Raw genomic sequence first — 144,179 nt, 5'->3', positions numbered from 1 at the left:
CATCATTCTGCAGTACTTGTCACCATTTACCTGCCATTCATTTTGCATTAAATTTTTTTTCTGTACCTTCTCCTACTTGGATGTATGATCTCAGAGTGGGATTTCTGTTCATATTATTATCTGTTATGTTTCTAGAGAATATATCAGTATTATATGTGTGGGAACCTTAATAATTATTTAAGTCAATGAGTGAATGAATGAACAGATGAATTCATTCAACAGTTACCACTTACATTTGCCTATTTTGAGCCAGAGCTGATCTCTAGTGATACAAAGACATTGATAATAAACCTTAACATTTAGTAAGCTTTTGTTAGGTGTGCATTTAACCATCCTTCAAAGTCACAGAAAGACAGTGATAATTATTTCCACTTTGAAGTAACTGAGTCTCAGTGGTCTTTCATAAGAAATTCAAGCAGGCTCTCTTAGTATGGGATGAACCCAGAGTCTATTTTCCAGAGTGTTATATTCAATCCCCCTTCCTCTAAACAAGGCCTAGACTGTGCCAACAAAACCTTCCAGGGGAGTGGGAAGATGTGCACATTTTAAGAGGCTTTGTATTCTAATGAAAGCCTGTGTCAGTGTTGGGGAATCTCATCCACTTCCTGTGCCATACACTGCCATTGGGAGAAACTGTGCTCATGACACAGAGGCCTGAACCAATTTGGAAACTCCTGCTTCTCATCAGATACTTGACTAGAAGCCCAAAGTACCACTCATACCAGGGACACTTTCTCCTGTGAAACCAGGTGCAGCTCAGCCCCTATGGACCCTAATCATCCTCCTTCCTGAGGGGCCAGGAGGGAATTGGGCAGTTGACCCAGTGGACTGCTCCTCTAGTTGGGGACTTGGGATAGATTCCTCTTGGGTATCTTTAGGATGGAGAAAAGGAGAACTTGCACATGGCTTTGAAGCTGGAGAACCAACATGAGAGTTTGTACAGGTCCTCAGGCCACCAAGGTTTGCTTTTTTTCTTTGGATTCTGGGTCTTCTGGGAAAAAAGTGAGGATTCAGGTAACAGAATGAAGTAGAAGGTATTTGAACTCAGAGTGCAGGTATAGCTCAGAAGGAGCCCAGAAACATCCCTAGTTGTGCATGTATGTCTCTGTTTAAGAGAGTGCATGACCATTAGAGAAAGCGTGTGCATTTGTGTGTGTATATGTTGTGTTTCTCAAGTCTATGTGTGTATGTGTAACTTACAAACACACTGAATGCTACACACTAGGATATACAGAGGTCAGGGAAGCCTGGACATTTCATCAGAGTGTGCTTATTCTACATGCATCTGCTGTTTGTGTGCTGTGTGTAAGACCTTGTGCACTGCGAGTGATTTGAATATGAATGACTTCTTGTGTTGACAATGCTTTTGGTCTAAAATGCCTGACAGTTCTGTATGTGTAGCTGTGTTGTCTGTGTGAATTTTGTTTGTGAGTTTTGCATAGATTTGTGTGAAGCTGACTCAACCCTAATTGTATTTATCCTAGTGAGTGTATAAGCCAGATAAATCTATAAATCTCCTTTTATCGAGTGTTTCTGTGATATTGTGTGAGTTCTTTTGTGTAACAAATCCACACCTTGACTTCCTTCACACAGAAGAAGTAAATATCTGTGTGTGTGTTTTACATTTTCACATTTTTTATTCTCCACTTGCCTAAGACGAGAATCCACACAGTTCCACAGAAAACCTACTTTGCAGAATATTGTCATCCATTTTTCTGTGATTTGACTACTCCAGCAGGGCTGCTGGAAGCTCAATGTTTTTGACACCTGCTTCAATTTTGATAAAACAGTTTAGAAATAAAATCCTCATTTCTGCGGTCACATATGTGGACCCCCAGATCTTTATCTTTTCCCCACTTAATGGATTGGTGGCCTTGGGTTTGACCATTGTGTTTATCAACATCCAGTGCTCTCACATGGGATCATGCTATTTGCTGACAGTCCTTGTCTGTAAGGTGCATAAGAAGCTAGGGACATTGAAAGCAGTTAGCAAACTTTAGCCTCATGGAGACCCTAAGCATTGACTCTCCATTTCCTTTTGTACATGGGACAATATTTGGCATGAATATGGGAAAATCAAGCCCATCCATAGTCTCTGTCTCTCAATGCCCCAGCCCTAGTTCACAGTCTGTCTCCTCTTCACTACTGAGCAATTATCCAGCCACCTCTTTGCACTTGGTGCTGATGGAATCAAAGTACCACATGTATTGTTCCCTTCTGTTCCCATTGCAGCTCCTGGGTGTCATTAGAAGCTCTTGTTCTCCTGCAGTTGATATGTGAGATCCTTGGCTAAGTCTATCCCAGCAGCTTTCAGTGAGATGTCTGTGCTTGGAAGGAGAGTAAAAGTGCCTGGTCCCTCCTTGTACCCCATGAACTGAATCAGTTAATGATCCTGAGCAACTCCCTGGTCTGGAACAAGCATCAGCTGACAGATTTTACACAATGTCAATTTCCTATCCCAGGCATATTTTAACATTTAACTTTAATTTTTCACATTTGACTTTAGCATTTCTACCCCCATAAAAATGGGTGGATTCTTTCTTTAGTGAAAAGATGATCAGAAAATCAAACTTTGAAGGAGTTCCTGTAGTGACTTAGTGGTTTATGGACCTAAGTAATATCCATGAGGGTGTGGGTTTGATCCCTGGCCTCACTCAATGGGTTAAGGATCCAATGTTACTTGAGGCCTTGTGTAGGTCACAGACACTACTCACATCCCTAGTTTTTGTGGCTGCAGAGAAGGCAGGCAGCTGCAGCTCAGATTCAACCCCTGGCCTCAGAGATCCCACATGATGCAGGTGCAGCCCTAAAAATCCAGCAAAATAAGGAGAAAGGAAGAAAGAAAAAAGGGAGAAAGGAATAATGGAAGGAAGGAAGGAAATCAGGCTTTGAACCAGCCTCTCTTATGCAATATACATGTGAGACTGCTTAAATGATTTCACTATTCCTGTTGGTAAAATGCAGGGAAAAAAACACAGTCTTCTCTACTTCCAAGAAACAAATAACATTTGATGGATTGAATGAAATTGAAGGTGTATGAAAGCCATTGGCAAAATAAAGGGGCGTATAAACATGTGTGGACAGTTAAGTGAGCAGGAGCACTCATTCAAATCCTGAAATAGGTCTTCAGGTCCTGCCTATTTCTCTCACTAAAGAGAGGGAGAACTGTAGGGTCATAGGAGCAAAGATTCCAATATATTTTTAATAACATGGGAGAGAATTGTGACTGCAGCAGTTACTAACTATAATCATGCTAGTTTTCTACTCCTGAGTATGTTTTTAATGATGTTTTATTTGTTTGTTTATTTGTTTTACAGCCACATCTAGAAGTTCTCAGGCTAGGGATCAAATCAAAGCCACATCTGTAACCTATGCCACCACTTGCAGTAATGCTGGATCCTTAACCCACTGAGTGAGGGCTGGGGTTGATCCCACATCCTCAGAAAAATGAGGTCAGGGGTCCTTAGCCTGCTGGGCCACAAGAGGAACTACTCCCTTCTTGGACTGTTTAAAACTTCAGTGAAGCAATCGTGCAAAAATATATGCCTGCCATAGTGTTATTAACTGGGAATTATTATCAGTCTGAAGATCAACATTGGTAAATGGTTCTGCTCAAGCAGGTAACTGAATTCTAATAGACACCCCAATCCTTCAGTATCTCTCATCTCTCAACCCCATCTCAGATTTCAATTGTCTTCCTACTGATGAATATCCATATATGAGCCAACTAGAAAGATGAGATGTAGACAGAGATGGATGGAGGTACATGCACTGAAGTAAGGTTTCTCTCTTGGCAAGAACATAAGCATGTGTTAACACAAATTCCACCAGAGAACTTACTCCAGTGACAGGATATGAGCTCAGAAACTCACCTGAAGAGTGTGACAGCTCCAATAAGTTAACATAAATTTTAGTCACTTCTGGTACTTTAAGCTGACCACTTCATAATAGTGCTTTGTTAAATTCCTGAACTGGATACTATTGTTTTGGGGGGGGAGGAAGTCAGATCCTCTCATAAAAAATAATCTATGAAATTTTTGGTGTTTATTTTATGGTGGAAATTGTTCTTATATATTAACGACATTGAATTAGAATCCTTCTTGTTAATTCTAAGAATGTGTGATATTGGCATTTTCACATTATAGAGGGACAACCTGAGGCCAAGAGAGATTTAGCATCCCAAGTCTAAAATGAGAAAGGGGTGGGACCAAAATCATAACACAATGAATCTGGCTTCAGGTTCACACTGTTAGTCAGTCCTAAGTCAGCTATGCTCTCGAGGGTTAGTATTATGAGGAAAAAGATCCCATAGGTCCTATTTAATCTTGTATGTCCAATTAATAGCTTAGTGTCAGAATCATGGTTGATTAAAAAGAAAAAAATAACTTATCTCTTGTTTTCACAGAAAAGAATCATGTCAACAGTATGTCATTTCCTTTGGCAAATGGTCATAAAATAAATGCAGGCAGTTATTCTTTTTCTCTATGAGAAATTGTGAGACACTAGTGTGGAAACCAAATCTCAGTTTTAGTGTCTCTGATATTCCCACTGTCACCCTTCCCCAGAAAACAGGACAGGAGCATGAGGAGGGACAACCAGAGCAGCATGTCCGAGTTCCTCCTCCTCGGGCTCCACATCCATCGAGAGCAGCAGGGCATGTTATTTACCCTGTTCCTGGGCATGTATCTGATCACAGTGCTGGGGAACATGCTCGTCATCCTTCTCACCAGGCTGGACCCTCACCTCCACACACCCATGTACTTCGTCCTCAGCCACCTGGCCCTTACAGGTGTCTCCTTTTCATCTGTCACTGTCCCTAAGATGCTGATATACATGCAGACTCAGAATCAATCCATTTCCTGTGCAGCATGTGTAACACAGACTTTTTTTTCCTATTTCTTGGTTGCACTGATAACCTTCTTCTTGCAGTGATGGCCTATGACAGGTATGTGGCTATTTGTCACCCTCTATGCTACACCATCATCATGAGGGAGGAGCTGTGCTTATGTCTTTTGGCTGGATCCTGGCTCCTCTCTTGTGCTGATGCCTTGATACATACCCTTCTCATGGCTAAATTGTCTTTCTGTGATGAAAACATCATCCCCCACTTTTCTGTGACCTTGCTGCCCTGCTTAAGCTTTCCTGCTCAGACACCTCTCTCAATGAACTGGTCTTATTCACTGCAGGAGCTTTGGTTTTCTTTTTTCCATTGACTGGGATCCTGGTCTCTTATGGCTGCATTGGGTTTTCCATCCTGAGGGTCCCCTCTACTAAAGGGATCTGCAAAGCCTTGTCCACCTGTGACTCCCACCTCTCTGTGGTGTCTCTATTCTATGGGACAATTATGACCCAGTACTTTTCCTCCTCATCAGGCCAGTCCCATGACAAAAACATCATTGCTTCTGTGATGTACACATTGTTCACCCCATGCTGAACACTTTCATCTACAGCCTGAGGAACAGAGACATGACATTGGTTCTGGGGATTCTTTTCAGTAACCATAATCTTTTTGCCAAGTGAGAATCACCTAACCATGTTCTTATTTTACTCATTGACCATGCTAGTATATCCTTCTATAGTTGTGTGTTGAACACCCATGTCTCTATCACTTTTCCTCACTTTCCTTTAAATAGATATGTTATTGGATCAGTCTCTTTCTGTTTAGTCATATCTCTTGTCCATTTATTCTTCCATAGCCCTAAATTTGCTATTGCTCACAATACACATTCATCTTAAATTCTTCAAAGCACCAAACTCCTTTGTGTGCATATGTGTGTTTAAATTTTGTTTTGTTCAATGTGTTATATTATTATTACATTTGGGTTTTACAGATTTTTAAAGTGTGTATATATATATTTTAAGTGTTAATATGGTCATCTATTTGGCATTTCTTTTTAAATTTTAGTTGATTAATTAATTAGTTTACTTGAAGTATACTTGATTCCTCCTGTGGCTCCCCATCTGCACAAAGCCTCAGAACATGTTCTTTGCCCTGTTCCTGGGCAGGTACCTGGCCATGGTGCTGGGGAACCCCCACATCATCCTGCTCATCAGGCTGCACCCTCACCTCCACACCCCCATGTACTTCTTTCTCAGCCCCTTGGCCCTCATGGGCATCTCCTTTTCATCTGTCACTGTCCCTAAGATACGGATGAACATGCAGACTCAGGATCAATCCATCCCCTATGCTGGGTACATTCCCCAAATGTAATTTTCCATAGTTATCTGCTGAGTTGACAATTTCCTTCTTACAGTGATGGCTTATAACAAATATATGGCCATTTGTCACCCTCTCCACTATAGTGCCATCATGAGGCAGGAACTGTGTTTCTCTTTAGTAGCTGGGTCCTGGTTTCTCTGTTGATTCCACATCCTGTTGCACACCCTCCTCTTGGTCCAACTGTCTTTCAGTTTAGACAATATCATCTCCCACATCTTTTGTGTCCTCGCTGTCCTCCTGAAGTTGAGCTGTTCAGACACTTCCCTCAATTATATGGTCCTCTTTACTGTGGGAGGAAGGCTTTTTATCCTGCCTTTGTGTAGAATCTTGGGCTCTTATATTCTTATAGGGACTGTAGTTCTGAGGGTATCTTCCACCAAGAGACTCTTTAAATTGTTCCACTTGTGAACTTCTATCTCTTTGTGGTGTCTTCATACTATGGGACACTTGCTAGTGTTTACTTTTTTCTCATCATGGAATTCCAATGACAAAGACATAATTGCTTCTGTCATGTATGCAGTCATTAGTCCCTGCTGAATCACTTCACCTAGAGCCTCAGGAACAGAGACATAAAAGAAGCCTTAGACATATTCATCCGTATGCCTAACTTCTTGAAATGACAATCACTAAATCCTCTTATTGCAGTCATGAGGACAGTGAGATGTATCTCTTAAAATTATCATATGGTTGGCAACTCTGTGAATTTAAATGAATATTCACTCAGCTGTCATATATAGTGTTAATGTGTCAATAAGGTCCAGTTTGTTAATCGTATTGTTAAATATTCTTGATATTTAATTTTTTCTGCTTCTTCACCTCTTAAAAATTTGTGAAAATCTTATGCAAAATATATCACATAATTATGATTGTGGTTTTGTATTTTCTCCTTTATATATGTTAACTATTGCTTGTATATTTTGTATATGATGTTATTGAGAACACACTGATTTATTATCATGTTCTGCTCCTTGTGGACTGATCTTCTCTGTAAGATGCACTAAAGTTGGCTTGCATTGGTTTCAAGTTGATTGTTAACATCTCTTTTTAGCTCCCACATCAATGACACCGAGCTGGCAGTTTGCAATCATCCATGATGGGCAAAATTACACTACAGAATTTGGCAAATGCCACAAAATAGTGCCCTCCTATGATAAGGATCCTTTTCTTATTCATTACACAGCACACCATTGGATTATAGTGAGAGGAGATACCTCCTTAGCCATGACTTCTACCCTCACAACTCATTTTCTTCCTCTGATGTTAGTTTAGATATACAAGTTGTTGTTATTTACCATATATTTCTTTCCATCACTTTAAACTTTCTTATGTCTTTATATCTGGAAAGTGTTAGTTCTTAACAGTGTAAGTTGGGTTTGATCTTTTTGTGTAGGTTGACAATCATTGTGTTTCTGGATATTTGGTCTATTAACATCTAGTGTAATCAGAATATATTTGGGTTATTTTTCATTCTATTTGTTATTTTTGTATCTCCCAATATATTATTTTTTTCTACCGTACAGCATGCTGACCCAGTTAACATACATATACACATTCTTTTTTCTCCTATTATCATGCTCCATCATAAGTGACTAGACATAGTTCCAGTGCTACATGGCAGGATCTCATTGCTAATCCATTCCAAAGGCAATAGTCCACATATATTAACCCAAAGCTCCCAATCCATCCCACTCCCCCCTCCCCCTTGGAAACCACAAGCCCCTTCTCCAAGTCATTGATTTCTTTCTGTGGAAAGTTCCATTGTGCCATATATTAGATTCCAGATATAAGTGATATCATATGGTATTTGTCTTTCTCTTGCTGACTAGCTTCACTCAGGATGAGAGTTTCTAGTTCCATCCATGTTGCTGCAAATAGCATTATTTTGTTTTCATATTTATTCTCACTTATTTTATCCCTTTTGATTAATTGAATGTATATTTTGTTATTTCATATCCCCTCCATTAACTTATTAGTCATGCATTATTATTTTATTTTATTTTCTGTGTTTATGTAAAGGTTATGACTTGATTTTTCCTAAAAAATTATTGTGGCACAGTTTACTGCACAACATGAAGTTTACTATTTTAACCCTATGAGGCATATATTAGGTGGCATTAATACATTCATCACTGCTATTTTATTCTAGGGCTTCAAAAGGGAACTATGAAACATCAATGAAGTTGAACACTTCGTAGCTATGAAAATAATGGCAAAGATACCTGTGAATCAATATGGAGGGATTTCTAGATATATTAATTAATAGGAAAAAAGCAGTGCATAAAAGAGCATCTATAGCATGCTACTTCCTATGTGAAAATAAGGGAAAATAATACATACATTAATCTTCCCACTGAGCAAGAAAAGCATACAGGGAATCAATTTGAAATTAACGAGACTGCTTATCTTCAGGGTAGGGGTGGGAATAGGATAGAAAAGATGGGAGATGAGTATATTATCTGTATAGCTTTGACTATATTATCTTCCAGACTAAAAAATAAAAAGAAAGTTTTGGAAAATAAAGCAAAATATAATAAAGTAAAAATGATCCTAACATATTTTGAGTTAATACCATAATCAGACTAAAGGGGAAAATAAAGTAATTAAGTTATTATGAACAGTAAATTTTGTCTATAATATACTCTCACAATAATGGAAGCCATTTTGGGTATGCAATTTTTGGAATATTTGTATTAACAGTGGTTTTGGATCAAGATCTGAAATTATGTAATTTCAAAGATTAAGTAAACAAGTAAACGTATTGAAAAAGGGACTGAATCTCACTGGAGGAAGGGTGTGATGTACATGAAAAAGAGAGGCTAGAAAGAACTCTGTGGTCTTGAGCTAGAATTGAAGATATCAACTAGAATCATGGGTTGCAATGTGTACAAAAGATTGAAATTATATATCATATCTGTTTGGTTCCATCTCCATTCTTTCTGTCCCACTCCTGACTCACTCTTATGGATAACCATTCCTTTAATTTGCTTGTTCTATTTTCTACATCCTGTGTTTCTGTTACAATGTTTCCTGGCTCTATTCTCTGAGATATTTATAAGCCTTATATGCAATGAACACATGCATGAAAATTTGATTTTTGAGTATGAGTGTCCTCTAACAGGAACCAAAGTACTTAGAAAAAAATGTCAGATTCTAGGGCTGGGACCAGGACATGACAAGACCAGGGAAATTTTGATGAACTTGAAATAAAAGGTGTCAATGATCATGGGGAAACAGGAGCCAGCTGGAAGGTCTCCCATTGGCCAAATCTAGAATAGTTAGAGCTTCAAAATGAATAATATAATTAATGGGTACAACTCAAAGAATAAATAAGAATTCATGAGTCCATGTTCATATAAATAAATCAATGAAAAAGTAAATGGTTGTGGAGTAAGGGGAAGTTCCTTCCTATAGGAGAAAGAGCTAATCAACACAGAGGAAATGATCAAATTAGAAAATCACCATTTGGCCACCACATTTGCAATAGTTTTTTCAATATAAGTATAATCAATGGATGTTAGATGTAGTGGGTGAAATTGTATTAAGAAAAGTGTTGTGGTTATACAACTCAAAATATCTACCAAATGAAACTTAATTACAAAGTTTAAAATTGTATCTTACTGTAGAGAACATGGCCGAGGGCATCATAACCAGTTAAGCAATGATGAAATCACTAGTAATTCAAAATTTTTTTTTTCTTTTTAGGGCTGTACCTGTGGCATATGGCAGTTCCAGGCTAGAGTGAATCAGAACTACAGCTACCAGCTGACACCACAGCCACAGCAACAGCAACACAGGATCCAAGCTGCATCTGCAACCTACAATGCAGCTTGTAGCAATGATAAATCCTTAACCCAATGAGTGAGTCCAGGGGTACTAGTCAGGTTTTTAACCCTCTGAAGCGCAAAAGGAACTCCAAAGAATACAAATTCTTAATGAAGCTTCTACAATTTTTGAAAAAATCTGGGAATGTAAAGCCTACATTTGTTAATGGATACAATGAACCATGGGGTTGTGGGTTTGATCCCTGGCCTTGATCAGTGGGTTGAGGATCCAGCATTGCCATGAGCTGTGGTGCAAGTCACAGACACGTGGCTGGGATCCTGCATTGCTGTGGCTCTGGCATAGGCCAGTGGCTGCAGCTCCCTTTAGACCCCTAGCCTGGGAGCCTCCATGTGCTGTGGGAGCAGTGCTAGAAAGGAAAAAAAAAGACCAAGAAGCTGCCCTAAATTTTTTGTTAACTTACCTGAGCTCTCACAAACTTCAGGTGAGTTTCTGAGCTCATGTCCTATCACCAGGGTAAATTCCCTGCCTGAACTTGTCTAAATGCATGTTTATCTTCTTCCCGAGTAATAACTAATCAGTGCATATACTCCATCAATCTCATGTAAACTGGTTCGTCCAAGTCATCTCACTAATGGATAGTCATCATTAGGAAGACACCTGAGACTTGAGATGGGGTTTAAGAGCTGAGAGATCCTGAAAGATCAGGGTGTCTATTAGAATTCAGTGACCTCATTGACCAGCACTATTTCCCAATATTGATCTTCACACTGATAATACTGACAATTAATGAACTCTATGGTAGACAAATACTAAAAAAGTTAAGAGAAACAGTTTAAAAATTTTAAATTTAAAATTTAAAAATAACAAAAACATTAAAAAAATTTTAAATGTGAGTGGATACAACAGCTATGGTATATCCTTAAAATAGAATACTACTCAGCATTTAAAAGAATGAGCTATTGATCCATAGTAAACCTGAATAAATCTCAAAATACTAACACACAGTGAAAGAAGGAAGCAAGAAAAGAATACACACTGAATGAAAGTTTCCGCTGAAATAAGCTTTTAGGAGATGCAAACTAATCCATGCGACAGAAACAGATTACTGGTTCCCCTGAGGACATCTGGGAGGAGCAAAGAGAGGACAGGAGGGTAGACATCAAGGAAATTCCTGATCTTGATGACTGTGGTGGTAACTTCATGGGTGTGTGCAAATGTCAAAACTAGTCAAATGATATACTCTATTTTCTTTACCTTTTTTAAATTAAGTTTTTTACACTGTTGTGCCATATTGCAGTATAACAACAAGACCTGTCCATAGATATACGTTCCCTTTCTTATATTCTCTTCCATCATTGTCTATCCAAGAACTGATATAGTTCCTGTGCTATACAGTAGGACCTCATTGCTTATCTTTCTGAATGTAAATTTTGCATCTCATAACCCAAACTCCCCATCCATCCCACTTCCTCTCCTCCCCTTGGAAAGCCAAGTCTGTTCTGTACGTCAATGACTATTTCTATTTATAGTAGGTTCATTTGTGTCATGTTTTAATTCCACATGTAAAGGATGTCCTATATGTTTGTCTTTTTGACTTATTTCACTTAGTAAGAGACTCTCTATATGCATCATATTGCTGCAGATGACATACTGCATTCTTTTCTATGGATGAGTAGTATTCCCTTCTCTATCTATACCACCTCTTCTGTATCCATTCAATCTCTTAATGGACATCTAGGTTATTTCCAAGTCTTGGTTATTATGAAAAGTGCTGCTATGTACACAGTGGTACATGCAAGTTTTGAGTTGCAATTTATCTCAATATATGCCCTGGAGTGGGATGGCTGGATCACATTGTAGTCTTATACTCAGTTTTCTGAGTCAAATAGTAAGTTTAGGTATTAAAGTTTATTGTATGTCATTTATACCTACAAAAATCTGGGTGTTTGTAAAGAAACAATAACAAAATCAAGTATGGCTCTGTTATCCCTCTATTGAATCCCTTCCAGCAGGTTTTCAAATCAGACTGAGAACCAAAAATGCAAATATGATGGATAATTTTTTATGTCAACTTGGATAGGTTGCAGATATTTGATCAAATTGCACTTCTAGATGTTTCCATGAAAGTATATTTGTGGGTGAGATTAACATTGTAATCCTCAGACTCTGAATAAAGCAGACTGTCCTCCATAATGAGGGTGGGCCTTATCAATCAGCTAAAGACCTTAAGAAAAAGAATGATCAAAACTTTTCACTAAAGCCATTGGGTTTTGTTTTGCTTTGTTTTTTAGGACCACACCTGTGGACATGGAAGTTCCCAGGCTAGGGGTCGAATGGCAGCTATAGCCTCTGGCTATGTCACAGCCACTGCATGCAGGATCCAAGTGCTACTATGACATACACCGCAGCTCACTGCAACACTGGATCCTTAACCCACGGAGCGAAGCCAGGGAGCAAACCTGCATCCTCATGGTTACTGCTTAGATTCATTTCCACTGAGAAATGACAGGAACTTCCTACCCACTGGGTTATTGAGCATTAGCACCATGGCACCCACAACAAATGCTGCCCTTTCTTCACCACAACCCAGGGTAGGAGAGGCTTTACTGCCCACAGGTGGACAGACCGAAATTTGACTGGTGATGCCAACCTCTGGTGACCAGCTCCTATGATCTCACATGTCCCTTTCTGCAGTGTGCCTGATGGTCAGCAAGGGGTGTCACTGGCTTGGATGTGGCTCCTTTGGTGGCTATCGGCTGCTTTGGAGGCAGGTATCACAGCAACAGTGTATCATGCAAGAAAAACCACAGATTAGGATAATGATTTCCAAAGCAAGTAACAAATGTTTCACCACAAGCCATGATCTGAATCACTTATGAAGTCTCCTAGGCTGGGGACTCAGGATAGTCACTTGTGCCCTTACATTATTAATAAAATGATACATTCATAGGCTCATCAGGTATGAACACACTAACTTTGGATAATGGCAAAAGCACCTCCTTGCAAGGCACTGGTAATATTTTCCAGACCATCCTTTTTTTGGGGGTGGGCACAGGCCAGGAATATGCCACAGCAGTGACAAAGCCAGTTGCTTAACTTGAGGAACCACCAAGGAACTTCCCAGTCAGCAGTTTGGTGGGTCGTCCGTATACTGGGATTGACATAAAAGAATATGCATGCCTAGTATTTTTTATTATGTGTGCCCCAGGCCAGGTTTGGGTCAGTATAGGTAACAGCAAGTGGATCAATAGTAGTTTAAAAGAGAAGGCAAAAACCATATGATATCACTTATATGTTCAACCTAAAATATGACATAAGACCTTGTCTACAAACCAGAAACAGACTCACAGACATAGAGAACAGACTTTTGGTTGCCAGGGGAAAGTGGGTGGAGGAGAGATGGATTGGGATTTTGGGATCAGCAGATGCAAACAATTATACATAAAATAAAGAACAAGGTCCTACTGTATAGCACAGGGAACTAGGTTCAATATCCTGTGATAAACTAAAGGAAAAGAATATGAAAATGAAGGTGTATATGCATAACTGAATCACTTGCTGTACAGTGAAATGAACACAACGTCAGAGTTCCATTGTAGCTAGCAGGTTATGAACCTAATTAGTATCCATAAGGATTCAGGTTTGATCCAGGCCTTGCTCAGTGGGTTAAGGATTCAGCATTGCTGTGGCTGTGGTGCAGGCTGCAGCTACAGCTCAGTTAAGAGCCCTGACCTGGGAACTTCCATATGCCACATATGCCCCTGGTGTGGTCCTAAAATTCAGAAAAAGAAAAAAAAGAGATTGGGTATCCCAGGCAAAAGAAAATGTGAAGAAAAGTTGTGTTGTGTAAATCATAAAGCATAAGAAAATTATGGAGTCCCAAGAATGGATTGGAGTTTGGTGGGGGAAGGGAGACTGATGAGGAAAAGGAGCCCGGGGACTCCTCTAACAAGCAGCATGACTGTCGTCCCACAGAGAGCCTGAGGACCACACAGCAACAATTTTCCAACCTCCACAGGCTCCAAAGCATGTGTAATCCTGGAATTTCCCCCACCATCTGTCATGGAGTCCTCAAAGGCTGGGGAGAGGGACTCTCTTTTTCAGCCACACCTAACATTGGAGGTTCCAAGGATAGGGGTATAATCAGAGTACCGCTTCTGGCCTCCCATAGCCACAGCAATGCAGATCCAAGGTGCATCTGCAAACTACACCATAGCTCATGGCAATGCTGGATCCTACAACTAAGCAAGGCCAGGGATTGAACCTGCAAACTCATGGTTCCTAGTCAGATTCATTTCAGCTGTGCCATAATGGGAGTCACCGTGGAGTTCAGGACAGCAGAAAGGGAGAGGAGTCAGCAGGCAATAGAGACCTTTCCTCAGGGTCCCAGGAGAATACAAGTCCCAAGTTCCTACATCTGGGTGGGGCATGTCCCTGCAACTCCCCCTGCATCATCACTCCATGGCTGGACTGAAGCTGATCTGTGGGAAGAATGCCTCACCCACCTCACCTTCTAGGTATGTCCTACAAACCCCTAGAAATGCACCATCACTGTGACAGCAGCCTGAGACATATCAAATGTCTGTGTGCTGGGGTGAAAGAGCTAAGAACAGGGCTCCTTAGGAAATGGGGATGCCACACCTGATAAATACCAGGAGTCCAGTCTCACTACACTGAAAGTGTTCATGAGTACAGTGGGGCCTGAGAAGAGGGAGGAGTCAAAGAAAAGTCAGTAGAGAGAAAGGAGCTAGCAGGAGGATGCTGAGACCTCCAGCAAGCTAGAATCTTAAGATATCAGAGATGGGGGAGTTCTCATTGTGGCTTGGTAGGTTAAGAACCCACCATAGGGTCATGAGGATGTGGGTTTGATCCCGTCCTCACTCAGTGGTTAAGGATCTGGCATTGCCATGAGCTGAAGCATAGGTCATAGAAGCAGCTCAGATTGGTGTTACTGTGGCTGTGGTACAGGCCAGAAGCTACAGCTCTGATTCAACCCCTAGCCTGGGAACTTCCATATGCTGCAGGTGAAACTTAAAAGGAAAAAAAAGGAAATTAATATATCAGAGCATGGAATGCTGTCCATACTACCTATGCTCTAATACTCCAAGCATGGTACGAACGCAGCATCAGTGTCTCCTGGGGGTTTGTTGAAATGCAGAATCTCAGGCTCTACCATCCTTCTGATGGAGAATCTGCATTTAACAAGCTTCCTAAGTGCATTAAAGATTGAGAAGCTCTGACACTCCGAGGTCCCAAATCAAGCTACATATCAGAATCACCTGGAATATTTTCTTACAAGTACAGATTTCTGAGCCCTTCTCTAGATGAATGATCAGAGTTTTTGACCACTGCAGAGAGCCATACAGTTTTTCACAAAGCTCACTGGTACTCCAGTGACGGGTCCACAAGTGACTGGAAACCCCGATCTGACCCAATATGCTTCATCTAAAGATGAGAGTGGCAACACAGTGACACTCTAATTATAATTTTAAGAGAGATAATTAAGGTCTCTGACTAGAGACAAAGAAACTGGATTTGGTGCCAGATCTGAGTTCAAGCCATACTTCATAGCTGTGTATCCTATATCCCTCCTTCTTTGGAATTCCTTTTTTCCTTTAAGGTACAAAAAATGTCCCTGAATGTCAGGAATTACTCCTCTAAGTGAGGCTAGATAATAGCTAACAGAAAAATTTGATTCACTCTGTTTTCTAACACACAACTTCATAGTCACTGCTTAACTAATGTTTTGGGGATTCTGATCTCCAAAATTTCAAGCAATTTCGAACTTGATTACTCATAGTCCCTTAATATTTAGAGTGATTCCTCTCTTTGTGGGGTAATAGTGTTTGCTTCCATGTGATATGAATAAACACACAAGGCAGCTTTGCTTCCAGCTGGTTCTGGATGCAGAACTCTCAGCATAGCTGATGTGTCATTGGTGGAGCATGTAGGGTGTAGCGGCTGCTCGTCTGATGTCAATCTAGCTCGCAGTCTGAGACATGCTGACATCTAGCGTGACCCAACCAAGGAGGAGAAGACCCTAAAATTCTTTTTCTAAAATTCTGCATCTAGGAGTAGAGGAAGAACTGGGCATGGTTCCAAATGTTCAGTTAGGTGAGGGAGATCACTTAGGTAATTATAAAATGATGAAGTAGGGGTTATAATAGAGAGAGCCCAGGAGTGGGGTTCCAGAAGGAGAGGTGGGTGGTTGGATGTTCACTATAAGTCCCGGGGAAAAAATGATAACCCCTGAGCTGAGTCTGAAAGATAGAAGGGAGTTCCTATCAGTTAAGGATTTGGTGTTGTCACTGCTGTGGCTCAAGGTACTACGTTGGCATGGTTCTCTTGGACGGGAACTTCTGCATTTCACAGATGGGGCAAAAATAAGGAAAAACAGAGAAAAAGGATGAGCTATGAATATGGAGATGAGGCAAAGCTGATGAAATCCTTTGAGATGTCCGAGGCCTTTTAACTGGAACCTTGTCTCTGCTTGGAGCAAACAGCAGTACATTTGTGTGACAAAGAAAACCATGTAATATTTTGTGCTTTTTCTTCAATTATATTATTTTTCTCCACAAATTAGGTTTATCTTTCAATATGTTTATGAGATTTCTCCATATTGATACATAGACATCGAATTGCAATTAACTCCCATAAGCCTACGACAAACATTTAGGTTTGGCTAGTGTTTGGCATTACAAAAGTCCAAGACTCTAGGCATCCTTATGCATTTCTCTAGTTGTGTACATTGGGGAGAGTTTTCAAAACACCAAGAAGAGGAGTTACTAGATATTATGGACTGAATATGTCACCACCCCTCAAAATTCATATGTTGAAGCCCTAAACCCTGATGTGATAGTATCTGGAAGTGGGGTCTTTGGGAGGTAATGAGGTTTAGATATGGTCAGAAAGTGGGGGTCCTCATGATGGAATCAGTGCCCTTAGGAGAAGGGTCCATCTCTGTCTTTCAAGACCATATGAAATAAGTCAGAAGGCGGCATTAGCAAGTCCAAATTGGACCCTCACCAGAATCCAACCATGCTGGCACCCTGACCTTGGATTTCCCAGCATCCAGAACTGCAAGAAATAAATGTCTGTTGCTTAAGTCACCCAGTCTGTGGTACTTTCTGACAGACGTCCAAGCAGCCTAAGACATATAGATATGCATGGTTGTGGGTAGTTCATTGCCAGACTGTGCTCCAATGTCTCAGTTTATATTCTACCATCACAACCTCACTAACTGTGATATAATCAATTTTTGGTCTATTTTTAGGGCTGCACCCATAGCATATGGAAGTTCCCATGCTAGGGGTTGAATCAGAAAAACAGTGGTCACTCCATATCACAGCCAAGCAACATGGATCCAAGCTGTGTCTGTGCCTTACACCACAGCTCAAGGCAAGACCAGATCCTTAACCCAGTGAGGATGCCAGGAATCAAACATGAGTCCTCATGGATACTAGTTAGGTTTGCACCTCTAGCCAATGGGAGCTCCATATAATCAAATTTTTTATCCAAGCTGTGCTCTGGAGGAAGCTCTTCATTCTCACCCAGCCACTGGTAAGGTCCCAACATTTAAACTAGTCTGTTGTTTGTTTGTCCACAGTCACATCATATGGAAGTTCCCAGGCCGGGGTGCAACCTGTGCCACAGCAGTGACCTAAGCCAAAGCAGTGACAACACCAGGTTCTTACCCTCTGAGCACCAAGGAACTCCTAAACTCTTTAAGGAAGAGAAAGAGCATTTACTCACCTCCAGGTGCTGCACATTGCTTTTTCCTACAGAGATATTGTCTCCCACTTGACAACAAGAAAAGAGCCTGTGGAAGGTGAGGTGACCTGCCCCAAGTTACACACCAGAAAGTGGTGGAACCCAGTCTTAAACCAGTCTGCATGCTATAACATTCACATTCTTTTCAGTTTCATTATACTCAACTAATATTTATGAGCACTGATTACATACCAGACCCTGGAGGGCACAAAAATGAATCACGGGCCATACGTAGCACAGACAAGGACTCAATAAATGTTTGCTGAATGAATATTGAACCAAAGAGCTCAAAGCCCACAGGACGACAGTCACATAAGTAATATGTGCCAATAAATGAGCAACACTGTGATAGACCTAGGCTCCAGTGCAGCACGCACAAAGAAGGTAGAAGTTTAATTTCCTCTGGTCATTTGAAGGAAGGTTTACATCCAAAGTAGCTATTTTGTCAAACTCAAAAAGTGAAATGGGTTCCAGGCAAGAACAATGAAAAGGCACGGAGGGTGAAGCAATGTCACATTTTCTGGAAACTGTTTGGTTGCCATAAAGTTGCTTCCTTCCAGGATCAAGGCAAGACATCCAGCTAAATTCATTCAATTATCTATTCCTTCATTAAAAGCCTGCTGTGTGCTAGGCTTTGTGTGAGATGCTCTACATGCATTATCTCATTGAATCCTTGCATCTTTTTTTTCTCATTAAAACACATGAGAAATTGAGGCTTGGAAAGAAGAGTCCAGTCCTGGAATATTTTCAAATCTGTTCTTTCCCCTCCTGGCTGTTCTCCCAGATGCCAGCACTGCTGCACTATCCCATCCCAGCTCTTACTCCAATGGATGATGGCCTCCCAGCCAACCTAAAGACCCATGGCTATTTACCTTTAATATAGGAGACTCTACCCATTTCATTGCCTCTTTTTCTCTTTGAGAAAATGGAGAGGAGAAGGCACTTAGAATCACGAGGTTTGGGAGTTCCCCTTGTGGGTCAGCAGGTTAAGGACCCAACATAGTCTCTGTAAGGATGCAGGTTGGATCCCTGGCTTCACTCTTTGCATGAAGGGTCTGGTATTGCCACAGCTGCAGGGTAGGTCACATATGCTTGGATCTGGTGTTGCCATGGCTGTGGCATAGGCCTCAGCTGCAGCTCAGATTCACTCTTTAGTCAGGCAAACTCCATATACCACAGGTTCACTGCAAAAAAAAAAAAAAGAGAAAGAAAGAAAAAAAGAATCATGAAGTTTTCAATCCTTGGCTAGACACTACTACCCTATTCATCATTCATTCATTTAACAAATCAAGCAGACTTCATAGATGTGGGTTTAGTTCCAGACAAATGTGATATAGCAAGAAAGTTACACCGATATTTTGGCTTCCCAGTGCATATAAAAGTTACTTTTATGCTATACTGCTGTTCTATTAAGTATGCAAGTGTATCATGCATAAAGAAGGCAATGTACATAACTTAACTTTAATATACTTCATTGCTAGATTTCCTGTTGTGGCACTGTGGAAAGGAATCTGACAGGAACCAATTTAAACACACAGTCAGGTATTTACCATTGTGGCTCAGCAGTTTCAAAACTGACGTTATCCATGAGGATGCAAATTTGATTCCTGGCCTCACTCAGTGAGTTAAGGATCTAGCATTGCCATGAGCTGTGGTGTAGGCTGCAGACATAGCTCAGATCTGATGTGGCTGTGGCTGTGGGCTGTGACATAGGCTGGCAGCTGTAGCTCCAGTTCAACCTGTCACCTGGGACCTTCCATATGTTGTGCGAGCAGCCTTAAATAGAAAATAAATTAATTAATTAATTAATTTAAAAATACTTCATTGCTAAAAAAATACTAAGATCATCTAAGCCTTCAGGGACCCACTGATGGTGGTAGAGATCACTGATCACAAATCACCAAGAACAAATTAATAATGAAATAGTGTGAGAATTACAAAATGTGACATGAAGACCCAAAGTAAGCAATTGCTGTGGGAAAAATGGTGCCACACCAGTGGGGACCTTACAGCACAGGGAACTCTACCCAGTAGTTTGTGATAATCTACTGGGGAAGAATCTGAAAAGGAAAGGATGTGTGTATATGTTATACTGAATCACTTTGTTGTGTGCAGATACAATAAATTTTTTTAATTAATTAAATATAACAAAGAAAAAGGTGCCACAATCTTTAATTTGTTAAAAAAAAAGCTCTATCTGTAAGCACGATAAAGTAAATTCAATAAAGCAAAGTGCAATAAAGCAATGAGCACTTGTCCCAGGCTATGTTCTCAGTACTGTGGATATGAAATTGATCAAAACAGGCAGATTTCCTCCCATGAAGGTTAAATGGGAGTGACTTCTCCGTGATAGAAACAAAGGTTTTGAGAGTGATATGGCTTGTCCAATGTCACACAGAAATTTTGTTACCGGGTAGAACTAACACCCAAGTCCTGATACCAGTACAAAGCACTTTATCCCAATGATGGTCATGACTTTCCTTAACTCCCTCTGCTTTGTCTCTCCTCGTTTCTGTTTGGGGATGAGGCTAGAGAACTTCACCTGGACCGGGTGCTCATGCCAAATTCATCTTCTGGGCATCATGGATTGCTGGGAATGTGCATCACCTCTTCTTGGTCTTCCTGAGCCTACTGGGAAACATGGGCATGATACTACCTATATCTGCATGGACACCCAGCTCCACACATCCATGTATTCTTCCTGGCCAACCTTCCAGTTGAACACCTGCTTTTTCTCAGCCATTGGCCCCAAGATAGTGGTGGACCTACTGCTGACCCTGGCCACTATCCCCTATTTAGCCTGTGCCCTCCAGATGTTTGTGTCTGCAGGGCTGGCAGATGCTGAGTGTTGCCTTTGGGCAGTCATGGCCTATGACTGCTATGTGGCCTCAGAAACCTCTTCTGTACACCATGGCCATGTCATGGCATCTATGCTGGCCTTGCTGGGAGCATCAGGCCTGGGTGAGGCACTGAGTGCCATGGTCCACCTGACCTTCACCTTCACCTGAGTTCTGCAACTCCGGGAGGTGAACAGCTTCTTCTGCAATATCCCTCCACTGCTGGCCATCTCCTTCAATGACACCAGTCTCAATGAACTCCTACTCTTTCCTATCTGTGGCTTCATCCAGACAGCCATGGTGTTGGCTATTGCTGTGTCCTACAGGTTCATCCCTGGTGCTGTGATGTGCAAGTGCTCATTCCAGGGCTGCTGGTGAACAGCCTCTACCTGTGCTCCCACCTCACAGCTGTGCCATGCTGTACTGGACACTCATTTTCATCTACCTCCATCCCAGATCCAGCTATGTCCTGGACGATCAAGATGGCATCTGTATTCTACACCATTGTCATCCAGCCTTCAACCCACTCATCTACAGCCTCTGCAACTAGAGATCAAGGAGGCACTCAGAAGGTCCAGAGCTGGTGCTGCTATCCACGGTGGTGCACATGTGAGAGATCCCAGCAGGCTGGTTAGGACTGACCCTGAAGAAATGAGGACACTTCCTGGCCCCTGTCGCTGTGGATAAAGATGGATGTTCTCTGGCTGTGTGTCTTAAATTGTTTGAGGGGCTGAAAAGGGGAGAAAAAGCTTACAGATAGGAGGCAGGAACCTGGAGGATTCTAGACCTATCAACAGAACAAGATTAATTTGCTGTTAAGCTGCCTTAGGTTCCTCAGTGTTCAAAAAACACATGTTCCTGCTTGTTATCAGGTGCAATACTCAGTTTACTTGCCATTTGTATTTTTTCATTCTTTTTTTCCTTTTTCTTTTTTTGCACCTCCACTGCTAGGCAAGTTCCGGGCAAGGGGTCCAACCTCTGCCTTTACAGTGACAACCCCAGATCCTTACCCACTGTGCCACAAGGAAACTCCCACCAACTGTACTTCTAAGAGGCTGATTCCAAGATATACCAGGTAAGCGATTTGTGGCTACAATTGCCTCCATACTTTTGCTCTTTTAAGGTTCTGCATGACCAGTGAGACTGTTCCTACTCACCTTGACCCAAAGAGGACATCCTCAGCCCTCTCATGCCAAAGAATGGTACAGATTTGGGTGAGGCAAATATCCTATTAGACTACATATTCCATCTCTCAGATATTAAGCAGCACCAACACTGCATGAGCTTTCCTAAATTCTAACCACTGGATTAGATTTGATCAATGTTAGATTAGTTTAGGGCTCTGGTAGAAGTTAGGGAGAATCAAAACTGTGGTAATGGTTAGAAGAGGTTAGGATATATGCCCAAGATCAGTATTTCTGGGTTATATGGTATTCTACATTTAATTTTCTAAGGAACTGCCATAATGTTCTCCATAAATGTTGTACAGCTTACATTGCTACCAACAGTGCAGGAGAGTTCCCTTTTTGCCACACCCCCTCCAGCATTTGTTATTTGCAGACTTATTAATGATGGCCATTCTGACTGGTGAGGCAAAACTTCCCTTAAGAAAGACAATGAATCCGCATGTTCATTACAGCAGTATTCACAATAGCCAAGAAATGGAAACCCAAATGTCCATAGACAGATGCTTTGATTAGGAAGATGTGGTATATATACACAATGGGATACTGCATGGTCATAAAAAAAGAAAAATAATGCCATTTACAAAAACATGGGTGGAACTAGAGACTTCATACTGAGTGAAGTGAGTCAGAAAGAAAAACACAAATACCATATGATATCATATATCTGGAATAAAATATATGGCACAAATGAACTTTTCCATAGAAAAGAATCAAGGACTACCTGTCATAGGCCATTGAGGTGAGGAAGGAATATTCTAGATCAGTAAAAATATGAAAAATAATATCTGTGCTATGCACATGGATGCAGATGGATTTGTACAGTGTCCATGTCATCAGCATCTTCGAGACATGACTATGAAAAGGAGACATCTGTGAGGCCAGGTGGCTGAGGAAGAAGTACATGGGGGTGTGGAGGTGAGGGTTCAGCTGATGAGCAGGATGATGCAGGTTCCCCAGCACTGGTCAGGTAGTATGCCGCAACAGGGCAAAAGATGCTGCTGCTCTGATGGATGGGAGCCCCAGAAGGAGGAATTCAGACACTGCAGCTCTGGTTCTCCTCCTGATGCTGTTCTTGCCTCAGTTGGGAATTGGGCAAAGTGGGAAATGTCAATGAACCTGCCATAAGATATAGGCATGTCCTTTTTACTATGAACAGTCTTAATTTTGGGTACATTGCCCTTTATTTTTCTTAATTGTTGGTGAATGAATCAGTCTTTCCAATTGTGGCCTCAAATATATCAAAAACCTCACATTAGCCAAGTTTTTCCCAATGAACCAATGGGATTTAATTCTTCATTCACTAAAAATTGTTGAACAACAGCTTTCTCCATATTGAGTACAGAGGGTCAACAAAACTGAGAAGTCTCTGTGTTCAAATTTACATCTTTACATCAAGAGAGGTTTAAACTTCTGTAATTTACTAAGATGAAAATGCAAAAATGGTACCAGATAAGAGCTATCAACAGTTCATTGTACAACTATAAATGTAATAAATTCATTGAGTAGTTAAAAATAAATTCACTTCTTGTTAAAAAGCATATGAAACTCCTTACATATGAAAAGAATTACTAAAGCTGTGTCATAGGTTTTCAGGGTACTTTGCACCATCCTACCTATTTTGAGTCACTTAAAATCCCCTGTTATTAAAAATGTCCAATCCAGGCTTCCAAGCCAATGTCAGGAGTTCAAGGCACTGTTCCAATTGTTTCACAAGCACTTTCAATTAAATCTTTGTGGTAGCCCTAATAAATATTCTACACACATTTTAACCTGAAGAAAACAGAAGTATACATAATTTAAATGTGCAAGGAAGACACAATTAAGTGCATCAGCTGGTATCACAACACAGGTCTGTCTGACCAAGATCCATGCTCTTAACAAATCAGCAAGGATAATACACCATCCGTAGTTTAAAATGTCCAGAGAAGCTGTATTGTGTCAGCTACCTTTCTCCAAAGTCTTCCTAATTCCTCTAAGAAAATTTATGACTCCTATTTATATATACATACAAAGGATTTTCATATGCTTTAACCACTCAAAACAATAATCATATTTAGGACTGCTTGGTACACAAGGCAAATCTTTTTTTTTTTTCTTCGAGGGCCACATCCGTAGCATATGGAGGTTCCTAGTTTAGGGGTTTAAATGGAGCTAAAGGCACTGGCCTATGCCAGAACCACAGCAACATGGGATCCAAGCCACATCTGCAACCTCCACCACACTTCATGGCAATGTCAGATCTTTAACCCATTGAATAAGGCCAGGGATCGAACCTGCAACCTCATGGTTCCTAGTCAGATTCATTACCACTGAGCCATGACAGGAACTCCAAACAAGGCAAATCTTAAGTCTTCATTTTATAAATGTAGAAGGTGTAGTTAAGAGATAAATTATTTACCTCAGGTGACTTGGCTTTTTTCTTTTTTGTCTTTTTGTCCTTTTTTGTTCAGCAGGAATACCTTGCTTATCCATTCTAAGTGTAAGAGTTTGCATCTACTAACACTAAACTCCCTGTCCATTCCTCTCCCTTCTTGGCAACCACAAGTCTCTACTCTGTGTCTAAGAGTCAGCTTCTATTTTGTAGATAGGTACATTTTTGCCTTGTTGTAGATTCCACATATAAGTGAATTATAATGATGTTTGTCTTTGTCTTTCTGACTTACTTCACATAGTAAAGAATATGCACTTCCATCATGTTGCTACAAATGGCATATTTTATTCTTCTTTAGGCCAGACTAGTAGTCCTTACAACACACCACACACACACACACACACCACACCACACACCACCACATCTTCTGTAACCATTCATCTGTGGATGGCCATTTAGGTTATTTCCATGTCTTGCCTATTGTGACAAGTGCTGCTATGGCAATAGTGGTTCATATATCTTTTTCAATTGTAGTTTTATTTGGGATATCATGCCAAAATCAAACCTGAGTACACCTTACACCAGCCAGAATGGCCATCATCCAAAAGTCTACAAACAAGAAGTGCTGGAGAGGGTGTGGAGAAAAAGGAACCCGAGTACACTGTTGGTGGCATTGTAAATTGGTGCAACCACTGTGGAAAACAGGATGGAGATCCTCTGAAAACTAAACATAGAACTACCATTTGATCCAGCAATCCCACTCCTGGGCATCTATTCAGAGAACACCATGACTCGAAAAGACACACGTACTCCGATGTTCATTGCAGCACTATTGCAGTAGCCAAGACATGGAAACAACCTAAATGTCCATTGACAGAGAGTGGACCAAGAAGAAGTGGTACGTATACACAATGGAATATTACTCAGCCATTAAAAGGAATGAAACACCAGCATTTTTAGCAACATGGATGGACCTAGAAATTATCATGCTGAGTGAAGTCAGCCATACAATGAGACACCAACATCAAATGCTTTCACTGACATGTGGAATCTGAAAAAAGGACAGACAGAACTTCTTTGCATAACAGATGCTGACTTACAGACATTGAAAAATTTATGGTCTCTGGAGAAGACAGTTTGGGGGGTGGGGGATGTGCTTGAGCTGTGGGTTGGAAATCCTGTGAATTCAGATTGTTATGATCATTATACAACTACAGTGTGATAAATTCATTTGAGTAATAAAAAAGAAAGATATTTACATAAGACTATAGGAAGGATTCTTACTCTTCAACAAAAAGACTAATAACTCAATTTAACTGGAATCTAATATCAGCAAAATGAACATCTCCTCAGAAAGAAAATCATGGACTGAGAAGAGACTGTGCTGCCTATGGAGGGGAGGAGTGGAGGATCAGGAGCTGGCTTATCACACAACCTAGAATAGATTTACAAGAATCCCGCTGAATAGCTGAGAACAATGTCAGATACTCATGTTGCACAGAAGAATGTGGGAAAAACTGTAATTGCAAGGTAACATTAAGGATAACTACCCCTTGCTGTACACTGGAAATAAAAAATAAAAATAAAAAAAAAAAATGTGCAAGGATTCAAAGATATATTTTTCAATTAAAAAATCCAATTGGCCAATTAGCACATGAGAAATACTCGACATCATTAATCATCAAGGAATACAAATCAAAATCACAATGAGATACCACTTCACTTCCACTAGGATGGTTAAATTTTTAAAAATTTTATTGGACAATATCAAAATGTTAGAATGGAATGAGAAGGGAGAAACCTTCTATATTGGTAGTAATAACTTAAAATAATTCAACCAATTAGGAAAACATGGCAGTTCTCAAAATGTTCAAATATAGAGTTACCACACCACCAGGAATTCCATTCCTAGGTGTATAACTAAGAAAAACTATGTCCACATAAAAGCCTGTACATGAAGGTTCTTAGCAGCATTATTCATAATAACCAAAGAGTGGAAACCTCCTGAAAAAGCACACAATTGCTGAAAATTTTCTGTTAACTCTAGTATCAGTTCAGTCCCACAATAAACAAATGTCAAAAGTAATAGGGGAAAAATATATTAGGGAAGATGCTTATGAAAGATCAAGAAGATAGGAAAGACACCCACACACAAGCCCCTCCATTCACATAAAGCATAATTCAGTTGCCATGGAGGAGGGGGGCAGAAAACCAGGCTGTCTGTTCACAAACTGGCCCTGCAAAAAGAGCCACCACCATTCCCCCTGCCCCAGAATGGTAAGAGGCAGTCTTCATAAGCAAGGCAACTTACCTACAAGGCTTGTCTTGGTAGCCAAAATCAGCTCTCCACCCCTGCAAGCCAGGACTTGAAAGCTTTTACAGAGGCCTTCAGGGGTTTCAGACATGCATGTTGTCCAGAGAGTCTCAGCAACACACTGTTCCTTCAAGCCTGCCTCCTCGAAAGTGGCTCCCAGCCTGGGAACCACAGGCAGAGTGTACATTTCAAGGACACAGGTGGGGTAAATGTACCTCCAATCAGCCAAGCCCAACTTGCAGGTCTATCAGTAGTCACCTCTTCTTTGTCCTCTCTGTGTCCTCTCTCGATGTAACTGAACAGGACCCTAGGGGTCTTCCTGGAAAGGCCCCCTCCCTGCTCCAACCTATGTCCTTGGCCTTCTGCTGGTTTGTAGACAAACATTAGCCTCCTAGGCTTTCCCAAGTTCCAAAGAATACATTTAATCAGAGAAGTGAGAAAAATACAGAAAGAAAGGGAAACAATCAAGCCAGAAAAAAAAGAATAATTTAGCCATGAAACACAGTCAAGGACTTTTAGTTCCTCCTCATGGCTACAGGTAATATTCTGAGTCAAATCATTTGAGATGCTTGACACTGAAACCCCTAACATGGGAAAAGTTAACTGCTTGCTCAAGACAAGCATGTGGACTGGGGAACCCAAGGCTGATGATGTTGACTCCTGATTACCTCACCACCAACCAATCAGAGGAATGTCCCCAGGTGTCATGCACCTGCAACCCTCTCCCTCACTCTGTCTTTAAAAACTTTTCACTAAAAGCCATTGGGTTTTGTTTTGCTTTGTTTTTTAGGACCACACCTGTGGCACATGGAAGTTCCCAGGCTAGGGGTCGAATGGCAGCTATAGCCTCTGGCCTATGCACAGCCACTGCAATGCAGGATCCAAGTGCTACTATGACATACACCGCAGCTCACTGCAACACTGGATCCTTAACCACGGAGCGAAGCCAGGGAGCAAACCTGCATCCTCATGGTTACTGCTTAGATTCATTTCCACTGAGAAATGACAGGAACTTCCACCCACTGGGTTATTTGAGCATTAGCCACCATGGCACCCCACAACAAATGCTGCCCTTTCCTTCACCACAACCCAGGGTCGGAGAGGCTTTACTGCCCACAGGTGGACAGACCGAAATTTGACTTGGTGATGCCAACACTCTGGTGACCAGCTCCTATGATCTCACATGTCCCCCTCTTCTGCAGTGTGCCCTGAATGGTCAGCAAGGGGTGTCACTGGCTTGGAGGTGGCTCCTTTGGTGGCTATCTGGCTGCATTTGGAGGCAGGTATCACAGCAACAGTGTAACTCATGCAAGAAAAACCACAGATTAGGATAATGATTTCCAAAGCAAGTAACAAATGTTTCCACCACAAGCCCATGATCTGAATCACTTATGAAGTCTCCTAGGCTGGGGACTCAGGATAGTCACTTGTGCCCTTACATTATTTAATAAAATGATACATTCATAGGCTCATCAGGTATGAACACACTAACTTTGGATAATGGCAAAAGCACCTCCTTGCAAGGCACTGGTAATATTTTCCAGACCATCCTTTTTTTGGGGGGTGGGCACAGGCCAGGAATATGCCACAGCAGTGACAAAGCCAGTTGCTTAACTTGAGGAACCACCAAGGAACTTCCCCAGTCAGCAGTTTGGTGGGTCGTCCGTATACTGGGATTGACATAAAAAGAATATGCATGCCTAGTATTTTTTATTATGTGTGCCCCAGGCCAGGTTTCTGGGTCAGTATAGGTAACAGCAAGTGGATCAATAGTAGTTTTAAAGAGAAAGGCAAAAACCATATGATATCACTTATATGTTCAACCTAAAATATGACATAAAAGACCTTGTCTACAAACCAGAAACAGACTCACAGACATAGAGAACAGACTTTTGGTTGCCAAGGGGAAAGTGGGTGGAGGAGAGATGGATTGGGATTTGGGATCAGCAGATGCAAACAATTATACATAAAATAAAGAACAAGGTCCTACTGTATAGCACAGGGAACTAGGTTCAATATCCTGTGATAAACTAAAGGAAAAGAATATGAAAATGAAGGTGTACATATGCATAAATGAATCACTTTGCTGTACAGTAGAAATGAACACAACGTCAGAGTTCCCGTGGTAGCTCAGCAGGTTATGAACCCGATTAGTATCCATAAGGATTCAGGTTTGATCCCAGGCCTTGCTCAGTGGGTTAAGGATTCAGCATTGCTGTGGCTGTGGTGCAGGCTGCAGCTACAGCTCAGTTAAGAGCCCTGACCTGGGAACTTCCATATGCCACATATGCCCCTGGTGTGGTCCTAAAAATTCAGAAAAAGAAAAAAAAAGAGATTGGGTATCCCAGGCAAAAGGAAAATGTGAAGAAAAGTTGTGTTGTGTAAAAATCATAAAGCATAAGAAAAACATAGAGTCCCAAGAATGGATTGGAGTCTGGGGTAGGGACAGGGAGAATGGATGAGGAAAAGGAGCCCAGGGGACTCCTCTAAACAAGCAGCATGACTGTCGTCCCACAGAGAGCCTGAGGACCCACCCAGCAACAATTTTCCAACCTCCACAGGCTCCAAAGCATGTGTAATCCTGGAATTTCCCCTGCCACCATCTGTCATGGAGTCCTCAAAGGCTGGGGAGAGGGACTCTCTTTTATCGCCACACCCATGGCATATGGAGGTTCCAAGGATAGGGGTATAATCAGAGCTACAGCTGCTGGCCTCCACCATAGCCACAGCAATGCCAGATCCAAGGTGCATCTGCAAACTACACCATAGCTCATGGCAATGCTGGATACTTAACCAACTAAGCAAGGCCAGGGATTGAACCTGCAAACTCATGGTTCCTAGTCAGATTCATTTCAGCTGTGCCATAATGGGAGTCACCGTGGAGTTCAGGACAGCAGAAAGGGGAAGAGGAGTCAGCAGGCAAATAGAGACCTTTCCCTCAGGGTCCAAGGAGAATACAAGTCCCCAAGTTCCTACATCTGGGTGGGGCATGTCCCTGCAACCTCCCCCTGCCATCATCACCCCATGGCTGGACTGAAGCTGATCTGTGGGAAGAATGCCTCACCCACCTCCACCTTCTAGGTATGTCCTACAAACCCCTAGAAATGCACCATCACTGTGACAGCAGCCTAAGACATATCAAATGTCTGTGTGCTGAGGGTGAAAGAGCTAAGAACAGGGGCTCCTTAGGAAATGGGGATGCCACATCCTGATAAATACCAGGAGTCCAGTCTCACTACACTGAAAAGTGTTCATGAGTACAGTGGGGCCTGAGAAGAGAGAAGGAGTCAAAGAAAAGTCAGTAGAGAGAAAGGAGCTAGCAGGAGGATGCTGAGACCCTCCAGCAAGCTAGAATCTTAAGATACCAGAGATGGGGGAGCTCTCATTGTGGCTTGGTAGGTTAAGAACCCACCATAGGGATCATGAGGATGTGGGTTTGATCCCCGTCCTCACTCAGTGGTTAAGGATCTGGCATTGCCATGAGCTGCAGCATAGGTCATAGAAGCAGCTCAGATTGGTGTTACTGTGGCTGTGGTACAGGCCAGAAGCTACAGCTCTGATTCAACCCCTAGCCTGGGAACTTCCATATGCTGCAGGTGAAACCTTAAAAAGAAAAAAAAAAAGGAAATTAATATATCAGAGCATGGAATGCTGTCCATACTACCTATGCTCTCGATACTCCAAGCATGGTACCTGAACCAGCAGCATCAGTGTCTCCTGGGAGTTTGTTAGAAATGCAGAATCTCAGGCTCCTCACCATCCTTCTGATGGAGAATCTGCATTTAACAAGCTTCCTAAGTGCATTAAAGATTGAGAAGCTCTGACACTCCGAGGTCCCAAATCAAGCTACATATCAGAATCACCTGGAATATTTTCTTACAAGTACAGATTTCTGAGCCCTTCTCTAGATGAATTGAATCAGAGTTTTTGACCACTGCAGAGAGCCATACAGTTTTTCACAAAGCTCCACTGGTAACTCCAGCGACAAAGTAGACTGGAAACCCCCGATCTGACACAATATGCTTCATCTAAAGATGAGAGGACTGAGGCAACACAGTGACAACTCTAATTTCATAATCTTTTAAAGAGATAATTAAGGTCTCTGACTAGAGACAAAGAAAACTGGATTTGTGCCAGATCTGAGTTCAAGCCATACCTTCATAGCTGTGTATCTATATCCCTCCTTCTTTGGAATTCCATCTTCTTTCCTTTAAGGTACAAAATGAATGTCCCTGAATGTCAGGATTACTCCCCATGGGCAGTAAAGCAACAGAGAGAAATTAATGGAGAATTCACTCTATGTTTTCTGAACACACACAAACTTCATAGTAACTGCTTAACTAATGTTTTGGGATCCTTGAATCCCAAAATTTCAAAGCAATTTCAAAGCCTTGAAGTCTCATGGTCCCCATTTTACAGATGATCCTCACTTTGTGATGGTAAGTAATGTTTGCTTCCATGTGAATTAATGGAAACACACAAGGGCTTTGCTTTCCAGCTGGGTTCTGGATGCAGAACCTCAGCCAGCAAGCTGATTTCATTGGTGGAGAATGTGTGGTTGGGTGGGTCTGGAGGTCCAGATCCTTCTACCCCCAGACACTGTCTGACATCTAGCAGTGACCCCAACCAAGGAGGAGAAGACCCCTAAAATTCTTTTTTTCTAAAATTCTGCATCGTGAGGAGTAGAGGAAAGAACTGGGCATGGTCCCAAATGTTCAGTTAGGGAGAACATCACTTAGGTAATTATAAAATGATGAAGTAGGGTTATAATAGAGAGACCCAGGGAGTGGGGTTCCAGAAGGAGAGGTGGGGTGGTTGGATGTTCACATAAAGTCCCGGGGAAAAAATGATAACCCCTGAGCTGAGTCTGAAAAGATAAGAAGGGAGTTCCTATCAGTTAAGGATTTGATGTTGTCACTGCTGTGGCTCAAGGTACTACTGTGGCATGGTTCTCCTGGACAGGGAACTTCTGCATTTCACAGATGGGGCCAAAAATAAGGAAAAACAGAGAAAAAGGATGAGCTATGAATATGGAGATGAGGCAAAGCTGATGAAATCCTTTGAGATGTCCTGAGGCCCTTTAAACTGGAACTTTGTCTCTGCTTGGAGCAACCAGCAGTACATTTGGTGACAAAGAAAACCATGTAATATTTGTGCTTTTTCTTCAATATATATATTTTTCTACAAATTAGGTTTTTATCTCAATATATTTATGAGATTTCTCCATATTGATACATAGACATCGAATCCGCAATTAACTCCCATAAGCCTACAAACATTTAGGTTTGGCTAGTGTTTGGCATTACAAAGAGTCCAAGACTCTAGGCATCCTTATGCATCTCTCTAGTTGTGTACATTTGGGAGAGTTTTCAAAACACCAAGAATTGGAGTTACTAGATATTATGGACTGATATGTCACCACCCCCTGAAATTCATATGTTGAAGCCCTAAACCCCGATGTGATAGCATCTGGAAGTGGGGTCTTTGGGAGGTAATAAGGTTTAGATATGGTCAGAAGGGTGGGGTCCTCATGATGAATAGTGCCCTTAGGAGAAGAGTCCATCTCTGTCTTTCAAGACCATATGAAATAAAGTCAGAGGCGCATTAGCAAGTCAAATTGGACCCTCACCAGAATCCAACCATGCTGGCACCCTGACCTTGGATTTCCCAGCATCCAGAACTGCAAGAAATAAATGTCTGTTGCTTAAGTCACCCAGTCTGTGGTACTTTCTGACAGACGTCCAAGCAGCCTAAGACATAAGATATGCATGGTTGTGGGTAGTTCATTTCCAGACTGTCCTCCAAATTGCACAGTTTACATTCTACCATCACAACCTCACTAACATGTGATATAATCAATTTTGGTCTATTTTTTGGCTGCACCCATAGCATATGGAAGTTCCCATGCTAGGGGTGAATCAGAAAAACAGTGGTCACTCCATATCACAGCCAAAGCAACATGGGATCCAAGCTGTGTCTGTGCCTTACACCACAGCTCAAGTCAAGACCAGATCCTTAACCCAGTGAGGGATGCCAGGAATCAAACATGAGTCCTCATGGATACTAGTTAGGTTTGTAACCTCTAAGCCAATGGGATCTCCATATAATCAAATTTTTTATCCAAGCTGTGCTCTGGAGGAAGCTCTTCATCATCCTCACCAGCCACTGGTAAGGTCCCAAACATTTAAACTAGTCTGTTGTTTGTTTGTCCACAATCACATCATATGGAAGTTCCCAGGCCGGGGTGCAACCTGTGCCACAGCAGTGACCTAAGCCAAAGCAGTGACAACACCAGGTTCTTAACCCTCTGAGCCACCAAGGAACTCCTAAACTCCTCTTAAAGGAAGAGAAAGGCATTTACTCACCTCCAGGTGCTGCACATTCTTTTCTCCTACAGAGATATTGTCTCCCACTTGACAACAAGAAAAGAGCCTGTGGAAGGTGAGGTGACCTGCCCCAAGTTACACACCAGAAAGTGGTGGAACCCAGTCTTAAAACCAAGTCTGCATGCTACTAACATTCACATTCTTTTCAGTTTCATATACTCAACTAATATTTATGAGCATGATTACATACCAGACCCTGGAGGGCACAAAAATGAATCACAGGGCCATACGTAGCACAGACAAGGACTCAATAAATGTTTGCTGATGAATATTGAACCAAAGAGCTCAAAGCCCACAGGAAAGACAGTCACATAAGTAATATGTGCAATAGAATAAGGAAACACTGTGATAGACCTAGGCTCCATTGCAGCCAGCACAAAGAAGGTAGAAGTTTACTTTCCTCTGGTCATTTGAAGGAAGGTTTACATCCAAAGTAGCTTTTTGTCACACTCAAAAAGACGAAATGGGTTCCAGGCAAAAGGAACAATGAAAAGGCACAGGAGGGTGAAGCAATGTCACATTTTCTGGAAACTGTTTGGTTGCCATAAAGTTGCTTCCTTCCAGGATCAAGGCAAGACATCCAGCTAAATTCAGTTCAATTATCTATCCCTTCATTAAAAGCCTGCTGTGTGCTAGGCTTTGTGTGAGATGCTCTACATGCATTATCTCATTGAATCCTTGCATCTTTTTTTTTCTCATTAAACACATGAGAAAATTGAGGCTTGGAAAGAAGAGTCCAGTCCTGGAATATTTTCAAATCTGTTCTTTCCCCTCCTGGCTGTCTCCCCCAGATGCCAGCCACTGCTGCACTATCCCATCCCAGCTCTTACTCCAATGGGATGATGGCCTCCCAGCCAACCTAAAGACCCATGGCTATTTACCTTTAATATAAGGAGACTCTACCCATTTCATTGCCTCTTTTTCTCTTTGAGAAAATGGAGAGGAGAAGGCACTTAGAATCATGAGGTTTGGGAGTTCCCCTTGTGGCTCAGCAGGTTAAGGACCCAACATAGTCTCTGTAAGGATGCAGGTTGGATCCCTGGCTTCACTCTTTGCATTAAGGGTCTGGTATTGCCACAGCTGCAGGGTAGGTCACACATATGGCTTGGATCTGGTGTTGCCATGGCTGTGGCATAGGCCTCAGCTGCAGCTCAGATTCACTCTTTAGCCAGGCAAACTCCATATACCACAGGTGCACTGCAAAAAAAAAAAAAAAAAAAAAGAGAAAGAAAAGAAAAAAAGAATCATGAAGTTTCAATCCTTGGCTAGACACTACTACCCTATTCATCATTCATTCATTTAACAAATCAAGCAGACTTCATAGATGTGGGTTTAGTTCCAGACAAATGTGATATAGCAAGAAAGTTACACCGATATTTTGGCTTCCCAGTGCATATAAAAGTTACTTTTATGCTATACTGCTGTCTATTAAGTATGCAAGTGTATCATGCATAAAGAAGGCAATGTACATAACTTAACTTTAATATACTTCATTGCTAGATTTCCCGTTGTGGCACTGTGGAAAGGAATCTGACTAGGAACCAATTTAAACACAGGTCAGGATATTACCATTGTGGCTCAGCAGGTTACAAAACTGACTAGTATCCATGAGGATGCAAATTTGATTCCTGGCCTCACTCAGTGAGTTAAGGATCTAGCATTGCCATGAGCTGTGGTGTAGGCTGCAGACATAGCTCAGATCTGATGTGGCTGTGGCTGTGGCTGTGACATAGGCTGGCAGCTGTAGCTCCAGTTCAACCTGTCACCTGGGACCTTCTATATGCTGTGCGAGCAGCCTTAAATAGCAAAATAAATTAATTAATTAATTAATTTAAAAATACTTCATTGCTAAAAAAAATACTAACCATCATCTAAGCCTTCAGGGAACCCACTGATGGTGGTAGAGATCACTGATCACAAATCACCAAGAACAAAATTAATAATGAAATAGTGTGAGAATTACCAAAATGTGACATGAAGACCCAAAGTAAGCAATGCTGTGGGAAAAATGGTGCCACACCAGTGGGGACCTATACAGCACAGGGAACTCTACCCAGTAGTTTCTGATAATCTACGTGGGAAAAGAATCTGAAAAGGAAAGGATGTGTGTATATTTATAACTGAATCACTTTGTTGTGTGGCAGAAATCAATAAAACTTTTTTAAATTAATTAACTATAACAAAGAAAAATGGTGCAACAAACTTTTAATTTGTAAAAAGAATAGCTCTGTCTGTAAAGCATGATAAAGTAAAATTCAATAAAGCAAAGTGCAATAAAGCAATTGAGCACTATGTCCCAGGCTATGTTCTCAGTACTGTGGATATGAAATTGATCAAAACAGGCAAGATTTCCTCCCCCATGAAGGTTAAATGGGAGTGACTTCTCAGTGATAGAAACAAAGGTTTTGAGAGTTGATATGGCTTGTCCAATGTCACACAGAAATTTTGTTACTGGGTAGAACTAACACCCAAGTCCTGATACCAGTACAAAATGCTTTATCCACCATGAAGGTCATGATCTTTCCTTAACTCCCTCTGCTTTGTCTCTCCTCCGTTTCTGTTTGGCAGGATGAGGCTAGAGAACTTCACCTGGACCAGGGGTGCTCATGTCAAATTCATCCTTCTGGGCATCATGGATTGCTGGGAACTGTGCATCACCATCTTCTTGGTCTTCCTGAGCCTACTGGGAAACATGGGCATGATACTACCTACTGATCTGCATGGACACCCAGCTCCACACACCCATGTACTTCTTCCTGGCCAACCTCTCCAGTTGAACACCTGCTATTTCTCCGCCATTGGCCCCAAGATAGTGGTGGACCTACTGCTGACCCTGGCCACTATCCCCTATGCAGCCTGCACCCTCCAGATGTTTGTGTCTGCAGGGCTGGCAGATGCTGAGTGTTGCCTTTGGGCAGTCATGGCCTATGACTGCTATGTGGCCATCAGAAACCCTCTTCTGTACACATGGCCATGTCATGGCATCTATGCCTGGCCTTGCTGGGAGCATCAGGCCTGGGTGAGGCAGTGAGTGCCATGGTCCACCTGACCTTCACCTTCACCTGAGCTTATGCAGCTCCCGGGAGGTGAACAGCTTCTTCTGCAATATCCCTCCACTGCTGGCCATCTCCTTCAATGACACCAGTCTCAATGAATTCCTACTCTTTCCTATCTGTGGCTTCATCCAGACAGCCATGGTGTTGGCTATTGCTGTGTCCTACAGGTTCATCGCTGGTGCTGTGATGTGCAAGTGCTCATTCCAGGGCTGCTGGTGAACAGCCTCTACCTGTGGCTCCCACCTCACAGCTGTGCCCATGCTGTACAGGACACTCATTTTCATCTACCTGCATCCCAGCTCCAGCTATGCCCTGGAGTGCATCAAGATGGCATCTGTATTCTACACCCTTGTCGTCCCAGCCCTCAACCCACTCATCTACAGCCTCTGCAACATAGAGATCAAGGAGGCACTCAGAAGGTCCCAGAGCTGGTGCTGCTATCCACGGTGGGTGCACCTGTGAGAGATCCCAGCAGGCTGGTTAGGACTGACCCTGAAGAAATGAGGACACCCTTCCTGGCCCCTGTCACTGTGGATAAAGATGGATGTTCCTCTGGCTGTGGGTCTTAAATTGTTTGAGGGGCTGAAAAGGGGGAGAAACTGAAGCTTACAGACAGGAGGCAGGAACCTGGAGGATTCTAGACCTAGCAACAGAACCAAGATTAATTTGCTGTTAAGCTGCCTTAGGTTCCTCAGTGTTCAAAAAACACATGTTCCTGCTTGTTAGCAGGTGCAATACTCAGTTTACTTGCCATTTGTATTTTTCATCTTTTTTTCCTTTTTTCCTTTTTTTTGCCACCTCCACTGCATAGGCAAGTTCCAGGGCCAGGGGTCCAACCTCTGCCTTTACAGTGACAACCCCAGATCCTTAACCCACTGTGCCACAAGGAAACTCCCACCAACTGTACTTCTAAGAGGCTGATTCCAAGATATACCAGGTAAGCGATTTGTGGGCTACAATTGCCTCCATACTTTTGCTCTTTTAAGGTTCTGCATGACCAGTGAGACTGTTCCTACTCACCTTGACCCCAAGAGAACATCCTCAGACCCTCTCATGCCAAAGAATGGGACAGATTTGGGTGAGGCAAATATCCCTATTAGGCTACATATTCCATCTCTCAGATATTAAGCAGCAGCAGCAGCAAAACATGCATGAGCTCATTCCTAAAATTCTAACCACTGGATTAGAATTTGATCAATGTTAGATTAGTTTAGGGCTCTGGTAGAAGTTAGGGAAGAATCAAAACTGTGGTAATGGTTAGAAGAAGGTTAGGATATATGTAAAAGATCAGTATTTCTGGGTCATATGGTATATCTACATTTAATTTTCTAAGGAACTGCCATAATGTTCTCCATAAATGTTGTACCAGCTTACATTGCTACCAACAGTGCAGGAGAGTTCCCTTTTTGCCACACCCCCTCCAGCATTTGTTATTTGCAGACTTATTAATGATGGCCATTCTGACTGGTGTGAGGCAAAACTTCCCTTAAGAAAGACACATGAATCCGCATGTTCATTACAGCAGTATTCACAATAGCCAAGAAATGGAAACAACCCAAATGTCCATAGACAGATGCTTTGATTAGGAAGATGTGGTATATATACACAATGGAATACTACATGGCCATAAAAAAAGAAGAAAATAATGCCATTTACAACAACATGGGTGGAACTAGAGACTCTCATACTGAGTGAAGTGAGTCAGAAAGAAAAACACAAATACCATATGATATCACATATCTGGAATAAAATATATGGCACAAATGAACTTTTCCACAGAAAAGAAAATCAAGGACTACCTGTCATAGGCCATTGAGGTGAGAAGGAAATATTCTAGATCAGTAAAAATGTGAAAAAATATATCTGTGCTATGCACATGGCATAGCAGATGGATTTGTACCCAGTGTCCATGTCCATCAGCATCTTCGAGACACTGACTTATGAAAAGGAGACATCTGTGAAGGCCAGGTGGCTGAGGAAGAAGTACATGGGGGTGTGGAGGTGAGGGTTCAGCATGATGAGCAGGATGATGAACAGGTTCCCCAGAACCGTGGTCAGGTGTATGCCCAGGAACAGGGCAAATAAGATGTCCTGCTGCTCTAGATGGATGGGGAGCCCCAGAAGGAGGAATTCAGACATGCAGCTCTGGTTCTCCCTCCTGATGCTGTTCTTGCCTCAGTTGGGAATTGGGCAAAGTGGGAAATGTCAATGAACCTGCCATAAGATTATAGGCATGTCCTTTTTACTATGAACAGTCTTAATTTTGGGTACATTGCCCTTTATTTTTCTTAATTGTTGGTGAATGAAGCAGTTTTTCCAATTCTGGCCTCAATAATATATCAAACCCTCACATTAGCAAAGTTTTTTCCCAATGAAACCAATGGGATTTAATTCTTCATTCACTAAAAATTGTTGAACAACAGCTTTCTCCCATATTGAGTACAGAGGAGTCAACAAGAACTGAGAAGTCTCTGTGTTCAAATTTACATCTTTACATCAAGAGAGGTTTAAACTCTGTAATTTACTAAGATAAAAATGCAAAAATGGTACCAGATAAGAGCTATCAACAGTTCATTGTACAACTATAATGTAATAAATTCATTGAGTAGTTAAAAATAAATTCATTTCTTGTTAAAAAGCATATGAAACTCCTTACATATGAAAAGAATTACTAAAGCTGTGTCATAGGCTTTCAGGGTACTTTGCACCATCCTACCTATTTTGAGTCACTTAAAATCCCCTGTTATAAAAATGTCCAATCCAGGCTTCCAAGCCAATGTCAGGAGTTCAGGCACTGTTCCAATTGTTTCACAAGCACTTTCAAATTAAATCTTTGTGGTAGCCCTAATAAATATTCTTACATACATTTTAACCTGAAGAAAACAAAAGTATACATAATTTAAATATGCAAGGAAGACACAATTAAGTGCATCAGCTGGTATCACAACACAGGTCTGTCTGACCAAGATCCATGCTCTTAACAAATGAGCAAGGATAATACACCATCCGTAGTTTAAATGTCCAGAGAAGCTGTATTGTGTAAGCTACCTTTCTCCAAAGTCTTCCTAATTCCCTCTAAGAAAATATATTCCTATTTATATATCATACAAAGGATTTTCATATGCTTTAACCACTCAAAACAATAATCATATTTTAGGACTGCTTGGTACACAAGGCAAATCTTTTTTTTTTTTCTTCTAGGGCCACATCCGTAGCATATGGAGGTTCCCAGTTAGGGGTTTAAACGGAGCTAAAGGCACTGGCCTATGCCAGAACCACAGCAACATGGGATCCAAGCCACATCTGCAACCTTCACCACAGTTCATGGCAATGCCAGATCCTTAACCCATTGAATAAGGCCAGGGATCGAACCTGCAACCTCATGGTTCCTAGTCAGATTCATTACCACTGAGCCATGACAGGAACTCCAAACAAGGCAAATCTTAAGTCTTCATTTTATAAATGTAGAAGGTGTAGTTAAGAGATAAATTATTTACCTCAGGTGACTTGGCTTTTTTCTTTTTTGTCTTTTTGTCCTTTTTTGTACAGCAGGAACACCTTGCTTATCCATTCTAAATGTAAGAGTTTGCATCTACTAACACTAAACTCCCTGTCCATTCCTCTCCCTTCTTGGCAACCACAAGTCTCTACTCTGTGTCTAAGAGTCAGCTTCTATTTTGTAGATAGGTACATTTTTGCCTTGTTGTAGACACCACATATAAGTGAATCATAATGATGTTTGTCTTTGTCTTTCTGACTTACTTCACATAGTAAAGAATATGCACTTCCATCATGTTGCTACAAATGGCATGTTTTATTCTTCTTTAGGCCAGACTAGTAGTCCCTTACACACACACACACTCACACACACACACCACATCTTCTGTAACCATTCATCTGTGGATGGCCATTTAGGTTATTTCCATGTCTTGCCTATTGTGAAAAGTGCTGCTATGACATAGTGTTCATATATCTTTTTCAATTGTAGTTTTATCTGGATATATGCCCAGGAGTGTGATGGCTGGATCATATAGTAGTTCTATATGCAGTTTTCTGAGTGAAATGATATATTTTAGCAGTATGGAGTTTATTGAATATCATTAAATCCAAACTCTGGGTGTTTTTAAAGAAACAATAACAAAATCAAGTATGGCCATATTATTCCTCAATGAAATCCCTTCCAGTGGGTTCCCAAATTGGACTGAGAACCAATGACTCAACTATAATGGTTCATTTTATATGTCAAATTGGCAAGGCTAGAGCACCCAGATATTTGTTCAAGCACAATTCCAGATGTTTCCATGAAGTTATCTTTGTGGATGAGATTAACAGTATAATCTGAAAATTCTGAATAAAGCAGAATTTCCTCCATAATGAGGGTGGACCTCACCCAATCAGTTAAGGACCTTAAGAAAAGAATGATCTCCTGTGAAATCAGATTGTTATGATCATTATACAACTACAGATGGGATAAATTCATTTGAGTAATAAAAAAATGAAAAAAAAGAAAAAGAATGATCTTCCACACAGAAGAAACACTTCTGTCAGCAGCCTGCCTTCAGATTCAAACTGGGGTTCTAGCCTGCCAACCTATACTTCAGACTTTACAATTGCTAGCCTCCAGAATTATATTAGTCATTTCTATAAAATACATCTCTCTCTAATTTTTTTCTTCTTTTTGGATACCCCATGGCATATGGAGATTCCAAGGCCAGGGATCAGATCTGAGCTGATGTTGCAGCCTATGCCACTGCTGTGGCAACTCTATCCTTTAACCCACTGCAGAGAGATGCAGCCAATCCTTGGGCAACAGCAAGAACTCCATAAATCACTCTTTCTTACACACACACACACACACACACACACACCATATCTGTTCTACTTCTCTGGAGAATCTTGATGAATATGATTACCATGACCTTAAGTGCTCAAAACTCTGGACCTCTGGTATCGCTGATGTAATCATCCATCATCCCTCTCCCACTTACCCCATCCACCTACAGAGGCCCCATTAATGTCCCTGGAATTGGCCAGGCACCATCTCACCTAAATTATTTTAGGTACTGATCTCCATGCTTTTGTCCATGTATCACCATGGCTCATTCACCTGTCCTCACTAACATCTTTGGATATTACCATCCCAATGAGCTCTACCTAGACCACACAGTGTGAACTTATGAACTACCACCCAACTCTCTTGCTTATAACCCCCCTTTACTTTTGGGGGGTTTTGGCCACACCTATGGCATATGGAAGTTCCCAGGCTAGGGCTCAAATTGGAGCTGCAGTAGCCAGCCTACACCACAGCCACAGCAACACAGGTTCTGAGCCAGCTCTGCAACCTACACCACAGTTCACAAAAATACTGTATCCTTAACCCACTAAGTAAAGCCTAGGATTGAACCCGTGTCCTCATGAATAATAGGTTCATTACTACTGAGCCAAGATAGGAACTCCTTCCTCCCCCCCTTTTTATGGCTCCTTATTCATAGACTATCTTAACTTCAAAAATTCAGAATTTATTTCAGGCATAGAAACCCATCTTCCATAGAACTTTCATCTCAGTAAAGAAATAAAGACAATTTTAAAAATAAGTAAAGTTTCCAGTGATTCAGAAGGTTAAAACCTGATAGGAAACAAAAAAGCAGCATGATGAGCTGGAGCAGGAGTGCTGGAATGTAAACTATATGAGGTGATACAGCTTTTTTACTGTGCATTTCCAGAAGGTAGAAAACTGCCTGGCATATTGTGGTCATGCAGGAGATATTTTTGGGTGCATAAATTATAAATTGGAGTTCACATTGTGGCACAGCAGAAACAAATCTGACTAGGAACCATGAGTTTTTGCATTCGATCCCTAGCCTTGCTCAGGAGGTTAAGGATCTGGCATTGCCATGAGCTGTGGTGTAGGTTACAGACACAGCTGAGAACTGGCATTGCTGCAGCTCTGGCATAGGCAGGTGGTTAGACCCCTAGCCTGAGAACCTCCATATACCACGGGAGCAGCCCTAAAAAGGACAAGAGACAAAAAAAACTTTATAAATTCTTGCATTTAATTGTTTCATGTCAGAAGTGAGATCTCTGGAGAAAAGACAACACCCATTTCTAAGATGAAAATTAATCCAAGAGCCATAGGCTGTTCTCAACACAAACATCCAATTTAGGGGAAAAATTAGTCTTCCTGGAATGGGGAAATTTGCTAATTGGATTGACTACTGTGTCCTCCCCTATTGTCAAATCACAACAAAATGAAAGACTATTTAGGTTTAGCAAATGAACTATAGTACTTTATTAACTTGATAATGCATTGAAAACATAAGAGTTTTGGACTTTACTAAAACTGAACATTAGAAACTCAACTGAATATTTATAGCTTTGGAAGGTGAGAAGCTAAGACATGGAAGCAACCTCAATATCCATCAACAGATGAATGATAAAGAAAATGTGGTACACAGTGTAATAGAATATTACTCAGCCATATAAAGAATAAAATAATGCCCACTTGTGGCAACATGGATGAGCCTAGAGATTATCATACTAAATGTAGTAAGCCAAGCAGGAAAACATCATGTATCATAGGATACTCTTTATATGTGGTAACAGAAAAAATGTTAAAAATAAATTTATACACAAAATGGAAATAGATTCACAGGTATAGAAAATGGTCACCAAAGGGGAATGGAGGGAGGGACAAATTATAAGTTTGGGGTAAACATATACACATTACAATATGTAAAGTAGATAATAAACAAGGACCAAATGTTTAGCACATAGAACTACACTAAATATTGTGTAATAACAGAGAAGGGAAAAATATGAAAAAGTATATACTATGTAATATATTTAAAAGTGAATCACTTTGCTCTACACCTGAAATTCACCTATATATCAAAATAATTAATGAATTAAAAATTTAAAAACAATGGCCAAGAGATGACCATAATATCATACACACACACACAAACACACACACACACACTTTAAAAGACTGTAAAAACCCAATGTAATAATAATATAACAGATGGAAAAAAATAAAATATAAAAACACATACACATACAAACAGAGGCGTCTGATGCTTTGAAAAGTAAAATATTAAATGTGTTTTATTGCTAATGATATATTTAGAGTTATGGAGGAATAAATGGATGAGATATTTATAAAGGCAAAATGATTGATCCAATAACAATGACTATTTAAAGGACAGTGATGAAAGTGCTAGAGACATGGGTGTCAAACACACAACTTTTTAAGGCATTTCTGACAAGGTCAGTGAGTGAAATAAGAACATGGTTAGGTGATTCTCATGTGGTGAAAAGGTTCTTGTTTCTGATAAGTATCTCCAGAGCCAAAGTCATGTCTCTGTTCCTCAGGCTGTAGATGAAAGGGTTCAGCATCGGGGTGACCACTGTGTACATCACAGAAGCAATGATGCCTTTGTCATGGGACTGGCCTGATGAGGAGGAAAAGTACAGGGCCATAATTGTCCCATAGAATAGAGACACCACAGACAAGTGGGAGCCACAGGTGGACAAGGCTTTGAAGATCCCTTTCATAGAGGGGACCCTCAGGATGGAGAGCCCAATGCGGCCATAGGAGACCAAGATGCCACTCAGTGGAAAAATGAAAACTGCAGCCCCGGCACTGAATATGACCAGCTCATTGAGAGAGGTGTCTGAGCAGGACAACTGAAGCAGGGCAGCAAGGTCACAGAAGAAGTGGGGGATGATGTTGTCGACACAGAAGGAGAGTTGAGCCAGGAGGAGGGTGTGAGTCAGGGTATAGGCACAGGAAAGGAGCCAGCATCCAGCCAGCAGACATATGCACAGCTCCTCCCTCATGATGATGGTATAGCGTAGAGGGTGACAAATGGCCACATACCTGTCACAGGCCATCACAGCAAGAAGGTTATCAATGAAAGCAAAAAATATGAAAAAATACACCTGTGTTACACACCCTAGATAGAGAATGGATTGATCCTGGGTCTGCATGTTCATCAGCATCTTAGGGACAGTGACAGAGGAAAAGGAGACATCTGTGAGGGCCAAGTGGCTGAGGAAGAAGTACATGGGGGTGTGGAGGCAAGGGTCCAGCCTGATGAGCAGGATTATGAGCAGGTTCCCCAGCACTGTGGTCAGGTACATGCCCAGGAACAGGGCAAATAACATGCCCTGCTGCTCTGGATGGATGGGGAGCCCCAGGAGGAGGAACTTGGACACGATGCTCTGGTTCTGACTCCTCATGCTGCTTTTCTCTCTTCTGGGAATGAAAAGAAAGCAGAAAATCCTGGGACCTAGAAGTACTGACCATTGCAGTTACCACATCGTCACATGGTTTCATTGTATAGACAGGTCTTACTGCACTGTATACACACACTGATGCCTCATCCAATCTGGTGGGAGGAATGCAACATGATTTGTCTGAACACTGACACAGTCACATGAAGAAAGTCTATGATTTCAATCAAGCCCTTCAGTGGCAATAAGGAACTGCTCATTCTCTTTTGCACCAAGTGGAGACATCATGATAGACAGTAGGGAGGGAGTAATAAATAAGACACACTACCTCCCATGGCTCTACTGTCAGACTGCTTATGTGCTTATATCTGTGTAACACACACAAACATGCACACTCACACACACACACGCACCCACCACTTAAAGCACTATTTGGAAGATTAATGTACCATGTACAAAATATAGTGCTTGACACAAAATCTTATTTTTATCATTAGAATGAATGTAAGAGATACAAAAGAAAGAAGGAAAGAAAGAGAAAGAGGAAGAAGTGAAGGAAGGTAGGAAATAATGTAGGAAGGGAGGCAGGGAGAGAGAGAGAAAGGAATATACAAATATTAAGAAAGTTCCTCAAAAAATTAAATAGAATTCCCATATGACTAAGGAATTTTACTTCCAATTATATATCCAGAATAATTGAAAGCAGCGACCAAAATGTATTTATACACCCATATTTAAAACAGCATTATTCACAGTAGACAAAAGATGGAAACAATCCATGTCTTTACAAGATGATTGGATAAATATAATCTGGTCTATACATACAATGGAATACCATTCAGCATTACCAAAGTTAAGAAATCATGATGCAGCCACAACATGAATGAACCTTGAAGACTTTATGCTAAGTAAAATCATGCAGTCACAAGAGAGTAAATATTGTAAGATTCCATTCATATGAGATTCCTAGTACAGGCAAATTAATAGAAACAAAAAATGGAATGGCGATTGCCAGGGGCTGGTGTGGGGAGGAAAATGAGGAGTTATTGTTCAGGGGTTACAGAGATTCAGTTTGGGAAAATAAAAAATTCTGGAGGTGGCTGGTGGTGATGGTTGTACAACAACCTGAATTACTTAGTGCCACATAAATGTACACAAAATTATTGAAATGTTACATTTTCTTACATATATTCTATCACAGTAATTTTCTTAATTTAAAACATACCATAAGTCAATAAACACTGACTATAAATAGGAATCAAAAGGAGGGTGATCCCAAAATTAAATAAATCAACTCATTTCTTGGGCAGGATGGGTAAGCAGACATCAGGAACTGAAGATGACAAACATTCAGGAGGCCATCAAGCAAGATCAAGTACCTTCCTGAAAATGAGTTGACCTCTGATTCTTGCTCTCCCATCCAGGAAATGGTACAGGCCCAGACCATGGATGGCCCTTGAAGATTAGTCTACAGCACTTGACTCATTGCAGTTTTAAAAACTTTTCCAAGAAATAGCTTGATTAATATCTGCCATTGTCTCTGTGTCTCTCCGCTTCCATCACCAGGGCTCTAAAATGGCTCAGTTCTGAGCATACGTGCAAAGCAAAGGACATGTGAATTTGCCCAGTGAGGTGATCACAGAGCCAAGATATTGCAGGTGCTCTAGTACCAAGGACCTATATCAGAATTCACAGTCATCTGATTAATTCAACAAGCTTCCAAAATTGACCCCATATTGTTCCCCAGAGTGGAAATGTGGAAATCATCAAACATCAATTAGGAACATTGTGAGAAGTTCAAGAGCCTTCAAACCATCCGGATAAACTGTGCCACCAACTTAGCATAAAGAGGACTTGGTTGCTGTCTGTTTATGTCTAGAGCTGAGACAAAGGAAGACTCAGGCTGTGAGGCTGCCTGGGCAGGTCAAATGCTTACACATATTTCCAAGGCCCTTGCATGACCCTCTCTGCTCTAAAGCCATCCAGGAGAGGAGAAGGAGAGTGTCAGTGTGTTATACACAAAAACAGACACTCAGCATGAAACATAGTGACATAAAAACAAAACCCCAGATGCTGCTTTTTGGCCTTCCCCAACCTATGCTCATCCTAGTCAGAAGTGAGGTTTGTATGGATTCACTCCAACTTACTTACATCCTTAAAATGAAATCTTTTCTCAATCACAATTTTAAAAACATGAAAACACAAACCCTTCTACACTCTTGGTGGAGATGTAAAATGGTGTGGCCATTATGGAAAGTGGTATGGAGATTCCCCAAGACATTGAAAATAAAACTAGCACATGATACAGTAATCTCACTTCTGGGTGTAGACCAGAAAGGACTGGAATCACGATTTCAGACATGAAAATGTGCTGCCATATCCATTGAGGCTCTGTGCACAATAGATGAGCTATGGAAACAAGCCACATGACCATCGACAGATGAATGGATAAATGTGGCACATATACACAATGGATTATAATTTTGGCTTAAAAAATGGAAATCCTACCATTTCTGACAAAATGGATGAAATAGAGAATATTATGCTAAGTGAAATAAGCAAGTCCTACAAGGACAAAGATTGCATAATTTTGCTTTGAGAAACTCATAGAAGCAGAGACTAAATGGAAGTCAGAAAGGGCTAGAGGGAAGGAGAAATGCAGTGTTGTTATTTAATTGAAATAAAGTTTCAGTTATGCAAGATGAATTCATTTTAGAGACCTGCTACACATCACAATGCCTAGAAGCAAAAATACTATACTGTGCACCTCAAAATTCCTTAAAAGAGTAGATCTGATGATAAGTTTTCTTACCATATAAAAAGGACACAGGGACATTCTGAGAGAAGAGAGATATGTTGATGACCTAGATTGTGCTGGTAGCTTCACAAGTGTGTGCACATGTCCAAACTCCTCAAATTATATACATTAAATATGTGCAGTTTTGTGTATAGCAATTACTCCTCACGAGCTGTTTTTTTTTATTTTTTTGTTTTTGTGTTTTCTTGTCTTTTTGCCATTTCTTGGGCTGCTCCCGTGGCATATAGAGGTTCCCAGGCTAGGGGTCTCATCAGAGCTGTAGCCGCAGGCCTACGCCAGAGTCACAGCAACGCGGGATCTGAGCCGCGTCTGCAACCTACACCACAGTCCACGGCAACGCCAGATCGTTAAACCCACTGAGCAAGGGCAGGGACCGAACCCGCAAACTCATGGTTCCTAGTCGGATTCGTTAACCACTGCGCCACGACAGGAACTCCATGAGCTGTTTTTTTTTTTTTTTTTTTTAATGCCAAGACCACATCCATTCACCTACACAACTCACAAACCATATATTCTCATACACAGACACTCCACTACCCACACTGAGAATCATGTGTGATCAAACCCAACAAAGAAATAACTTAAAAAGAAGCAACATGCACACAGCAACACAAGCACACACACATGTATTGCAGATTTCCAGCCTCCATGGTCTCTTGCTAGCACTGTACAATAGGGCTTTCCACAAGGATGGAAATATTCTATAGCTGTGTTGTCCAATACAGCAGCACCAGTCTCCTGTGGCTACTGGAGACTTGAAATATAACTAGTGCAACTAAAGAGCCCAACGTTTGATTTCAGGTCATTTTAGTTAATTTTAATGTTATGGCCACTTGAGGCTGGTGGCACCATGTAGGTCACTGTGGGAATCAGTCGCTAAAAACACATGGTTTTATGAGCAATATGAACACACATTTTCTCTCCCTCTTCTTCCAGGTCCTCATATCAACACACACATCTAGGCCAAGCAAAGGTTCCCCACCTTGCTCCAATCTGTGCTGGACCAGGCTACTACCTGAGGACTCATCTATTATGCCTCGATTGCCTGATGATATTTAGCACTTCCACACCTGTTTACAAGAAGGAGAACAATCAGCGGGGAAGATCCACATTTACCAACAGGACTGAGACCCCAGGGAACACACCCCAAAGCTTCTGGTTAGAGAAGACAACTGACTTAACTGCCCAATTTCCTTTGTTCCTCCTTGAGATGAGTTTAAGGAGGATCGGCACCAGTTTCTCTTTATATGTTTGATAGAATGCACCTGTGAAGCCATCTGGTCCTGGACTTTTATTTGTAGGGAGTGTTTTTATGACCTCTTCAATTTCATTTCCAGTGATCGGTCTGTTCCGTTGGTCTATTTCTTCCTGATTCTGTTTTGGCAGGCTGTAAGATTCTAGGAAATTGTCCATTTCTTCCAGATTGTCAAACTTGTTGCCATATAGTTGTTCATAGTATTCTCTTATGGTTTTTTGTATTTCTGCTGTATCCGTTGTGATTTCTCCTTTTCCATTTATAATTTTTGGTTATTTGGGTTCTTTCTCTCCTCTTTTAGTGAGTCTGGCCAGGGGTTTGTCCATTTTGTTCACCTTTTCAAAGAACCAGCTCTTGGTTTTATTAATTTTCTCTATTGTTTTTTGAGGCTCTTTTTTATTTATTTCTACTTTGATCTTCATAATTTCCTTCCTTCTGCTGACTTTAGGTCTTTTTTGTTCTTCTTTTTCTAATTCGTTTAGGTGGAGGGTTAAGTTGTCAATTTGGGATCTTCTTTTTTGAGGAAGGCCTGTATTGCTATAAATTTCCCTCTGAGCACTGCTTTCGCAGCCTCCCATAGATTTTGAGAGGTTGTGTCTTCATTATCATTTGTTTCAAGGTAGTTTTTATTTTCCTTCTTGATTTCCTCATTGACCCATTGGTTTTTTAGTAGCATGTTGTTTAGTCTCCATGGAGTAGGTTTTTTCTCTTTCCTTTGCCCAGGGTTGATTTCTAATTTCATGGCATTGTGGTCAGAGAAGATACTTGAGATAATTTCTATGCTCCTAAATTTACTGAGGTTATCTTTGTGTCCCAATATGTGGTCGATTCTTGAGAATGTTCCATGTGTACTTGAGAAGAATGTGTATTCTGATTTTTTTGGATGTAGTGTCCTGAAGGTATCAATGAAGTCTAACTTTTCTATTGTTTCCTTTAGGATCTCTGTTGCTTTATTGGTTTTCTGTCTAGAGGATCTGTCCATTGATGTGAGGGGGGTATTAAGGTCTCCTACCATGATTGTATTCTCATCCAGATCTCCCTTTATGTCCGTTAATATTTGTTGTATGCATCTGGTTGCTCCTATATTTGGGGCATATATGTTGACGATAGTAACATCCTCTCCTTGGATGGATCCCTTAATCATTAGGTAGTGTCCTTCTTTGTCTTTCTTTATGTCTTTTGTATTAAAGTCTATTTTGTCTGATATGAGTGTTGCAACTCCTGCTTTTCTGTCATGTCTATTGGCGTGAAAAATTTTCCCAACCCTTTCACTTTCAATCTATATGTATCCTTTGTCCTAAGGTGAGTTGCTTGTAGGCAGCATATTGAAGGTTTTTGCTTTTTTACCCACTCAGCCACTCTGTGTCTTTTGATTGGGAGATTCAAACTGTTGACATTTAAGGTGATAATTGATTAATGATTATAAATTGCCATTTTGAACCTCGTGTTCCAGTTGATTCTATGGTTCTCCATTCTTCCGTTCTTTATTTTCTTTTTGGTTGGATGGTCTCCTGTTATTATCTGCTTGAGTGTTTCTTTTTCTTTTTTCATTTTTGTGAATGCAATATTTGGTTTTGGCTTGTGGTTGCCCTGTTTTTTAAGTATGCTAACCCCTTCCTATAATTGTGTATTTTAGCCTGATGGTCCTGTAAGTTCAAACACTTCATTATTATATTAAAATTAAGAAGAGAGACATACATACAAACAAAAAGGATTATTTACCTCCTAACATCCCTTGCGCACATTTTATGGTTTTGATGACTCTTTTATTTTTTTCTTTTTAATTTTATTTTGTTTGAAGCATGTTCATGATTAAATCTGTATGCTGGCTTATTTGAGTGACTGCTCTCTGATTGCGGTTTCCTCAGTCCTAGTTCTTCCTCTTCTTCTTTTTTTTTTTTTTTCTTTTCTTTTTTCTTCCCTTTCCTTCCTTTCTTTTTGGTTTAGAGAAGCCCTTTCAGTATTTCTTTTAACCTGGGTTTTGTGTTGCTGTATTCTTTTAGCTTTTGTTTGTTGGAAAAACTTTTTATTTCCCTTTCTAGTTTAAATGATATTCTTGCTGGATAGCATATTCTAGGTTGCATATTTTTTCCTTTTAGCACTTTAAATATCTCTTGCCATTCCCTCCTGGCCTGTAGTGTTTCTGTAGAGAAATCAGCTGATAATCTTATGGGGGTTCCCTGTTAGGTAACATTCTGCTTTTTTTTGCTGCCTTTAGGATCCTCTCTTTATCACTAACTTTTGCCATTTTTATAATGATGTGTCTTGGTGTGGGTCTGTTTGGGTTCAGTTTGTTTGTGGCCCTCTGTGCTTCTTGTATCTTGAACCCAGTGTCCTTTAGATTTGGGAAGTTTCCAGCGATAATTTCTTCCAATATATTTTCCATCCCCTTATCTTTTTCTACTCCTTCTGGAATTCCTATTATGCGTAGATTGGCCCGCTTTATATTATCCCATAGGTCTCTTATATTGCTTTCCAGTTTTTTGATTTGGTTTTCTGTCTGTTGACCAGATTGAGTGATTTCCATTATTCTATCTTCCATATCACTGATTCGTTCTTCTGCATTATTCATTCTGGTTTTTACTGCCCCTAGTTCAGTTTGCATCTCTGCAAATGAATGTTCTAGTTTTTCTTGGCTCCTCCTTATATTTTCTAGTTCCTTTCTGAGGGTGTCTGCATTACTGTTCATATCTTCTCTTAATTCCTTCAGTATTTTCACTATTTCTCTTTTGAACTCCTGGTCTGTCTGACTGCAGAGATCTGTTTCATTGTTGACTGTTTTAGGTGAGTTCTCCTGTTGGTTTGACTGGGGGTGGTTTCTCAGCTTCTTCATCTTGCTTGTTGTTTTCTTTCTCCTGAGGGAGTTGTACTCTCAGTGAGCGGGCAGTGTTTGCCTTGTCACTGCCGTGGAATATTTCCTGAGGGCTGGTGTTGTTGGTCAATCTTTTTTGAGGCAGTGTGGCTTTTCTGGAGTGTTGATGGGGCCAACAATTTTTCTGTGAAGCAAAGGAGGACTTCCTGAGGGCAGACAGGACTGGGAGGTCTACACCCCAATGGTAGCAGATTTCACTCAGTCATGCAGAGCTTGCTCTGGTGTTTTTAGGCTGTGGGGTTCTTGCAGGGGGTTGGTGGTGTTGGGCAGCTATTCCTCAGGAGGGCAGCGCCCCCTTGGGGCTGGAGCAGGTATCTGGGTCACTGAGAACCTAAGAGGCTCTTCCCTAGGGCAGCCCAACTCAGAAGGATGGCCTGAGAATGTAGGCAGATCTTTTCACAGTCTGGCCAAGCTTGTTGTAGCTTTTCTGGGCTGCAGGGGCTCCTCCATGTGGCTGGTGGTGCTCAGCAGCTATTCTGCAGGAGTGGGGCACCCGCGGAGGGCTTTGGAATATAGCAGGGCCGCTGAAAACCCAAGAGGCTCCTCCCCAGGGCAGCCCAACTTAGAAAGACCATCTGAGAATTAGGCAGATCTTTTCATGGCCTGGCTAGGCTTGTTCTAGCTTTTATGGGTTGCAGGCCTTTTCTAGGTGGCTGGTTGTGTTTGGTGCTGCTCTGCAGAGGTGTAGCCCCTCCAAAGGGCAAGCAGGCCTGTGCAGGGAGAGCCCCTGAAGTGGTAGGCTTCAGGCAATTGTTGAGGCCAGCCCTCCAGGATGGCAGGCAGCCCCAAGTCCGGCAAGTGCATAAGGGGTGGTGGGAGGGGATGCACTGGGAAGCACAGCTTTCTGTTTGCTAGCAGGCCTGTAAGCTCGCTGTGGCATGGGGAGTATTCTACGGGGACCCACCCCTTCTTCTCTCCCCTCCCCGGCATGGGCACAGACCATGCTCTTCTCCCAGGTTCCCTGATGTGGCTTTCCACTTCCCCACCCCTAGAGTATTGCTCCCTTCCTCTGCGACAGCTTTGTTTTCTAGTCTCCCAGGCAGTCTCTGCCCCATCAAATTGACAGACTGGTTTCTAGATTTCCCAAGCAGTCTCTGCTCCACCCCGCCCCCCCCAGCCCTTTCCTGGGGACAAACCTTCAGAGCAGAGGACTCGGTGCCCAGCCCCCACCCAGGTGTCTCAATTTTTGGTGACTGTGCCCATAGTTCAGATGGTCCGTTCGGTTCTTGATCGGCTTTTCAGTACTCCAACTTACTGCTACACTCTTCTCTGCATTTAAAGATTCCTCTGGTTCATTTGATCTTTCTGTCGAGTAGGTGACTTTCCAGGGTGTGGGATCCCTTTCTCCTCCTCAGTTCCCATTTGGGATCACCCGTCCTGCTTGGATTCACCTTCTCTCACTCTCCTCTTTTCTCTTGTTTTGCCTAGTAATGTCATGAACTTCTTGCCGTTATTGGAGTTTAGGTTCTTCTGCCAGCGATTGGTTGCTGTTCTGTGCGAGTCATTTTTTCTGTAGATGTGCTTTTTTTTGTGGTGTTTGTGGGAGAGGGCGAGCATGTCCCCCTACTCTTCTGCCATCTTGTCTCCTCCCCCATATATCTTTTTCAATTGCAGTTTTATCTGGATATATGCCCAGGCATGGGATGGCTAGTTCATATAGTAGATCTATATGCAGTTCTCTGAGTGAAATATATTTTAGCAATATGGAGTTTACAGAATATCATTTACACCTCCAAAACTCTGGGGGTTTTTAAAGAAACAATAACAAAATCAAGTATGGCCATGTTATTCCTCTATGAAATCCCTTCCAGTGGGTTCCCATATGAACTGAGAACCAATGACTCAACTATAATAGTTAATTTTATATGTCAAATAGGAAACTAGAGCACCTAGATATTTGTTCAAACACAATTCTAGATGTTTCCATGAAGTTATCTTTGTGGATGAGATTAACAGTATAACCTGAAAATCCTGAATAAAGCAGACTTTCCTCTATAATGAGGTTGGGCATCACCCAATCAGTTTAGGACCTTAAGAAAAAGAATGATCTTCCAAAGAGAAGGGACACTTCAGTCAGAAGCCTGCCATTAATCTATCCGGACAAAGCTCTACTTAAAAGAGACACATGCACCCGCATGTTCATTGCAGCCCTATTCACAATAGCCAGGACATGGAAACAACCCAAATGTCCATCGACAGATGATTGGATTCGGAAGAGGTGGTATATATACACAATGGAATACTACTCAGCCATAAAAAAGGATGACATAATGCCATTTGCAGCAACATGGATGGAACTAGAGAATCTCATCCTGAGTGACATGAGCCAGAAAGACAAAGGCAAATACCATATGATATCACTTATAACTGGAATCTAATATCCAGCACAAATGAACATCTCCTCAGAAAAGAAAATCATGGACTTGGAGAAGAGACTAGTGGTTGCCTGATGGGAGGGGGAGGGAGTGGGAGGGATCGGGAGCTTGGGCTTATCAGACACAACCTAGAATAGATTTACAAGGAGATCCCGCTGAATAGCATTGAGAACAATGTCTAGATACTCATGTTGCAACAGAAGAAAGGGTGAGGGAAAAACTGTAACTGCAATGTATACATGTAAGGATAACCTGACCCCCTTGCTGTACAGTGGGAAAATAAAAAAAAAAAATTGCCAATCAAAAAAAAAAAAAAAAAAAAAGAAGCCTGCCTTTAGACTTAAACTGCAACTTTTCCCTGGGTTTCCAGCCTGCTAGCCTACACATCAAACTTTACAATTGCTAGCCTCCAAAATTATATTAGTCATTTCTAAAAAATACATCTTTCTCCATTTTTCTTTTCTTTTTTGGATACTACATGGCATATGGACATTCCAAGGTCAGGGATCAGATCTGAGCTGACGTTGCAGCCTATGCCACTGCTGTGGCAACTCTATCCTTTAACCCACTGCAGAGAGATGCAGCCAATCCTTGGGCAACAGCAAGAATTCCATAAATCACTCTGTCTTACAAACACACACACACACACACACACACACCCCATATAAGTTCTACTTCTCTGGAGAATCTTGATGAATATGATTACCATGACCTTAAGTGCTCAAAAATCTGGACCTCTGGTATCGCTGATGTAATCATCCATCATCCCTCTCCCACTTACCACATCCAGCTACAGAGGCCCCATTAATGTCCTCGGAATTGGCCAGGCACCATCTCACCTAAATTATTTTAGGTACTGATCTCCATGCTTCTGTCCATGTATCACCATGGCTCGTTCACCTGTCCTCACTAACATCTTTGGATATTACCATCCCAATGAGCTCTACCTAGACCACACAGTGTGAACTTATAAACTACCACCCAACTCTCTTGCTTATAGCCCCCTTTACTTTTGGGGCATTTTGGCCACACCTATGGCATATGGACGTTCCCAGGCTAGGGCTCAAATTGGAGCTGCAGTAGCCAGCCTACACCACAGCCACAGCAACACAGGTTCTGAGCCAGCTCTGCAACCTACACCACAGTTCACAAAAATACTGTATCCTTAACCCACAAAGTAAAGCCTAGGACTGAACCCGTGTCCTCATGAATAATAGGTTCATTACTACTGAGCCAAGATAGGAACTCCTTCCTCCCCCCCTTTTTATGGCTCCTTTATTCATAGACTATCTTAACTTCAAAAATTCAGAATTTATTTCAGGCATAGAAACCCATCTTCCATAGAACTTTCATCTCAGTAAAGAAATAAAGACAATTTTAAAAATAAGTAAAGTTTCCAGTGATTCAGAAGGTTAAAACCTGATATGAAACAAAAAAGCAGCATGATGAACTAGAGCAGGAGTGCTGGAATGTAAACTATATGAGGTGATACAGCTTTTTTACTGTGCATTTCCAGAAGGTAGAAAACTGCCTGGCATACTGTGGTCATGCAGGAGATATTTTGGGGTGCATAAATTATAAATTGGAGTTCACATTGTGGCACAGCAGAAACAAATCTGACTAGGAACCATGAGTTTTTGCAATTGATCCCTAGCCTTGCTCAGGAGGTTAAGGATCTGGCATTGCCATGAGCTGTGGTGTAGGTTACAGACACAGCTGAGAACTGGCATTGCTGCAGCTCTGGCATAGGCAGGTGGTTAGACCCCTAGCCTGAGAACCTCCATATACCACGGGAGCAGCCCTAAAAAGGACAAGAGACAAAAAAAACTTTATAAATTCTTGCATTTAATTGTTTCATGTCAGAAGTGAGATCTCTGGAGAAAAGACAACACCCATTTCTAAGATGAAAATTAATCCAAGAGCCATAGGCTGTTCTCAACACAAACATCCAATTTAGGGGAAAAATAGTCTTCCTGGAATGGGGAAATTTGCTAATTGGATTGACTACTCTGTCCTCCCCTATTGTCAAATCACAACAAAATGAAAGACTATTTAGGTTTAGCAAATTAACTAAAGTACTTTATTAACTTGATAATGCATTGAAAACATAAGAGTTTTGGACTTTACTAAAACTGAACATTAGAAACTCAACTGAATATTTATAGCTTTGGAAGGCGAGAAGCTAAGACATGGAAGCAACCTCAATGTCCATCAACAGATGAATGATAAAGAAGATGTAGTACACAGCATAATAGAATATTACTCAGCCATATAAAGAATAAAATAATGCCCATTTGTAGCAACATGGATGAGCCTAGAGATTATCATACTAAATGTAATAAGCCAGGCAGAAAAAATCATATATCATAGGATACTCTTTATATGTGGTAACAGAAAAAATGTTAAAAATAAATTCATACACAAAATGGAAATAGATCCACAGGTATAGAAAATGGTCACCAAAGGGGAATGGGGGGAGGGACAAATTAAAAGTTTGGGGTAACATATGCACATTACAATACATAAAGTAGATAATAAACAAGGACCAAATGTTTAGCACATAGAACTACACTAAATATTGTGTAATAACAGATAAGGGAAAAATATGAAAAATATATGCTACGTAATATATTTAAAAGTGAATCACTTTGCTCTACACCTGAAATTCACACAACATTGTAGTCAACTATATATCAAAATAATTAATGAATTAAAAATTTAAAAAACAATGGTCAAGAGATGACCATAATATCATACACACACACACACAAACACTTTAAAAGACTGTAAAAACCCACATGTAATAATAATATAACAGATGGAAAAAAATAAAATATAAAAACACATACAAACAGAGGCGTCTGATGCTTTGAAAAGCAAAATATTAAATGTGTTTTATTGCTAATGATATATTTAGAGTTATGGAGGAATAAATGGATGAGATATTTATAAAGGCAAAATGATTGATCCAATAACAATGACTATTTAAAGGACAGTGATGAAAGTGCTAGAGACATGGGTGTCAAACACACAACTTTTTAAGGCATTTCTGACAAGGTCAGTGAGTGAAATAAGAACATGGTTAGTTGATTCTCATGTGGTGAAAAGGTTCTTGTTTCTGATAAGTATCTCCAGAGCCAAAGTCATGTCTCTGTTTCTCAGGCTGTAGATGAAAGGGTTCAGCATCGGGGTGACCACTGTGTACATCACAGAAGCAATGATGCCTTTGTAATGAGACTGGCCAAATGAGGGGGAAAAGTACAGTGCCATAATTGTCCCATAGAATAGAGACACCACAGACAGGTGGGAGCCACAGGTAGACAAGGCTTTGCAGATCCCTTTAGTAGAGGGGACCCTCAGGATGGAGATCCCAATGCGGCCATAGGAGACTAAGATGCCACTCGGTGGAAAAATGAATACTGCAGCCCCTGAAGTGTATATGACCAGCTCATTGAGAGAGGTGTCTGAGCAGGACAACTGAAGCAGGGCAGCAAGGTCACAGAAGAAGTTGGGGATGATGTTGTCGACACAGAAGGAGAGTTGAGCCAGGAGGAGGGTGTGGGTCAAGGCATAGGCACAGGAGAGGAGCCAGCATCCAGCCAGCAGACATATGCACAGCTCCTCCCTCATGATGATGGTATAGCGTAGAGGGTGACAAATGGCCACATACCTGTCATAGGCCATCACTGTAAGAAGAAGGTTATCAATGCAAGCAAAAAACATGAAAAAATATGTCTGTGTTACACACCCTGCATAGGATATGGAATGATCCTGAGCCTGCATGTTCATCAGCATCTTAGGGACAGTGACAGATGCAAAGGAGATGTCCGTGAGGGCCAGATGGCTGAGGAAGAAGTACATGGGGGTGTGGAGGCGAGGGTCCAGCCTGATGAGCAGGATGATGAGCAGGTTCCCCAGCACTGTGGTCAGGTACACGCCCAGGAACAGGGCAAAGAACATGCCCTGCTGCTCTTGCTGGATGGGAAGCCCCAGGAGGAGGAACTTGGACACGTTGCTCTGGTTCTCCCTCCTCATGCTCCTCTCCTGTCTGCTGGGGAAGGAGGGGAGTGGGAAACATCAGAGATACTGAAGACATGGTTGTGGCTACCACACTGGTGCTCTCACTTTCTCATGGAGAAAAGGAATAACTGCCTACATTTCTTTTAGCATGTAGTGTTGCCAAAGCAAGTGACGCAATCAACATGATTCCTTTTGATGAAAACCAGAGCAAATTTATTCTTTTCTCTTTAATCAACCAGGTTTCTTACACTACCCTACTAAATGGACACATGAGATTAAATACGACATATAGGACCTCTTTTCTCATGATACTAACCACTGAGGACACACCTAACAAAGGACTAAATAAATGCACCTGAAGCCAGACTTGCTGTGTTATTATTTTGGTCACACCACACTCTCACTGTAGGACTTGGGATGATAAATTTCTCTTGGCCTCAGGTTGTGCCACTGTATTGTTAGAATGCCAATATCACACTGTCATAGAGTTAACACAAAAGATTCTCATTTTTTAGGCATTAATATTAAGAACAGTGTCCTGCATATAATAAACACCAAAAATTTCATATACTAATTGTTGAGAGAATCTGCAAACCCCACCCCCCCAAAAACAGTATCAGGTTCAGGAATTTAATAAAGAAGTATTATGAGGTGTCCAGCTTAGAGGACCAAGAAGCTGACCTAAAATTTATGTTAACTTATCTGAGCTCTCACACAATTAAGGTAAGTTTCTGAGATACTATCCTATCACCGGGGTAAGTTCCATGGTGGAATTTGTCTTAATGCCTGATATCCTCTTGCCATGAATGAAACAATACTTCAGTGCACGGACCTCATTCTATCTCCATCTACATGGCTCAGATCTGGATATTCATCAGTAGGAAGACACCTGAGATCTGAGATGGCGCCTGAGAGCTGAGAGATCCTGAAGGATTGGGGTGTCTACTAGGATTCAGTGACTTGAATGACCAGAACTGTTTCCCAATATTGATATTCACACTGATAATAATTCACAGTTAATGATCACAATGGAAGACAAATACATTTTTGCATGACTCCCTCACTGAAGTTTTCAGTAGACTGAGGAGGGAGGAGTTCCTGCTATGTTTCAGCAGGTTAAGGACCCCAGCTGCTATCATTGTGAGGATGTGGGAACAACCCCAACCCTTGCTCAGTGTGTTAACCATCCAGTGATGCCACAAGCAGTGGCATAGGTTTCAGATGCAGCTCAGCTTTGCCACTAGCCCCAGAACCTCAAAGTGTTGCTTTAAAAAAAAGAAAAGAAACAATCAAAACTTCATTAATATATACTCTGAAGGAATAGAAAACTAGCATGATTATAAAGTTAGTAACCACTGTAATCACAATTCTCTCCCATGTTATTAAAATACACTGGAATCATTGCTCCTATGACCCTACAGTTCCTCCCTCTCTTTAGTTAGATATATAGGCAGCACCTGAAGAACTATTTCAGGATTTGAAGGAGTGCTCCTGCTCAGATAACTATCCACACTCATTTTCCTGCAGTGCTTTAGTTTGCCAATGGCTTTCATATGCTTTCAATTTCATTCAATCCATCAACCTTTACTTCTATCTGGGAAGTAGAGAAGACTGTTTTTTCCCTGCATTTTACCAACAGGAGTAGTTAAATAACTTAAACAATCTCACATATTTAATAAGAGGCAGGTTCAAAGCCTGATTTCCTTTCTTTTGGCTTGCTTTTTAGGGCTGCCCCTGTGCAATATGGGGGTCTGGAGGCTAGGGATCAATTTGGGGTTCAATCTGCCCACCCTCTTCATGGCCACAGAAACAATGAATCCAAGCAGCATCTGTGACCTACACCAGAGCTCACAGTAATGTAGGATCTTTAACCATTTACTGAGGTCAAGACTCAAACACACATCCTCATGGATACTATTCAGGTTCATAACCTGCTGAGTTAAAACAGGAACTTCCTCAAAGATTGATTTTCTGGTCATCTTTTCACTAGACAGAGAATGCACATATTTCTTTTTATGGGGGTTAGAGAAGCTAAAGTCAAATGTTAAATGTGAAAAGTTAAAGGTAAATGTTAAAATATGCCTGGAATAGGAACTTGACATTGGGGAAGAATCTGTCAATAGGGGCTTACTCCATACCAGGGAGTTTCCCGGGGATATTCACTGACTCAGTTCCCAGGGCACAAGGAGGGAACAGGCACTTGACCCTCCTGCCAAACACAGGCTTCTCACTGAAAGCTGCTAGGTCAGACTTAGCCCAGGATCTCACAGACCTCCTACAGAAGAACCAGAGCTCCCAATGACACCCAGAAGCTGCAATGTGATCAGAAGGGAACAATACAGATGTGGTATTTTGATTACACCCGGGCCATGTGCAAAGAGGTGGGTGGGAAATGGCTCAAAAGTGAAATGGAAGCAGTGTGTGACCTAGGGGTGGGGCATTGAGAGAGACTATGAATGGGCTTGATTTTCCTCTTTTCATACAAAATACTGAATCTGGCACAATAGGAAATGGAGAGTCAAGTGTTTGGGTCTCCAAGAGGCTACAATTTTCCAAGTGCTTATGATGTGCCTCACTTCTTAAGCACCTTACAGACAAGATCTGTCAGCAATTAGCATGATACCATGTAACAGTGCTGGATGCTGGGAATCACCAGGGCCAAACCCAAGGCCACCAAGCTATTAACTGGGGAAAAGAAAAAGATCTCAGTGTCAAAGAATGGGATTCCAGAAATGAGCATTTCATTTCTAAACTGTTTGACTAGAGGTGAAACAGAGTGCCAAAAGTCTTGAGCTTCCAGGGGCCTTGCTGGAGGAGTTAAACCACAGAAAAATGGATGTCAATAGCTCTGAAAAGTCAGTTTCCTATGGAGCTGTGTGTGTGGATTTTGGCCTCAGGCATTTGGAGGGTAAAAAAATGAGAGAATGTCAGACACCCAAACACAAACATTTATTTCTTCTGTGTAGGACTCAAGGTGTGGGTTTGTTACACAAAGGAACTCACACAGTCACAGACACACACTTGCCAAATGGAGATTTATAGAGTTCTCTGGCTTATACTCTCAGTAGGTAAATATAGTCAGGGTGTGAGTAGCTTCACACAAATCTATGCAAAACTCACAGGAAAATACTCATATACAACACAGCTGCATGCACAGAACTGTCAAGCATCCTAGACCAGAGGCATTGTCATCAAAACTAGGCATTCCTATTCAAATCATAAGCAATGCACTAGGCCTTTTACACACATCACACAAGCGGCAGATGCAAGAAGAGTAAGCACCCACTGAGGAAATGTCCAGGCTTCTCTAACCTCTGTATATCCTACTATGAGTCATTCACTGTGTTTGTCAGTTATACATACACACATAGACTCGTACAACACACACACAAATATACATAACTTCTCTGATGGTCACACACACTTACACATAGACACACATGCATGACTGGGGAGGTTTCTGGGCTCCTTCTGAGCTATACCTGTGCTCTGAGTTCAAATATTTTCTCCTGCATTCTGTTACCTGAAGCCTCACTTTCTATCCAAAATAACCAAGATCCAAAGAAAAGGAGCAAACCTTGGTGGTGTGATGATCTGTACAGACTCTCACATCAGTTCTCCAGCTTCAAAACAATGCACAAGATCTCCTTTTCTCCATCCTAAAGAGACCCCGGAGGGAATCCACACCAGGCCCTGACTTGAGTAGCAGTCCACCAGGGCAACTGCTCAACTCCCCTCCTGGCCTCTTGGGAAGGAGTATTATTAGGGTCCACAGGGGCTGAGCTGCACCTAGTTTCACAGGAGAAAGTGTCTCTGATATAAGTTGTACCTTAGGTTTCTGGTCAAGTCTCTGATGAGAAGCAGGAGTGACCCCATTGCCCATGGCTTCTACGTCATGAGCACAGCTTCTCCAGGCAGTGCAAGGGCATCTGCAGGTTGCCCAACACTGACACAGACTTTCATTAGAACAAAAAGCCCCTTAAAATGTACACATCTCCCCACTTCTCTAGAAGGATTTGTAAGGTATGATCTATTCCTTGCAGGGGAAGGGGGTATTGAATATAAAACTGTGGGGGGGAAAAGACTCTGGGTTCTTCCTCTACTAAGAAAGCATCCTTGAGCAATTTATCAAAGACCACTGAGACTTAGTTAATTCAATGTGGAAATAATCATCATAGTCTTTCAGTGACTTTGAAGGATGGTTAAAGGAGAACCAAATGAAAGCTTATTAAATGTTAAGTTAATTGTCAATGTCTTTGTATCACTAGAGATCAGCTATGACTCACAAGAAGCAACCATGATTGGTAACTGTTGAATGAATTCATCTGTACATTCATTCACTCATTCACTTATATAAACATGAAGGTTCCCAGAAAATGTAATACTGATATATTCTAAAGAAACATAACACAAAATAACATAAACAAAAAAACCCTCTTTTAGAACAAACATCCAAACTGGAGGTGGCACAAAAAGAAAATTTTAATGGAAAATGAATGGCAGGCAAATAGTGACAAGTGCTATGGAATGAGGAAATTTATCTATGCAGATAGGGAGACTCCACAAAATCCAGACAAACAAAAGAAATAAAAGGCATCCATATAGGAAGAGAAGAGAAGAGATCAAACTGTCACTGTATGCAGATGACATGATACTCTACATAGAAAACCCTAAGGACTCAACCCAAAAATGAATTGAACTGATCAACAAATTCAGCAAAGTAGCAGCATATAAGATTAACAATCATAAACCAGTCACATTTCCGTATACTAACAATGAAATATTAGACAAGGGATACAAAAATACAATACCTTTTAAAATTGCACCCCAAAATATTAAATACCTGGGAATACACCTGACCAAGGAGGTAAAGGACTTATATGCTGAGAACTATAAAACATTAATCACAGAAATTAGAGGATTCAAAGAAATGGAAAGATATTTCATGCTCCTGTATTGGAAAAATTAATACTGTAAAAATGGCCATACTACACAAAGCAGTCTACAGTTTCAATGCAATCCCTATCCAATTACCCAGGACATTTCTCACAGAACTAGAACAAACAATCCAAACATTTACATGGAACCACAAAAAAACCAGAATTGCCAAAGCAATCCTGAGAAACAAAAACCAAGCAGGAGGCATAACTCTCCCAGACCTCAGGCAATATTACAAAGCCACAGTCGTCAAGACAGTGTGGTACTAGCATCAAAACAGACAGACAGAAAAAAATGGAACAGAATAGAGAACCCAGACATAAACCCTGACACCTATGGTCAATTAATCTTTGACAAAGGAGGCAAGAACGTAAAATGGGACAAAGAAAGTCTATCCGGCACAAATTGCTGGGAAACCTGGACAGTTGCATGCAAAGCAATGAAACTAGAACACACCCTCACACCATGAACCAAAATCAACTCAAAATGGCTGAAAGACTTAAATATACGACAGGACACCATCAAACTCCTGGAAGAGACCATAGGCAAAACACTCTCTGACATCGACCTGATGAATATTTTCTCAGGTAAGTCTCTCAAAGCAACAGAAATAAAAGCAAAAATAAACCCATGGGACCTCATCCAACTGAAAAGCTTTTGCACAGCAAAGGAAACCAAACAGAAAACAAAAGGACAACTTACAGAATGGGAGAAAATAGTTTCAAATGATGTAACTGACAAGGGCTTCATCTCCAAAATATACAAGCAACTTATACAACTCAACAGCTAAAAAGCCAACCACCCAATGGAAAAATGGGCAAAAGATATGAAAAGACATTTCTCCAAGGAAGATGTACAGATGGCCAACAAGCACATGAAGAAATGCTCAGCATCCCTGATTATGAGAGAAATGCAAATCAAAACTACCACGAGATACCACCACACAGCAGTCAGAATGGCCATCACAAATAAGTCCACAAAGAACAAGTGCAGGAGGGGATGTGGAGAAAAGGGTACCCTCCTGCACTGTTGGTGGGAATGGAAGCTGGTACAGCCACTGTGGAGAACAGCATGGAGGTTCCCTAGAAATCTATACATACAACTACCATATGACCCAGGAATCCCACTCTTGGGTATCTATCCAGACAAAACATTCCTTAAAAAGACACATGCACCCGCATGTTCACTGAAGCACATTCACAATAGCCAAGACATGGGATCAACCCAAATGTCCATTGAGAGATGATTGGATTAGGGAGATGTGTTGTATATATACACAATGGAATATTACTCAGCCATAAAAAGAATGAAATAATGCCATTTGCAGCAACATGAATGCAACTAGGGACCCTCATCCTGAGTGAAGTAAGTCAGAAAGAGAAACACAAATACCATATGATAGCACTTATATATGGAATTAAATATAAGGCACAAATGAACCTTTCCACATAAAAGAAAACCATGGACTTGCAGAATGTATTTATGGTTTCCAAAGGAAAGGAGAAGGGGGTGGGTTGGATTGGGAGCTTGGGATTAATGGATATAAACTATTGCCTTTAGAATGGATTAGCAATGAGATCCTGCTGTGTAGCACTGGGAACTATGTCTAGTCACTTATGATGGAGCATGAAAATGTGAGAAAATAGAATGTGTACATGTATGTGTAACTGGGTCACCATGCTCTACAGTAGAAAAATACTTTGAATTGTTGAAATAATTTAAAAAGTGAAATAAAATTTAAAAAAATAAACACAGGATGTAGAAACTAGAAACAAGTGAATTAAAGGAATGGTTACCCATAAGTTGTGGGTTAGGAGTGGGACAGAAGTTTTGGTAGATGGGCACCAGACAGATATTGATATATAATTTCAATCAGTTTATACATATTACAACCCTTGAGTTCGAGTTGCCATTTTCAATTCATTTGACACCATAGAGTTCTTTCTAGCCTCTCTTTTTCCATATACATCTCACTTTTACCCCAGTGAGGAGTCAATCCTTTTTTCAGAACATGTTTACTTATTTACTAAATCTTTGAATATATGTAATTTCAGAATCGTGAAATGAAACCACTGTTAATGACAAACTATCTTCACTTTAAAAAATCTGCTTACCCAAAAATGTGTTTTTGTTATTCTGAGAGTAGTTTATAAACAAAATTCAGTGTTCAATAATAATTTAATTACTGTATTTTCCTCTTAAGTCTGATTATGGTATTAACTCCAAATACAGCTAGGCTAATTTTTTTTTGGTTTATTCTATTTTGCTTTATTTTCTATAACCTTATTTTATTTTTTAGTGGTGCAAGATAACATAGTCAAAAACTATGCAAATAAATATATTCATCTCTCCATCTTTTCTATCCTATTTCCACCCAAACCCCTGTAGATAATCAGTCTCATTAGTTTCAAATTGATTCCTTGTGTGTTTCTTCTTACTCAATGGGAAGATACACGTATTTATTAATTTCCCTTCTTTTTCACATAGGAAGAAGCATGCTGTAGATGCTCTTTTACGCATTGCTTTTTTCCATTTAATAGTATATCATGGAAAACCTTCCATATTGATTCATAGGTATATTTGTCATTATTTTTTCATAGCTGTGAAGTACTCAATGGCATTGATAGTCCATAGTTCCCTGTTCAAGGCCTCACATAAAATAGCAGTGATGAATGTACTAAATGTAACCCAATTGTATATCTCAAATGGTTAAAATGGTAAATTTCATGTTGGGTAGCACATTATGCCACAATAAAAACTTAAGAAAAACAAGACATAATCTCTATATAAAACCCAGAAAAGAATTATAAAATAATAATAATGTATAATTAATAAGTTAATTGAGGGGATATGGAATAACAAAATATATATTTAATTAAGCAAAAGGGATAAAGAGAAGCAAGTATAAATATGAAATCAGATGTCTCAATTAAAAAACATATACCAACATGAAAAACATAAATTCAAACACATTCTGATTATATTGGATGTTAATAGATCAAATTCTCCAGAATTACAATGATGATCAACTTACATAAAAAGAGTAAAACCCAGCTTTACACAGTTAAGGACTAACACTTTCCAGATATAAAGACATAAGGAAGTTTAAAGTGTTGGAAAATAAATACATGTAAATGCTAACTAAATGAAAGCTGGTATATCTAAACTAATATTAGAGGAAGTAAATGAGATGTGAGAGTAGGTGTCATGACTAAAAAGAAATCTCCCCTCAACAGCATGGTGTGCTGTTCAATGAATATAAAAAGACTCCCTATCATAGGAGAGAAATGCTTTGTATTATTTGCCAATTTCCATAGTGTAATTATGACCTTCATGGCTGATTTCAATCCACCTGCATGGTGTCATTGACTGTGGAGTTGAAAAGAGATGTTCACAATCAGCTTCAAGCCAAAGCCAGCCAATTTCTGCACATCTTACAGAGAATAATCAGTCCACAAGTAGCAGAACATGATGCTAAATCGGTGTATTGTCAATAACCTAGTATAAAAAATATATGAGCAAAAACGGATGTATCTAAAAGGAGAAAAATACAAAACCACAATCATAATTATGTGACATATTCTGTGTAGGATTTTTTCACTTATTTCATGAGAGAAGATGGATAACCAAAAAAAAAAAGATAAGGCATATTAACAATGCAAGTAACAAACTGGACCTTATCCACATATTAACACTATATGAATGCTGAATGTATATTCATTTGAAGATACAGAGCTGTGAACCATATGATAATTTTATGAGATACATCTCACTGTCCTCATGACTGCAATAAGAGGTTTTAGTGACTGTCACTTCAAGAAGTTAGCCCTACTGACAAGTAACTCTAAGGCCTCTTTAAAATCTCTGTTCCTAAAGCTATAGATGAAGGGGTTCAGCCCGGGAGTAACTACTGCATACATGATGGAAGCAATTATGTCTTTGTCATTGGAGTCCAATGATGAGGAGAAAAAGTAAACACTAGCAAGTGGCCCATAATATAAAGATACCACAGAGATGGGAGCCACAGGTGGACAAGGATTTGCAGATACCTTTAGTAGAGGGGACCCTCAGGATGGAGACCCCAATGTGGCCATAAGAGATCCACATGCTACTAAATGAGAAAATGAAAACTGCAGCCCCTGAAGTGAATATGAGCTGCTCATTGAGAGAGGTGTCTGAGCAGGCAGCTTGAGTAGGTTGGGGAGGATACAGAACACATGGGGGATGATATTGTCAGAACAGAAGGACCCCCCACCCCGGGGCCAGCAGGAAGGTGTGAAGAAGGGCACAAGCACAGGAGAGAATCCAAGGGCCAGCCACCAGTAGAGAACTCAGTCCTTCTCTCATGATGGCGATGTAGTAGAGAGGGTGACAGATGGCCATGTATCTGCCATAGGCCATCACCATGAGGAGGAGATTATCAACACAACCAAAAAACATATAAAGATACACATGTGAGATGCACTCTGGATAAGAGATGGATAGTTTCTGGGTCTGCATGTTTATCAGGATCTTAGGGAGAGTGACAGATGATAAGGAGATGTCTGTGAAGGCCAATCTGGTGACAGCAATGAAATGTGATTTGTCTGAACACTGACACAGTCATGTGGAGAAAGTACATGACTTCAATCAAACCCTCTGTGGAAATAAGGAACAGCTCATTCTTTTTTTACATAGTGGGTACAATATGATAGTAGGGAGACGTTAATAAATAAGACACATTCCCCTCCATGGCTTTACCATAAGACTGCTTATGTGCTTGTATCTGTCTTACACAACCAGTCATGCATGTACACAGGTGCACACACACACACACACACACTCACACACACCACTTAAAGCATTATTGGGAAATTAGTGTACCATGTGCAAAATAAAGTGATCAACACATAAGTCATTTATTATCATTAGGGTGACTACAAGAAAGGAAGAAAAAGAAAGAAAGAAGGAAAGAAAGAAAGAAAGAAAGAAAGAAAGAAAGAAAGAAAGAAAGAAAGAAAGAAAGAAAGAAAGAGAAGAAGGAAGGAAGAAAGGGTCAAACATTATAACAGTCCCCCCAAAATTAAACATAGTATTATCATATGATTCAGAAATTTTACTTCTGGTTATATAACTAAAGGATTTGAAAGGAGGGGCCTAAGAGTTATTTATACAGCCATGTTCAAAACAGCTTTATTCACAATAGCCAAAAGATGGAAACACCCTATGTCCTTCAACAAACAAATGGATAAGTAAAATGTGTTCTATGCATACAATGGAATATTATCAACCTTAAAAAGGAAATAAATTCTGACACAGTCACAACACGAATGAACTTTGAAGACATTATGCTAAGTAAAATCATGCAGTCTTATGGTACTTCTTATGGTAAATACCATAAGAATCCATTTATATGAGATGGATTAACAGTCAAATTAATAGAGACAAACAATGAAATGGTGACTGCCAGGGGCTCTGGGGGAAGAAAAATGAGTATCTATTGTTCAGCAGGTATAGAGATTCCATTTGGGAAGATTAAAAATTCTGGGACTCTCTGGTGTGGCTCAGTGGTAATGAACCCAACTAGCATCCATGAGGATGTGAGTTCAATCCCAGGCCCTGATTGGTGGGTTGAGTGGCCCTGCTCACCCTGGCCTTTGTGGTGAGCTACATTTGGGTACCAGACATGGCCAGAACCCCTGCATTGCTGTGGCTGTGGTGTAGGCCAGCAGATGAAGCTCTGAATTAACCACTAGCCTAGGAACTTCCATATGCCATGGGTGCATTCTTAAAAAAAAAAAAAGTTCTGGAAGTGGATGGAGGTGATGGTTGGTAGTTTTACAATACCATGAATTATTCAGTGACCACAGAAATATACACAAACACTATTGAAATGTTAAATTTGGTTACATATACTATACCTCAATAAAAAAATTTTAATTTAAAAAATATGTCACAAGAGTTAATAAATCATTGTCTAAAAATAACAATCAAAAGAGTATGACCCAAAAAAAATAAATAAATCAGCTCATTATTTGGGCAGGATCAGTAAGCAGACAACAGTAACTAAAGATAACAATGATATGAGGAGTTCACCAAACAAGATCAAGTAGCTTCCTGAAAATGTGAGTTTACTTCTGAGGTCTTGCTCTCACTTCCAGGAAATGGTAAAGGTGCAGAACACAGCCCTTGAAGAGTAGTAGATCCATGTCATTTGACTCACTGCATTTTTAATAAATTTGCCAATAAATAGTTTCCTTCATATCTGCCATTATTTCTCTCTCCCCTTCTATCACCAGGGCTTTAAAATGGCTCAGTTCTGAGCATACATGCAATGTGAGGAACATGAGAATTTGCCAAAGGAGGTGACCAGAGAGCCAAGATATTACAGATGCTGTAGGACCAAGGACCTATATAAGAATTCACAGACATCTGATTAACTAGACAAGGTTCCAAAAGTGACCCCACCCTGTTCCCCAGAGTGAAAATGTGGAAATCATTAAACATCAATTAGGAACATTGCAAGAAGTTCAGTAGCCTTCAAACTATCTGAACAAAGAGCCACCAACTTAGCATAAAGAATACTTTGTTTGTTGCCTGTTTGTGACTAGAGTTGAGACAAAGAAAGATTCAGGCTGTGAGGCTGTCTGACCAGGTCAAATGCATACATATATTTTCAAAGCCCTCACAAGGGCCTCTCTGCTCTACAGCCATCCAAGAGAGGAGTAGGAGATTGTAAGTGTGTTATACACAGAAACAGACACTCAGCATGACACATAGTGACACAAAAACAAAACCCCAGTTGCTGCATTTTGGCCCTCTCCTACTTATACTCATCCTAGTCAGAAGTTCAGAGGTTTGCATGGATTCATGTCAACTCACAACTTTATAATGAAATATTTGCCATACACCACTTAAAAAGCATGCAAACAAGAACACTTCTACACTGTTGGTGGGGAAGTAAAATGGTGCCACCATTATGGAAAACAGTATGGAGATTCCCCAAGACATTAAAAGTAGAAGTACCACATAATCCAGAAGTCCCACTTCTGGGTGTACACCAGAAAGGATTGGAAGAAGGATCTCAGAGATACATCTACTCTCCCATGTACATCACAGCACTGTGTGCAATACATAAGCTACAAAAACAAGCTGAATTCCATCAACAGATGAATGGATAAATGTGGCATATACACACAATGGAATACTATTTTGCCATAAAAAAGAAATCCTGCCATTTCTGACATGGATGAACCAGGAGGACATTATGCTAAGTGAAATAAGCCAGTCCTACAAGGATGAATATTGCATAATTTCCCTTTGAGAAACTCATAGAAGCAGAGAATAAATGGCAGTCACCAAGGGCTGGGGGAGGGGAATGGTAGTGTTGATATTTAATTGAAATAAATTGTCCACTATGCAAGATGAATTCATTCTAGAGACCTGCTCTACAGCATAATGCCTAGAGTCAAAAACACTATACTGTGCACCTCAAAATTCCTTAAAAGAATAGATCTCATGAAAAGTTTTCTCACCATGAAAAAAGGACGCAAGGACATTTTGAGAGGAGACCGATATATTGATGATCTTGATTGTGGTGGTAGCTTCATAAGTGTGTGCACATGTCCAAACTCCTCAAATTATATATATTAAATATGTGTAGTTTTTTGTATATCAATTATACATCACTAGCTGTTTAAAAAAAAAAAACATGCAAAGACCACATCCAGTAATCCATACAACTCATAAACCATACACATGCACACACGCAGAAACTCCACTGAACACCCAAAGAATCACATGTGGTCAAACCCAACACACAATTAACATAAAATGAAGAAACATGCATAGAGAAACCCAAGCACAAACACATGTACTGCATATTTCCAGCCTCCATGTACAACAGGATTTTCCACAAGGATGTAAATACTCTATAGCTGTGTTGTCCAATACAGCAGTGCCAGTCTCCTGTGGCTACTGGAGACCTGAAATATAGCTAGTGCAACTGAGGAACCCAAATTTTAATTTCAGGTCATTTTAATTAATTTTAAGGCTGGTGGTACCATGTAGGTCAGTGTGTGAATCAGTCACTAAAAATACATGGCTACACAAGCAATGTAAACACACATTTTCTCTATCTCTTTTTCCTAGTCCTCACATCATTCCACACATGCAGGCCAAGTGATGGCTCCCCACCCTGTTCAGATTTTGACTGGTCCAGACTGCTACCTGAGCTCTCATCTCTTATGCCTCTATGGCCTTACAAGAAGAACAATGAGTGGGATCCACATTTACCAACAGGACTGAGACCCCAAGGAACACACCCCCAAGCTTCTGGTTAGAGAAGAAGACAACTGAGTTAATTGCCCAATTTCTTGCCTTCCTCTTCAGATGCAGCCAGTGCAGGGACCAAGGAGACTGAACTACAGGTGTCTCAGAAGATGTCTCTAATGTCAGTGACATATTGGTCTTCCCTCTGCCTGCTCATGAGGAGGAGAGGCCATGAAAATCCTTGAACTTCGAAGAACCTGCAGTGGTATTTGCCACGCCATACACTGCAGGAAAGACCAAACAGAGTACTACCAGAACTTGAGTTCCCACATAACTGACCCTGAAGTGTGTTGGAGCTCACATCCCATCACCATCAATTATTCCATCTATATGAAAACACAAAAGACCCACAAAAGCTGAAGCCATCTTGAGCAAAATAGACAAAACTCTAGGCATCACACTTCCTGATTGCAAACTGTACTTCAAACCTTTAGAAATCAACACAATATGTTACTGACATAAAAACAGAGATTTAAAAAAAGTAACAGAATATAGAGCCCAAAAGAAACCCGCACATATATGCTCAACTGATCTTTGACAAGGGAGCCAAAAACACACAATAGGGAAAGGTGAGTCTCTTCAATAAATGCTGCTGGGAAACTGGTTATCCACACACAAAAACATGAAAGTAAAACAACTATCTGTGCCATCCCATTATGGGGACAAAACAGTTTGCCACCTTTGGTGGCAACAATGTGGCCATAAGGGAGCTATTCAGGTGCATTGCACAGTTCCCAGCCATGTTCCAACAACATGCATGGATCTAGAAGCTATTATGCTCTGTGAAATAAGGAAGAGAGACAATGTTAAATATCATGGTATATCACTTATATCTGGAGCCTAAAATTCAAAACAACTAATCAACAAAACAAAATGTAAACAGACTCAAATACAGAGAAGAAATGAGTGATCGTGTCTGGGGAAGAGGGATGAAATAGGTGATGCGGGTGAAGAGGAACAAGCCTCCAATTATAAAATAAAGAAACCTTTGGATTTAATATACAGCATAAATAATATGATCAAAAATACTATAAAAGCTTGTGGGGATATATAGTTACTATATGAATAATTAATAAAGCATGAAAATGTCAAATCACCATGTAAAACACCTGAAACTAATATAATATTGTTTATGAACTACATTTCACACAGCACCTGGAGAGGTACTTGAACCCTGGACCCTTAGATTAAAAGTCTGATGCTCTATGCCTGAGCTACACAGGCCCTGCAAACTGTATTTCAAAAAAATACTCTTCGGAATTGTGAAAGCAATTCCGGGTCTTTTGTGGTTCCATATAAATGTTTGGATTGTTTGTTCTATTTCTGTGAAAAATGTCCTGGGTAATTGGATAGGGATTGCATGGAATCTGTAGATCACTTTAGGCAGTATGGCCATTTTTACAATGTTAATTTTTCCAACCCAGGAGCATGGAATATCTTTCCATTTCTTTACATCTTCTTTGATTACCTTGATTAAGGTTTTATAGTTCTTTATATAAGTCCTTTACCTCCTTGGTCAGGTGTATCCTGAGTTATTTGATTTTTGGGGGTGCAATTTTAAAAGGTATTGTATTTTTGTATTCCTTTTCTAATACTTCATTGTTAGTATACAGAAATGTGACTGATATCTGAATGTTAATCTTCTATCCTGCTACTTTGCTGAATTTGTTGATCAGTTCATGTAGTTTTCCTCATCCTGTGTGAAGTAAGTCAGATAGAGAAAGACAAATACCGTATGATATCACTTATAGTTAGAATCTAATATATGGCACAAAGGAACATTTCCACAGAAAAGAAAATCATGGACTTGCAGAATAGACTTGTGGTTGCCAAGGGGGAAGGGGAGGGACTGAGAGCTTGGGGTAAATAGGTGCAGAATGTAGCCTTTGGGATGGATTAGCAATGGGATCCTGCTGTTTATCCCTGGGAACTCTGTCTAGTCACTTATGATGGAACATGTAATGTGAGAAAAAACAATGTAATGTATGTGTAACTGGGTCACCATGCTGTACAGTAGAAAAATATATATATATATAAATAAATGATGAAAATAAATAAATAAAATACATATTCTAAACAAAAAGAAATTTCAATAAAGCTGCTTGATGCTAAGCTAGTCCACAAACTATCATTCATAATGGTGAATATTTTTATGAAACATAGGCTAAGGGCTTTACCCATGTTTCCTAATTGATACCATGAATCAGCCTTACATGCCCAGATTTTTTTCAAAAATTGCACAGCTTAATTATGAATTCTTTGGAGATCCCTTAGTGGCTCAGCAAATTACAAACCCAACTAATATCCCTGGCTTCCTTTACTGGGTTAAGGATCCAGCATTGCTGCAAGCTGCATTGTAGGCCACATGTACTGCCCAGATCCCTTGCTGCTGTGGCTGTGGTGTAGGCTGGCAGTTGCAACTCCATTTCTTCCCCTAGTGTGGGACTTTCCATATGTCGCAGGTAAGGCCCTAAAAAGAAAAAAATTTTTAATTACTAGTGATTTAATCCTTGATAAATTGGTTACGTGGTCTCTGCTGGGTTGTCCACATTAAGCCATTATCTTAACCTCTGTAATTATGTATCATTTGGTTGATATTTTGAGACTATATGCCACAACCCTTTTCTTTTTTTTTTTATTTTTTTTTTTATTTTCCCACTGTACAGCAAGGGGGTCAGGTTATCCTTAGATGTATACATTGCAGTTACAGTTTTTTCCCCCACCCTTTCTTCTGTTGCGACATGAGTATCTAGACATAGTTCTCAATGCTATTCAGCAAGATCTCCTTGTAAATCTATTCTAGGTTGACAATTCTACCCACTATATCTAACATCCATTGATGATTCTCATATTGAACACACTATTTCCAATGTTGTGGCCAAATGGTGATTTTCTAATTTGATCATTTCCTCTGTTGATTAACTGTATTCTCCTATAGGAGAGAACTTCTCCTTACTCCACATTAATTCTTTTTTTATTGATTTATTTATATCATCATGGACTCATGAATTCGTATTTATTCTCTGAGTTGTAACCCATTACTAATGTTATTCATTTTGAAGATCTAATTTTTCTAGATTTGGCCAATGGGAGCCCTTCCAGATGGCTCCTGTGTCCCCATGATTCATTGAGCACTTTTTTATTTTCAAGCTCAGCAAAATTTCCCTGGTCTTGTCAGGTCCTGGCTCCAGTCCTAGAATCTGCCATTTTTCTAAGTCACTTTGGTTCCTGTTAGAGGACACTAATTCTCAAAAATCATATTTGGCATTGTGTGTGTTCATCCCTTACAAGGCTTCTAAATTATCTCAGAGTATACAGCCAGGAAACATATATAAAAGAAACACAGGATGTACAAACTAGAAACAAGCAAACTAAAGGAATGCTACCCATAAGAAGTGGGTCAGGAGTGGAAAAGAGAGAATGGGAGATGGGAACCAGATTATACTGATTATTACAGATATAATTTCAATCTGTTTATACATATTACAACCCATGAGTTCAAGTTGATATCTTCAATTCTAGCTCAACACCATAGAGTTCTTTCTAGCCTCTCTTTTTCCACATACATCGTACCTTTCCCCCAGTGGAGTCAGTGCCTTTTTCAAAACAAGTTTACTTATTTATGAAAGCTTTGAATATATGGAATTTCAGAATCTTGAACTGAAGCCACTGTTAATGACCAACTAAATTCAGCTCCAAAAAAAATGAGCTTACCAAAAAATGTGCTTATAGCATTTTTGTTATTGTGAGAGTAGTATACAGACAAAATTCACTGTTCAATAATAACTTAATTACTTTATTTTCCCCTTTACTCTGACTATGGTATTAACTCAAAATATAGCTATGCTCATTTTTTGCTTCATTCTACTTTCCTTTATTTTCCATCACCTTTTTATTTTTTAGTGATAAAAGATAACATAGGCAAAACTATACAATAAAAATACTCATCTCCCCATCTTTTCTATCCTATTCTCACTCCAACCCCTGTAGATAAACAGTCTCATTAGTTTCAAATTGATTCCTCATGTGTTCCTTCTTCCTCATATACTGCTTTCCCTTCTTTTTTGCATAGGAAGTAACATGCTATAAATGCTCCTTTATGCACTTATTTTTTCCATTTAATAATTTATACTGAAAATCCCTCCATACTGATTCATAGGTATCTATGCTACTATTTTTTCATTGCTGTGAAGTACTCAACTGCATCAGTGTTCCATAGTTCCCTTTTGAAGACCTAGAATAAAATGGCAGTGATGAATATACTAAAATGCCACTTAATTGTATATCTCAAAGTGTTAAATTTGTGCAATTCATGTTGTATAGAATGTTATACCAAAATAAAAAATTTTAAGAAAAATAAGTCATAATCTCTACATGAAGCACAGAAAAGAATAATAAAATAATAATAATGTATGGTTAATAAGTTAATGGAGGGGCTATGGAATAACAAAATATATTTTTTAATTACTTAAAATGGACAAAGAAGTGACAATAAATATGAAATCAGTTGTCTCAATTACAAAACAAATAGAAACATGGAAAACATAAATCCAGATACATTCTGATTATATTAAATGTTAATTGATCAAATTCTCCAGACCTACAATGATGGTCAAGCTACATAAAAAGAACAAAACTCAACTTACACTGTTAACAAACCACACTTTACAGCTATAAGGACATAAAAATGTCTAAAATCTTGGAAAAGAAGTGCCATGTAAACACCAACTGAAAGACAGCTGGTATATCTATATTAATATCAGAAGTAAATGAGTTGTGAAGGTAGGATCCAATGCTAAAGAGAATTCTCCCCTCACTATAAATGCAATGGTATGCTAGTAAATGAATAATAAATGGCCTGTCATCATAGGAGAGTACTGCTTTGTAGCATTTGCCAATTTACATAGTGTAATTATGCCCATTGTGCCTGATTTCAATCCACCAGCTTCATGTCACTGACTTCGGAGCTGAAAAGAGATGTTAACAATCAGCTTGCAGCCAGTGCAAGCCAATTTCAGCACATTTTACAGATATGAATCAGTTCAAGGTGCAGAACATAATGCTAAATTGGTGTGTTATCAATAACCTAGTATAAAAAATATATAAGCAAAAGCTGACACATATAAAAGGAGAAAAGGGCAAAACCACAATCATTATTATGTGTAATATATTGCATAGTGTTTTCCACATATTTTAAAGGGATGATGGAGCAAAAATATAATTAAAGATAAAGAATATTTAACAATGCAAGTAACAAACTTGACCTTATTGACATATTAACACCATGTATGATGACTGAATGCATATTCATTTGAAGTTACAGAGTTGCCAATCACATGATGATTTTAAAAGATTATCTCACTACGCACATGACTACCATGTGGGGATTTAGTGATTGTCACTTCAAGAAGTTAGCCCTATTGACAAATATCTCAAAGGCCTGTTTTATGTCTCTGTTCCTGAGGCTGTAGATGAAGGGGTTCAGCATGGGAGTAACTACTGCATACACAAAGGAAGCAATTACATCTTTGTCATTAGATTCCCATGATGAGGAAAAAAAGTAAACACTAGCAATTGTCCCATAATATAAAGACACCACGAAGAGGTGGGAGCCACAGGTGGAAAAAACTTTAAAGAGACTCTTGGTAAAAGAGACCCTCAGAACTGCAGTCCCTATGTGAATATAAGAGCCCAAGATACTACTCAAAGGCAGGATGAAAAGTGTTCCTCCCACAATAAAGATGACCAGCTCACTTATGGAGATGTTTGAACAGCTCAACTTCAGGAGGGAAGTAAGGTCACAGAAGAAGTGTGGGATGGTATTGGCAGCACAGAAGGACAGTTGGACCAAGAGGAGGGTGTGCAACAGGGCAAGGATAGAACAGAGAACCCAGGACCCAGCTACTAAGGAGACACATAGTTCCTGCCTCATGACAGTGGTGTAATGGAGAGGCTGACAAATGGCCACATATCTGTCATAAGCCATCACCGCAAGAAGGAGATTGTCAAGACAACCAAAAAGTGAGAAAAAATACATCTGGGAAATGCACCCTGCATAGGGGATGGATTGATCATGAGTGTGCATGTACATCAGCATCTTAGGGACAGTGACAGATGAAAAGGAGATGTCCGTGAGGGCCAAGTGGCTGAGGAAGAAGTACATGGGGGTGTGGAGGCGAGGGTCCAGCCTGATGAGCATGATGATGAGCAGGTTCCCCAGCACCGTGGTCAGGTACATGCCCAGGAACAGGGCAAAGAACAGGCTCTGCTGCTCTGGCTGGATGGGGAGCCCCAGCAGGAGGAACTCGGACACGCTGCTCTGGTTCTCCCTCCTCATGCTGTTTTTCCCTCACCTGGGAATTGGGGAAAGTGGGAAATGTCAAAGAACATGCCATAAGATTACAGTCATTTCCACTGTACTATGAAAGCTCTTAATTTTTCTACATTTCCCTCTATTTCTCAGAACTGTTGGTGAATGAATCAGTCTTTCAAATTCTGGCCCCAATAATACATCAAAACCTCACATTAACCAAGGCTTTTTGCCAAAGAAACAAATGGACATTTATTATTCATTCAATAGATAGTTATTGAACAACTGCTTTGTCCCCTATTGAGTAGATAGGAGTCAAGAAGGACTTAAAAGTCTCTGTGTTCATCTTTACATCTTTACATCAAGCCAGGCTCAAATGTATTTTGCTAAGATGGAAATGGGAAAAGGGCACCATAAGAGGCACCTCTTAAAAAGGAAATGAAACTCCTTACATTCGAAGAGAATTACTAAAGCTATGCCATGGGCTTTTGGTATAGTTCATTGCACCCTACCTGTTTTGAGTCACTTAAAATCCCTGGTTATCAAAACTGTACAATCCAGGCTTCCAAGCCACTGTCAATAGTCCCAGGCACTGTTCCAAGTGTTTTACACACACTTACAAATTAAATCTTCACAGTAGCCTTAAAAAATATTCTTACACACATTTTAACCAGAAGAAAACACAGGTATACATTATTTAAATGTGCAAAGATATACACAATTATGTGCAACAGGTGGAGTCACGAGATAGGATTGTCTGACCAAGATCCATGCTCTTAAGCACTCAGCTTGGAAATTAGAGGATCAGTAGTCAAAATATAAAGAGAAGCTCTATTATGTCAGCTACCTCTCTCCAATATGTTCCTAACTCCCTCTAAGAAAAATTTATGACCCATATTTATATATCACACAAGGGACTTTCACATACTTTAACCTCTCAAAACAGTAATTTTATTTTAGAACTGCTTGGTACACAAGGTAAATCTTTTTTTTTGTCTTTGGCTTTTGACTTTTTATAGCCACACTTGTGGCCTATGGAGGTTCCCAGGCTAGGGGTCCCATCTGAGCTGTAGCTGCTGGCCTATGCCACAGCTGCAGCAACATGGGATCTGAGACCTGTCTGTGACCTACACCACAGCTCATGGCAACACTGTATCTTTTACCCACTGAGCAAGGCCAGGGATTGAACCCAAGTCCTCATGGATACTGGTCAGGTTCACTAACCACTGAGCCACTATCAGAACTCCACAAGAGGCAAATCTTATGTCTTCATTTTATAAATGTGGAAAGTGTAGCTAAGAGAAAAATTACTTACCTCAGGTGACTTGGATTTTTGATGGTGGATTCCAGGTTAATATTTCTTTGGAAGTTATGTTAGAGGTAAGGGTTACAAACTACATAGCCCTGAGGAAGGACTCAAGATGGACACTCTCACTCAGGTATGAGGTGGAATTGCAAGTCCCCCTCAGAGGCTAAAATAGAAAAACAAAGCTGACTTAATATTGGTCCTGTTTCTTTAACTTTGTATTGTATTGTTTCTGCTACAAGTGAGAAATGTTGCCTCTAGCCTGAAATAGAAGAGCCCATTCACAAGCCTCTGATCTTTAAAAGTGTAACACTTTCCAATTCATATGGAGATTAAAAAGTTGCAGAACTGAAAATAAAGATGTCTAGTTGGAGTTTTGCAAGAGCACTGTGACCTGACCCACTGTGGACAGCTGCAAGAACAAAAGATTCCAACACCAAGAAGTTTGCAGAAACCAAATATACACTTACCTCCTTTAATATAAGAGAAGCGTGAATGCTATCTCAGGGAAGATGGTTCTTTGGGACACCATCTTCTCCATCTGCTGGCTTTCCAAATACATTCACTATTCCTTGCCCTCAACAAACTGTCTCTCGACTTACTGGCCTGTCATGAAGCAAGCAATACAAGTTTGGACAGAGTAACAGGACCAGGATCTTGCTTGGGTCACTGGTTATTTCAGTTCATGGCCACCAAGGAGGACAATAAAGACCATTTATAGTGGCATGGCCAATCTCTCAACATACATTGTTTTGGTCCTCACAGATAAACTGGAAGAGAATAAGATTAGCTGAACCAATCAGTAATCTTGATTCAGGTAGGACCTTGTGAAGGACGCAGCTTGGCCATGAGCCGTGGAAAGAAGGTCAGACTGTTAACTTGAAGATTGAGAAGGAGCCTTTGGATGGACCTGTTTTCCCAGACTTCTGCCAGTCCTGCCCCAGACAATAGAGAAAGAGGAAACTTCATGACACAAACATGGAGTTTGGAGCAAGATAATAAAAATACCTTCTTTTTTACTCAGCACCAATTATGTGTCAGGCTTCATGCTGAATAATTCATATGCTTTCCTCACTTAATCCTCAAAATAACACTGTGGTGTAGGAAGAGTTACTTCTGCACCTGTGAAGATTCTTAACCCTCATCCAATTGAAGTCACTTCCTAAGATCACCTAAACATTTGAGGACCATACTGAGGAGTGGACCCCAGTCTGACACAGAGCTCATATCTATTAGTATGTGCCACATACCCAGGGGTGGAAACGCATGTGAACTTGCTCACCAATGCAGTGATCAGCCACTGTTGAAAGACAGTTAAAGGAATATCTGGGCTCATAGACATGATCCAGAAGCCCCTAAAATATACACTAATGTGCACACTTAAATTCCTGATGTGTAACTTCTCACCATCTTGATCTATAGGACAGTAACCATGGCTGCTACATAGTCACTAGCATATACATTCATTGCAGGATGAAATGTTCCAGGCTCCACTAACCTACACCCAACACAGGTGAGTGTGATCAGTGAGTGGGACATTCAGACCCCACTCATAAGAACCTACACTATAAATGCTCCCTGTAAAGAAAACAGAGTACACACACACACACTCACACACGCCCCATAGAGATGAAAGTCATGAAAAAACATACATATATCCACATTATAGGAGGAAAGAAACACAGGCCCATGTGGAATGACAAGCTGAACTCGAGGCACAGAAACACATCTTGCCCACCTAGAACTCCCAGCTTGCTCAGATCTGGGCCACTCCTTAAGTGAATTCAGGCACCATCTGATCCAAGACATTTCCTGAGTCTTGAGCTTCTATTGAGAACACCAGGAACAAAACAGAAAGCATCTCTGAGCCCATGACCTCTTGAAGTTCTGTGTCTGTTCTTGATCTCCAGAGCAGCAGGCAGGAGGACACCATTTTACAAGCCTTAGAAAGGATTCATAAAAAGTCCCTAAGCTCCCTATTAAGGAAAGAATCACTGTAGACTAATTGCCTCCAAATCTTTTTGGAACTTGGGCAGGAGTCTCTGCAAGGGCTGGAGGGACTGAGCTGCTAGAGCAACCTCAGGGGATGTCCCAGATCTCAGGAACACCCTGGGATCCTCTCTGTCTGCTCATAGTCCCAACAGGGAAGTAGGAAGAACTTAGTCATCTTCCAACACCAATGTTGCCAATACCACACTATTGTCCAGGAACAGAAAGTCTGGCTTCTGCAAGCCCCTGCTCTGCTTATAGTTGCTGCCACAAGAACACAAATATAGCTTTCACTTCACATCCTGCAGGAACCTTCTCTCACCTAGGAGAGACTTCAGGGCATGGAGGAAACCTTTTCCAGGGACATGTAAAGGAAGTAGATTGAGTCCTTGGGCTCAGTACTCAGAAGAACTGGGTCTGGGTTATGCTTCTCATTAACTGTTGGCCCTGAGCAAATTAAGCATCCTTTCAGCCCTGTTTCATCAGCTGTAAAGTGCAGATAATAATTGCATTGTCCTCACAAACTATTATTGAGATTAAATGACATGATTCATGCTAAAGCACACAGTAAGTGCACAATAAATAGCATCTCTTGACATGGATTATCTTTGTATCTTCCAAAAACATATAATTATGTCTAAATCATTGACATTGATATAGCACCGATAGCGCATGAATCCCTGAATTAATTGGTTAATGACTTCTTTGGATCTTAACAAGAACCTATTCCCTCCACAAGAAAGAACTACATTTGTCCCCACAGAATAATGATACAATTATATCATTCAAATTTCAGTAGACTAAGCTATCCACTTTTGTGCTCCCTTTGGTTAATGTATGATAACTGACATCTTCATTGGCTAGATGGCTGCAAACTCCCTCCACGCCAGAGAAAGCCCTCAGGCAGAGCCAAAGTGCAGTCTGGAGCTGTCAGCTTGCTGAAAATTGTCTATGCAGCTTCCAATAATCCAAGGGGGACAAGGAACTTCACAGCAGCATCAATATAAGCCACACAATGTACTTCCCACATATGCTTGCGCCCCACACTGCACCTGGAGGATGTCAGCCATCACACACTTGACAAACAGAATTTAAAAGGGAGAGTTAGTGGAACAAACTACAATCTTTGCTGCTACAGATGATCCCAAGCCTGTAATTGAAATTCATCATTGCCTTCCTCTACTACCCAGATTGATTTCCTTTATACTCCTCCAACATGACCTCATTTCAAGACTGTTTCCCTCATCTTCATTCCAGAAGTTTCAGAATTCTTGGTTATCCTGCTGTTTACCTATCATGCATCAGATCTACAATCACCTGATTAAGGTTATCGCTGGTCAGGAAAGTTGCCCAGTCCTTCATAATAATTAGGGTCCATTACTCACAAAATTAGAGGGACACCTTTCTTTGTCTCAAGCTTTCCAGAATGAAGAAACTAAAATCACCAGGCAACCACCAGACATTAAGATCAGGAAACCCTCCCATGTTCTCTGTGAAAGCCCACCTCCCACAATCAAAGACTAAATCTTCTAAACTCACATTAATGTTACAGGGATGATAAATACCCATGTAATTAAAGATCCTGAGGGATGAATCATTAACTTAAATGTAAAACAAAGAACCAGTTACCCTAAAAGAAAAATGGGATAAAAACATAGATGACCTTGGAAATGGCCATGGATTTTTAGACACAACGCCCAAGGACTCATCCATGAAAGAAATAGTTGATAAACTGGAATTGATTAACATTAAAATCCTTGGTATGCAAAGGATAATGTCAAAAGAATGAGATGACAAACCATGACTTATAGAAAAATTTGCAAAAGACATATCCAATATAGGACCATGGTCCAAAATATAAAAAGAACCCTTAAAATGCAACAATAAGAAAACAATCAGGAGATTAAGATGGCAGAATAGAAGGACTGGAGCTCACTTTCTCTGCAAAAACAAAAACAAAAAAAATTACAATCAAATGCTAAACAAGCTTCAACCAAATGGACTGGGAACTTGCAAAAGGATATCATACTCCAGAAGCCAAAGAGAAGGTCACATCAAGATGGCAACTGGGGTGATTATGTGATATAAGCAACCCCATACCTGCCAGTGGGCAACCTACAGACTGGAAAGTAGCTGTATCACAGAGTCTCATCAACAGGAATGAGAGTTTTCAGCCCCATGTCAGGTCCCCACACCTTGGATCTAGAATTGGGAGAAAGAGCCCCCTGGAGCATCTGGCATTGAAGGCCAGTGGGGTTTGTATGCAGGAGCTCCACAGGACTGGGGAGAACAGAGACACCATTCTTTAAAGGCAAACACAGCCTTTCATGCACACTGGGTCCCAGGGCAAAGCAGCAGCTCCATAGGAAAATGGAGCAGACCTGACTGCATTTTTAGAGGATATTCTGGAAAAACAAGAGGTGGCAGTGGCTCATTGTTGGGTAAGGACATTGGAGGCAAAGCTCTTGGGAATATTCATCATCATGTGTTCCTCTAGGGGGTGGCAATTTTGGGAAAATCTGGCCCCACCCATCAGTGCTAAGAAGCCCCAGGCCAAACAATAATCCAGGTGGGATCACAGCCACACCCATCCGTAAAAAGGCTGCCTAAAGACCCCCTAGGCACACAACCACTTCTAATATCACCCAGAGACAAAAAGTCACCCACCAGAGTGATAGAAATCAGCCCCACCTACCACTGGGCAGGCAGCAGTCCCTCCCATCAGGAAGACTACAGCCAGCCCCTGTACCAACTTCAGCCACAAGGGTGGCAGATACCAGAAGTAAAAGAGGCTACAACTCTATTTTCTACAAAAAGGACACCACACCAAAAACCTATAAAAATGAAAAGGCAGAGAACTATACCTCAGATAAGGGAGAAAGAAAAAACTTCAGAAAAACAGCTAAGTGATCTGGAGATTATCAACTTCCATGAAAGAAACTTTAGACTGATGATGCTGAAGATGATGCAAGACATTGGAAATAAACTGGAGGCAAAGATGTATAACATACTGCAAATATTGAGCAAGGAAATACAAGATGTAAAACTAAGCAAGCAGAGATGAAAAATAACTGAAGTAAAGAGTTCTTTAGAGGAAGCCAATGGCAGAATACAGGAGGCAGAAGAACAAATAAATGAGGTGTTGGACTAGTGGAAATGACTGATGCAGAATAGAGAAGAGAAAAAAATAACTGAAAGGAAATGAAGAGAGTCTCAGAGAATTCTTGGACAATGTTAAATGCAGCAACATCCATATTATAAGGGTGCTAAAGGAGAAGAGAGAGAGAAAGGGACAGAAAAATTATTCGAAGGGATAATAGCTGAAAACTTCCCTAACATGGGAAAGGAACCACTCACTCAAATCCAAGAAGCACAACAAGTATCATATAAAATAAATCCAAGGGGGAACACTCCAAGACACATATTAATCAAACTGACCAAAATTAAAGACAAAGAGAAAATATTGACGGCAGCTAGGGAAAATAAACAAACAACAAACAAGGGAATCCCAATAAGGTTATCAGCAGATTTTTCAGCAGAAACCCTGCAGGTCAGAAGGGAGTGGCATGATATAAATAACATGATGAAAGGAAAAAACCTCCAACCAAGACTACTTTACCCAATGAGGCTCTCATTCAGATTTGAAGGAGAAATCAAAAGCTTTACAGATAAGCAAAAGCAAAGAGAACTCAGCAACTCTAAACCAGTTTACAACAAATACTACAGGAACTTCTCTAGGCAGAAAAGAAAAGGCCACAACCAGAAGCAAAAATACACAAATGACAAGGTTCAACACTAAAGGCATATATACAGTAAAGGTAGGAAATCAACCACGCACAAATACGCTACGAAAATCAGAAATCATGAGAAGAGGTGGGTACAAATGCAGGACACTGGAGATGCACTTCCAATTAAGAGAACAACTTAAAACAATCATATATATGTATTCCTATATCAAAACTTCAGGGTAGCTCCAAACCAAAAATCCACAATTGATGCACACACAATTGAGAAAAATTAACTCAAATACAACATTAAAAACAGTCATCAAACCACAAGAGGAGAGAACAAGAGAAGAAGGGAAGAAAAAAGAGCAACAAAAAAAATCCAAAGCAATTAATAAAATGGTAATAAGAACATACATATGAACAATTACTATAAATGTAAATGAGTTAAATGTTCCAACTAAAAGAAATAAACAGGCTGAATAGACACAAAAACAATATCCATATATATATGCTCTCTTCAAGAGACCCACTTCATTTCTAGGGACAAAAACAAATTGAAAGTGAGAGGATGGAATAAAACATTCCATGCAAATGGGAATCAAAAGAAAGCTGGAGTAGCAGTACTCATATCGGACAAAATAGACCTTAAAATGAAGAATATTTTAAGGGACAAATAAGGACATTACATGGTGATCAAAGGATCAATCCAAGAAGAAGATATAACAATTGTAAATATATATTCACCCCACATAGGATCACCACAATACATAAGGCAACTGCTAACAACCTTAAAAGGAGAAATTGACAATAACACAATAATACTGAGGGACTTTAACACCCCAATTACAGCAATGGACAGATCATCCAGACAGAAAATCCACAAGGAAACACAGGCCCTGAATGAAGTATTAGACCAGGTGGACTTAGATATTTATAGCACATTCCATCCATAAGCAACAGAATACACATCCTTCTCAAGTGCACATGGAACATTCTCTAGGACTGATCACATCCAGGGCTACAAATCCAACCTCAGTAACGTTAAGAAAATTGAAATCATATCAAGCATCTTTCCTGAACACAATGCTATAATACTGGAAATCAACAACAACAATAAAACTACAAAAAACACAAACACATGGATACCAAACAACATGCTACTAAACAACCAATGGCTCACTGAAGAAGTCAAAGAGGAAATTAAAAAATACCTAGAAGCAAATGACAACAAAGATATGACACTCCAAAACCTATGGGATGCAGCAAAAGCCATTCTAAGAGGAAGGTTTATAGCAATACAAGCCCACCTCAGGAAACAAGAAAAATCTCAAATTAACAAGCTAACTTTACATCTAAATACCAAGAGGGAGAAGAACAGACAAGACCCAAAGTTAGTAGAGGGAAAGAAATCATAAAGATCAGAGCAGAAATCGGTGAAATAGAAACAAAGAAAACCATAGAAAATATTAATGAAATGAAAAGCTGGTTCTTTGAAAAGATCAAAATTGATAAACCCTTAGCCAGACATATCAAGCAAAAAAAGGGAGAGGACTCAAATCAATAAAATTAGAAATGAAAATGGAGAAGCCACAACGGACATCACAGAAATAGAAAGGACCATAAAAGACTACTATATGCAACTATATACAAATAAAATGGAAAATCTAGAAGAAATGGATAAATTCTTAGAAAAGTACAATCTTCCAAGACTCAACCAAGATGAAATAGAAAAGATTAATGGACCAATCACAAGAACTGAAATTGAAACTGTGATTTTAAAAATTCCAATAAACAAAAGTCCAGGACCAGATGGCTTCACAGGAGAATTCTATCAAACATTTGGAGAAGAGATAACTCCCATTCTTCTAAAACTATTGCAAAAAACTGCAGAGAAAGGAACACTCCTGAACTCATACTATGAGGGAGGAACACTTCCAAATTCATTCTACCATCACCCTGATACCAAAGCCAGACAGACACCACAAAAATAAAAGAAAATTGCAGGCCAATTTTACTGATGAACACAGATGCAAAAACACTAAACAAAATACTACCAAACTGCACCCAACAATATATTAAAACGATTGCACATCATAATCAAGTGGGATTTATCCAAGGAATGCAAGGATTCTTCAATATGTATAAATCAATCAGTGTGATATACCACATTAAAAAACAAGAATAAAAACCATATGATACTCTCAATAGATGCAGGAAAACCCTTTGACAAAATCTAACACCCATTTTTGATTTTTAAAAAAAAACCTTCAGAAAGTGGGCATAGAGGGAATCTACCTCAACATAATAAAGGCCATATATGAAAAATCCAGAGTTAACCTCATTCTCAATGGTGAAAAACTGAAAAAAAATCCCACTAAGATCAGGAACAAGACAAGGATGTCCACTCTAACTGATACCATTCAACATAGTTTTGGAAGTCCTAGCCATGGCAATCAGAGAAGAAAAATAAATAAAAGGAATCCAAATTGGAAAGGAAGTAAAACTACCACAATTTGCAGATAACTTGATACTATACCTAGAAAGTCCTAAAAATGCTACCAGAAAACTGTTAGAGCTCATCAATGAATTTGGCAAAGTCACAGGATACAAAATTAATCCATAGAAATCGACTGCATTTCCATATACTAACAACAAAAGATCAGAAAGAAACATTAAGGGAATGATCCCATTTACCATCACATCAAAATAAATAAAATGCTTAGGAATAAACATACCTAAAGAGAAAAAAAGACCTGTACTCTGAAAACTATAAGATGCTGATGAAAGAAATCAAAGATGACACAATAGATGGAAAAACATACCATGCTCTGGGACTGGAAGAATCAATATTATCAAAATGACTATACTACCCAAGGCAATCTACAGATTCTATGCAACCCCTACCAAATTACCAAGGATATTTTTCACAGAATTAGAATAAAATATTTTAAAGATTGTTTGGAATCACAAAGGAGGCAAGAATAAACACTGGAGAAAAGACAGCCCCTTCAATAAGTAGTGCTGGAAAAACTGGTCACCAAATGTAAAAGAATGAAATTAGAACACTACTTAACACCATACACAAAAATAAACTTGAAATGGATTAAAGACCTAAATATAATACTGAATATTATAAAACTTTTAGAGGAAAATGTAGGCCAAACACTCTCTGACATAAACCACAGCAATATCTTCTTAGATCCACCTCCTGGAGTAATGATGATAAGAATGAGAATAAGCAAATGGGACTTAGTTAAACATAAAAGTTTCTGCACAGCAAAGAAACCCCTAAACAAAATGAAAGGCGACCCACAGAATGGGAGGAAATACTTTCAAATGAAGAGACTGGCAAAGGATTAATCTCCAAAATTTATAAACACCTCCTGCAGCTCAATACCAAAAAATAAAAGCCCCATCAAGAAATGGGCAGAAGGTCTAAACAGATAATTCTTCAAAGAAGACACACAGATGGTCAAAAAAAAATGAAAAGAAGTTCAACATCACTCATAATTAGAGAAATGCAAAACAAAACCACTATGAGGTACCGCCTTACACCAGCTAAAATGGCCAACATCAAAAATCTACAAACAATAAATGCTGGAGAGGGTGTGGAGAAAAGGGAACCCTATTGCAATGTTCCTGGGAATGTAAATTGGTGCAACCACTGTAGAAAACACTATGGAGATTTCTCAGAAAACTAAAAATAGAATTACCATTTGATCCAGCAATTCCACTCCTGGGCATCTATCCAGAGATAACTATGACTTGAAAAGATACATGCATTCCAGTGTTCATTGCAGCACTGCATACAATAGCCAAGACATGGAAACAACCTAAATGTCCATCGACAGAGGAGTGGATCAAGAAGATGTGGTACATATACACATTGGAATATAACTCCCCCATTAAAAGGAAAGAAATAATGGCATTTGCAGCAACACTGATGGACCTAGAAATAATCATGCTAAGTGAAGTTAGCCAGACAGTGAGTCACCAACATCATATGCTATCATTTACATATGGAATCTAAAAAGGGACACAATGAATTTCTTTGCAGAACAGATATTGACTCACAGACTTATGCTATCCAAATGAGACATGTTGGGAGGTGTTGGGAGGTGGGGGAATGCACTGGGGGTTTGGGATGGAAATGCTAAAAAATTGGGTTGTGATAATTGTTGTACAACTATAAATGTAATAGAATTCATTCAGTAAGTTAAAAAATAAAGTTCATTGAAATATATTTATAAAATTAAAAAAAAAGAAAACAACTGGCTGAGGCATGGTGGCAGAAGAATAAGAGGACATGCTCACCCTCTCCCACAAACACATCAAAAAAACACATCAACATGTAAAACAGCTCACACAGAACATCAACTGAATGCTGACAGAAGAACTTAAACCTCCAAAAAGGGCAAGAAACTCTTGACACAACTGCATAGAATAAAAGAAAAAGAGAGAGAGAGAAAAGGAATCAGAACAGGACTAGCAGCATACCTGTGAAGGAGAAAGGGAACCCAAACCCTGGGAAGCCACCTAACCAACAACAACAAAAAAAAAATCATCAGAATTGGAAGGACCTCCAAGATGCTGAGAATGGAAAAGCAGAGTGAGAGATAAACATATCATCTGAACCACTGGCACAGACACCACAGCATAGGCGCTGAGACTTAGGTTCTTGAGGTCATTCCCTGGTTATGAGCTAGGGTTGTCAGTGTGGAGACAGCCTTAGGGAATAAGGAGCGGTGCACTGAGGGCAGAGGGAGCAGTACACTAAGGGCTGGGGAGTGGAAAGCCACAGCAGAGGGAACCCAGGAGAAGGTGCAGACCTGCAGAAGAGGCAAGGTGCCACTGTTTGGGAGGGGAGAGGAGGAGGGGTGGGGTGCCAAAGGAAACTACTTGCACCCCAGTGTGTAAGTGTGCCTGCAGGCTAGCAGAGGGCAGAGCATCCCCAGTGCAGCCCCCCTCCCACAGCCCGAAGCCACTTGCCATTTGCCATGGACGAGGCCTCCCTGCCTGTGGGAAGCTGCTTGCCAGCCTGCTATGGACTGGGCATCTCAGGCAAAGCCCTCCAGTGGCCAGAAGCTGCTTGCTATCCTGAAGCAGACCTGGTGTCTCTAGCAGTGGGAAGCTGTTTACTAGCCCATGGAGGACTGGACCTGCAGGTGGTGGGAGCAAATCACCACAGTTATCTCTGACTCCAGAGGAGGGTGTGGCCCACCACCACTGGAGATATCCAAACAAAAATCACTTGCAGCCCCAACCACTTCAGAGGGCGTCACAGAGAAGGAAACTATGGCAGAACACCACCTGATGTTGCTCTCACTCCCCTGGGAGCACACCTTCCCTGCAGCTGCCACTGCCAAACATTCTGGGCAGTGCCCAGATGCATGATCACTGTCCCTTCCCAGGAACCTGCAACTAAGAGCACCTCATGCAGCACATTCTGTGGAGGATAAGCAGGATGAGGTGCTTCTTGTATGACTTACAGGTGGTAGGGGGAAACTGCTGCAGTTATATCTGGCTCCAGAGGTGGCAGGGGCCCAACACCACTAGGGGTCAGTAAAGAGACACCATTTGTAGCCCCAATCACATCAAGGCATCACAGAGGAAGGCACTGTGACCAAATCAAATGTTGGTGCTCTCACACCCTTGAGAACACACCTGCCCTGCTGCTGCCACTGCTGAATGTTCAGGAAAGTACCCATATGCCAGATCTCTGTCACTTCCCAGGACCCTGCAACAAGGGACAGCCTGTGCAGCACCTCCTATGTGGGCAAAGTAAGACAGATCACTTCATGCATGGTCGACAGGTGGTGGAGGCAAATCACAGCAGTAATCACTGATGCTAGAGATGGTCATGGCCCACTCCCACTCGGGGTCCCTAAACAGGCACCACTTGTGGTTCCAATCACCTCAGAGGAGGTCACTGTAATCAAACACAAGCTGTTGTTGCTCTCACTGCCCTGGAAACTCACACACCCTGCTGCTGCTACTGCATAATTCTCTGGCCACCTTGCAGATCCTTCTAGAACTCAATACCATTTCCCAAGGACCTGTGAATAGGAGTAACCTGTGCCACCTTCCTGCAGGTCTTTGCTTCTCTTCAGAGCCCAACGACCAGGCACTAACTGCTGGCCCTATCCATTGCCTCCTTCTCCCTGAAAACACATTGAGCATCCTGGGGATGACAGCTTGCTCACACCAAAGAAAGAGACCACAAAGATTCAAACTCCCACCCCAAAAATAAATAGTAACCACCCCAAAAATACAAAGGGGTATTCTTGCATAGAAATAGACTTACAAGACTACATTTTGGCTTCCCCAAATTCACAGAAAATCATGAGCAAGATGAAGAAGCTCAGAAACCATTCCCAGGTAAAGAAACAGGAGAATTCACCTGAAGCAGTCAACAATAAACAGACCTCTGCAGTCTGACAGATACTGAGATCAAAAGAGAGAGAGTGAAATTATTGAAGGAATTAAAAGAGGATATGAACAGGAATACAGATTCCCTCCAAAAGGAACTAGAAAATATAAGGAGGAGCCAAGAAAAACTAAAATACATTTGCAAAAACACAAACTGAGCTAAAGGCAATAAAGACCAGAATGAATAATGCAGAGGAAAGAATTAGTGATGTGGAAGATAGAACAATGGCAATCATCCAATCGAGACAGCAGACAGAAACCCAAATGAAAAAACATGAAAGCAATATAAGAGACCTATGGGATAATACAAAGCAGGCCAATCTATGCATAATAGGAATTCCAGAAGGAGAAGAAAAAAAAGGGATTGAAAATATATTTGAAGAAATTATTGCTGAAAACTTTCCAAACCTAAAGGAAAGATACAGGAAGCACAGAGGGCCCCAAACAAGTTGAACCCAAACAGGCCCACAACAAGACATATTATAATAAAAATGACAGGAGAGAACATAGATAAAACCTTCTCTGATATCAACCTTACAAGTGTTTTCTCTGGTCAGTCTCCCAAAGCAAAAGAAAGAAAAGCAAAAATACACCAATGGGACCTCATCAAACTGACAAGGCTGTACAAGAGATGTACTGACATGTACAAACTGACATAATGTACAGGAGAAAAATATGTATATATAAATAAATGATTGAAAAAATGAAAAATAAAAATAATTCAGATAAAGAGAGGATTCTAAAGGCAGCAAGAGAAAAGCAAAGCATTAATTATAAGGGAACCCCAATAAGGCTATCAGCTGATTTCTCTACATAAACACTACAGGCCAAGAGGGAGTGGCAAGATATATTTAAAGCACCGAAAGGAAAAAATATGCAACCTAGAATACTCTATCCTGCAAGAATATCATTTCAAATAGAAGGGGAAATAAGGAATTTCTCCAAACAAACAAAAGCTAAAAGAGTACAGCAATACAAAACCCATTCTGAAAGAAATACTGAAAGGGCTTCTCTAAATTAAAAAAAAAAGAGGACAATCTGGGATGGAGGAAATCACAATTGGAAAGCAGTCATTTAAATAAGCCAGCATACTCATCTAAACGTGAAGATATTAAAAGAAAAAGCAAAAAAAAAGACATCAAATTCATACAATGCAGGCAAGGGAAGTAAGAAAAATTAGATTCCTTTTCATTTTTTTTAAGGTTGTGTTTGAGCTGATATGATGATCAGGCTAAAGCAAGCAGATATAAGAAGGGGTTAACATACTTAAAAAACAGGGCAACCACAAGTCAAAACCAGACATTGCATTCACAAAATCTGAAAGGAAAGGTATTCAAACATAAAATAAATGGAAATCATTCAACCAAAAAAAAAAAAAAGAAAAAAGAAAGAAAAGAGAAACATAGTATCAACTGGAAAACAAAGTTTAAAATGGCAATAAATACATATCTATCAATAATCACCTTAGGAGTTCCAGTCCTGATGTAGTGGTTAATGAAACTGACTAGGAACCATGAGGTTCATTCCCTGCCTTGCTCAGTGGGTTAAGGATCTGGCTTTGCCATGAGCTGTAGTATAGGTTGCAGACGTGGCTCGGAGCCACGTTGCTATGGCTCTGGTGTAGGCTGGCGGCTACAGCTGTGATTGGACCCCTGGCCTGAGAACCTCCATATGCCGCTGGAGCAGCTCAAGAAAAGGCAAAAAGACAAAAAAAAACTCCTTAAATGTCAATGGACTGAATGCTCCAATCAAAAGACACAGAGTGGAAGATTGGATAAAAAAGCAAAAACCTTCAATTGGCTGTCTACAAGAAACTCACATTAGGATGAGGGACAGATATACATTGAAAGTAAGGAGATGGGAAAAGATGTTTCATGCCAATAGACAAGACTGGAAAGCATGAGTTGCAATACTCATATCAGACAAAATAGACTTTAAAACAAAGGCCATAAAGAAAGACAAAGTACACTATTTAATGGTTAAAGAATCCACTCAAGGGAGTTCCCATCGTGGCTCAGTGGTTAACGAATCCGACTAGGAACCATGAGGTTGCAGGTTCGGTCCCTGCCCTTGCTTAGTGGGTTAACGATCTGGCGTTGCCGTGAGCTGTGGTGTAGGTTGCAGACGCAGCTCAGATCCCACATTGCTGTGTCTCTGGCGTAGGCCTGTGGCTACAGCTCCGATTCAACCCCTAGCCTGGGAACCTCCATATGCCATGGGAGCGGCCCAAGAAATAGCAAAAAAAAAAAAAAAAAAGACAAAAAAAAAGGATCCACTCAAGAAGAGGACATTGCAATTGTTGACATATATTCCCCTAATATAGGAGCACCCAGATACATACAACAAGTATTAACAGACATAAAAGGAGAAACTGATGGGAATACAATCATAGTAGGAGACTTTAACACCACACTCACATCCTCACATCAATGGAGAGATCCTCTAGACAGAAAATCAACAAAGCAACAGAGATTCTAAAGGAAACAATAGAAAAGCTAGACTCAATTGACATTTTCAGGGCATTACATCCAAAAAATCAGAATATGCCTTCTCAAGCACACATGGAACATTCTCAAGAATTGATCACATACTGGGGCACAAAGCTAACCTCAACATATTTAACTGTATAGAAATTACTTCAAGTATCTTCTCTGATCACAATGGCATGAAACTAGAAATCAACCACAGGAAAAGAAATGAGAAAAAATCTACTGCATGGAGACTAAACAACATGCCACTAAAAAACCAGTGGGTCATTGAGGAAATCAAGAAGGAAATTTAAAAATATTTCAAGACAAATGATAATGAAATCACAACCACTCAAAATCAATGGGAGGCCACAAAAGCAGTGTTCAGAGGGAAGTACATAGCGATACAGGCCTTCCTCAAAAAAGAAGAAAGATCTCAAATTGAGATCAGCAGAAGGAAGTAAATCATAAAGATCACAGAGGAAATCAATAAAATAGAGATTCAAATACAACAGACAAAACCAATCAAACCAAGTGCTGGTTCTTTGAAAAGGTAAACAAAATTGGCAAACCACTGGCTAGACTCACCAAAAAGAAGAGAGAAAAAACTTGAATAAACAAATTAATAAATGAAAAAGAAGTCACAACAGATGCTACAGAAATATGAAAAAAACATAACAAATAATACTACCAACAACTATAGGCCAACAAATTCGACAACCTAAAAGAAATGGACATATTTCTTGAGACCTACAGCCTGCCAAAACTGAATCAAGAAGAAATAGATCAACTTAACAGACTGATCCCTAGAAATGAAATTGAATATGTCATAAAAATACTCCCTACAAATAAAAGTCCAGGACCAGATGGCTTTACAGATGAATTCTACAAAACATACAAAGAGGAATTTATACCTATCCTCCTTAAACTTTTCCAAAACGTGGAAGAAGAGGCAACACACCCAAAGAAATTCTATGATGCCACAATCACCCTAATTCCAAAACCAGACAAAGATAGCATCAAAAAAGAAAACTATTGACCAATATCTTTAATGAATTTGGATGCAAAAATTCTAAACAAAATTTTAGGCAACTGAATTCAAAAACATATCAAAAAATCATACACCACAAGCAGGTGGGATTCATCCTAGGTTCACAAGGATGGTTAAACATATGCAAATCAATCAACATCATACACCGGATTAACAAAAGAAAAGTCAAAAACAACATGAACCTCTCAATGGATGAATAAAAAGCATCTGACAAAGTCCAATTTTTATTATTCATAATAAAAACTCTTATCAAAATGGGTATATTGGGAACATACAAAACCAAAGACATTTATGACAAACCCACAGCAAATATAATCCTCAATGGATTATAAAGCCTTCCCACAAAATCTGGAACAACACAAAGATGCACACTCTCACCACTGCAATTCAACATTTTAATGGAAGTCCTAGCCACAGCAAACAAAAAAATAAATGCATCCAAATAGGAAGAGAAGAGGCAAAACTGTCACTGTATGCAGATGACATGATACTATACATAGAAAACCCTAAGGACTCAACCCAAAAACTACATGAACTGAACAACAAATTCAGCAAAGTAGCAGGATAGAAGATTAACATTCAGAAACCAGGCACATTTCTATATACTAATGATAAAATATTAGAAAAGGAATACAAAAATACAATATATTTTAAAATTGCACCCCACAAAATCAAATACCTCAGAATACACCTGACCAAGGAGGTAAAGGACTTATACGCCAAGAATTATCAAACTTTAATCAAGGAAATTAAAGAAGATGAAAAGAAATGGAAAGATATTCCATGCTCCTGAGTTAGAAAAATTGATATTGTAAAAATGGCCATACTACACAAAGCAATCTACAGATTCAATGCAATTTTCACAGAACTAGAAGAAACAATCCAAAAATTTATATGGAATCACAAAAGACCCAGAATTGTCAAAGCAATTCTGAAGAACAAAAACCAAGCAGGAGGCATCTCTCTCTGTCAGACTTCAGGCAATATTACAAAGCCAAGTCATTAAGACAGTGCAGTACTGGTACCGAAACAGAAAGACAGAACAATGGAACAGAAGAGAACCCATAAATAAACCCAGACACCTATTGTAAATTAATCTTTGACAAGGAGGCAAGAACATAAAATGGGGAAAAGACAGACTTTTCAGCAATTATTGCTGGGAAAACTGGACAGATACATGCAAATCAATGAAACTAAAACACAACCTCACACCATGCACCAAAATAAACTCAAAATGGGGAGGAGTCAAGATGGTGGAAGAGTAGGGGGACACACTCACCCTCTCCCACAAACACACAAAAGAAAACACATCTACAGGATAAACGACTCACACAGAACAGCAACCAATCGCTGGCAGAAGAACCTAAACTCCAATAATGGCAAGAAGTTTGTGGCATTACTAGGTAAAACAAGAGAAAAGAGGAGAGTGAGAGAAGGGGAATCCAAGCTGGATGGATGCTCCTGAAAGGGAACTGAAGAGGAGAAAGGGATCCCGCACCCTGGAAAGTCATCTACTTGACAGAAATACCAACCATACTGGAGGAATATCCAGATGCAGAGAAGAGTGTAGCAGTAAGTTGGAGTTCTGAAAAGCAGAGCAAGAACTGAACAGATCATCTGAACTATGGGCACAGTCACCAAAAATTGAGATGCCTGGGTGGGAGCTGGGAGGTTAGTCCCTAGGAAAGGGCTGGGAGGGTGGGGCAGAGTGGAGACTGCTTGGGAGGTCTAGAAACCAGTCTGTCAAGCTTGACGGGGCAGAGACTGCCTGGAAGACTAGAAAGCTTGGCTGGGCTGTGAAAAGATCTGCCTAATTCTCAGAAAGTCCTGAGTCAGGCTGCCCTGGGGAAGAGTCTCTTGGGTTCGCAGTGACCCAGCTAGGTGCTCCAGCCCTCTGGGGGTGCCACACTCCCACGGAATAGCTGCTCAGCACCACCAGCCCCCTGAAAGAGTCCCTGCAGCCCAGAAAATGATAGAACAAGCTTGGCCAGGCTGTGAAAAAATCTGCGTAATTCTCGGAGAGTCCTTCTGCCTCAGGCTGCCCTCGGGAAGAGCCTCTTGGGTTTGCAGCAGGCCAGCTACTTTCTCCAGCCCTTGGGGGTGCTGCACTCCCAGAGAACAACTGCACAGCACTGCAAGGGCCCTGCAAGAGCCCCTGCAGCCCAGAAAATCTAGAACAAGCTTGGCTGGGCCATGTAAAGATCTGCCTACATTCTCAGACAGTCCTTCTGACTCAGGCTACACTGGAGAAGAGACTCTTGGGTTCTCAGTGACCCAGATAGCTGCTCCAGGCCTTATAGGTGCTGCACTGCTGCGGAACAGCTGCCCAAAACCGCCAACCCCCTGCAAGAACCCCACAGCCTAAAAACACCAGAGAAAGTTCTGCATGACCAAGTGAAATCTGCTCCCATCGTGGTGTGGATCTCCCAGTCCTGTCTGCCCTCACGACCTCCTCCTTTGCTTCAGAGAGACTCTGTTAGCCCTGCCAACACTCCATAAAAGCCACACTGCCTCAAAAAAAACCTGACCAACAATGCCAGCCCTCAGGAAACATTCCACGGCAGCGACAAGGCAAACACTGCCTGGCCACAGAGAGTACAACTCCACCAGGAAAAAGAAAACAAGCAGATTAAGAAGCTGAGAACCACCCCCAGTCAAACCAACAGGAGAACTCACCTAAAACACTCAACAATGAAATAGATATCTGCAGTCTGACAGACCTGGAGTTCAAAAGAGAAATAGTGAAAATACTGAAGGAATTAAGAGAAGCTATGAACAGTAATGCAGATACCCTCAGAAAGGAACTAGAAAATATAAGGAGGAGCCAAGAAAAACTAGAACATTCATTGGCAGAGATACAAACTGAACTAAGGGCAGTAAAAACCAGAATGAATAGTGCAGAAGAATGAATCAGGGATGCGGAAGATATAATAATGGAAATCACACAATCAGGTCAGCAGACAGAAAACCAAATCAAAAAACAGGAAAGCAATATAAGAGACCTATGGGATAATATAAAGTGGGCCAATCTATGTTTAATAAGAATCCCATAAGGAGTAGAAAAAGATAAGGGAATGGAAAATATATTTGAAGAAATTATCACTGGAAACATCCCAAATCTAACGGACACTGAGCTCAAGATATAGGAAGCACAGAGGGCCCCAAACAAGGTGAACCCAAGTAGACCCACACCAAGACACATAATAATACAGACGGCCAGCAAACACATGAAAAAATGCTCAACATCACTGAATTATGAGAAAGGCAAATCAAAACTACCACGAGATACCACCACACACCAGTCAGAATGGCCATCATTAAGAAGTCCACAAATAACAAGTGCTGGAGGGGGTGTGGAGAAAAGGGAACCCTCCTGCACTGTTGGTGGGAGTGGAAACTGGTACAGCCACTATGGAGAACCATTTGGTGATACTTTAGAAACCTATACATAGAACTCCCACATGACACCACAATCCCACTCTTGGGCATATATCCAGACAAAACTCTACTTAAAAGAGACACATGCACCCGCATGTTCACTGCAGCAATTTTCACAATAGCCAGGACATGGAAACAACCCAAATGTCCATTGACAGATGATTGGATTCGGAAGAAGTTATATATATACACAATGGAATACTACTCAGCCATAAAAAAGAATGACATCATGCCATTTGCACCAACATGGATGCAACTAGAGACTCTCATACTGAGTGAAATGAGCCAGAAAGACAAAGACAAATACCATATGATATCACTTATAACTGGAATCTAATATCCAGCACAAATGAACATCTCCTCAGAACAGAAAATCATGGACTTGGAGAATAGACTTGTGGCTCCCTGATGGGAGAGGGAGGGAGAGGGAGTGAGTGGGAGGGATTGGGAGCTTGGGGTAATCAGACACAACTTAGATTGATTTACAAGGAGATCCTGCTGAGTAGCACTGAGAACTACGTCTAGATACTCATATTGCAACAGAACAAAGGGTGGAGGAAAAATGTATACATGTAAGGATAACTTGATCCCCTTGCTATACAGTGGAAAAATAAATAAATTAAATTAAATTAAATTTTAAAAATAAAATAAATAATAAATAAATAAACTCAAAATGGCTGAAAAATTTATATATAAGACAATACATCATCAAACTCTGGGAAGAGAACATAGGCAAAACATTCTCTGACATCAACTTTACAAATGTTTTCTCCAGTCAGTCTCCAAAAGCAACAGAAATAAGAGCAAAAATAAACCAATGGGAGCTCATCAAACTGACAATATTTGCACAGCAAAGGAAACCAAAAAAAAAACAAAAACAACTTATAGAGTAGGAGAAAATAATTTCAAAGGATGCAACTGACAAGGGCTTAATCTCTACAATATACTAGCAAGTTACACAACTCAACAGCCAAAAAGCTAACAACCCAATGGAATAATGGGCAAAAGACATGAAAATACATTTCTCCAAGCAAGATGTGCAGATGTCCAATAATCACTTGAAACAATGCTCAACATCCCTGATTATTAGAGAAATACAAATCAAAACTACCATGAGATACCACCACACACCAGTCAGAATGGCCATCATTAATAATCCACAAAGAACAAATCCTGGATAGGATGTGGAGAAAAGGGAACCCTACTGCACTGTTGGTGGGAATGGAAGCTGGTACAGCCACTATGGAGAACAGTATGGAGGTACCTTAGAAATCTATACATAGAACTTCCATATGACCCAGAAATCCCTCTCTTGGGCCTCTATCCAGACAAAACTCTACTTTAAAAGACACATGCACCTGCATGTTCATTGCAGCACTATTCACAATATCCAAGACATGGAAACAACCCAAATGTCCATTGACAGATGATTGGATTAGGAAGACATGGTATATAAGCACAATGGAATAATACTCAGCCATAAAAAAGAATGATGTAATGCCATTTGCAGCAACATGGATGGAACTAGAGACTCATGCTGAGTGAAGTAAGTCAGAAAGAGAAAGACAAATACCATATTATATCAGTTATACCTGGAATCTAATACATGGCACAAAGGAAACTTTTGACAGAAAAGAAAATCATGGACTTGCAGAATAAACTTGTGGTTGCCAAAGGGGGAAGGGGAGAGAGTGTGGTGGACTGAGAGCTTGGCATTAATAGGTGCAGACTATTTCATTTGGAATATATTAGCAGTGAGACCCTGCTGTGTAGCACTGGGAACTTTGTCTAGTCACTTGTGATGGAAAATGTAATGAGAGAAAAAAGAATGTACACATATATGTGTAACTGGGTAACCATGCTGTACAGTATAAAATAAATAAATACATAAATAGTAAGAAGATAAATAAATTTTTTAAAAAAATCAGCCCGATTTTAAGTGGCTCAAAGATCTTAACAGACAATCATAGGGAAGATACACAGATTACAAATAAGCAAATGAAAGCAGCTCCACATCATATATCATAAGGGAAATACAAATTAAAACCTTAATGAGATAGCACTATGCATCTATTAGAATGACCAAAATCTGAACCATTGACAACACCAAATGATGATGAGGATGTGGAGCAATGGAAACTCTCGTATATTGCTAGTGGTAATGTAAAATGGTACAATAGCTTTGGAAAACGTTTGCTAGTTTCTTACAAAATTAAACACCTACACTTGCTATGCACTTCAGCAATCACACGCCTCAGTATTTTCTCAAAGGAATTGAAAACTATGTCTATACAGAAACCTACACACAGATGTTTATAGCACCTGTATTCATAATTGCCAAAAATGGTAAGCAATCAAGATGTCCTTCAGTAGGTGAATGGATCTGTAAACTGTGACACATCTAGTCATTGAAATATTTTTCAACACTAAAAAGAAATGAGCTATCAAGTCATGATAAGACATGTAAAAATCTTAAATGTATATTACTAACAAAGTAGTCAGTCTGAAAAAGGATACATGCTGTATGATTCCAATACATGACACTCTGGAAAAGGCAAAATTACAGAGACAGTAGAATTATGGGAGTTGTGGCGGGGGCAAGGATGAACAGGTGGATCACAGAGAACTTCCAAGACAGTGAATATACTCCGTATGTTATTATACTGATGGATATATCTCACAATATATTTTCCCAAACCCCTAAAATGTACAACATCCAGAGTGAGCTATAAGGTAAACAAGGGGCTTTGGGTGATGTAGTTTTTCAGTGTAGGTTCATCAGTGGTGACAAATGCACCACTCTTGTAGGTGATGTTGACGGTGGGAAAGGCTTTGCAACTGTAGGGGCAGGGAATGTATGGGAAATCTCTGTATATTCTTCTCAGATTTGCTGTCAACCCAAAACTGGTCTAAAGATGTTTTTAAAAAGATTCATATGAATAAGCACTAAGTGTATCTTTGTCTCATGTCAACAGCTCACAGAGTGATTAGTAGAGAGCTCAAACCTACTTCCACACCTTGGTCCCTAGACATATGTATTCTGCACACAGGACAGAACAATAAATGGCAAGGATATGTGTCTAAGTGCCCTCTCGGTAAGTTACCACATACGGCTATTAATCACACACGAGGTAATGAGGATTTGTTTTGAATACTGGGGAAAAAGACGAATATTTCCAAAGACCCATTTTTTTTAGTGCAGTAATTACAAGAAGGTCACTTGATTACATAAGAATAATTCTGGCAAGAACTATTAAGGAGACACAAACGTATTGCTGTGGTAAGTGGTAGGTACCAATTGTCCTCACTTAATTGTAATGATTGTGGAGGAAAAACATCTTGGCTATACTTAAGTAAATCAAGAAACAGGTTCTGGGAGCTCCCATTGTGGCTCAGTGGTAACAAACCCTACTAGTATCCATGAGGATGCCCAGCCTCATTCATTGGGTTAAGGATTTGGTGTTGCCATGAGCTATGGTGTAGCAGCCATGGCTTGGATCCCACATTGCTGTGGCTGTGGTATAGGCTGGCCACAGCCTAGGAACTTACATATGCCACAGGTGTGGCAATAAAATGACCAAAATAATGAAACAAAAAGAAACAGGTTCTGTATAGCTCTATAAAATAATATTATCCAAAACATCAGTCTCACGAAACTTTCTGGAAATCCTTTCTCTCTCTTTGAGGATCTGGAACCTCTCAGTGACAGTAGCTAATGTTGGCTATCTTAAGGTCCAGTTAAATCATATAGATAAGTACAGATTTGAAAAATTCCTATATGAAAGAGAATGTGATGCTTTATTTTAGGATTACAACTAGTATCCTTGGGCCTTACAGGTATGGCTATAAGATGAAATGCTTTCTCCTCCATTACATGATATCTTAAAATGTCTCAGATACACTTAGTTTAGCTTGAGAGTTTGCTAGACATATACAAAAATATTTTGAAATAACAGAAAATAGACTTCAATCACTGAAATGGCAAAAAGAGTACACATCAAGAGAGAGAGAAAAGAAATAAAAGTCTGTCTATGCTGATTGACCAGAAACTATCAAAGGCAACAGGGTGTCCAGAGCTGGGCAACTGGGTCATGAGGGGAAATAATGGTGTATCTGAGAATCCTTGAATGTTTATCGACCATGTCTCTGGGTAATATTTGTAGTGTTTTCCATCAATGCTTCTGGTTTAGATAAGACACCAGTCACCATTTCCATCACTAAAATTGCTCAGTATGAGGGAGTTCCCTGGTGGCCTGGCAGTTAAGGATCCGGCATTGTCACTGCTGTGGTGAAGGTCCAGTCCCGGACCCCGGAAATTCTTTATGCCATGGCTGCAGCCAAAGAAAAAAAAATTACTCAGTATGAATAACAGTAAACGCCCTCCCCAACATAAAGTAGTTGAAAAAGCTGTATAAATTACTTCACATAATGCACTTAGAACATTTCCAGGCATTTTGTATATCTTCAGTAAACACTGGGTATTTTCTCATTGTTCTTTACAGACTCATCACCCTCAGCTGCTCACACAGGCAGATACCATTTATTTCATGACTGCTGTAGTTAGTGACAGCTCCATCTGTTCTAATCAAAATATAGGAATCTTTGATTCCTATCTTTTCTCTCACATTTCTCTCAATGTGTCAGGAGCTCTTGTTGGTTCAGACTTAAAACCAAATACAGTTTGCTCCAAATACTGACTACTTCCTCTGCTATCATCCTAGCCTATCGATCTTTTAATGGCACAGTTGCTAGAGCTCCTAGGTTGTCTTTCTGCTTCCACCAAGCCCCCTTCTCTACAGGCAGTCAGTGTCACCCCCTCTAAAGCTGAATCATGTTCCTCTTCTAATGAAGAGCTACCAAGGGCTACACACATAATTCACAGTAAGATTCAAATTGAAAAGATTTAGGGATCTCATTCCCTGTTGGTGGTGAAATGATTCACACTGCTCTTCTCACCTCTGCCTCCCATCACACCTGCTTATTTATTTCCTGGAGTATAACTGACAATGTCACATCTTGGAGTTCTGCAGTTGCTGTTTTATGGCCTTAGAATCATTTTCCTGCAAATATCCCCATGGCTCTGTTACTTGGTGCCTTCAATTCTTTCAAAAATCACCTTCTCGAAGAGACCAATCCTCACCACGCTACTTAAAATTGCAACCTATCCCCCTCATTCCTGATGTCTTCACACTGCTGCATTTTATAGCAATTAAACACCATGACATTTACATGCATATTGTGTTTATTTTTATTCTCTCCCTACTGATATACTCTACAAAGGAAAAATATTTTTGTCTCATTTGTTCACTTCTACAAATTTCCATAAACTCAGTAGACACATAATAAATGCTTGTCAGAAGGAATTACTTATATATACATTTAGCATTGTCTTTTCTGAAAATCAGTTCTTGCTGCTTGTGAAGCAACAGGTAACTAATTTTAATAAACTAAAATTAAGCAGGCATAAGTATGCTGTCCTCACAAAAAAAGACCCAATTGGAAAAACATCCTACATTGCAAAAGAGAATTTGGAAATGGGGTTCAATGATCTATGCTTCTCCACTGGATTTTTGTCACAGGCAGAAACAAGCTTAAGAATGAATAATAGGAGTTCCCATCGTGGCGCAGTGGTTAACAAATCCGACTAGGAACCATGAGGTTGCGGGTTCGGTCCCTGCCCTTGTTCAGTGGGGTAATGATCCGGTGTTGCCGTGACCTGTGGTGTAGGTTGCAGACGTGGCTCGGATCCTGCGTTGCTGTGGCTCTGGCGTAGGCCAGTGGCTACAGCTCCGATTCAACCCCTACCCTGGGAACCTCCATATGCCGCGGGAGCAGCCCTAGAAAAAGCAAAAAGACAAAATAAATAAATAAATAAATAAATAAATAAATAAATAAATTCTAAAAAAAAAAAGAATGAATAATAAAGCCAAAAACTTTGCAATATATTTAGATTTTAGGAAACACACACAACATATAACTAGCAACTGCATTAAAAATGCAAACAATCTCAACATTATGACTTAAGCAATATTTACTTTCTACACCTACAGAAAATGATAGACAAGGAACAAAGAAACAAAAAAATTTTCTCAACTCAGAGGACAAGATGGCGGAGGAGTAGGGGGACACGCTCACCCTCTCCCACAAACACAACAAAAAAAGCACATCTACAGAATAAATGACTCACACAGAACAGCAACCAATCGCTGGCAGAGGAACCTAAACTCCAATAACGGCAAGAAGTTCGTGACATTACTGGGCAGAACGGGAGAAAAGAGGAGAGTGAGAGAAGGTGAATCCGAGCCGAACGGGCGCTTCCGAAAGGGAACTGCGGAGGAGAAAGGGATCCCGCACCCTGGAAAGTCACCTACAAGGGGGAAAGATCAAACAAACTGGAGGAATCTCCAGATGCAGAGAAGAGTGTAGCAGTAAGTTGGAGTGCGGAAAAGCCAATAAAGAACCCAATGGACCATCTGAACTACGGGCACAGTCACCAAAACTTGAGACACATGGGTGGGGGCTGAGCACCCAGACCTCGCCTCTGAAGGTTAGTCCCCGAGAAAGGGCCGGGGGACGCCTGGGTGGGGGCTGGGCACCAAGAACTAGGCTCCAGAGGTTAGACCCAGGCTATGGGGGCGGGGCAGAGCGGAAGCTGCTTGGGAAATCTAGAATCCATTTGATGGGGCAGAGACTGCCTGGGAGACTAGAAAACAAAGCTGTTGCAGGGGAAGAGAGCAATACTCTAGGTGTGGGGAAGTGGAAAGCTGCATCAGAGGGAACCTGGGAGAAGAGCTTGGTCTGCGCCTGTGCTGGGGAGGGGAGAGAAGACGGGGTGGGTCCCCATAGAGTACCCCCCCACGCCACAGCAAGCTTACAGGCCCACTAGCTAGCTGAAAGCTGTGCTTCCCAGTGCATCCCCTCCCCCCACCCCTGCAACCCCCTATGCTCGCACCTAATCTGGGGCTGCCTGCCCTCCAGGAGGGCTGGCCTCAACAATTGCCTGAAGCCTACCACCGCAGGGGCTGTCCCTGCACAGGCCTGCTTGCCCTTTGGAGGGGCTACACTTCCGCAGAGCAGCACCAAACACCACCAGCCCCCGAGAAAAGGCCTGCAACCCAGAAAAGCTAGAACAAGCCTAGCCAGGCAGTGAATAGATCTGCCTAATTCTCGGATGGTTTTTCTGAGTCAGGCTGCCCCAGGGAGGAGCCTGTCGGGTTTCCAATGGCCCTGCTACCCGCCCAAGCCCCCAGGGGGTGCCCTAGTGGGTCAGCTGCATAGAACTGCCAGCTCCATGCAGGACCCCCTGCAGCCCAGAAAAGCTGCAACAAGCTCGGCCGAGCTGGGAAAAATCTCAGACTGTCTTTCTGAGTCGGGCTGCCCTGGGGAGGAGCCTCTTGGGTTTCCAGTGGCCGTGCTACTCGCCCAAGCCCCTAGGGGGTGCCCCAATCCTGCGGAATAGCTGCTCAGCACCACCAGCCCCCTGGAAGAGCCCCTGCAGGCCAGAAAAGCTGGAACAAGCTCAGCCAGACTGTGAAAAGATCCACCTACATTCGCAAGTTGTCCTTCTGAGTTGGGCTGCCCTAGGGAAGAGCCTCTTAGGTTCTCAGTGACCCAGACAGCTGCTCCAGCCCCCAGGGGGTGCTGCACTCCTCAGTTGCAGCTGCCCGACACCGCCAACCCCCTGCAAGAACCCCACATCCTAAAAACACCAGAGCAAGCTCTGCATGACCAAGTGAAATCTGCTACCATCGTGGGGTGGACCTCCCAGTCCTGTCTGCCCTCAGGAAGTCCTCCTTTGCTTCAAAGAAACACTGTTAGCCCCATCAACACCCCAGAAAAGCCACACTGCCTCAAAAAAGACTGACCAACAACACCAGCCCTCAGGAAATATTCCATGGCAGTGACAAGGCAAACACTGCCCGATAACGGAGAGTACAACTCCCTCAGGAGAAAGAAAACAACAAGCAAGATGAAGAAGCTGAGAAACCACCCCCAGTCAAACCAACAGGAGAACTCACCTAAAACAGTCAACAATGAAACAGATCTCTGCAGTCAGACAGACCTGGAGTTCAAAAGAGAAATACTGAAAATACTGAAGGAATTAAGAGAAGATATGAACAGTAATGCAGGTACCCTCAGAAAGGAGCTAGAAAATATAAGGAGGAGCCAAGAAAAACTAGAACATTCATTGGCAGAGATGCAAACTGAACTAAGGGCAGTAAAAACCAGAATGAATAATGCAGAAGAACGAATCAGGGATATGGAAGCTAGAATAATGGAAATCACTCAATCTGGTCAACAGACCGAAAACTGAATCAAAAAACTGGAAAGCAATATAAGAGACCCATTGCATAATATAAAGCGGGCCAATCTATGCATAATAGGAATTCCAGAAGGAGTAGAAAAAGATAAGGGAATGGAAAATATATTGGAAGAAATTATCGCTGGAAACTTCCCAAATCTAAAGGATACTGGATTCAAGATACAAGAAGCACAGAGGGCCCCAAACAAACTGAACCCAAACAGACCCACACCAAGACACATCATAATAAAAATGGCAAAAGGTAGTGATAAAGAGAGGATCCTAAAGGCAGCAAGAGAAAAACAGAACGTTACCTAACAGAGAACCCCCATAAGATTATCAGCTGATTTCTACAGGCCAGGAGGGAATGGCAAGAGATATTTAAAGTGCTAAAAGGAAAAAAATATGCAACCTAGAATACTCTATCCAGCAAGAATATCATTTAAAATAGAAGGGGAAATAAAAATTTTTCCCAACAAACAAAAACTTAAAGAATACAGCAACACAAAACCCAGGTTAAAGGAAATATTGAAAGGGCTTCTCTAAAGCAAAAAGAAAAGAAGGAAATGGAAGAAAAAAGAAAAGAAAAAAAAAGAAGAAAAGGAGGAAGAACTAGGACTGAGGAAACCACAATCAGAGAGCAGTCACTCAAACAAGCCAGCATACAGATTTAATCATGAACATGCTTCAAACAAAATAAAATTAAAAAGAAAAAAAAAAAAGAGTCATCAAAACCATAAAATGTGGGCAAGGGATGTTAGGAAGTAAATAACCCTTTTTGTTTATATGTATGTCTCTCTTCTTAATTTTAATATAGTAATGAAGTGTTTGAACTTACAGGACCATCAGGCTAAAACACACAATTATGGGAAGGGGTTAGCATACTTAAAAACCAGGGCAACCACAAGCCAAACCAAATATGGCATTTGCAAAAAATGAAAATAAAAAAAATACACTCAAGCAGATAATAACAAGAGACCATCCAACCAAAAAAAAAAAAAAAAAAGAAAGGAAGAATGGAGAACCATAGAATCAACTGGAACACGAGGTTCAAATGGCAATATATAATCATTAATCAATTATCACCTTAAATGTCAATGGACTGAACGCCCCAATCAAAACACACAGAGTGGCTCACTGGATAAAAAGGCAAAAACCTTCAATATGCTGCCTACGAGAAACTCACCTTAGGACAAAAGATACATATAGATTGAAAGTGAAAGGGTGGGGAAAAATATTTCACGCCAATAGACATGACAGAAAAGCAGGAGTTGCAACGCTCATATCAGACAAAATAGACTTTAAAACAAAAGACATAAAGAAAGACAAAGAAGGACACTATTTAATGATTAAGGGATCCATCCAAGGAGAAGATGTTACTATCGTCAACATATATGCCCGAAATAGAGGAGTACCCAGATACATACAACAAATATTAACAGACATAAAGGGTGATATTGATTAGAATACAATCATAGTGGGAGAACTTAATACCCCCCTCACATCAATGGACAGATCCTCTAGACAGAAAACCAATAAAGCAACAGAGATCCTAAAGGAAACAATAGAAAAGTTAGACTTCATTGATATCTTCAGGACACTACATCCAAAAAAAGCAGAATACACATTCTTCTCAAATGCTCATGGAACATTCTCAAGAATCGACCACATATTGGGACATAAAGTGAATCTCAATAAATTTAGGAGCATAGAAATTATCTCAAGTATCTTCTCTGACCACAACGCCATGAAATTAGTAACCAACCATGGGAAAAGGAAAGAGAAAATACCCACTACATGGAGACTAAACAACATGCTACTAAAAAACAAATGGGTCAATGAGGAAATCAAAAAGGAAAATAAAAGCGACCTTGAAACATATGATAATGAAGACACAACCTCTCAAAATCTATGGGAGGCTGCGAAAGCAGTGCTCAGAGGGAAATTGATAGCAATACAGGCCTTTCTCAAAAAAAGAAGAAAGATCCCAAATTGACAACTTAACCCTCCACCTAAACAAATTAGAAAAAGAAGAACAAAAATGTCCTAAAGTCAGCAGAAGGAAGGAAATTATAAAGACCAAAGAAGAAATCCATAAAATAGAGACTCAAAAAACAGTAGAGAAAATTAATAAAACCAAGAGCTGGTTCTTTGAAAAGGTAAACAAAATGGACAAACCCCTGGCCAGACTCACTAAAAAGAGGAGAGAAAGAACCCAAATAACCAAAAAAATAAATGAAAAAGGAGAAATCACAACGGATACAGCAGAAATACAAAAAACCATAAGAGAATACTATGAACAACTATATGGCAACAAGTTTGACAATCTGGAAGAAATGGACAATTTCCTAGAATCTTACAGCCTGCCAAAATGGAATCAAGCAGAAACAGACCAACTGAACAGACCCATCACTAGAAATGAAATTGAAGAGGTCATAAAATCACTCCCTACAAATAAAAGTCCAGGACCAGATGGCTTCACAGGTGAATTTTATCAAACATATAAAGAGGAATTGGTGCCCATCCTCCTTAAACACTTTCAAAAGATTGAAGAAGAAGGAATACTCCCAAAGACATTCTATGATGCCACCATCACCCTCATTCCAAAACCAGACAGAGATACCACTAAAAAGGAAAACTATCGGCCGATATCATTGATGAATATAGATGCAAAACTTCTCAACAAAATCTTAGCCAACCGAATCCAACAACATACCAAAAAAATTATACACCGTGACCAGGTTGGGTTCATCCCAGGTTCACAAGGATGGTTCAACATACGCAAATCAATCAACGTCATACACCACATTAACAAAAAAAAGTCAAAAATCATATGATCATCTCAATAGATGCAGAAAAAGCACTTGACAAAGTCCAACATCCCCTCATGATCAAGACCCAGGCCAAAGTGGGTATAGAGAGAACATTCCTGAACATAATCAAAGCCATTTATGATAAACCCACAGAAAATATAATACTCAATGGGGAAAATCTGAAAGCCTTCTCATTCAAATCTGGAACAAGACAGGGATGCCCACGCTCACCACTGCTCTTCAACATCGTTTGGGAAGTCCTAGCCACAGCAATTAGACAAACAAAAGAAATAAAAGGCATCCATATAGGAAGACAAGAGATCAAACCGTCACTGTATGCAGATGACATGATACTATACCTAGAAAACCCTAAGGACTCAACCCCAAAACTCCTTGAACTGATTAATAAATTCAGCAAAGTAGCTGGATATAAGATTAACATTCAGAAGTCAGTCGCACTTCTGTATACCAGCAATGAAATATTAGAAAAGGAATACAAAAATATAATACCTTTTAAAATTGCACCTCACAAAATCAAATACCTTGGAATACACCTGACCAAGGAGGTAAAGGACCTATATGCCGAGAACTATAAAGCTTTAATCAAAGAAATCAAAGAAGATGTAAAGAAATGGAAAGATATTCCATGTTCCTGGATTGGGAAAATCAATATTGTAAAGATGGCCATACTACCCAAAGCAATCGACAGATTCAATGCAATCCCTATCCAATTACCCAGGACATTTTTCACAGAACTAGAACAAACAATCCAAACATTTAGATGGAACCACAAAAGACCCAGAATCGCCAAAGCAATCCTGAGAAACAAAAACCAAGCAGGAGGCATCACTCTCCCGACTTCAAGAAATACTACAAAGCCACAGTCATCAAGACAGTGTGGGACTGGTATCAAAACAGACAGACCAATGGAACAGAAGAGAGAACCCCGAAATAAACCCTGACACCTATAGTCATTTAATCTTTGACAAGGGAGGCAAGAACACAAAATGGGCAAAAGAAAGTCTATTCAGCAAGCATTGCTGGGAAACCTGGACAGCTGCATGCAAAGCAAAGAGACTAGAACACACCCTCACACCATGCACACAAATAAACTCAAAATGGCTGAAAGACTTAAATATATGACAGGACACCATCAAACTCCTAGAAGAAAACATAGGCAAAACACTCTCTGACATCAACATCATGAATATTTTCTCAGGTCAGTCTCCCAAAGCAATAGAAACTAGAGCAAAAATAAACCCATGGGACCTCATCAAACTGAAAAGCTTTTGCACAGCAAAGGAAACCCAAAAGAACACAAAAAGACAACTTACAGAATGGGAGATAATAGTTTCAAATGATGCAACCGACAAGGGCTTAATCTCTAGAATATATAAACAACTTATACAACCCAACAGCAAAAAAGCCAATCAATCAATGGAAAAATGGGCAAAAGACCTGAATAGACATTTCTCCAAAGAAGATATACAGATGGCCAACAAACACATGAAAAAATGCTCAACATCGCTGGTTATAAGAGAAATGCAAATCAAAACTACCATGAGATATCACCTCACACCAGTCAGAATGGCCATCATTAATAAGTCCACAAATAACAAGTGCTGGCGGGGGTGTGGAGAAAAGGGAACCCTCCTGCACTGTTGGTGGGAATGTAAACTGGTACAGCCACTATGGAGAACAGTTTGGAGATACCTTAGAAATCTATACATAGAACTTCCATGTGACCCTGCAATCCCACTCTTGGGCACCTATCCAGACAAAACTCTACTTAAAAGAGACACATGCATCTGCATGTTCACTGCAGCACAATTCACAATAGCCAAGACATGGAAACAACCCAAATGTCCATTGACAGATGATTGGATTTGGAAGAAGTGGTATATATACACAATGGAATACTACTCAGCCATAAAAAAGAATGACATCATGCCATTTGCACCAACATGGATGGAACTAGAGAATCTCATCCTGAGTGAAATGAGCCAGAAAGACAAAGACAAATACCATATGATATCACTTATAACTGGAATCTAATATCCAGCACAAATGAACATCTCCTCAGAAAAGAAAATCATGGACTTGGAGAAGAGACTTGTGGCTGCCTGATGGGAGGGGGAGGGAGTGGGAGGGATCGGGAGCTTGGGGTTATCAGACACAACTTAGAATAGATTTACAAGGAGATCCTGCTAAATAGCATTGAGAACTTTGTCTAGATACTCATGTTGCAACAGAAGAAAGGCTGGAGGAAAAATGTAATTGTAATGTATACATGTAAGGATAAACTGACCAGTGGGAAAAGAAAAGAAAAAGAAAAAGAAAAGGAAATAGAAGGCGTCTGGATTGTAAAGAAGGAAAATTATCTCTACTTGCAAATGGCAGATGCTGTATATTTTTAAATTCTTAAGAAATCAACCCCAATGGAGTTCCCCTTGTAGCTCATCGTTAACGAGTCCAACTAGGAAACATGAAGATTCAGGTTTGATCCCTGTCCTTCTCAGTGGGTTAAGCTTCTGGGTTGCCATGCGCTGTGGTGTAAGTCACAGACACAGCTCAAATTCTGCATGGCTGTGGCTGTGCGGTAGGCCAGTGGCTACAGCTCTGATTAGACTCCAAGCCTGGGAACCTCCATATGCCTTGGAGGCAGTGCTAGAAAAGGCAAAAAAAAAAAAGACCCAAAAAATCAGGATGCTGACTATAATAGAGATCTCATTCACTCATGTAAAGCATATACATTTTCCCTCGGGGCTTTTCTACTATTATTTCCTCCTCTGTGTTACTTTACCACAAGCCCACCCAGTTTAAGTGCCATGTCATCTTCAGAAAGTACCCTCCAACACAAGCCCACTCTAATCATCAGTCAGGATCTCTTTTTATTGTGAGCTCCACTGTTCCTTTAGCTCGTCTTCCTATTCCTGCCCTTCTAAGATCAAGAATAACAATAACTCTTACCGCTTCCTTTTAATATTGCACTAGAGGTTCCAACCAGCATGTCTAAGTAAGAAAAGGAAATAGAAGGCATCTAGATTGTAAAGAAGGAAAATTATCTCTACTTGCAAAAGGCAGATGCTATATATTTTTAAATTCTTAAGAAATCAATCCCCACAAAAACCTAGTAGAAATAATAAATGGTCTGAATTCAATACAATCCCCTTTAAAAATCTCAGCTATATGTGTTGCAGACAATGTCAAGCTGATCCTAAATTCACAGAGAAATGCAATAGAACCAGAATAACCAATACATTCTTGAAAAAGAAGACTAAAGTTGGTACACTCACACTTCCTGATTTCAAAACTTACTCCAAAATATGTAACTAAGTACTAATTCATGCTTAGTACTTCACATGAAAAGATGCTCAACATCACTAATCATCAGAGAAATGCAAATCAAACTGCAATGAGACATCACCTCATACCTGTCAGAATGGCAGTAATCAAAATGAACATAAAGATCAAATGTTGGCAAGGATATGGAGAAAAGGGAACCCTGGTACACTGTTAGTGGGACTATAAATTGGTACAGCCATTATCAAAAACAGCATAGTAGTTTCTCCAAAAACTAAAATAGAGCTACCATATGATACAACAATTCCATTCTTGTGTATATAAACCCCCCCAAAAATAAACCAAAAAAAACCAAAACACTAATTCAAAAAGATACATGCACCCCAATATTCATAGCAGCATTATTTACAATTGCCAAGATATGGAAGCAAATTAATCTCCATCAACATATGAATGGATATACATATAGACACACACACACATACATATACACACAATGGACAACTACTCAGCCATAAAGAAAATGAAATTGTGCCATTTGCAGCACCATGGATGGTATTAGAGGGCATTATGCTAAGTGAAAAAGGTCAGAAAAAGACAACTAATATATGACATCACTTATATATGGAATCTGAAATGTACAACAAACAAGGGAACATAACATAGAAGTAGCAGACTCACAGATATAGACAACAAATCAGTGGTCACCAGTGAGGAGAGGGAAGAGGGGAGGGGCAAGATCAGTTCAGAAGATTAAGAGGGACACACTATTAGTATAAAATAAGCCACATGGATACATTGTACAACATGAGGAATATAGCCAATATTTTATACTAACTATAAAGGAGGTATAACATTTAAAAATTACAAATCGCTATCTTGTATGCCTGTAAGTTATATAATCATCATATGGAAACTACAGTTAAAAAGGACAATGCCATACTAGCATAATGCTAGACAAAGGAATACAAGTGAATCCACAAATAAACCTTCACATTTATGGGCAATTTATTTTCAAGAAGGCTTCCAGGGGAATTCAAGGGGGAAAGAATAGTGCTTTCAGCAAACCAAACCCTGCTGAGACAACTGAATAGCAAGAAGCAAAAGAATGAAGCTGGACATTTACCTCACACTTCATGCAAAAGTTAACTCAAAAGGATGATAGGGCACAGTGCAAGAGCTTAAACTATAAGACACTTAGAGAAAAGCATGAGAGTGAGATGCTTTGTGACCTTAGATTAGGCTGTGGTTTCTTAGGTATGACACCAAACTGCTTGTCCACACAAGTGGTAAAAGAAAAAATGGACCAACAGGAATTCATCAAAATAATCAAGTTTTGTACTTCAAAAGATACCATCAGGAGAGTGAATAGACAACCCACAGAAAGGTAGAAAAATATATGCACATCATATAGTTGATAAGACATTTGCATAAGACTATATGAAGGATTCTTACACTTCAATAAAAGGAATAATAACCCAATTTTAAAATGTGCAAAGGATTTAAAGAGAGATTTTTTCCAAATTAAAAAAATACAAATGGCCAATTATCACATGAGCAATACTCAACATCATTAATCATCAAGGAATACAAATCAAAATCACAATGAGATACCACTTCATTTCCACTAGGATGGTTAAATTGTAAAAAAAAAAAAAAAATTACCAGACAATATCAAAATGGTAGCAAGGAATAAGAGGAGAGTGAACCCTTCTATATTTATAGTAAGAACTGAAAACAATGCAGCCAATTAGAAAAACATGGGCAGTTTCTCAAAATGTTCAAACATAGAGTTACCACACCACCCAGGAATTCCATTCCTAGGTGTGTAACTAAGAAAACCTACGTCCACATAAAAGCCGGTACATGAACATTCATAGAAGCACTATTCATAAAAACCAAAGAGTGGAAACCTCCTGAAAAAATACACAATTGCTGAAAATTTTCTGTTAACTCTGGTATCAGTTCAGTCCCACAATAAACAAATGCCAAAACATAATTAGGGGAAAAATACATTAGGGAAGATGCTTATGAAAGGTCAAGAGGATAGGAAAGACACCCACACACAAGCCCCTCCATTCACATAAAGCATAATTCAGTTGCCATGGGGGCAGGGGGAAGAAAACCAGACTGTCTGTTCACAAACTGGGCCCTGAGAAAAAGAGCCAGCCACCATCCCCCTGCCCCAGAATGGTAAGAGGCAGTCTTCATAAGCAAGGCAACTTACCTACAAGGCTTGTCTTGGTAGCCAAAATCAGCTCTCCACCCCTGCTGGCCAGGATCTTGAAAGCTTTTATAGAGGCTTTCAGTGGGTTCAGAGTCGCATGTTGTCCAGAGAGTCTCAGCAACACACTGTTCCTTCAAGCCTGCCTCCTCGAAAGTGGCTCCCAGCCTGGGAACCACAGGCAGAGTGTACATTTCAAGGACACAGGTGGGGTAAATGTACCTCCAATCAGCCAAGCCCAACTTGCAGGTCTATCAGTAGTCACCTCTTCTTTGTCCTCTCTGTGTCCTCTCTCGATATAACTGAACAGGACCCTAGGGGGTCTTCCTAGAAAAGGCCACCCTCCCCTGCTCCAACCCATGTCCTTGGCCTTCTGCTGGTTTGTAGACAAACATTAGCCTCCTAGGCCTTTCCCGAGTTCCAAAGAATACATTTAATCAGAGAAGTGAGAAAAATACAGAAAGAAAGGGAAACAATCAAGCCAGACAAAAAAAAGAATAATTTAGCCATGAAACAAAGTCAAGGATTTTTGGTTCCTCCTCATGGGCTACAGGTAATATTCTGAGCTGAATCTTTTGAGCTGCTTGGCAGACACTGAAACCCCTAACAGGTGGGAAAAGTTAACTGCTTGCTCAAGACAAGCATGTGGACTGGGTGGAACCCAAGGCTGATGATGTTGACTCCTGATTACCTCACCACCAACCAATTAGAGGAATGTCCCCCAGGTGGTCCTGCACCTGCAACCCTCTCCCTCACTCTGTCTTTAAAAACTTTTCACTAAAAGCCATTGGGTTTTGTTTTGCTTTGTTTTTGTTTTTAGGGCCACACCTGTGACATAAGGAAGTTCACAGGCTAGGGGTCAAATGGCAGCTGTAGCCTCTGGCCTATGTCACAGCCACTGCAATGCAGGATCCAAGTTTGAATGTGACCAACACCACAGCTCACTGCAAAACTGGATTCTTAACCCATGGAGCAAAGCCTGGGAGCAAACCTGCGTCCTCATGGTTACTGGTCAGATTCATTTCCACTGAGAAATGACAGGAAATCCACTGGGTTTTTTGAGCATTAGCCACCTTGGCACCCTGCAACAAATGCTGCCCTATCCTTCACCACAACCCAGAGTCAGGAGAGGTTTTACTGTCCACAGGTGAACAGACCGAAATTTGACTTGGTGACACCAACACTCTGCTGACCAGTTCCTATGATCTCACATGTCCCCCTCTTATGCAGTGTGCCCTGAATGGTCAGCAAGGGGTGTCACTGGCTTGGAGGTGGCTCCTTTTGTGGCTGTATGGCTGCATTTGGAGGCAGGTATCACAGCAACAGCGTAACTCATGCAAGAAAAACCACAGATTAGGATAATGATTTCCAAAGCAAGTAACAAATGTTTCCACCACAAGCCCATGATCTGAATCACTTATGAAGTCCCACAGGCTGGGGACTCAGAATAGCCACTTCTGCCCTTATGTGATTTAATAAAATGAAACATTCATACACTCATTAGGTAATGGCACAGATGCCTCCTTTCAAGGCAGTGGTAATATTGTACAGGCCATCATTTTTATCTGGGGTGGTACAGGCCAGGAATATGCCAAAACAGTGATAAAGCCAGGTGTATAACCTGAGGAACGACCAAGAAATTTCCCCAGTCAGCAGTTTGGTGGGTTGTCTGTAAACTGGGGTTGGCATAAAAAGAATATGCATGCCTAGTGTTATTGACTACGTGTGTCCCACGCCAGGATTCTGGATCAGTACATGTAATATCAAAGGGACCAATAGTAGTCTTAAAGAGAAAGACAAAAACCATATATCACTTATATGTGGAACCTAAAATATGACATAAATGAACTCGTCTACAAACCAGAAACAGACTGACAGACATAGAAAAACAGACATTTGGTTGCCATTTGGGAAGTGTGTGGAGGAGAGATGGATTGGGAGTTTGGGATTAGCAGATGCAAACAATTATACATAAAATAAAGAACAAGGTCCTACTGTATAGCACAGGGATATCCTGTGATAAACCAAAGGAAAAGAATATGAAAATGAAGGTGTACATATGCATAAATGAATCACTTTGCTGTACAGTGGAAATGAACACAAAGTCAGAGTTCCCATGGTAGCTCAGCAGGTTATGAACCCAATTAGTATCCATAAGGATTCAGGTTGGATCCCAGGCCTTGCTCAGTGGGTTAAGGATCCAGCATTGCTGTGACTGTGGTGCAGGCTGGCAGCTACAGCTCAGTTAAGAGCCCTGGCCTGGGAACTTCCATATGCCACATATGCCACCAGTGTGGTCCTAAAAAGACAGAAAAAGAAAAAAAAAAGAAAGAGGTTAGGTGTTCCAGGCAAAAGGAAAATGTGAAGAGAATTTGTGTTGTGTAAAATGTCATAAAGCATAAGAAAAACATAGAGTCCCAAGAATGGATTGGAGTCTGGGGTAGGAGCAGGGAGAATGGATGGGGAAGAGGAGTCCAGGGGATAACTCTAAACAAGCAGCATGACTGTCATCCCCACACAGAGCCTGGGGACCCACCCAGCCACACCTTTCCAACCTCCACAGGCTCCAAAGCATGCATCGTCCTGGACTTTCCCCTGCCACCAGCTCTCATGAAATCCCCAAAGGCTGTAGAGAGAGAGTGTCTTTTAGGGCTGCACCCATGCCATATGGAGCTTCCAAGGATAGGGGTATAATCAGAGTTACAGCTTCAATATTACCACTCCTTGAGGAGTCAGGAGCTAAATATAAACCATGCCATCAGGGTACAAGGTGACGATAAGTCCCACAGTTCCTACATCTGGGGTGGGGCATGTCCCTGCAACCACCCCTGCCATCATCACCCCACAGCTGGACTGAAGCTGCTCTGTGGGAAGAACACCTTACCCACCTCCACCTACTTGGTATGTCCTACCAACCCCCTAGACCTGCACCATCACGGTGACAGCAGCCTGAGACATATCAAATGCTTGTGTGCTGAGGGGGAATGAGCTAAGAACAGGGGATCCTTAGTAAATGGGGAGGCCACATCATGACAAATAACAGGAGTCCAGCCTCACCACACTGAATATGTTCATGAGTATAGCGGGGCCTGAGAAGAGAGGAGAGTCAAATAAAGCCATCAGCAGAGAGACAGGAACTAGAAGGATGAGGCTGAGAACCCTCCAGCTTGCTAGAATCTTAAGATGTCAGAGGTGGGGGAGTTCCCATTGTGGCTTGGCAGCTTAAGAACCCACCATAGGGTGCATAGGATGTGGGTTTGATCCCTGGCCTCACTCACTGGTTAAGGATCTGGCATTGCCATGAGATGAAGCATAGGTCACAGATGCAGCTCAGACTGGTGTTACTGTGGCTGTGGTGCAGGCCAGCAGCTACAGCTCTGATTCAACCCCTAGCCTGGGAATTTCCATATGCTGCAAGTGCAATTTAAAAAAAAAAGAGGAAATAAATATGTCAGAACATGGAATGATGTCCAATATCACCTAGGCTCTCGATACCCCAAGTGTGATACCCGAACCAGCAGCATCAGTGTCTCCTGGGAGTTTGTTAGAAATGCAGAATCTCAGGCTCCTCACCATCCTTCTGATGGAGAATCTGCATTTAACAAGCTCCCTAGGTGCATTAAAGATTGAGAAGCTCTGATCCTCAGGGGTCCCAAATCAAGCTACGTATCAGAATCACCTGGAATATTTTCTTACAAGTACAGTTTTCTGTGCCCTTCTCTAGATGAATTGAATCAGAGTTTTTGACCACTGCAGAGAGCCATACGGTTTTTCAAAAGCTCCACTGGTAATTCCAATGACAGAGGTCCAAAGAGTAGACTGGGAACCCCCAATCTGACCCAATATGCTTCATAAAGATGAGACAACAGAGGCAAGACAGTGGCAACTCTAACTTCATAATCTTTTTTTTTTTTTTTTGGCTTTTCTAGGGCCACTTCTGCTGCATATGGAGGTTCCCAGGCTAGAGGTCAAATCGGAGCTGTAGATGCTGGCCTACACCAGAGCACAGCAATGAGGTATCCCAGGATCTGGATCCAAGCCGTGTCTGCGACCTGCACCACAGTTCATGGCAACGCTGGATCCTTAACCCACTGAGCAAGGCCAGAGATCAAACCCACAACCTCATGGTTCCTAGTCAGATTTGTTAACCACAGAGCCACGATGGGAACTCCTAACTTCATAATCTTTTAAGAGAGCTAATTAGAGTCTCTGCCTAGAGACAAAGAAAATTGGATTTGGCGCCAGATCTGAGTTCAAGCCCCAACTCCACACCTTCAGAGCTGTGTACCTTATCTCCTTTCTTCTTTGGAATTCCATCTCCTTTCCTTCAAGGAATGAAATGAATGTCCCTGAATGTCAGGATTACTCTCCATGGACAGTAAGGCAACAGAGAGAAATTAATGGAGAATTCACTCTATGTTTTCTGAACACATGCACGCTCCATAGTAACTGCTTAACTGATGTTTTGGGCTCCTTACACCCCAAAATTTCAAAGAAATTTCAAAGCCTTGAAGTCTCATGGTCCCCATTTTACAGATGCTCCTCACTTTGTGATGGTAACTAGTGTTTGCTTCCATGTGAGTAGATGGAAACACGCAAGGGCTTTGCTTCCAGCTGGGTTCTGGATGCAGAACCTCAGCCACCAAGCTGATTACATTCATGGAGAATGTGATGTTGGGTGGATCTAGAAGTCCACAGCTTTCTACCCCCAGACACTGTCTGACCTCTAGGAGTGATCCCCACCAAGGAGAAGGAGAAGACCCCTAAAATTCATTTTTTTCTAAAATTCTGTATCATGAGGAGTAGAGGAAAGTATTGGGCATGGTCCCAACTGTCCAGTTAGGTGAGGGAGAACATCACTTAGGTAATTATAAAATGATGAAGTAGGGTTATAATAGAGAGATCCCAGGGAGGGGGGGTTCCAGAATGAGAGGCTGGGTGGTTGGATGTCACATAAACTCTCCTGGGAAAAGATGATGACCCCTGAGCTGAGTCTGAAAAGATAAGAAGGGGGTTCCTCGGGAGCCTATCAGTTAAGGATTTGGTATTGTCAGTACTGTGGCCCAAGGTACTACTGTGACGTGACTCTCCTCGACAGGGAACTTCTGTATTCCACAGATGGGGCCAAAAAAAGGAAAAACAGAGAAGAAGGATCACCTATGAATATGGAGATGAGGCAAAGCTGATGAAATCCTTTGAGATGTCCTGAGGCCCTTTAAACTGGGACCTCATCTCTGCATGGAGCAACCAGCAGTACATTTGGTGTACAAAGAAAACCATATAATATTTTGTGCTTTTTCTTAAATACATATATTTCTCCACAAATTAGGCTTTTATCTCAATATGTTTATGAGATTTCTCCATATTGATACATAGACATCGAATCCACAATTAACTCCCATAAGCCTACAGACAAACATTTAGGTTTGGCTAGTGTTTGGCCATTACAAAGAGTCCAAGACTCTAGGCATCCTTATGCATTTCTCCAGTTGTACACATGTGGGAGAGTTTTCAAAACACCAAGAAGTGGAGTTACTAGATATTATGGACTGAATATGTCACCACCCCCCAAAATTCATATGTTGAAGCCCTAAACCTCAATGGGATAGTATCTGGAAGTCGGGCCTTTGGGAGGTAATGAGGTTCAGAAGGGTGGGGTCCTCATGATGGAATCAGTGCCCTTAGGAGAAGAGTCCATCTCTATCTTTCAAGACCATATGAGATAAAGTCAGAAGGCAGCCATTAGCAAGTCCGAAATTGGACCCTCACCAGAATCCAACCATGCTGGCACCCTGACCTTGGATTTCCCAGCATCCAGAACTGCAAGAAATAAATGTCTGTTGCTTAAGTCACCCAGTCTGTGGTACTTTCTGACAGACGCCCAAGCAGCCTAAGACATAGGGTATGCATGGTTGTCGGCAGTTCATTGCCAAATTGTCCTCCAAATTGCACAGTTTACATTCTACCATCACAACCTCACTAACATGTGATATAATCAATTTTTGGTCTATTTTTAGGGCTGCACCCATAGGATATGGAAGTTCCCATGCTAGGGGTTGAATCAGAAATACAGAGTCCACTCTATTCCACAGCCAAAGCAACATGGGATCCAAGCTGTGTCTGTGCCTTACACCATAGCTCAAGGCAAGACCAGATCCTTAACCCAGTGAGGGATGCCAGGGATCAAACATGAGTCCTCATGGATACTAGCTGGGTTTGTTACCCCTAAGCCAATGGGATCTCCATATAATCAAATTTTTAATCCAAACTGTGCTCTGGAGGAAGCTCTTCATCATCCTCACCAGCCACTGGTAAGGTCCCAAACATTTAAACTAGTCTGTCTGTTTGTTTGTCCACAATCACATCATATGGAAGTTCCCAGGCCAGGGATCCAACCTGTGCCACAGCAGTGACCTAAGCCAAAGCAGTGACAACACCAGGTTCTTAAGCCTCTGAGCCACCAAGGAACTCCTAAACTCCTCTTAAAGGAAGGAGAAAGCATTTACTCACCTCCAGGTGCTGCACATTTCTTTTCTCCTACAGAGATATTACATCTCCCACTTGACAACAAGAAAAGAACCTGTGGAAGGTGAGGTGACCTGCCCCAAGTTACACACCAGAAAGTGGTAGAACCCAGTCTTAAAACCAAGTCCGTATGATATTAACATTCACATTCTTTTCAGTTTCATATACTCAACTAATATTTATGAGCACTGATTACATACCAGACCCTGGAGGGCACAAAAATGAATCACAGGGCCATACGTAGCACAGACAAGGACTCAATAAATGTTTGATGAATGAATATTGAACCAAAGAGCTCAAAGCCCACAGGACAGACAGTCACATAAGTAATATGTGCAATAGAATAAAGAAACACTGTGATAGACCTAGGCTCCATTGCAGCCAGCACAAAGAAGGGAGAATTTACTTTCCTCTGGGTCATTTGAAGGAAGGTTTACATCGTGGTAGTTTTTTTGTCACACTCAAAAAGAGGAAATGGGTTCCAAGCAAAAGGAACAATGAAAAGGCACAGGAGGGTGAAGCAATGTCACATTTTCTGGAAACTAGTTGGTTGCCTTAAAGTTGCTTCCTTCCAGGATCAAGGCAAGACATCCAGCTAAATTCAGTTCAATTAACTGACCCTTCATTAAAAACCTGCTGTGTGCCAGGCTTTGTGCGAGATGCTCTACATACATTATCTCATTGATCCTTGCATCTTTTTTTTTCTCATTAAACACATGAGAAAATTGAGGCTTGGAGGGAAGAAGAGTCCAGTCCTGGAATACTTTCAAATCTGTTCTTTTCCCTCCTGGCTGTCTCCCCCAGATGCCAGCCACTGCTGCACTATCCCATCCCAGCTCTTATTCCAATGGGATGATGGCCAACCAGCCAACCTCCAGACCCATAGCTAGTTACCTTTTGTCTAAGGAGACTCTACCCATTTCATTGTCTATTTTCCTCCTTGAGAAAATGGAGAGGAGAAGGCACATAGAATCATAAGGTTTGGGAGTTCCCCTTGTGGCTCAGCAGGTTAAGGACCCAACATAGTCTCTGTGAGGATGCACGTTAGATCCCTGGCTTCACTCTTTGCATTAGGATCTGGTATTGCCACAGCTGCAGGGTAGGTCACACATATGGCTTGGATCTGGTGTTTCCATGGCTGTGGCATAGGCCTCATCTGCAGCTCAGATTCACTCTCTAGCCAGGCAAATTCCATATACCACAGGTGCACTGCAAAAAAAAAAAAAAAAAAAAAAAAAAAAAAAAAAAAGAAAGAAAGTAAAGAAAAAAAGAATCATGAAGTTTTCAATCCTTGGCTAGAAACTACTACCCTATTCATCATTCATTCATTATTTAACAAATCAAGCAGACTTCATAGATGTGGGTTTAGTTCCAGACAAATGTGATATAGCAAGAAAGTTACTCACACTGATATTTTGGCTTCCCAGTGCATATAAAAAATATCTTTATGCTATACTGCTGTCTATTAAGTATGCAAGTGTATCATGCATAAGGAAAGCAATGTACATAACTTAACTTTAATATACTTCATTGCTAGATTTCCCATTGTGGCACTGTGGAAAGGAATCTGACTAGGAACTAAATTTAAACACAGGTCAGGATGTTCACATTGTAGCTCAGCAGGTTACAAAACTGACTAGTATCCATGAGGATGCAAGTTCGATTCCTGGCCTCACTCAGTGAGTTAAGGATCTAGCATTGCCATGAGCTGTGGTGCAGGTTGCAGACATAGCTCAGATCTGATGTGGCTGTGGCTGTGGCTGTGACATAGGCTGGCAGCTGTAGCTCCAGTTCAACCTGTCACCTGGGACCTTCCATATGCTATGTGTGCGGCCATAAAAAGCAAAATAAATAAATACATACATACATACATACATAATTCATTGCTAAAAAAAATACTAACCATCATCTAAGCCTTCAGGGAACCCACTGATGGTGGTAGAGATCACTGATCACAAATCACCAAGAACAAAATTAATAATGAAATAGTGTGAGAATTACCAAAATGTGACACGAAGACCCAAAGTAAGCAATTGCTGTGGGAAAAATGGTGCCACACCAATGGGGACCTATACAGCACAGGGAATTCTACCCAGTAGTTTGTGATAATCTACCTGGGAAAAGAATCTGAAAAGGAAAGGATGTGTGTATATGTATAACTGAATCACTTTGTTGTGTAGCAGAAATCAATAAAACTTTCTTAAAATTAATTAAATATAAAAAAGAAAAAAGGTGCCACAAATTTCTAATTTGTTAAAAAAAAATGCTCTATCTGTAAAGCACGATAAAGTAAAATTCAATAAAGCAAAGTGCAATAAAGCAATTGAGCACTATGTCCCAGGCTATGTTCTCAGTACTGTGGATACAAAATTGATAAAAACAGGCAAGATTTCCTCCCCATGAAGGTTAAATGGAAGTGACTTCTCAGTGATAGAAACAAAGGTTTTAAGAGGTGATATGGCTTGTCCAAGGTCACACAGCAATCTTGTTACCAGGTAGGACTAACACCCAAGTCCTGATACCAGTACAAAATGCTTTCTCCACCATGAAGGTCATGACCTTTCCCTTAGCTCCCTCCGCTTTGTCTCTCCTCCGTTTCTGTTCAGCAGGATGAGGCCAGAGAACTTCACCTGGACCAGGGGTGCTCATGCCAAATTCATCCTTCTGGGCATCACAGATTGCTGGAACTGTGCATCACCCTCTTCCTGGTCTTCCTGCCCATCTACCTGGTGAGCCTGCTGGGAAACATGGGCATGATGCTACCTACTGATCTGCATGGACACCCAGCTCCACACACCCATGTACTTCTTCCTGGCCAACCTCTCCCTGCTGGACGCCTGCTATTCCTCAGCCATCGCCCCCAAGATGCTGGTGGACCTGCTGCTGCCCCTGGCCACCATCCCCTATGCAGCCTGTGCCCTCCAGATGTTTGTGTTTTCAGGGCTGGCAGATGCTGGGTGTTGCCTTTGGGTAGTCATGGTCTATGGCTGCTATGTGGCCATCAGAAACCCTCTTCTATACACCATGGCCATATCATGGCATCTATGCCTGGCCTTGCTGGGAGCATCAGGCCTGGGTGAGGCACTGAGTGCCATGGTCCACCTGACCTTCACCTTCACCTGAGCTTCTGCAGCTCCCGGGAGGTGAACAGCTTCTTCTGCAATATCCCTCCACTGCTGGCCATCTCCTTCAATGACACCAGTCTCAATGAACTCCTACTCTTTCCTATCTGTGGCTTCATCCAGACAGCCATGGTGTTGGCTATTGCTGTGTCCTACAGGTTCATCGCTGGTGCTGTGATGTGCAAGTGCTCATTCCAGGGCTGCTGGCAAACAGCCTCTACCTGTGGCTCCCACCTCACAGCTGTGCCCATGCTGTACAGGACACTCATTTTCATCTACCTCCATCCCAGATCCAGCTATGTCCTGGATAGCGACAAGATGGCATCTGTGTTCTACACCCTTGTCGTCCCAGCCCTCAACCCACTCATCTACAGCCTCTGCAACATAGAGATCAAGGAGGCACTCAGAAGGTCCCAGAGCTGGTGCTGCTATCCACGGTGAGTGCACATGTGAGAGATCCCAGCAGGCTGGTTAGGACTGACCCTGAAGAAATGAGGACATCCTTCCTGGCCCCCATCACTGTGGATAAAGATGGATGTTCCTCTGGCTGTGTGTCTTAAATTGTTTGAGGGGCTGAAAAGGGGGAGAAACTGAAGCTTACAGACAGGAGGCAGGAACCTGAAGGATTCTAGACCTAGCAACAGAACCAAGATTAATTTGCTGTTAAGCTGCCTTAGGTTCCTCAGTGTTCAAAAAATGCATGTTCCTGCTTGTTATCAGGTGCAATACTCAGTTTACTTGCCATTTGTATTTTTCATCTTTTTTTCCTTTTTTCCTTTTTTTTGCCACCTCCACTTCATAGGCAAGTTCCGGGGCCAGGGTTCCAACCTCTGCCTTTACAGTGACACCCCCAGATCCTTAACCCACTGTGCCACAAGGAAACTCCCACCAACTGTACTTCTAAGAGGCTGATTCCAAGATATACCAGGTAAGCGATTTGTGGCCTACAATTGCCTCCATACTTTTGCTCTTTTAAGGTTCTGCATGACCAGTGAGACTGTTCCTACTCACCTTGACCCCAAGAGAACATCTTCAGACCCTCTCATGCCAAAGAATGGGACAGATTTGGGTGAGGCAAATATCCCTATTAGGCTACATATTCCATCTCTCAGATATTAAGCAGCACCAAAACATGCATGAGCTCATTCCTAAAATTCTAACCACTGGATTAGAATTTGATCAATGTTAGATTAGTTTAGGGCTCTGGTAGAAGGTAGGGAAGAGTCAAAACTGTGGTAATGGTTAGAAGAGGGTTAGGATATATGCCCAAGAGTAGTATTTCTGGGTCATATGGTATTTCCACACTTAGTTTTCTAAGGAGCTGCCATAATGTTCTCCATAAATGTTGTACCAGCTTACATTGTTACCAACAGTGCAGGAGAGTTCCCTTTTTGCCACACCCCCTCCAGCATTTGTTATTTGCAGACTTATTAATGGTGGCCATTCTGACTGGTGTGAGGCAAAACTTCCCTTAAGAAAGACACATGAATCGGCATGTTCATTACAGTAGTATTCACAATAGCCAAGAAATGGAAACAACCCAAATGTCCATAGACAGATGCTTTGATTAGGAAGATGTGGTATATATACACAATGGGATACTACACAGCCATAAAAAAGAAGAAGATAATGCCATTTACAACAACATGGGTGGAACTAGAGACTCTTATACTGAGTGAAGTGAGTCAGAAAGAAAAACACAAATACCATATGATATCATATATCTGGAATCTAATATATGGCACAAATGAAGAACTTTTCCACAGAAAAGAAAATCAAGGACTGTCATAGGCCATTGAGGTGAGAAGGAAATATTCTAGATCAGTAAAAATGTGAAAAAATATATCTGTGCTATGCACATGGCATAGCAGATGGATTTGTACCCAGTGTCCATGTCCATCAGCATCTCTGAGACAGTGACTTATGAAAAGGAGACATCTGTGAAGGCCAGGTGGCTGAGGAAGAAGTACATGGGGGTGTGGAGGTGAGGGTTCAGCATGATGAGCAGGATGATGAACAGGTTCCCCAGAACCGTGGTCAGGTGTATGCCCAGGAACAGGGCAAATAAGATGTCCTGCTGCTCTAGATGGATGGGGAGCCCCAGAAGGAGGAATTCAGACATGCAGCTCTGGTTCTCCCTCCTGATGCTGTTCTTGCCTCAGTTGGGAATTGGGCAAAGTGGGAAATGTCAATGAACCTGCCATAAGATTATAGTCATGTCCTTTTTACTATGAACAGTCTTAATTTTGGGTACATTGCCCTTTATTTTTCTTAATTGTTGGTGAATGAATCAGTCTTTCCAATTCTGGCCTCAATAATATATCAAACCCTCACATTAGCCAAGTTTTTTCCCAATGAAACCAATGGGATTTAATTCTTCATTCACTAAAAATTGTTGAACAACAGCTTTCTCCCATATTGAGTACAGAGGAGTCAACAAGAACTGAGAAGTCTCTGTGTTTGAATTTACATCTTTACATCAAGAGAGGTTTAAACTTCTGTAATTTGCTAAGATAAAAATGCAAAAATGGTACCAGATAGGAGCTATCAACAATTCATTGTACAACTATAAATGTAATAAATTCATTGAGTAGTTAAAAATAAATTCATTTCTTGTTAAAAAGCATATGAAACTCCTCACATATGAAAAGAATTACTAAGCTGTGTCATAGGCTTTCAGGGTACTTTGCACCATCCTACCTATTTTGAGTCACTTAAAATCCCCTGTTATAAAAATGTCCAATCCAGGCTTCCAAGCCAATGTCAGGAGTTCAAGGCACTGTTCCAATTGTTTCACAAGCACTTTCAAATTAAATCTTTGTGGCAGCCCTAATAAATATTCTTACACACATTTTAACCTGAAGAAAACAAAAGTATACATAATTTAAATGTGCAAGGAAGACACAATTAAGTGCATCAGCTGGTATCACAACACAGGTCTGTCTGACCAAGATCCATGCTCTTAACAAATCAGCAAGGATAATACACCATCCGTAGTTAAAATGTCCAGAGAAGCTGTATTGTGTCAGCTACCTTTCTCCAAAGTCTTCCTAATTCCCTCTAAGAAAAATTTATGACTCCTATTTATATATCATACAAAGGATTTTCATATGCTTTAACCACTCAAAACAATAATCATATTTTAGGACTGCTTGGTACACAAGGCAAATCTTCTTTTTTTTTCTTCTAGGTCCACATTCATAGCATATGGGGGTTCCCAGGTTAGGGGTTTAATCAGAGCTGAAGGCACTGGCCTATGCCAGAACCATAGCAACATGGGATCCAAGCCACATCTGCAACCTTCACCACACTTCATGGCAATGCCAGATCCTTAACCCATTGAGCAAGACCAGGTATTGAACCTGCAACCTCATGATTCCTAGTCATATTCATTAACCACTGAGCCATGATAGGAACTCCAAACAAGGCAAATCTCATGTCTCATTTTATAAATGTAGAAGGTGTAGCTAAGAGATAAATTATTTACCTCAGGTGACTTGGCTTTTTTCTTTTTTGTCTTTTTGTCATTTTTTGTACAGCAGGAACACCTTGCTTACCCATTCTAAATGTAAGAGTTTGCATCTACTAACACTAAACTCCCTGTCCATTCCTCTCCCTTCTTGGCAACCACAAGTCTCTACTCTGTGTCTAAGAGTCAGCTTCTATTTTGTAGATAGGTTCATTTTTGCCTTGTTGTAGATTCCACATATAAGTGAATCATATGATGTTTGTCTTTGTCTTTCTGACTTACTTCACATAGTAAAGAATACGCACTTCCATCATGTTGCTACAAATGGCATATTTTATTCTTCTTTAGGCCAGACTAGTAGTCCCTTACACACACACACACACACACACACACACACACACACCACATCTTCTGTAACCATTCATCTGTGGATGGCCATTTAGGTTATTTCCATGTCTTGCCTATTGTGAAAAGTGCTGCTATGAACATAGTGGTTCATATATCTTTTTCAATTGTAGTTTTATCTGGATATATGCCCAGGAGTGTGATGGCTGGATCATATAGTAGTTCTATATGCAGTTTTCTGAGTGAAATATATTTTAGCAGTATGGAGTTTATTGAATATCATTTTTAACTCCAAAACTCTGGGTGTTTTTAAAGAAACAATAACAAAATCAAGTATGGATATGTCATTCCTCTATGAAATCCCTTCCAGTGGGTTCCCAAATTGGAATGAGAACCAATGACTCAACTATAATGGTTCATTTTATATGTCAAATTGGCAAGGCTAGAGCACCCAGATATTTGTTCAAACACAATTCCAGATTTTCCATGAAGTTATCTTTGTGGATGAGATTAACAGTATAATCTGAAAATTCTGAATAAAGCAGAATTTCCTCCATAATGAGGGTGGACCTCATCCAATCAGTTAAGGACCTTAAGAAAAGAATGATCTCCTGTGAAATCAGATTGTTATGATCATTATACAACTACAGATGGGATAAATTCATTTGAGTAATAAAAAAAATTTAAAAAAAGAAAAAAATGATCTCCCACAGAGAAGAAACACTTCTGTCAGCAGCCTGCCTTCAGATTCAAACTGGGTTTCCAGCCTGCTAAACTACACTTCAGACTTTACAATTGCTAGCCTCCAGAATTATATTAGTCATTTCTATAAAATACATCTCTCTCTAATTTTTTTCTTCTCTTTTCGATACCCCATGGCATATGGAGATTCCAAGGCCAGGGATCAGATCTGAGCTGATGTTGCAGCCTATGCCACTGCTGTGGCAACTCTATCCTTTAACCCACTGCAGAGAGATGCAGCCAATCCTTGGGCAACAGCAAGAACTCCATAAATCACTCTTTCTTACACACACACACACACACACACACACACACACACACACCATATCTGTTCTACTTCTCTGGAGAATCTTGATGAATATGATTACCATGACCTTAAGTGTTCAAAACTCTGGACCTCTGGTATCACTGAAGTAATCACCCATCATCCCTCCCCCACTTAGTCCCTTCCAGCTACAGAGGCCCCATTAATGTCCCTGGAATTGGCCAGGCACCATCTCACCTAAATTTTTTAAGTACTGATCTCCATGCTTTTGTCCATGTATCACCATGGCTCGTTCACCTGTCCTCACTAACATCTTTGGATATTACCATCCCAATGAGCTCTACCTAGACCACACAGTGTGAAATTATGAACTACAGCCCAGCTCTCTTGCTTATAACTCCCCTTTATCTTTGGGAGTTTTTGGCCACACCTATGGCATATGGAAGTTCCCAGGCTAGGGCTCAAATTGGAGCTGCAGTAGCCAGCCTACACCACAGCCACAGCAACACAGGTTCTGAGCCAGCTCTGCAACCTACACCACAGTTCACAGCAATACTATATCCTTAACTCACTAAGTAAAGCCTAGGATTGAACCTGTGTCCTCATGAATAATAGGTTCATTACTACTGAGCCAAGATAGGAACTCCTTCCTCCCCCCTTTTTATGGCTCCTATATTCATAGACTATCTTAGCTTCAAAAATTCAGAATTTATTTCAGGCATAGAAACCCATCTTGCATAGAACTTTCATCTCAGTAAAGAAATAAAGACAATTTTAAAAATAAGTAAAGTTTCCAGTGATTCAGAAGGTTAAAACCTGATATGAAAAAAAAGCAGCATGATGAGCTGGATCAGGAGTGCTGGAATGTAAACTATATGAGGTGATACAGCTTTTTTACTGTGCATTTCCTGAAGGTAGAAAACTGCCTGGCATATTGTGATCATGCAGGAGATATTTTTGGGTGCATAAATTATAAATTGGAGTTCACATTGTGGCACAGCAGAAACAAATCTGACTAGGAACCATGAGCTTTTGCATTTGATCCCTGGCTTTGCACAGTGGGTTAAGGATCTGGCATTGCCATGAGCTGTGGTGTAGGCCACAGCTCAGAATGGCATTGCTGCAGCTCAGGCATAGGCAGGTGGTTAGACCCTAGCCTGAGAACCTCCATATACCTTGGGTGCAGCCCTAAAAAGGACAAGAGACAAAAAAAACAGTAGTAAATTTTGCATTTAATTTTTTCATATTAAAGTGAGATCTCTGGAGAAAAGACAACACCCATTTCTAAGATGAAAATTAATCCAAGAGCCATAGGCTGTTCTCAACACAAACATCCAATTTAGGGTAAAAAATAGTCTTCCTGGAATGGAGAAATTTGCTAATTGAATTGACTACTGTGTCCTCCTCTATTGTCAAATCACAACAAAATGAAGGTTTCTTTAGGTTTAGCAAATGATCTAAAGTACTTTATTAACTTGATAATGCATTGAAAACATAAGAGTTTTGGACTTTACTAAAACTGAACATTAGAAACTCAACTGAATATTTATAGCTTTGGAAGGCAAGAAGCTAAGACATGGAAGCAACCTCAATGTCCATCAACAGATGAATGATAAAGAAAATGTGGTACACAATGTAATAGAATATTACTCAGCCATATAAAGAATAAAATAATGCCCATTTGTGGCAACATGGATGAGCCTAGAGATTATCATACTAAATGTAGTAAGCCAAGCAGAAAAAATCATATAACATAGGATACTCTTTATATGTGGTATCAGAAAAAAATATTAAAAATAAGTGTATACACAAAATGGAAATAGATCCACAGGTATAGAAAATGGTCACCAAAGGGGAATGGGGGGAGGGACAAATTATAAGTTTGGGTTTAACATATACACACCACAATAGATAAAGTAGATAATAAACAAGGACCAAAAGTTTAGCACATAGAACTACACTAAATATTGTGTAATAACAGAGAAGGGAAAAATATGAAAAAGTATATACTATGTAATATACTTAAAAGTGAATCACTTTGCTCTACACCTGAAATTCACACAACATTTAGTCAACTATATATCAAAATAATTAATGAATTAAAAATTTAAAAAACAATGGTCAAGAGATGACCATAATATCACACACACACACACACACACACACACACACACTTAAAAGACTGTAAAAACCCAAATGTAATAATAATATAACACATGGAAAAAATAAAATTTAAAAACACATACATATACAAACAAAGGAGTTGGATGCATTGAAAAGCAAAATATTAAACGTGTTTTATTGCTAATGATATATTTAGAGTTATGGAGGAATAAACTGACAAGGGATATTTATAAAGGGAAAATGATTGATCCAATAACAATGACTATTTAAAGGACAGTGATGAAAGTGCTAGAGACATGGGTGATCAACACACAACTTTTTAAGGCATTTCTGACAAGGTCAACGAGTAAATAAGAACATGGTTAGGTGATTCTCATGTGGTGAAAAGGTTCTTGTTTCTGAAAATAATCCCCAGAGCCAATGTCATGTCTCTGTTCCTCAGGCTGTAGATGAAAGGGTTCAGCATGGGAGTGACCACTGTGTACATCACAGAAGCAATGATGTCTTTGTAATGAGACTGGCCAAATGAGGGGGAAAAGTACACGGCTATAATTGTCCCATAGAATAGAGACACCACAGACAGGTGGGAGCCACAGGTGGACAAGGCTTTGAAGATCCCTTTAGTAGAGGGGACCCTCAGGATGGAGATCCCAATGCGGCCATAAGAGACCAAGATGCCACTCAGTGGAAAAATGAAAACTGCAGCCCCTGAAGTGTATATGACCAGCTCATTGAGAGAGGTGTCTGAGCAGGACAGCTTAAACAGAGCAGCAAGGTCACAGAAGAAGTGGGGGATGATGTTGTCAGCACAGAAGGAGAGTTGAGCCAGGAGGAGGGTGTGGGTCAGGGCATAGGCACAGGAAAGGAGCCAGCATCCAGCCAGCAGACATAAGCACAGCTCCTCCCTCATGATGATGGTATAGCGTAGAGGGTGACAAATGGCCACATACCTGTCATAGGCCATCACAGCAAGAAGAAGGTTATCAATGCAAGCAAAAAATATGAAAAAATACACCTGTGTTACACACCCTGCATAGGAGATGGATTGATCCTGAGTCTGCATGTTCATCAGCATCTTAGGGACAGTGACAGAGGAAAAGGAGACATCCGTGAGGGCCAAGTGGCTGAGGAAGAAGTACATGGGGGTGTGGAGGTGAGGGTCCAGCCTGATGAGCAGGATGATGAGCAGGTTCCCCAGCACTGTGGTCAGGTACATGCCCAGGAACAGGGCAAACAATAAGCCCTGCTGCTCTGGATGGATGGGGAGCCCCAGGAGGATGAACTTGGACACGATGCTCTGGTTCTGACTCCTCATGCTGCTTTTCTCTCTTCTGGGAATGAAAAGAAAGCAGAAAATCCTGGGACCTAGAAGTACTGACCATTGCAGTTACCACATCATCACATGGTTTCATTGTATAGACAGGTCTTACTGCACTGCGCACACACACTGATGCCTCATCCAATCTGGTGGGAGAAATGCAACATGATTTGTCTGAACACTGACACAGTCACATGGAGAAAGTCTATGATTTCAATCAAGCCCTTCAGTGGCAATAAGGAACTGCTTATTCTCTTTTGCAGCAAGTGGAGACATCATGAAAGAAGTAGAGAGGGAGTAATAAATAAGACACAGTACTTTCCATGGCTCTACTGTCAGACTGCTTATGTGCTTATGTTTGTGTAACACACACAAACATGCACACTCACACACACTCACACACGCACACACCACTTAAAGCATTATTTGGAAGATTAATGTACCATGTACAAAATAAAGTGCTTGATAAAAAATATTATTTTTATCATTAGAATGAATGTAAGAGATACAAAAGAAAGAAAGAAAGAAAGAGAAAGAGGAAGAAGTGAAGGAAGGTAGGAAATAATGTAGGAAGGGAGGCAGGGATGGAGAGAGGAAGGAAAATACAAACATTTAGAAAGTTCCTCAAAAAATTAAATAGAATTCCCATATGACTAAGGAATTTTACTTCCACTTATGTATCCAGAATAATTGAAAGCAGGGGCCAAAATGTATTTATACACCCATATCAAAAACAGCATTATTCACAGTAGACAAAAGATGAAACAATCCATGTCTTTAGAAGATGATTGGATAAATATAATCTGGTCTATACATACAATGGAATACCATTCAGCATTACCAAAGTTAAGAAATCATGATACAGCCACGACATGAATGAACCTTGAAGACTTTATGCTAAGTAAAATCATGCAGTCACAAGAGAGTAAATATTGTAAGATTCCATTCGTATGAGATTCCTAAAATAGTCTAATTATTAGAGACAAAAAATGGAATGGGGATTGCCAGGGGCTGGCGTGAGGAGGAAAATGAGGAGTTATTATTCAGGGGTTACAGAGATTCAGTTTGGGAAAATAAAAAATTCTGGAGGTGGCTGGTGGTGATGGTTGTACAAAACCTGAATTACTTAGTGCCACATAAATGTACACAAAATTATTGAAATGTTACATTTTGTTACATATATTCTATCACAGTAATTTTTTAATTTAAAAAATATACCATGAGTCAATAAATACTGACTATAAATAGGAATCAAAAGGAGGGTGATCCCAAAATTAAATAAATCAACTAATTTCTTGGGCAGGATGGGTAAGCAGACATCAGGAACTGAAGATGACAAACATTCAGGAGGCCATCAAGCAAGATCAAGTACCTTCCTGAAAATGAGTTGACCTCTGAGGTCTCTCTCTCCCATCCAGAAAATGGTAAAGGCCCAGACCATGGATGGCCCTTGAAGATTAGTCTACAGCACTTGACTCATTGCAGTTTTAAAAACTTTTCCAAGAAATAGCTTGATTAATATCTGCCATTGTCTCTATGTCTCTCCCCTTCCATCACCAGGGCTTTAAAATGGCTCACTTCTGAGCATACATGCAAAGCAAAGGACATGTGAATTTGCCCAGTGAGGTGATCACAGAGCCAAGACACTGCAGGTGCTCAACTACCAAGGACCTATATCAGAATTCACAGTCATCTGATTAATTCAACATGCTTCCAAAATTGACCCCATATTGTTCCCCAGAGTGGAAATGTGGAAATCATCAAACATCAATTAGGAACATTGTGAGAAGTTCAAGAGCCTTCAAACCATCCGGATAAATTGTGCCACCAACTTAGCATAAAGAGGATTTGGTTGCTGTCTGTTTATGTCTAGAGCTGAGACAAAGGAAGACTCAGGCTGTGAGGCTGCCTGAGCAGGTCAAATGCTTATACATATTTCCAAGGCCCTTGCATGACCCTCTCTGCTCTACAGCCATCCAAGAGAGGAGAAGGAGAGTGTCAGTGTGTTATACACAAAAACAGACACTCAGCATGAAACATAGTGACTTAAAAACAAAACCCAGATGCTGCTTTTTGGCCTTCCCCAACCTATGCTCATCCTAGTCAGAAGTGAGGTTTGTATGGATTCACTCCAACTTACTTACATCCTTAAAATGAAATCTTTTCTCAATCACAATTTTAAAAACATGAAAACACAAACCCTTCTACACTCTTGGTGGAGATGTAAAATGGTGTGGCCATTATGGAAAGTGGTATGGAGATTCCCCAAGACATTGAAAATAAAACTAGTACATGATACAGTAATCTCACTTCTGGGTGTAGACCAGAAAGGACTGGAATCACGATTTCAGACATGAAAATGTGCTGCCATATCCATTGAGGCTCTGTGCACAATAGATGAGCTATGGAAACAAGACATATGACCATCGACAGGTGAATGGATAAATGTGGCACATATACACAATGGATTATAATTTTGGCTTAAAAAATGGAAATCCTACCATTTCTGACAAAATGGATGAAATAGAGAATATTATGCTAAGTGAAATAAGCAAGTCTACAAGGACAAAGATTGCATAATTTTGCTTTGAGAAACTCATAGAAGCAGAGACTAAATGGAAGTCAGAAAGGGCTAGAGGGAAGGAGAAATGCAGTGTTGTTATTCAGTTGAAAATAAGTTTTAGTTATGCAAGATGAATTCATTTTAGAGACCTGCGTTACAGTATAATACCTAGAGTCAAATATACTATACTGTGCACCTCAAAATTCCTTAAAAGAGTAGATCTCATGTTAAGTTTTCTTACCATATAAAAAGGACACAGGGACATTCTGAGAGAAGAGAGATATGTTGATGACCTAGATTGTGGTGGTAGCTTCACAAGTGTGTGCACATGTTCAAACTCCTCAAGTAATATACATTAAATATGTGCGGTTTTGTGTATAGCAATTACTCCTCACAAGCTGTTTTTTTTTAAAAAAGCCAAGACCACATCCATTCACCCACGCAACTCACAAACCATACACTCTCATACACACACACTCCACTACTCACACTGAGAATCATGTGTGATCAAACCCAACAAAGAAATAACTTAAAAAGAAACAACATGCACACAGCAACACAAGCACACACATGTGTACTGCAGATTTCCAGCCTCCATGGTCTCTTGCTAGCACTGTACAATAGGGCTTTCCACAAGGATGGAAATATTCTATAGCTGTGTTGTCCAATACAGCAGCACCAGTCTCCTGTGGCTACTGGAGACTTGAAATATAACTAGTGCAACTAAAGAGCCCAACTTTTAATTTCAGGTCATTTTAGTTAATTTTAATGTTATGGCCACTTGAGGCTGGTGGCACCATGTAGGTCACTGTGTGAATCAGTCACTAAAAACACATGATTATATGAGCAACATGAGCACACATTTTCTCTCCCTCCTCTTCCAGGTCCTCATATCAACACACACATCTAGGCCAAGCAAAGGTTCCCCACCTTGCTCCAATCTGTGCTGGACCAGGCTACTACCTGAGGACTCATCTATTATGCCTCGATTGCCTGATGATATTTAGCACTTCCACACCTGTTTACAAGAAGGAGGACAATCAGCGGGGAAGATCCACATTTACCAACAGGACAGAGACCCCAGGGAACACACTCCCAAGCTTCTGGTTGGAGAAGAAGACAACTGACTTAACTGCCCAATTTCCTGTGTTCCTCTTGAGATGGATCCAATGCAGGGACCAAAGGGACTCAACTACAGGAGTCCCAGAAGATGTCTCTAATGTCAGTGACACATTGGTCTATCCTCTGCCTGCTCATGAGGAGCAGGAGAGGCCAGGAACACCCTTGCACTTTGAAGAACATACAATGGAAATTGTCATCCATCCACTGAAGAAAGAACCAAACAGAGTGCTAACAGGTCTTGAGACCACACACCACTGACACTGAAATATTTTGCAGCTCACACCCCATCACGATCACTTTTTCCATGCATATGAAACCACAAAAGACAAAGTCATCTTGAGAAAAATGGGGAAAACTCTAGGCATCACACTTCCTGATTGCAAACTCTACTTCAAACTTTAGAAATCAACACAGTATATTACTGGCATTAAAATACACATATTAAAAAAATGGAACAGGAGTTCCCATCGTGGTGCAGTGGTTAACGAATCCGACTAGGAACCACGGGTTGTGGGTTCGATCCCTGGCCTTGCTCAGTGGGTTGAGGATCTGGCATTGCCATGAGCTATGGTGTACGTTGCAAATGCAGCTCAGATCCTGGGTTGCTGTGGCTCTGGCATAGGCTGGTAGCTACAGCTCCTATTAGACACCTAGCCTGGGAACCTCCATATGCCATGGGAGCAGCTCTAGAAAATGCAAAAAAAAAAAAAAAAAGACAAAAAAATGGAACAGAATATAGAGCCCAGAAAGAAACCCACACATATTTGATCAACAGATCTGTGACAAGGGAGCCAAAAACACACAATGTGCTGGGAAACTTGTTATCCACATACAAAAGAATGAATGTGAATCCCCAAGAGTGAAAAAAACTGTCTGTACCATCCCATCCTGGAGACAAAGATGTTTGCCACCTTCGTTGGCAACAATATGGCCGTAAGGGAGACATTCAGGGGCATCTCACAGTTCACAGCCATGTTCCAACAACATGGGTGGACCTAGAAGGCATTATGCCCTATGAAATAAGGCAGAGAGACAATGTTAAATATCATGGTATGTCAGTTATATTGGAGACTAAATCAAAACAACAAATCTACAAAATGAAAACAGACTCATAAAGACAGAGAAGAAAGTGGCAGTTGCCAGAGGGTATAGTGTCTGGTGGAGACGGATGAAGTAGGTGATGTGGACAAAGAGGAACAAACCTCCAGTTATAAAATAAAGAAACCTTGGGATGCAATATACAGCATAAGGAATATGATTGATAATAATGTAAATGCTTATGGGGACTGAGAGTTACTAGACTAATAATTACGGTGATCATTTCATAATAAGTGAAAATGTCAAATCATCATGTAATACACCTGAAATTAACACAATATTGTTTGAAAACTCTATTTCACACAGTGCCTGGACAGGGAATTGAACCTTGGACCCTCAGATTAAAAGCCTGATGTTCTACTGACAGAGATACCCAGGCCCTGCAAATTATATTTCAATACAGAAGTTAGTACAGTGGCTTGGTGATAGAATAGTCCACAAACTATCATTCACAATGATGAAAATTTTTATATACTTTTGGGTCCTAGGATAAGGTTTTACCCATGTTTCTTAATTAGTACTAAACATCAGCCTTACATTCCCAGATTTTTTCAAAAATAGCACAGCTACATTAAAAATTTGTGTTCTTTAGAGTTCGCTTTTTGGTTCAGCAGGTTACAAACCTGATTAGTATCCATGAGGATGCAAGCTTGAACTCTGGCCTTTCTCATTGGGTTAAGGATCCAGTGTTGCCACAGGCTGCATTTTAGGCAGCAAATGTAGCTTGGATCCCATGATCCTGTGGCTGTGGTGTCAGTTGGCAGCTGAAGCTCTGATTCTACCCCTATCCTTGGGACTTTGATATGTCACAGGTGCAGCCATAAAAAGAAAAAAAATTTTTTCCAATTATTAGTGAGTTTATCATTGATCATTTGTTTAAAGTAGTGTTTGCAAGCTTCTCTACAGTAACTTACTATTTTAAACTTTGTAATTAGCTAAGTATGTTTTTGTAGATACTTTGAGCCTATATAACCATGACGCATTTCTTAATAAAATTTAGCCACTGTATTAACTGATGATTCATATATGGAAAAAAAACTATTGCAAATATGGTGGTCAAATGGTGATTTTCAAATTTTATCATTTCTTCTATGTTGATTAGCTGTATTCTCCTACAGGAAGGAACTTCCCCTTACTCCATATTCATTCTTTTATTCATTGATTTTTTATATCATCATGGACTCATGAATTTGCATTTATTCTGAGTTGTAACCCATTACTGATGTTATTCATTTTCAACCTCTAATTATTCTAGATTTGGCCAATGGGAGCTCCTTCCAGCTGGCTTCTGGGTCCCCTTCATTCAGTGAGCACTTTTTATTTCCAAGCGCAGAAAAATTTCCCTGGTCTTGATGTCTCCTGGCCCCTGCCCTAGAATCAGCCATTTTTCTAAGTCGCTTTGGTTCCTATTAGAAGACACTGATATTCAAAAATCAAATTTGGCATTACGGGTCTTTGCTGCTTACAGGGCTTCAAGTGATCTCAGATAATACAGCCAGGAAACATATATTAAATAAATACAGAACATAGAAACTAGAAACAAGCAAACTCAAGGAATGGTTACCCCTAGGAGATGGGTCAGAGGTGGGACAGAAAGAATGGGAGATGGGAACCTGACAGATATTGATATATAATTTCAATCTGATTATACACATTACAACCCATGAGTTCAAATTGGTATCTTCAATTCTAGTTTGACACCATAGAGTTCTTTCTAACCTCTCTTTTGCAGGTACATCACACAGTTCCCCCATTCAGAAGTCATTCTCTTTTGCAGGACAAATTTACTTATTTACTAAATCTTTGAATACATGTAATTTCAGAATCTTGAACTGAAACCACTGTTAATAACAAATAACATCAGTGCAAAAAATGTTCTTACCAAAAAATGTGCCTACAGTTTTTTACTTAATGTAGTTTATAGACAAAATTTGATGATTAACAATAATTAGTTATTTATTTTCCCCTTTTTTCTGATTATGGTACTAACTCAAAATATAGTTAGGCTCATTTTTTGTTCTATTCTACTTTATTTCCCATCACCTTCTGTTTATTTTTTAGTGATAAAAGATAACATAGTCAAAACTATACAAAAAAATATACTCATCTCCCCATCTTTTCTGTCCTTTCCCACCCTGTCCCCTTTAGGTTGTCAGTCTCATTAGTTTCAAATTGATTCCTTGGGTGTTTTTTCTTGCTCAATGGGAAGTTACGTGTATATGTTATTTTCCCTTCTTTTGCACATGGGAAGTAGCATGCTATAGATGCTCTTTTATGCATTGCTTTTTTCCATTTAATAGTATATCTTGGAAAACCTTCCATATTAATTCATAGGTATCTTTACCATCATTTTTTCATAGCTGTGAAGTGCTCAACAGCATTGAAGTTCCATACTTTCCTTTTGAAGCCCTAGAATAAAATAGCAGTTATGAACATATTAAATGCCATTCAGAAGTCATTGTATACCTCAAATTGGTAAAATGGTAAATTTCATGTTGGGTAGGACACTATACCACAATAAAAAAAATTTTAAGGACAAGCAAGATATCATCTCTACATAAAGCACAGAAAAAAATAACAAAAAGTAATAATGTATGATTAATAACTTAAGGAGTGCATAAGGAATAACAAACTATATGTTTTATTGATCACAAAGGATAAAGTGAAAAACATGAAATCAGATGTCTCAAGTAGAAAATATATAGAAAAATGGAAAACATAAATTCAAATACATTCTGATTATATTGGATGTTAAGAGATCAAATTCTCCAGATATGCAGTGATGGTCAACCTACATAAAAAGACCAAAACACAACTTTACACTGTTAAGAACTGACACTTTCCACATATAAGGACATAAGAAACTTCAAAATGTTGGGAAAGAAATACATGTAAACAAATCTAAAAGGAAGCTGGAATATCTAAACTAATATCAGAGGAAGTAAATGAGATGGGAGGATAGGAGCCATGGCTAAAGAGAAATATCCCCTCAACCATAAATGCAATGGTGTGCTGTTCAATGAATAAGAGAAGGCTCCCTATCATAGGAGAGCATTACTTTCTATCATTAGCCAATTTTCATAGGGTAATAATGCCCATCATGGCTGATTTCAAACCACCAGCAAGGTGTCATTGACTGTGGAATTGAAAAGAGATCTTCACAATCAGCTTGAAGCCAATGCAAGCCAATTTCAGCACATCTCACAGAGAAAAATCAGTCCATAAGGAGCAGAACATGATGCTAAATCAGTGTGTTCTCAGCAACATAATAAAAAAATATATAAGCAAAAACTGACATATCTAAAACAAGAAAAAGATGAAACTGCAATCATAATTATGTGACCTATTTTGCATAGGCTTTTTCACATACTATAAGATGAAAAAGCAGAACAAATTAAAGATAAGGAATATTAACAATGCAAGAAAAAACTGGACCTTACTGACATATGAACACTACATCTGATGGTTGAATGCATGCTCACCTGAAGTTACAGATTTGCCAGCTGTATGCTAATTTTAGGAGATATATCTCACTGTGCTCTTGACTGCAATAAGAGGATTTAGTGATTATAATTTCAAGAAGTTAGCCCTATTTACGAATATCTCTAGGGCCTGTTTTATGTCTCTGTTCCTGAGGCTGGACATGAAGGTGTTCAGCAAGGGAGTAACTACTGCATACACGACGGATCTGATTATGACTTTGTCATTGGAGTCCAATGATGAGGATAAAAAGGAAACACCAGCAAGGGTCCCATAGGATAAAGACACCACAAAGAGGTGGGAACCACAGGTGGAACAAACTTTAAAGGTTCTCCTGGTGGAAGAGACCCTCAGAAATGCAATCCCTATATGAATAAATGAACCCAAGATAGTACTCAAAGGCAGGATAAGAAGGCTTCCTCCCACAGGAAAGATGACCAGCTCATTGAGGGAGGGGTCTGAACAGCTCAACCTCAGGAGTGTACTGAGGTTACAGAAGAAGTGGGGGATGGTATTGTCCATTCAGAAAGACAATTGGACCAAGAGGAGGGTGAGCAACAGGGTGTGGATACAACAGAGGAATCAGGATCCAGCGAAAGAGACACACAGTTCCTGCCTCATGATGGTGCTGTAGTAGAGAGGCTGGCAAATGGCCATGTACTTGTCATAAGCCATCACCATCAGAAGGAAATTGCCCAGGCAAAAAAAAGTGGGAACAAAACATATCTGGAAATGCATCCTGAATAGGGATGGATTGTTGCTGAGTCTTCATGTTCATCAGCATCTTAGGGACAGTGACAGTTGAAAGGGAGGTGTCTGTGAGCACCAGTAGCTGAGGAAGAAGTTCATAGGTATGTGGGGGTGAGGGTCCAGCCTGATGAGCAGGATGATGAGCAGGTTCCCAAGCACCATGGTCAGGTACATGCCCAGGAACAGGGCAAAGAACATGCCCTGTTGCTCTGGCCAGATGGGGAACCCCTGAAAGAGAAACTCAGACACATGGCTCTGCTTCTCCCTCCTCATGCTCTTCTTGCCTCAGCTGGGAATTGGGGAAAGTGAGAAATGTCAATGACCTTGCTGTAATATTATAGTCATGTTCTCTGTCCTATGAAAAGTCTTACATTTTGCTACTCTCCCTGTATTTCTCTCAATCATTGGTGAATGAATCAGTCTTTCAAATTCTGCTCCAATAATACATCAAACCCTCATATTAACCAAGTATTTTCTCAAAGAAACCAATGGACATTCAGTCTTCATTCAATAAATAATTATTGAACAACTGCTTTTTCTCATATTGAATACATAGTCAACAGAACTGAGAAGTCTCTGTGTTCAAGTTTACATCTTTACATCAAGCCAGGTTCAAACCTCTATAATTTGATAGGTTGAAAACTGGAAAAGGGCACCAGGTAAATGTTATCAATCATTTCTTTCCTCTTAAAAAGGATATGAAACTCCTTACATTTGAAGAGAGTTACTGAAACTATGTCATGGGGTTTCAATAGAGTTTGCTGCACCCTACCTGTTTTGAGTCACTTAAAATCCCCTGTTATCAAAAATGTCCAATCCAGGCTTCCAAACCAATGTCAATAGTTTCAAGCACTGTTCAAGTGTTTTACATACACTTTCAAATTAAATCTTCACAGTGGCCCAAATTAATATTCTTTTTGTGTGTGTATGTGTTTTGGTCTTTTTAAGGCCACACCAGTGGCACATGTAACTTCCCAGGCTAGAGGTTGAATCAGAGATGTAGCTCCCAGCCTATACCATAGCCACAGCAACATGGGATCCAAGCCGCATCTGCAACCCACATGGTAATGCCAGATCCTTAACCTATTGAATGGGACCAGGGATTCAACCCACATCGTCATGGAAACTATTCAGATTTGTTAACCACTGAGCCATAATAGAACTCCATAGCCACTGAGCTATGACAGGAACTACCCAAATAAATATTCTTTCACACATGTTAACCATAATAAAACAATACACATTATTAAATGTGCAAAGACACAGACAATTGAGTGCAACCGATAGAATCACAACATAGCAAACTATCAAAAGTACTTTATTAGTAGATACTGCATTGACAAGGTAAGCATTTAGGATTTACTAAAAGTACACATAAGAATCTTAAGTGGTGGGGTGGAGAAAGACAGCAGAGGAGTAAGAGGTCAAGCACACCTTCTTCCACAAACACATCCAAAAAAACACACCAACATGTAAAACTACTCTCACAGAACATTAACTGAATGCTTGTAGTAGAATTAAACCTTGAAAAAGGGCCTGAAACTTTTGACATAACAGGGTAGAAGAAAAGAAAAAGAGAGAGAGAAAAGGAATCAGAATGGGACTAGCATTTCTTAGAGGGAGCTGTGAAGGAGAAAAGGAACCCACAACATTGGAAGTCACCTAACTGACAAAAGATCAGCCAAGTGGGTGGGACCTCAAAGTTGCCATAAAAGTGCAGCAGCTGGACTGAGAACAGCAAAGCAGAGTGAGAGCCACACAGATCATCTGACCCATCTGCACAGACACCACAGACTGAGATGCTTGGAGGCTCTGGAATTCAGGGTCTGGAGGTCAGTACCGGGGAGAGGACTGGGGATGGCATGAGGAGCTAAGGAGCAGTGCACCATGGGATAAGAAGGGGGACACCATGGCAGAGGGAAGCTGGGAGAAGGTCTGGACCCACTCGAGAGGCAAGGTGCCATTGTTGGGTAGGGGAGAGGAGGAAGGGGAGACCCCATAGGAAACTCCCTGCTCCATAGCATGCACATGTCTGAGGGCTTAAAGGGCAGGGTGGCTCTGCCCATGCTATGGGCAGCAGGAAGCCACTTGCTCTTTAGGGGACATTAGGCACTTCTTGTTAAGGCCACCAGTGGAGAGGCACTAATTGTGTGGGCTATGAGTATAAGGGAACTAAGTGTTACATGGTGCCTCTTGCATGATCTACAGGTGGAAGGGACAGACTGCAGCAGTCATCTCAGAGGCCAATGGGAGGCTTGGCTTGCCACCACTGCGGGCCTTTGAGTGGGCTCCACCTGCAACACCAGGGACCTCAGGGGTTGGCAAAAATGAAAAAAAGGAGGCACTTCAACCAAGCACCATACACTGTTGCTCTCACTCCCCTGGGAACACATCCACCCTGCAAATGCCATGCCAAATGCTCTGGGCAGTGCCCAGACCCTTGGTGACTATCCCTTCCCAAGATCCTACAACTAGAAGCAGCTGGTGCAGCACCTCCTGCATGGGCTAAGTGGGACAGGGTGCTTCTTGCCTGGTCTGCAGGTGGTAGGGGCAAACTGCCACAGTCATCCCTATCCCAGAGGTGGGTGTGACCCACTTCCATTTGAGATACATGACCAAAAATCACTTGCAGACCCATTCACCTAAAGGGCACCTCAGTGGAGGGCTTTGTGAACAAACACCACCTGTCAGTGCTCTCAAATCCCTGGGAACACACTGCCTGCTGCTGCCACTGCCAAACATTCTGGGCAGTACCCACACACCTGATTTCTGTCATGTCCCAGGATCCTGCAACTAGGAGCACCCTGTATGGCACCTCATATGTTGGCTAAGTGACACACATTGCCTCATGCATGGTCTACAGGTAGAGGGGGCAAACAGTCACAGTTATCACTGACTCTAGAGATGGTCATTGCCTGCTCCCAATAGGGGTCCCTGAAGAGGCACCACCTGCAGTTCCAATCACCTCAGAGGAGAGCATTGCAATCAAATACAAGCTGTGGTTGCTCTCACTCCCCTGGGAACTCATGCACCCTGCTGTTGCTACGGCCAAATTCTCTGGTCACCTTGAAAATCAGCCTAGAGCTTATTACCACTTCCCAAGGCCCTGCAACTAGGAGTAGCCTGTGCCACATTCCTGCAGGTCCTTG

General features: G+C 40.6%; 4 protein-coding genes, 1 long non-coding RNA gene and 4 pseudogenes across 6 annotated transcripts; 3 read left to right on the top strand and 6 right to left on the bottom strand.

Annotated features, from left to right (window-relative positions):
• On the top strand, positions 20,239-21,245 carry LOC100523484 (annotated as a pseudogene).
• Positions 35,099-36,386, top strand: LOC110259675 (annotated as a pseudogene).
• LOC100523660 (olfactory receptor 1J4-like) lies at positions 43,078-43,997 on the bottom strand (the record flags this gene model as incomplete). The annotated part of the gene is made up of 1 exon (XM_003122145.2): positions 43,078-43,997. A coding segment is annotated over one exon (771 nt), but the record flags the coding sequence as incomplete, so codon positions are not given.
• LOC100524011 (olfactory receptor 1J4-like) lies at positions 56,379-57,523 on the bottom strand. The gene has a single exon (XM_003122147.2). It carries the CDS (start codon positions 57,512-57,514, stop codon positions 56,573-56,575), a length of 942 nt encoding a protein of 313 aa, XP_003122195.1. The 5' UTR covers positions 57,515-57,523; the 3' UTR covers positions 56,379-56,572.
• On the bottom strand, positions 75,195-76,916 carry LOC100522178 (olfactory receptor 1J4-like; the record flags this gene model as incomplete). The annotated part of the gene is made up of 1 exon (XM_003122142.3): positions 75,195-76,916. A coding segment is annotated over one exon (771 nt), but the record flags the coding sequence as incomplete, so codon positions are not given.
• On the bottom strand, positions 76,937-114,679 carry LOC110256221. 2 transcript variants are annotated; one of them, XR_002337491.1, is made up of 4 exons: positions 114,112-114,679; positions 78,834-79,298; positions 78,373-78,529; positions 76,937-77,100 (listed from the first exon to the last, which is right to left on the bottom strand). It is a non-coding gene; the product is annotated as an uncharacterized LOC110256221 (long non-coding RNA). The 2 variants fall into 2 exon arrangements; XR_002337492.1 differs by having other exon boundaries at positions 78,834-78,969.
• LOC100522535 lies at positions 123,244-124,196 on the top strand (annotated as a pseudogene).
• LOC100517451 (olfactory receptor 1J4-like) lies at positions 130,877-132,021 on the bottom strand. The gene has a single exon (XM_021075781.1). The coding sequence runs from the start codon at positions 132,012-132,014 to the stop codon at positions 131,073-131,075; it is 942 nt and encodes a 313-aa protein (XP_020931440.1). The 5' UTR covers positions 132,015-132,021; the 3' UTR covers positions 130,877-131,072.
• LOC100523111 lies at positions 140,368-140,955 on the bottom strand (annotated as a pseudogene).

The sequence above is a fragment of the Sus scrofa genome, chromosome 1 (genome assembly GCF_000003025.6).
Source record: "Sus scrofa isolate TJ Tabasco breed Duroc chromosome 1, Sscrofa11.1, whole genome shotgun sequence".
Taxonomy (NCBI): Eukaryota; Metazoa; Chordata; class Mammalia; order Artiodactyla; family Suidae; genus Sus; species Sus scrofa.
Note: the sequence above shows the minus strand (reverse complement) of the source record. Positions and strands in the feature narration are given on the sequence as shown.

Coding starts and splice junctions, on each gene's coding strand:
- LOC100524011 (XM_003122147.2), bottom strand. CDS start 57,514: ATGAGGAGGGAGAACCAGAGCAACGTGTCCAAGTTCCTCCTCCTGGGG.
- LOC100517451 (XM_021075781.1), bottom strand. CDS start 132,014: ATGAGGAGTCAGAACCAGAGCATCGTGTCCAAGTTCATCCTCCTGGGG.